The 142,555-nt window shown below is 36.5% G+C and overlaps 9 protein-coding genes across 22 annotated transcripts; 4 read left to right on the forward strand and 5 right to left on the reverse strand.

The window, feature by feature from the left end:
• The first annotated feature begins 2,382 nt into the window (after window positions 1-2,382).
• On the forward strand, window positions 2,383-12,079 carry LOC311071816 (synaptotagmin-like protein 2). Of its 9 annotated transcripts, none has more exons than XM_084096367.1 (18): window positions 2,383-2,522; window positions 2,829-2,856; window positions 3,051-3,258; window positions 5,451-5,596; window positions 5,863-5,944; window positions 6,119-6,164; window positions 6,286-6,325; window positions 6,845-7,191; window positions 7,795-8,401; window positions 8,629-8,675; window positions 8,831-8,941; window positions 9,455-9,627; window positions 10,042-10,144; window positions 10,237-10,398; window positions 10,518-10,596; window positions 10,719-10,818; window positions 11,396-11,601; window positions 11,699-12,079. In XM_084096367.1, exons 3-18 carry the CDS (start codon window positions 3,131-3,133, stop codon window positions 11,836-11,838), a joined length of 2,517 nt encoding a protein of 838 aa, XP_083952493.1. In that variant the 5' UTR covers window positions 2,383-2,522; window positions 2,829-2,856; window positions 3,051-3,130; the 3' UTR covers window positions 11,839-12,079. The 9 variants fall into 9 exon arrangements, with proteins under 9 accessions (XP_083952493.1, XP_083952495.1, XP_083952488.1 ...); XM_084096369.1 differs by having other exon boundaries at window positions 3,192-3,258; XM_084096362.1 differs by having other exon boundaries at window positions 6,845-8,401.
• A 708-nt stretch (window positions 12,080-12,787) lies between these two features.
• gja1a (gap junction protein alpha 1a) lies at window positions 12,788-14,980 on the forward strand. 2 transcript variants are annotated; one of them, XM_084096540.1, is made up of 3 exons: window positions 12,822-13,057; window positions 13,451-13,538; window positions 13,654-14,980. In XM_084096540.1, the coding sequence occupies exon 3, from the start codon at window positions 13,699-13,701 to the stop codon at window positions 14,761-14,763; it is 1,065 nt and encodes a 354-aa protein (XP_083952666.1). In that variant the 5' UTR covers window positions 12,822-13,057; window positions 13,451-13,538; window positions 13,654-13,698; the 3' UTR covers window positions 14,764-14,980. The 2 variants fall into 2 exon arrangements, with proteins under 2 accessions (XP_083952665.1, XP_083952666.1); XM_084096539.1 differs by lacking the exon at window positions 13,451-13,538 and having other exon boundaries at window positions 12,788-13,057.
• Window positions 14,981-22,753: 7,773 nt separating this feature from the next.
• fabp7a (fatty acid binding protein 7, brain, a) lies at window positions 22,754-23,891 on the forward strand. The gene is made up of 4 exons (XM_084097886.1): window positions 22,754-22,898; window positions 23,042-23,214; window positions 23,366-23,467; window positions 23,593-23,891. The coding sequence occupies exons 1-4, from the start codon at window positions 22,826-22,828 to the stop codon at window positions 23,641-23,643; spliced, it is 399 nt and encodes a 132-aa protein (XP_083954012.1). The 5' UTR covers window positions 22,754-22,825; the 3' UTR covers window positions 23,644-23,891.
• Window positions 23,892-29,116: 5,225 nt separating this feature from the next.
• LOC311072038 (uncharacterized protein) lies at window positions 29,117-75,409 on the reverse strand. Its single transcript, XM_084096741.1, has 120 exons — window positions 75,058-75,409; window positions 73,556-73,756; window positions 73,356-73,460; window positions 72,468-72,563; window positions 72,253-72,357; window positions 71,960-72,076; window positions 71,667-71,771; window positions 71,345-71,455; window positions 70,812-70,931; window positions 70,605-70,724; window positions 70,486-70,515; window positions 70,213-70,239; window positions 67,579-69,111; window positions 65,656-65,823; window positions 65,385-65,450; window positions 64,790-64,822; window positions 64,669-64,701; window positions 64,437-64,484; window positions 64,313-64,360; window positions 60,381-60,428; window positions 60,255-60,302; window positions 60,037-60,084; window positions 58,939-58,977; window positions 58,808-58,849; window positions 58,680-58,727; window positions 58,408-58,446; window positions 58,110-58,157; window positions 57,971-58,018; window positions 54,939-54,986; window positions 54,757-54,804; window positions 54,623-54,670; window positions 54,400-54,447; window positions 54,228-54,275; window positions 54,099-54,146; window positions 53,967-54,014; window positions 53,228-53,272; window positions 52,858-52,899; window positions 52,529-52,576; window positions 52,384-52,431; window positions 52,136-52,186; window positions 51,920-51,967; window positions 51,754-51,795; window positions 51,556-51,603; window positions 51,424-51,471; window positions 51,278-51,322; window positions 51,128-51,169; window positions 50,991-51,038; window positions 50,778-50,819; window positions 50,604-50,648; window positions 50,442-50,486; window positions 50,300-50,347; window positions 50,158-50,205; window positions 50,011-50,058; window positions 49,885-49,930; window positions 48,918-48,928; window positions 48,753-48,797; window positions 48,591-48,638; window positions 48,432-48,479; window positions 48,276-48,323; window positions 48,145-48,189; window positions 47,986-48,033; window positions 47,567-47,608; window positions 47,391-47,438; window positions 47,243-47,290; window positions 47,076-47,123; window positions 46,939-46,986; window positions 46,809-46,856; window positions 46,675-46,722; window positions 46,541-46,600; window positions 46,413-46,457; window positions 46,208-46,252; window positions 46,058-46,105; window positions 45,922-45,966; window positions 45,393-45,440; window positions 45,265-45,303; window positions 45,098-45,145; window positions 44,952-44,999; window positions 44,787-44,834; window positions 44,654-44,698; window positions 44,504-44,548; window positions 44,109-44,156; window positions 43,951-43,995; window positions 43,779-43,826; window positions 43,643-43,690; window positions 43,510-43,554; window positions 43,328-43,375; window positions 43,145-43,192; window positions 42,987-43,031; window positions 42,814-42,861; window positions 42,678-42,725; window positions 42,549-42,593; window positions 42,361-42,408; window positions 42,178-42,225; window positions 42,020-42,064; window positions 41,854-41,901; window positions 41,718-41,765; window positions 41,589-41,633; window positions 41,383-41,430; window positions 40,725-40,772; window positions 40,600-40,647; window positions 40,454-40,498; window positions 38,574-38,621; window positions 38,433-38,480; window positions 38,291-38,347; window positions 38,111-38,155; window positions 37,986-38,030; window positions 37,789-37,836; window positions 37,553-37,600; window positions 37,400-37,447; window positions 37,252-37,299; window positions 37,102-37,149; window positions 34,121-34,285; window positions 33,919-33,978; window positions 33,485-33,532; window positions 33,119-33,166; window positions 32,790-32,837; window positions 32,148-32,171; window positions 31,909-31,956; window positions 31,483-31,527; window positions 29,117-31,226 (listed from the first exon to the last, which is right to left on the reverse strand). Exons 1-120 carry the CDS (start codon window positions 75,074-75,076, stop codon window positions 31,141-31,143), a joined length of 7,935 nt encoding a protein of 2,644 aa, XP_083952867.1. The 5' UTR covers window positions 75,077-75,409; the 3' UTR covers window positions 29,117-31,140.
• Window positions 75,410-76,956: 1,547 nt separating this feature from the next.
• Window positions 76,957-89,376, reverse strand: fyna (FYN proto-oncogene, Src family tyrosine kinase a). 2 transcript variants are annotated; one of them, XM_084097354.1, is made up of 13 exons: window positions 89,189-89,376; window positions 87,571-87,658; window positions 86,812-87,068; window positions 85,554-85,650; window positions 84,446-84,544; window positions 84,160-84,263; window positions 83,552-83,701; window positions 83,293-83,457; window positions 82,906-83,085; window positions 81,026-81,102; window positions 80,760-80,913; window positions 79,815-79,946; window positions 76,957-78,554 (listed from the first exon to the last, which is right to left on the reverse strand). In XM_084097354.1, exons 3-13 carry the CDS (start codon window positions 87,056-87,058, stop codon window positions 78,346-78,348), a joined length of 1,614 nt encoding a protein of 537 aa, XP_083953480.1. In that variant the 5' UTR covers window positions 87,059-87,068; window positions 87,571-87,658; window positions 89,189-89,376; the 3' UTR covers window positions 76,957-78,345. The 2 variants fall into 2 exon arrangements, with proteins under 2 accessions (XP_083953480.1, XP_083953481.1); XM_084097355.1 differs by having other exon boundaries at window positions 87,556-87,658; window positions 89,189-89,359.
• Window positions 89,377-92,479: 3,103 nt separating this feature from the next.
• marcksb (myristoylated alanine-rich protein kinase C substrate b) lies at window positions 92,480-95,279 on the forward strand. Its single transcript, XM_084097816.1, has 2 exons — window positions 92,480-92,835; window positions 93,667-95,279. Exons 1-2 carry the CDS (start codon window positions 92,749-92,751, stop codon window positions 94,270-94,272), a joined length of 693 nt encoding a protein of 230 aa, XP_083953942.1. The 5' UTR covers window positions 92,480-92,748; the 3' UTR covers window positions 94,273-95,279.
• A 1,080-nt stretch (window positions 95,280-96,359) lies between these two features.
• col10a1a (collagen, type X, alpha 1a) lies at window positions 96,360-101,161 on the reverse strand. The gene is made up of 3 exons (XM_084097283.1): window positions 101,055-101,161; window positions 100,657-100,798; window positions 96,360-98,739 (listed from the first exon to the last, which is right to left on the reverse strand). Exons 2-3 carry the CDS (start codon window positions 100,781-100,783, stop codon window positions 96,899-96,901), a joined length of 1,968 nt encoding a protein of 655 aa, XP_083953409.1. The 5' UTR covers window positions 100,784-100,798; window positions 101,055-101,161; the 3' UTR covers window positions 96,360-96,898.
• A 20,415-nt stretch (window positions 101,162-121,576) lies between these two features.
• Window positions 121,577-130,425, reverse strand: LOC311071927 (transforming growth factor-beta receptor-associated protein 1). Of its 2 annotated transcripts, XM_084096542.1 has the most exons (12): window positions 130,317-130,347; window positions 129,424-130,148; window positions 128,806-129,000; window positions 127,817-127,971; window positions 126,660-126,742; window positions 126,023-126,367; window positions 125,875-125,932; window positions 125,647-125,790; window positions 125,167-125,307; window positions 123,257-123,416; window positions 122,605-123,026; window positions 121,577-122,500 (listed from the first exon to the last, which is right to left on the reverse strand). In XM_084096542.1, the coding sequence occupies exons 2-12, from the start codon at window positions 130,085-130,087 to the stop codon at window positions 122,354-122,356; spliced, it is 2,514 nt and encodes an 837-aa protein (XP_083952668.1). In that variant the 5' UTR covers window positions 130,088-130,148; window positions 130,317-130,347; the 3' UTR covers window positions 121,577-122,353. The 2 variants fall into 2 exon arrangements, with proteins under 2 accessions (XP_083952668.1, XP_083952667.1); XM_084096541.1 differs by having other exon boundaries at window positions 129,424-130,425.
• Window positions 130,426-131,413: 988 nt separating this feature from the next.
• Window positions 131,414-134,192, reverse strand: fhl5 (four and a half LIM domains 5). 3 transcript variants are annotated; one of them, XM_084097574.1, is made up of 6 exons: window positions 134,070-134,192; window positions 133,689-133,859; window positions 133,307-133,481; window positions 133,012-133,181; window positions 132,008-132,194; window positions 131,414-131,893 (listed from the first exon to the last, which is right to left on the reverse strand). In XM_084097574.1, exons 2-6 carry the CDS (start codon window positions 133,845-133,847, stop codon window positions 131,742-131,744), a joined length of 843 nt encoding a protein of 280 aa, XP_083953700.1. In that variant the 5' UTR covers window positions 133,848-133,859; window positions 134,070-134,192; the 3' UTR covers window positions 131,414-131,741. The 3 variants fall into 3 exon arrangements, with proteins under 3 accessions (XP_083953700.1, XP_083953702.1, XP_083953701.1); XM_084097576.1 differs by having other exon boundaries at window positions 133,689-133,837; window positions 134,070-134,123; XM_084097575.1 differs by lacking the exon at window positions 134,070-134,192 and having other exon boundaries at window positions 133,689-134,045.
• Window positions 134,193-142,555: the final 8,363 nt, after the last annotated feature.

The following is a 142,555-nucleotide window of genomic DNA, read 5'->3' on the forward strand; positions in this document are numbered from 1 at the left end:
GTGGTCCCTCTTTTCAAGAAGGGGGACCGGAGGGTGTGCTCCAACTATAGGGGGATCACACTTCTCAGCCTCCCTGGGAAAGTCTATGCCAGGGTACTGGAGAGGAGAATCCGGCCGATATAGAACCTCGGATTCAGGAGGAACAGTGTGGTTTTCGTCCCGGTCGTGGTACACTGGACCAGCTCTATACCCTCTACAGGGTGCTGGAGGGCTCATGGGAGTTTGCCCAACCAATCCACATGTGCTTTGTGGATTTGGAGAAGGCATTCGACTGTGTCCCTCGCGGCGGCCTGTGGAGGGTGCTCTGGGAGTATGGGGTTCGGGGCCCTTTGCTAAGGGCTATCCGGTCCCTGTACGACCGGAGCAGGAGCTTGGTTCGCATTGCCGGCAGTAAGTCAGACTTGTTCCCGGTGCATGTTGGACTCCGGCAGGGCTGCCCTTTGTCGCCGGTTCTGTTCATAATTTTTATGGACAGAATTTCTAGGCGCAGCCAGGGGCCGGAGGGGGTCAGGTTTGGGGACCACACGATTTCATCTCTGCTCTTTGCGGATGATGTTGTCGTGCTGGCCTCATCAAACCAGGACCTCCAGCATGCACTGGGACGGTTTGCAGCCGAGTGTGAAGCGGCTGGGATGAGAATCAGCACCTCCAAATCCGAGGCCATGGTTCTCAGTTGGAAAGGGTGGTTTGCCCGCTTCAGGTTGGTGGAGAGCTCCTGCCTCAAGTGGAGGAGTTCAAGTATCTTGGGGTCTTGTTCACGAGTGAGGGAAGGATGGAACGGGAGATTGACAGGCGGATCGGTGCAGCTTCTGCAGTAATGCGGTCCCTGTACCGGTCTGTCGTGGTGAAGAAGGTTTCGATTTACCGGTCAATCTACGTTCCTACTCTCACCTATGGTCATGAGCTGTGGGTCATGACCGAAAGGACAAGATCCCGGATACAAGCGGCCGAAATGAGCTTTCTCCGCAGGGTGGCTGGGCCATCCCTTAGAGATAGGGTGAGAAGCTCGGTCACTCGGGAGGAGCTCAGAGTAGAGGGAGCTCCTCCACATCGAGAGGGGCCAGTTGAGGTGGCTCGGGCATCTTTTCCGGATGCCTCCTGGACGCCTTCCCGGGAAGGTGTTCCGGGCATGTCCCACCGGGAGGAGACCCCGGGGAAGACCTAGGACACGCTGGAGAGACTATGTCTCCCGGCTGGCCTGGGAACGCCTCAGTGTCCCCCCGGAAGAGCTGGAGGAAGTGTCTAGGGAGAGGGAAGTCTGGGCATCCCTGCTTAGACTGCTGCCCCCGCGACCCGGTCCCGGATAAGCGGTAGAAGATGGATGGATGGATGGATGGATAATACTCTGGTATAGTGTATATTTTTTACATTTTTATAATTGAATTAAATAAATTTGTTCATATATTCTAAGTATATTAGAATATTAGAATATTATAGTATTATAGTAGTATAAGTATATTATATATAAGTAAGTATATTCTGTTTAGTTATGTGTGTACATAGGCAATACTATTATTTTATCCAGCATCTATTACATTGTATTCTAATGTATATTGAATATATTCTCTTTAATATAATTGATTTCATTTTATTTTATTAAAATAGTTTTTGTTATTTTATAATTATATTTTATGCATTTGATCTATAGCTGTACGCTCACACACGTTGGGTTTTCATGTTATATGGGGACTTTACATAGACATAATGATTTTTATACTATACAAATTGTATATTATAGCCTTTTACCTACCCATCACAGAAAACGTTCTGTATTTTTACATTTTCTAAAAACATCGCTTAGTATGATTTACAAGCTGCAAAAACTACACAAAAAAGTCCCCGTGGGCTCGTTCGTTAGTTATCTGCAGACAAAGCATTTGATTTATCAATGAAACCTCAAGAAACAGTCTTTACTGAGTCCGTAAGTGCTTTTGTTGAGTAATTACTGCCACCTACTGGAGTTTGACTGATATGTTTTTACTGATGATTACTACACCCAACCCATTTCAATAAGTAAAAAGTAGGCTAAGGGATTTTTTCGGGCTTCTGAGCTTTCATTAGCAGTGTAATGGCCAGGATAAGATTTATCTAAAAGGTGTGGTGTGGGTCAACATTGTGCTTTCAGCAACACACCAAAGTAAACTGCTAATGCACACCTATAAAAGATCCTAGATACATTTTGAGCTCTAAAACTCTTGGTTGACTTTTCAAAATACACTTCAAACTAGCAAAGCATTTATTAATTTGTCTATCATCTCCCCCATGCAAACTCACACAGTCTCCTGAACAAAACAGGAAACCAGAAACATTATCGTCAGAAGAAAAATGATATAATCTCACCATCTTACTTGATGTTGAAAGATTTCAACCCATCTACTTCCTCTTATTTGGCCTGTCATTTTAAACATAATTTTACTGCAGAAAAACACGTTGGAACTTGAATTAGGTGTGTCTTACAACTCAAAAATGACTTCATATTGCTTAATAACTGAAGGTCTGGATGAGAAAAAAGGAACAGAAAGGTAGGCTACTTTTATTTTGATTCATTATAATGGTTCATGCCAATTTGTTGTAGGCTATATATAGGCCTATATTTAGCCTATATTAGTGCCGTCAAATCGATTATCTGACATAAAAGTTGTGTGTATAAAGTGTGTGTGTGTGTATATCATATATTTTTTTAGTGGAGCTCATAATCATAAGATTAAAATAGGCCTATAATTACCTTATATGTGGATCGCATAACAATAACAAAACAATCAAGAGACTATTTGTATTTAATATAAAAATATAAATACATTTTCACGTCTGTATTTGTTCTGTTTCAGGGATCTAGGTTACTCCTGAAGGACATAGGTAGGGAAACATTAACTCTATTCTCAAACTAAATGTTGACATATGACGTCACGTCGTGCCTTAGCCTAGCTTTTTTTTTTTTCCACCGTGTGAATGTGAATGACTGTGACACGCGATAAAAGTGCAGTAACTCTCTTCCTCAAGCACGCGGAAGCTGCTTACCTGTGCAGGCACGATTTCATTTCTGATTTGAGGAAAACGCGGTGGTTTGCAACTAGCTTACCTTGGGGGAAAGTGCTCGATTGCTGGAAAGCGGTTGTTTTTATTGAACAGAATGAAACAGTCAAAAAGTGCATCGGAATTGATTGACTTGAGCTTTCTGTCTGCCGAGGAAGAGGCAGCCATCCGACAAGTGCTTCTGAGAGATGAAGATCTAAAGCGACTGGAGAGTGGACGAGTCAGGTAGGAAGTGGTTGTTTGATTGACCTACACTGCAAGACATTTAGTTGTCTTATTGTACACTGTAAAAAATGTTTTTGTTGTAAATAAAACAAAGGTCATTAGATGTTTAATGCAATGTGTTAATTGCCGTTTCTTTGTAATTATTTGTGAAATGTAATAGCGATCTCTGAGTGATCTTCTTCAGTGTACAACGGGGTGCTCAATCCTGCTCCTGCCGACCGACCGTCCTAGTTCATCTCCAACCCTAATCAAACACACCTGCCTTTAATTTTCAAGTGATCCATTCTTAAATACCTTAATTGGTTGCTTAATGTGTGTTTGATTTGGGTTGGAGATGAACTGTGCAGGACAGTCGATCGGCAGGAGTAGGACTGAGCACCCCTGGTGTACAAGTAGCATGCTTACTATTCTACAAGTAGCATGCTTACTATTCTACAAGTAGCATGCTTACTATTCTACAAGTAGCATGCTTACTATTCTTGAAGTTATCAAATAATTGATTCATTCAAAAATGAGTGAATCATTGAATCAGAACAAGTAATAACTGGCAATATTGTGTCTAAAACTTGTTACTCAGTATTAATGTATTGTTTATTGGGCTAAAACCCAGCTATTTATAAACCCAAACAATTATGATGTATTTTCCTATTATCCCTCATAAAAGTTTTTAGGGAGTTACTGGTTATTCTTTTTTCTAATTAAAATTGAATATATATATATATATATATATATATATATATATATATATAATTTAATTGTTAAATTTTAATGTTTTTTTTTTATTTAATAATTGTAAACAATTTATATGTGTATTCACTTATTTATTAATTTGAATGTTGGCATTTTTATATATCTAAAAATGTTGGTAATTAAGACAAAATTACAGTTCAAATACTTTCTTGAAAGATTGCTAAGTTTGATGTCATATAGGCCTTGGCATGGTGGGACATTGAAATTGTAAATATTTTGCTGCCATACTGCAACTTGTTGTTATGATAAACAAAGTGTGAGCACCGGTTGACCCATATTTAGTGAAAATAACATTGACAGTGTGTATCTGAAAAAAGTGTGCTTAAGTATAATAATAATAATAATAATAATACATTTCATTTGTAATGCTACTTTCTCATACTTAGTGTGTTACAACATGTTATAAAATGCAAAATAACGAATAATACATAGTATATTTTAACAATAATCACAATAATAATGACAGATTAAAAACTACTAAAAAGATGAAGAGAAGTTTTGAAAAGTTTCTTAAAACAATCAAAATAAGGAGAAATTCTTAATCAAGTTTCATAACTTTGGAGCAAAGAAACAACCAAAGAAACAGCCCTCCCTCCCATGGTTTTGAGTTTACAAAAATAAAGAGATATAGAGAACCCGGAGAGTGGAGATAACAAGGTATAGATGGTGTAACCAACTCACAAAATGTAAACTGTAGCCAACCCATGTACTGCTTTTTCAGTTAAAATCATTTATTTATTTAAAAAAAACGATGCATGATTTACCTGGGAGCCAGTGTAGTTGAAGAAGCAAGGGTAATGTGTCGGCGTTAAGATGTATAAGTCAAGGCGTGAATGACTGAAGGGGAGATTAGGCTATTGTCCATGGTAAGTTTAAAGTTAAAACATTTATTAACATTATTTGGAGTGCTGATTAACAACATTTTAGCTTTAGAACAATTTAATTTAAGAAAGTTATGTTTCATCCAGGCCTTTATTTTCAACATACAAGCAGAGAGAGTTGAAGAGGCAGAGGTGAAATCAGTCTGATTGCTAAAATAAATCTGGGTGTCATCATCAGCATAGAAATGATATAGATACTAAACCGAGTAGGACCCAACACTGACCCCTGAGGGACACCTGTTGTAATGGCACAGTCTCAGATCTATTAGTACCCAGGTGGACAAATTTGGAACATTCTGAGAGATAAGATTTAAACCTGTTCAATGCGGTGTCAGAAAGTCCAATCCACCTATGTAGTCTGTCCAGCAAATTAGTGTGACATATTGTATCGAATACAGCACTAAGTATGCTAGTGTGAACCCTAACTGAACCAAAGCTTATGCTAAATAACAAATCATTTTCTTTTATTTTGCAATATCGAAGTTATAATGATTTTTGCACACTTTTCACTGTTTGGCCAAAGTATACCAAATCCTGTCTGTGCTTTTTCTGTCATACCAGGACACTGAGACAGTCAGTTCCTGACCTTCAAAAGCTGAAGACATTAACAGGTGAGTGGTTTGAAGAGCTCCGGGTCAAGCGATATGGGCTCCAGACGGATGTCACAGCAGTGGTACGGACCTCCATGAGATGGAAGAAAATAGCAGGTATGTAGGAGTTCATGCCTTCCTTATTGAGCTGATGCTGTTAAGAATTGTGTCTTTGAGTACACACACCACACCTGTCTGGACATTTCAAACTTTCTGGACTCTGAGTCATTTGAGTCAACATACTGTGCCCTGAATATGCTCTGCATTGCTCTTCATTGCTGTAACCATAAAACTACATTTCACTGTTAAGTGAATATGAACAAGAAGTTTTGAGTATGTCAGAACTGATTACTGTATATGTTCTCTTTCTTTTTTTAACTTAGCCCATAAAACCAACCCTTTCCTGAATGACATAGTAGACGAGAGCAAAGAGCATGAAAAGGAGGAGCACAGCACACCTCCAAAGTAATGGCCTTTATTTTCACAGAAAATGCCATCAAAATGTATTTTGGGTGGATTTTCAATATATAGATTTTCAATACGTAGATTAAACCAGGACAGACAATGCCTTATATTATCGTTATGTCTGAATACGGCATATAAATTAATATTATGCTACATTTTTTCTTTCCACTGCAGTCCATTTGCTGACCCTAGATTAATTCATCCAGCCCTTAGTAAAGAGGTTTGTCACATACTGTATATTATATTTATTTTTTCTGTAAATATTCAGAAAATAAGTTAAATTAAATTAAATATTAAAAAATATATATTTTTTATGTTATTTTGTTTCTATTTATTCACAGACTTATCATCAATATACTGATGATGACTTTATGGATGATGGTGAGTTTGAATTACATGATAAAACATATATATGAATGATTAACTGGGTAAATTCAGAATTACACTACCGTTCAAAAATGTGGGGTTGTTAAGATTAAAATATTATAACAATTTAAAATAACTGTTTTCTATATTAATATATTTTGAAATGTATTCATTCCTCTTATGGCAAATATGAATTTTCAGCATTATTACTTCAGTGTCACATGATCCTTCAGAAATCTAATATGCTGATTTGTTGCTTTTCTTATTATTATCAATGTGGAAAACAGTTGTGCTACTTAATTTTCTTGGAAAAGGTTCAAAAGAACAGTGTTTACTATTTATTAGAAATATAAATATTTTATAACAACTTAAAGGTCTTTACTGTCACTTTTGATCAATTTAATGCATGTTAATTAGATTTAATCTTCAATTTAATGTTGAATAAATGTATTAATAAGAAAAAAACTAATAACGCTGGTTTACATTTGGAAAAAAACCCAGATTGATTTGATGTTTTGGTGTTTGTATTTGCAGAGGCTTCATCCACTCCAAGAGTGTCTGGTAGAAAAAAAGCAGAAACTGATGGCAATCATGTCCTCAATGGCAATGACCCAAAACGCAATTCAACAGAAGCACAACCCAAACAGCTCTCTGATGACCGAATAACGACCATTTTCCCCTTCTCAAGAGCAGTTCAAGACACTAAACCCGAAAGAGGCCCTCCAAAACCAAATCGAGAGCCAAGGCGAAAAGTTTCACTCCCTCCAGCACTTCAGAAAGATCAATCGTTTGAGGAGAACTGGGTGAAGATTTCCCTCGAACCGAACGCAGTGAAGCCTGTGCATGGTGAAAGCAATAGTGTTGGACCTGAACTAAAAGAGGTAAAATCACTTTCTGAGAACACAGAGACCCAAGAGAAGCAGGACACATCAAGTCCGTCTTTAAATTTCATGGATCAGACATCATTTCAAATTGAATCTCTAGACTTTAACCAAGATGTTTTCTTAGAAAGATGTTCATCGACCAAGTTTCAGAATCAACCACAGACTTCCTTAGTTTTAACAAGTGATGCACTAGAATTCACTAGACACTCAGATCATGAAGGTTCAGAGGAGGCTAATGAGTCTTCTAATGCTTTCCAAGATAACAAAGGCAGAGATCAGCAGTGTTCAGCTGAATTTATATTTAGAGAGTCTGAAACCGATAAACTGAGTCCCTCAGACTCGACTAATGAGCATGATAAGAGAAGGATGGTCTCTAGTGATCGTCTTAATGATGAAGCAAGTTCAGACAGGAAGGGAGGTGGAGGAAAAAATGTAAGCACTGGTTTACGTGCCGAGACAGATGCGGATCAAATAGTTGAGCGTGTAGCTGGTAAGGAACAAATCAATAAGCATTCCTCTGCTGAAGAAGCATCCCAAAGTCAGTCATTAAAATGGGAAATTGAAATGAATTCTCATGAATTTCCCTCTAACACTCTGCAGGGAAAAGATGCTTCCACTGATTCTGGCGACGACGGCCCAGTCGAGATGGGAAAGAAGAAAACGTCTAATAAAAAGGAGCCGTTGTTGCAGAATAAAACAGCTGATGTTAGTGTGAATAAAGATTTTGAAGCGAAACAAAGTGTCAGTGACAAAACTGTGCAAAGACTTCTTGATGCCCATGAAGATAAAGAAAAAATAAAGTTATCAAATGATCAGAACATAGCAAAAGACACCCACACAAGTCAGGCTTTAAGAAAATTAAGCCAAGAGTATCTTTCATTGACAGATGATGGGAAATTAGTGCACATTAAAGATGCTGGATTGCATGTTGACTCTGAACATATCGACAAATCATCCGTTGAACCAATTCAACCAGCTAAATCTATAAGTGAAGATGATGCTGGACTGGGTCAAGGTTCTTCAGAATTGAAAGATGAGGAGGACAGTGCCGATATTCTACTAAGCGTCCTCGCAAGAGCTCAAAGGGCAAGATCGCCTGTCCTGCAGAAGATCACCGCACAGGAGCCAAAGCAGGAGATTGGAGATGATATGGTTCCCACAATAGTCATTATACCATCTGAATCTCCACATCCAACAGAGTTGAAAGGTAAATGGTTATGATATCTAATACTAGAGGCTTAGTCACCATGTTAATACAGTGGCGTGTCTGATTTCTGAAGTGCCCTTAAGGGCTGATATTCGAGAAAGACACACCCAGTATTGTATATGTTCACCTAAGCTCAGGTTTAACCTGTTAGATTACTCCCAGTAGATTTTAATGGATTTATATCTGGTTTGAGCTTTGCTTAATTCTTTAATTCTTTGGGGTGTCAGTTCTAGATGGTTTACTTGAGGGTTCCACATGTAAAGATGCTTGGAAGGTGAGCTACTGTTCGTCCTACAAATATAATTCATACTGTTAAAGCACTTGAATTATCATTTCATCATCCTCTGCAGTGTGAAGTGTTGATCAGAGTAAGTTGCTTGACTATAAAAAGTAACCTTATGTTCTGCTTTGTTGTCTTCTATGTTGCAGGATGAAGGAGTCGATTCAGATGACGATGATGATGATACTTCACTGTCCAGCTATGGGTCAGATCTCTCTAGCAGAAAAGGCCATTCAGCTAGCGCATTGTCTCTTACTGATGTAAGCTGGACATTTTCATTTCTACTTTCTGTTTTTAACATTGTTCAAAGGCCAATTTACCATTGCTTGGCCAAGCTTGCCAATTACCCGATAAACAGTTTATTATGTTGAGCCAAAGTTGACTTGTTTGGAAAGCACCATAGAGCCACATTGTTGGAAATGAATAGATGTTTATGCATATTAAACATCTGAAAAACTTTTGAAACACATTTAAATAGCCCTTAAGTGGTATGAAATGACTACATTGCGTGTCATTGAATGGTGTTTTGCTGTTTGGCGCACATTGCTTATGATGATGATACAAGGGTCGTTGTGCTCCAGTGGGGTGCAGGTTCAAGTGTTCATTCAATTCATCTGCTTCATACATTTCCCAATCCCATGTTCCCGTCTCTCTCACACCCCTTCCTGGGGTCATCATTCACTTTCCTATCCAAGTAGAAGGCACTGAAAGTGCAAAAATAAAAAAACAGTCTTCCAGAGACTTATCCCTGCTATTTTTCCCCCTCATATAAGCGCACCGGTAGTTTGCTGAGCGTGTACAGCGATGCAGGGGATTTTGGGAATGTTGAGGTGCAGGGCTCTGTGGAGTTTGCAGTGATGTACAGCCCTGTTGGAGAGCTGATCATTATGATTGAACAGTGTCAGGATCTGGCTATTGCTAATCCTCGTAAACAACGCACGGACCCGTGAGTTATGAATCTAAAAGAAAACATATACTAATGAAATGCATTAAAGGGATAGTTCACCCAAAAATTTACTCTCCCTCAAGTTGTTCCAAACCTGTATGATTTCCTTTCTTCTGCTGAACACAAAAGAAGATATTTTAAAGAAGGTTGGTAATTAAACAGTTGCTGGTCCCCATTGACATCCATAGTATTTTTTTTTTTTTTTCTACTATAGAAGTCAATGGGGTCCATCAGTCGTTTGGTTACCGTCTTTCTTCAAAATATCTTATTTTGTGTTCAGCAGAAGAAAGAAAGTCATACAGGTTTGGAACAACCTGTGGGAGAGTAAATGATGACAGAATTTTCATTTTTGGGTGAACTATTCCTTTAAATCTATCTATCTGTCTGTCATGAATAACAAACTTTCCTTTACAGTTATGTGAAGACTTACCTCTATCCAGATAAGTCTCGCCGCAGCAAAAGGAAAACTTCTATTAAGAAACGGACCGTGAATCCAGTTTATGTGGAATCTCTGAGAGTATGTTTCTCTGTAACACTAAAATGATAGAAATATTATGTTTATATTTGATATAACGGTTAATCTTATCCGTACTGTAAATCTCTAATCAGTACAAAGTGAAGCGCGAAGAGCTTCCGGAAAAGACTCTGAATCTGTCCGTGTGGCACAATGACTCCAGGGGCCGAAATGTGTTCCTGGGGCAGGTTGAGATTAGTCTTAAGACCTGGGACTGGGGACATGAAGCCCTCACCTGGTACAACCTACAGTCAACGGTACACCTTCTAAAGATATTTGTGTTAAGCTAAACAACATTGAGAGTTTAGGAACAGAGCCTTCTTTCATAACCTAGTCCTCTTGTATAACAGAATATTACTTTTTTTTATTATTATAGACTGCAGAAAATCAAGAATCGCAAGAGTCTAATGGATTTTTGTCAGTTTCACTAAAATATGTTCCTCAGGAGTCCACCGGTACAGTTTCAAATATTGATGTTGCTTCTGTGTATTTCATTTCATTCTGTAAATCTAATTTGAGAAATATTGCTCATGACTAACGAACTGTATTTGCTCTAAAACACGTTTTTTGATTTCAGGTGGGTCGAAGAACAGCACTGGGGAGATTCATGTCTGGCTGCGGGAGGCAAAAGAATTACGTGGCCTTAAGCCTCAGGGAGTGGATTCTTTTGTTAAGTGGTGAGGGTGTGCCTGTCATCTGTTACGGACCTGACTTTCAAAGCGGCTAAAGCCATTGTTCCATCTCTAACTCTCCCCCTCCCTCTCACGCTTCCTCTTTGTCATGTTTGAAGTGTCGTGTTTTTGTTTTGTTTTCATCTATTAAAATGACATGAGAAGAAATGAAATAACACAGATAACACATTTCATTCATTTTGTTTGGTTTAGAGGACAAAAATAAAAAATTTCAACATTTTCACAACCTCATTTTACACATGGTCAAATCAAAAGTTGTAATACAGGTTTAAAACAACTGTTGTAGCACTTAAAAAAAAAAATATATATATTTCCATAAATCACTGAATCAGAGGAAAACATGTCCAGGTCATATTCGAGAGAAAAAAAAAATGTGTACAAGTAAATATTTTTATTACTGTAATGAGTTAGAGATTACAAAAAGTAATGTATTTTTTTATTTTTATTTTTCAAAAAAACATTTTGTAAAATAGAATTCATATTCTTAATATAATTTTTTTAGGCCTGGAAATATACTTTACCGGTGAGATTCACCTCTTATTTTTTATTTAATTTTTTTTAGCTACATTTTACCGGACACCAGAAAAAAAAGCCGCCAGAAGACTCGTGTTGTAAAAAAGAGCCAGGACCCTGTGTATAACCATGCCATGGTGTATGACGGGTTCAAAGCTGGGGAAGTCAGCGAGGCCTGCTGCGAATTGACCATTTGGGATCACAACAAACTCTCTAATCAGTTTCTCGGAGGTCTGCGCCTCAGTCTTGGAACAGGTACAGTAACAAAACCCTTTCCTTCACTGAACCTGCATTTTGCACTAGAATCCTTTAGAAAGCCATTTCATAAAACTGTCTATTTATTTATTTGCAGGGAAGAGCTATGGCAAGAAAGTTGATTGGATGGATTCACTGAATGAAGAAGTTCAAATATGGAAAAGAATGTTGGCCAATCCAAACTGCTGGGTTGAGGGAGAGCTTCCCCTGAGGTCCTCCATGACCCCGAGGAAATGAACCTCCGGATCCTGAATGTTTAGTTGCGAGAGAAAAACATTTCTTGGTTCCCAAAACAAACCAAGCATTTTCAATGACCAAATCAGTTTCTTCATTTAAGTCCTGCAAAATATAAAGAGTATGTGCTGGGAAATAGCATATAGTAGAATATGCTTAATCATATTAGATAATATATCTTTACATAAAATTGATATATGTAAGTATTGTAAGAGATGTGTTGTGAACTTGTGATTTGTTCCAGAATAAAAAAAGTAAAACAAATTTGTCTAGTTGTCTTTACATTAATCTCATTGAATAAAAAAAGATAGAATGCACTTTTTCTTTTTTAAATGGAAATATAATTAACATTTGATATAGGCTACAGTGAAATGTATTCTGTAATGTGTTCTAATCTACACAATCCCCTGTAGATTAAATATAGTTATTTGTTACATCAATTGAGCTTGTTAAATGGGATGCTTTCATTAATTTACCTAATTAACTTAATTTACAAAAAAATTAAAACAACAACAACTAAAATATGAAGAACTGACCTGACCAAAGCCGTTGCCTTATTCACAGCAGAGCCATCTTTGATTTTTAACGGGAATGAAAGCGAGGCTGTGACAGTGAGGGATGAACTAAACATACATCTCTTCAGTGGGTTGTACTGTTATTTAATGTGTTTTTGGATTGTTCTGCTTACGAAACACTGCAAAAAATATATTTCCAAGAAATTTCAGTCGGCAAAAAAACTAGACAAGACGAGCTGTGGAAACTAAAAGTGATCTAGGAGCTTTATATAGCTTTTACAGCGGATGCCAAGTCTATCCCTCACAGCCTCGCTTTCATTCCTGTCGTTGTCATGGTAACAACAGATGAACAGCGAACATAACATATTGAAGCCCGTTTACTTATGTGGTGTGTTACTTATTCTACACCAGATGGCGGTAATTCCCACCTTCACGGCACTCTTGTTCCAGGCCATTTTCTCCCAAAAATATAACGGAGATGGAGAAGTTCTGGAAGTTCAGAAGTTTGAGTCAGCTGACGTTTAACTTTTCTCCTTTCTGACTCAGTCCCTCCGACGGATGACATGAGGGAACATTCGCCGTAGGAGAACTTAATTTGATATCGAAACTAACGTTACTTATTAATAATTGGGAAATGTATAATTGAAATGTGTTACAGATAGTCATCGCAACTGTCTAGAAGTGTTGGGTTTTTAACGACTTTCCAGGTAAGAAATACGCTTCGGACAACATGGATTGGAGATTTGTTTACTTATAACTGCATGATACAACTCGGTATTTTTTGTATAGTATAGCATAACGGATTAGGTCTATACGTGTATGTTTTTGTTGTTGTTTTGATATTTTTTTTAATGGCGTCATTTAGTTCGTTTGGTTATAGCCTGGATCCTTGTTTTTAGAAATATATAGTTTTGTTATTAAGTAATTTAAATCTCTGCTGAAATGTGATAATCCTGAGTAGTTTGCATTCCAGAAAATACTATTTTTGTGATTATGTGATTATACTTTTTTTTTAAAAAAATATGTCCTTTAGTATGTGTTTTAGCCTATTTCCTTTGTTTTGATTTTTATATAGTTAAAAAAGCAACTTTTGTTTTTAGGTTAGCTGCTGAAAAGACAGAAAACCACAGAACATACATTCATTCAGAGTGGAGATTGACCCATGAACATTTCTGAAGATGAGCCAAGGTCTTGTGTTATTGTATTTGGCAGTGATATGGGGAGCGAGGAGACCACTCGGATGTGTATAACACCAGGGTTCATCTGTGTTTATAACACTCATTGAATTTACTCTCCTTTTCAGCTTGAAGGTTGGTCATCTGCTGCTCAATCCAGACCATCTTTCATCATGGGTGACTGGAGTGCACTGGGGAAACTTCTTGACAAGGTCCAGGCGTACTCCACGGCAGGAGGCAAAATCTGGCTCTCCGTCCTCTTCATTTTCCGGATCCTGGTGTTGGGGACGGCGGTGGAGTCCGCCTGGGGAGACGAGCAGTCGGCGTTCAAGTGCAACACGCTGCAGCCCGGCTGCGAGAACGTGTGCTACGACAAGTCGTTCCCCATTTCCCACGTGCGCTTCTGGGTGCTGCAGATCATATTTGTGTCCATGCCGACTCTCATGTACCTCAGCCACATCGTGTTCCTCATGCACAAGGAGGAGAAATTAAATAAAAAGGAGGAGAAACTAAGAGACATCCAGAGCAAAGGCGGAGATGTGGATGTGCTCCTGCGGAAAATCGAAACGAGGAAGTTCAAGTACGGCCTGGAAGATCACGGGAAGATCAAAATGAGAGGAGGGATATATTACACGTATATAATGAGCATCGTGTTAAAGTCTGTATTTGAAGTTGTTTTCCTGTTGATACAGTGGCACCTTTACGGATTCAAGCTGTCAGCCGTCTATACGTGTCAAAGGTTCCCTTGTCCGCATAAAGTGGACTGCTTTCTCTCTCGTCCCACTGAGAAGACGGTTTTTATTATCTTCATGCTGGTCGTTTCGCTGGTCTCTCTGGCCCTCAACGTCTTTGAGTTTTTTTACGTGATTCTCAAGAGGATGAAGGACCAAATCAGAGAGTCTGCGAAAAACTTTGAGAGCGCTTGTAACATCAAGCCCTGCCCAAGGAACCTGTCCAGTTATGGCTATTACAACGACTGCTCGGCCCCCGTCCCTAATCTGGGGTACAACCTAGATACGGGCGACAAGTCCAACTCCTCTGACAATTACGACAAGCAGGCTAATGAGCAGAACTGGACTAACTACAGTACAGAACAGAATCAGCTGGGTCACACTCAGCGCTTTCCATATCCTGAGAAAGTAACTCTGGGGAAGGATCTCCTGCTGCTCAAAGAGCTCGAACCTCGACCCAGTAGTCGAGCGAGCAGTCGGGCCAGGCCGGATGATCTTGACATCTAGAAGAAGCCTTAAACTGTGAAAAGGACACTGTAACTGACATCCAAAGAATGATGGTTCAGCCTATATATTTATTTTATTCGTTTTTTGCTATTGTAACTCATGCCAAACAGTTTTTTTTGTTTTTTTTTAGTGAACTGTATTTATGAGCCGTGATTGTGAAAATCAGATACAGTGATTTCACAGGTTTACTCTAAAATAAACATTAAATATATGGCTAGATGATGCATATGTGTCCATACACTCATTCAGCTTAAAATATGTAATGGAAATTGTAAGTTCTGTAACTGGTCAGCATTTCTTTTAAATTTTTCCCTCATTTTAAACACCATTTTGCCTTTACCTCAATAGACAAATGGATTATATATATATAATTAGAAATTATAAAATGGCTCTAGATGGGGTTTAGCATATCATATATCACCCAGGGTTATTCTTGACTACAACTAAAACCAAAAGTACTTATGTGCAATTTAGATACAGCAAACACTTTTATATTTATCAGAAAATAAGAGTGAAATAAAGTCTGTTTTGGAGCACAAGAAAATCTATCAAGTTTAACCCTACTGGAATAAATTAAGACCATTCATTCTACTCCAACAGGATCTTAACTTTTTTCCATTATTCTTTTTTCCGACAGCGTTTTTCCATTACAGGACGTTAGCCAGCGCATATAAATGGAGCACTGTTTTCTGGAATCTTTACAGTAACTACATAGTCTTCTGCTGTGGGCCAGTAAATATCAACAGCAAGCCACCTGACTGCTTATCAGTGTTTTCTGTAAAGTGTTGACATATATGTCGGTTAACATATTCACATAATTCCCCAGTGCAAACTGACTCCCTCTGATTGACAAATGAAAGCCTTAAAAGAGTCTGAAATTAAAACGAGTTAATTACATTCACTTTTTCTTCTGTTCTCAGAGTTTCCTTATTTATTTGAAGGGCTAAATGAAAACACATGCTTTCACTCAAGTCTGCCAACCACATGTGGCTGAAGAGAAAGGCAAAAAAAACCCTGTGAACTGTGTATTTGCACTTTACTCTAAAAAAGGTTTTGTGCATCAAGGACAAGGTGATGTAGCATAAAAGGAATTAGGAAATATTTACTATTGAATGTAAAAAATATTGCACATTTTCAAAGGCATTAAAAACACTTACAAGGTAAAATTGTTGGCATTTCTTACATTGCTTATTTGGATGATCAAATATGACCTTATGAAATCTGGCCCTTGTAAACATGAATGTTCTTCAGTCATGAAATGAGACTTTGAAGAAGGTTTAATAACTCAGTAAAACACCTAGTTTTCAACCGAAACTCTGCTTCTCAAGCTTTATAGCCTGGATGAACCACCAGCGACCAACATGATTACACTATAATGTCTCAAAAGTAAAGTGTTTGAAAAGTTTTAAACCTTACCGTAGTTGTTTTACATTGTTTATTTCCCAATATAAACTGAGAAATACATCACTGTTAGTCATCAGTAATTCTGTTTATGTTATGTCTGTCTGTCTCTGTCTAATTATCATCTCTTTACATTTTATCTCTCTCTCTCTCTCTTTCTTTCCTATCTATCTATCTATCTATCTATCTATCTATCTATCTATCTATCTATCTATCTATCATCTATCTATCTATCTATCTATCTGTCCGTCCGTCCGTCCGTCTGTCTGTCAACCATCCACCCTAGCAACTGCAAAGAGAACAGAAACACCCTAGTTACCAGCCAAAGCACCATAGCAAAAACTCCCTAGCAACAGTAATGCAACTACACAAGAATATACATTCAAACCAAAGCAATTCTCATGTTTTCAAACTTCATAAGGCCTAAATCTTCAAATTTTTCCACTGAGGTTGTGCTAACAAACTTTAAAACGTATTTTTGTTTTAAATTCCATTTTTAGGTTCAAAATAGAAACCTAGAAAGTACACATATAAAATGTAAGTGCAGCCAAGCTCATCTTTTACTCTTGCTTGGCCGACTGTAAGATCTGAGGCGGCCGGACATACCTTTCAGCCTGCCAGTTTAATTGAAAACAGCAGGGTCTATTTCTGTTAGTTCAGAACGCTCTGCCACACCGATTGCGTTATAACGTACCTTATATAAATTTGCGGTGTCTAATTGTGTGTGACTTTATGGAATAGCACATGTTTGATATCATACTTGCATAAATAACAGGACCACAAACTGTCTAAAAATAAACATTTTGTTCTCGGAGCGCTTTTGATGTAGTGCTTAAAGTCTTTGTAGAAACAGCTTGTCTTGGTCTATTAGGGTGAACTTTACATGCCATGAACATCAATCTTTTTTAATTACACTAAATATTCGCACTAAACCCATAAGCTCCATGGTTACAACCAGGCCTCTTCTTTGGCAATACATTTGGACAAACAAGGGAGTGGTTATAGGCCTTATGGTTTGTGGTGACACTGAGGTTTATTCAGCAGTACAGTCTAAAGTCAGCTCAACATTAAGTGTCATCATGTGATTTCCGCCAGGATTTCAAGCCGCTCCAAGATTTTTGAGATACTTTTGAGGGTGAATTTGTCTTCTGTACTGTGGAATGAACTGTGAAGAGACTTGGGATTATTGGGAAACAAAGGCAAAGGGCATGACTAGGAGAAAACACAATAAGCTTCACAGTTGGCATAGTTTTCTCACTTTTATGTAACAAAAACTCATGACACAAAATTGTTTTGGGCTCATGACATGACAAATAACTGACCTCGGTTTTAGTTTTTCTTCCTGTTGTCCAGAATTGAGAGAGTCCATGATGCAAATTCTGTAGATGACTCGAATGGAAGAAAACTGAAATATAGTTATTAAAAGTTTTATGAAGGAAGAAAATAACCAAAATTTAATTTAAGTTGGGATCAGAAGAGTTTCATTAGCCTATAGGTCACCTTTAACCTAGGAAACAGAAAACGTTCTGGCAAGGTTCTCTCAAAAACGTTCGTCCAGTAGCCTAACGTTAATAGAATGTTCGTTCAAAGTTCTCTGGTCTTTAATAATGTTCTTTAAATGTTACTTCTTGTTTCAGAACGTTTTCATAATGTTTGCAAAATGTAATGTTTCCTTAAATTTTCGTATAACCAAGAAAACGTTTTTAAAACTTTTTTTTTTTTTTTTTTAAAGGACGTTTTGAATCTTTAGAGAACATTCAGATATAATTGTTTTCTAACCTAATGGGAAGGTTAGCACGTTTTTAGAGCATTTGTTAGCTGGATGGTGCTTTCATGATATTTTGTCCTTTGCTAGCCTGATTTGTCATGCGATGGCACTATGTTGTCGTATGTCAAATGACGCGTGTGAAGATTCTTCAGAATATCTTTTGTTCCACTGGGGGGAAAAGACAAGATACGAGTTAGGAACGACATAAAGATGTTTTAATATTTGTGTGAACTAGTCCTTTAACCATGTTTTAATTCATACATCAGGAGCATTATAAAGTGTAGGTTAATGAAACTAGTGTGACTCACACCGTGAAAATGCAGAAAAAGTCTTGTTATGTCTGAATATCCCTAAATAAAGCATTTGTAACTAACTCTTCAAGTACAATATCGGCGGAAAATGTCCTAATTGACTTGCCTCACTGGAAGGACTGAGGTAAACTGCAATCGCATGTGCCCAATGTAACACGACTGCCATCTAGCGGCTGACTTTAAGAAGTGCAAATCATTCTGCACAAAGGACTGCAGAAATAGGCTGCTACACCATCATGGGTAGATCAGCGCTGTCACGTGATAGTCTCTGTTACTTTTCTCTACGCTGATCAGGATGATCCAATCACAGTAGAACGTTATCTATAGACTCATTTTATAGAGATTGCTGGGGAGCATTTTAAACACAAGAGGAAATAATAATAAATAAAATAAAAAAAACAATATTTTAATTGTACAAAGAGCAACACAATCACGCCCTGCTATTTTAAAGCTGCTGTCTGAGGCTTCATGCGACCCCTGGAGGGAGACATCTTTCCTCATGATGACTCGCCCAAAGCTGTACCAACATAGTGAGCGTGGTTACATAATATGTAATAAAAAAAATGTTCCATATAATTCATTTTTCATGCAGTTTACTACAGATTTACAGTGCTGTGCAATTTATTGTGTGAAGTGCATTCTTACGCGTCTAGGCTACTATGGCAAGCCGTTTTAGCATTAATGCCCTTGTTAGTCATAATTTATCTACAATATGATTATGACTAGTCATAATATGCAGTGAAGATATCTATAATGTTAGTCAGATTGACTAGTCATAATATACATTCTTGATTCTGAAGCATTATTCTTGTCCATCACATGTTTATTTGCTATATTTCAAATTTTTGGTGTATAATTCCATTGTTCTTCACTCTCGTCTTTTCAAAATGTATAATAAATAAAATCGGACAAGTAGTGTCGCAGCTTAACCTGTTGACTGTATAAACTTGGATTTACAAACATACACCCATATCACTTGTACTGTGCATTGCCGACAAATTAACATCTGTGAACACGCCAGGAAGGTGTTCATGTCATAATTCATGTGACAACTACGTTTATTTTTCACAAATGTCACACTTCCCGATTCACACCAACCAAACTCATAATCTCAAAGTGTTTTTGAAATCCCTTCCTGTGGAAGCTTCCATTTTTCAGCTTCCAAGCTTGTTCCTGTTGGTATAGACCTTATGCGCCAGAGAAACGAGGGCGCCGCCATCTTTAGAATATTGTCTTTGAACTTCCGTTTTTGCGGTCGCTCTGTATATTTCTATGGCATTGCTGTCCAGGAGTAATTAGCTTTTGAAGTGGATTTACTTTATGTAAAGTTAACGAAAGTTATCATGAGGATTGTAATGTTTAAAGCAGATGTCTTAACAAATGTCAGTCGACCGGGAAGATTTTAAAACGAGCCGTTCATTCATAAAAGACAACGAGCACTGTGCCGAAAAGGGGCGGGGCTACATAAGGTCTATACCCTATAGTGGCTTCAGCCTAAATAGGCTTGCTAGCTGAATGCATTCAGTTCTGATTGTGAATTGGGCAGTGTTGCAAACTTGGGCCATTTGGTTTAGCCACATTAGCTGTGTTGCTGTTTTGTTTTCTTTTTGTAGAATTTTTATTTCTTTTTGTTTTCTCCTGCACTGTAAATATGTTTGCATCTTCCAATAAAACACCATTTTCAGATTATGCATCAACTTTTTGTACAGGACGTCATTTCCTTTCTCCACTCCAACTGTTTGGCCTCCCTACAAGCATTTTGCTGTTCTCTGTCTTTATTGAACATTACACTACAGTTGGTCCGTTTTGCAACATGATTCAATTCAATTCACTGTGCTACATTGGGGCTGTTTACACCTGGCCACGTCATGCGTTTTCTGTGATCATATAGCTATCCGATCGTGAAAATACCAGGTGTAAATGCCCTCCGAAACGCATTCGAGACGGATTTAAATCCGATTGCTCAAACCACTTCAGGAGGAGGTCTGGGCCGCATTCCAGACAAAAATGGACAAGTGTAAATGCATCTGGTTGTTGAAACCACATATGCAAATTTTACTCCTCCCAACAATGCTAAAAAAATAAACGTATGAGAGCTTGTTATAGGCTATATGTCATGTTATAGCCAGATATGACGGCGCTACTGCAGCACGCATCACCGCAGATCTTACAAGTGTCGTTGCCGCTCTCTCCTATTTTAAATGAGCTGATGATCAATGAAATGCAGCTCATATAGGTTGCTTTCGGTGACGTGAACTCCATTAAATCTGCAAATAGAGTGGGAATTGAAGATCGGATTTATATCCGTTTTGCGAAAACACATTTATGTGACCAGGTGTAAATGGAATCATTTTGATAAATCAGATAGCTATCCGATCTGTAAAAACACATGAAGTGACAAGGTGTAAACAGGCCCATACATGCATTCTGCAGACATTTTACCATATGAATGCATCCAGATATTATTTAATAAGAATCCCTGAAGTAATTTATCCAGTAGTTTTTCTCTCTGTGACAACAAAAGCAGACGACTGGTGTTAGCAGTTAGCACTTAGCATTATCAACAAGATGCGCAGACTCTGGTGTGGGGGAGGAGCTGAGTAAATTCAGTCTCAAATCACAGAACGTGAACAGAGCAAGTACAGGGTGGGCCATTTATATGGATACACCATAATAACATGGGAATGGTTGGTGATATTAAAGTCCTGTTTGTGGCACATTAGTATATGTGAGGGGGCAAACTCCTCAAGATGGGTGGTGTGTACTAATATATACTAATGTGCCACAAACAGGACTTTAATATCACCAACCATTCCCATGTTATTACGGTGTATCCATATAAATGGCCCACCCTGTACAATTCAGATATCTTAAAATATAATTGTGATAGTTGAAACTGAATTAGAAATATCTATAATTATCTTTGTGTATATGTGACTTGTCAATTGAAGATAGACGATGTCATTACAGATATCTTTGACTTGTCAAAACCAGTGTTGTTTTCGTCAACGAAAACAAATGTAAAAATGACTACCTCCGAGCAGCCAGCGAAAAAGAAAAGAGCACAGAAATGTAAAATTGAATGGGAAAATGACTACCCGTGGCTGGAATGCATGAGGGACAATGAATACAAGGCCAATTGTACCATATGCCGTCGCGTTTTTTCTGTTTGTCACGGCGGAGTGTGTGATATTAAGCAGCATGCATCAGGAGATAATCTAATAATTCTATTGAATAAGTTCGCACACAAGGCTACAGAAAACTGTTGTGTTTATTTTTCTTCAAATGCAGTCTAAGCCGGTGAGTTTTGAATGTTATATGTTGTATTTGTTTAAGTTAAAAATAAAACATATTATAAACTAAACAAATCCATGGTTCATTGTTGGCAAAATGATCATGATAGCTTTTATATTTCACATCTATGTGGTTCAGTCTTGTATATTGATTAGGCCTACTTTGCTATTCTATAAATATATAAGTTGTATTATAATATGCTATAAGGTATGAAATATATTTATCTAAATGTATCAATTAGTTTCCACAATATTCACCAGAAGTCATCATTTCAGGGGTTATTTAAAAAAAAAAAAATGTTATGAATTGCAACACTTGCTACAACCTGTCAAACCTAAGCCCATTTCCAATACTTTTAAACCTAAATAAATTTGTTAAAGACTACTTTTTTTTTTTTTTTTTACTAAAATTGACTAAAACTTGACTAAAACCTTTTTGCGTTTTCGTCGACTAAAACTTGACTAAAACTATGAAGTTTATAAGTGACTAAAATGTGACTAAAACTAAAAAGCATTTTCGTCCAAAAGACTAAGACGCTGCCAAAAACAACACTGGTCAAAACCTATTTAGAGATATCTCGAATCAGATTTCTTACTATAATTGCAGATATCTCCTTCTGACTAGTTTAATTATAATTATGACTCGTCGAAATATAATTGTAACTATGTAAAAGATATTTATGGATAGTCAAACCATAGTTTTATATGTCAATTCAGCCTGCCATACTACAGATTATTGTGCACTGTGATGTGCTAAAAAATGCTTGAGAGTTACTATTTGATCAGTCATTTTCTGCATTGATGAAAGCCCCCGTAATGTATTTTTCTCACAAAAGTGCCTCAGAGATGCCCAGCTCTGAAATCATGTATAATTCAAACATAAAAGCATTAAGACCTGAAATTGCATTAAAATTATTTATCGTTATATTCTGTGCAATACATATTGTATGCATTTTTCTATTCCTTATCATTTCGGACACTATTAAGATGATAATCTAGATTAATTAGATAAAAAGTAACATTTTAATCTTTTCTCAAATGCAAAATCCCAGACCCATTATTGGATTAGTCTATTGAAAATACAGTGTCACTTCTCGCCATGTTTTTGAACAAATCACAGCTTGAGTAGATAAAAATCCATCCAATCAGCACAAACTTCCCCCAAAGCCCCACCTCCCTGACAGTATTAATTAGTTTGGGCTTTGCAGTCTGTAGACACTTAAGAGACTGTGAACTCAGTGACTGTACAAGGACCACTGTGTGTTTGATCACTGCTTTAAACTGTCATAATGGTTGATGCATTTTGTGCAACTTGGAAACTGGTTGACAGCCAGAACTTTGATGAATACATGAAATCACTGGGTAAGTAAAAATAAGATTTTATTTATTTATTTTCTCAGAAAGACATCTTAACATCATTAGTGCAGCCTGGTGTTTATGTGCAATGAATTATATTTTCTGTACAGTTTACATAATAAAAATAATTTTGTTCTTTTGTTCCACAGGTGTTGGTTTTGCCACTAGGCAAGTAGGCAATGTTACCAAACCCACTATTGTCATCAGTCACGAGGATGACAAAGTTGTGGTAAAGACGCTGAGCACCTTCAAAAACACTGAGATTTCTTTCAAACTGGGAGAGGAGTTTGACGAAACCACAGCAGATGACAGACATGTAAAGGTTTGTGTTCCACAGCATATCTAAAATCAGTTTTACAAAGCGATTTGACGTATTTTTAGCAGGTTGAGTCTCTTTTTCTTCTGGACGAATCTGATCATATATGATAAGCTATATTTTTTGTTTATATCATCCACAACTTTTCTCATTTCAGTCCACTGTAACCTTGGAAGGAGACAATCTTGTCCACGTTCAGAAGTGGGACAACAAGGAGACTAAGTTTGTCAGAGAAATCAAGGATGGCAAAATGATTATGGTAAGCAGCATTACTAATGTGTGTGTGTGTGTTTAGAATTGTAATTCCAAAGTTTTTTCTTCTTAATCAGTGTCATGGATATTAAATGTTCCTAAATATGCTCTCCTCGTCTTTGCTGTTTCCAGACCTTGACCTTTGAGGGCGTGCAGGCTGTCCGCACATATGAAAAGGCATAACGTCAAACTGATAGATGTTTCAGTGTTACCCTGGCAACTTGACAATATTACAAGGGAATTTTTACATTGTATTCTCCACTGAGAGTTTTCCCCTTTTTAAGACATTTGTTTTGTAAAACCTTTTATATAAAATGCACATTTTGAACTGTTTTTGAATGTTGCAGAATGTCATTAATGTTGTTGGACTGTATAACTGAGGCCTGCATTTGTGTCAAATTGAATGAAATACACACTTGATCAAAAACTGATTGTTTCTTTGTTTCTTACTGTCTAAATGCTTCATTCTTATTCACTGAAAAAAATTGTAAAAGAGAAATTTTAAACTTTTTTATAAGTTTTAACTCATTTAACTCATTTTTAAGTCAGTTTAATGCAATTTAAGTTGTAGTTACTTAAACATCCAAGTTGATTGTACTTACAAATTTAAGGCAGCAACTTTTTTTACAGTATTGGTTTGATCCTAAAGTTTCCATAGTCCTAATATTTGTCACTCAAACAAAACATTATATAGCAGTATGTACAGCGCACACACACACACACACACACACACAATACACAATTTCTTGAAACAAGATTTTCAGAAACATAATTTAAAACTATTAAGAACTATTTAAAAATTAAAACTAAACTAAACTAATTAAAAGTGCATATAAAATTAAAGAAGTGTATATTTAAATTATTTTCTCTAAAGTGAACAATCCCCAGTTTGCTTGCAATATTCATAATTGGAGATTTTATTGCTTGTTATTGCAAATGTTATCACTTCCATATAGTGCTAATGAATCTTAATGTAATTTGTGCATTGAAAGAATCAGTCTATGAGATGTTAAGGGTTTTTCTTTCTCTGATAATATTTCTACACAGTAGCTGCTCTTTCAAAGCATTATTGGTATCATGCATAATTGTCAGTTTAGTGTTCAAACAATTCAATTAATTATATTTTTGTTCTACAACCACATGGTACTGATTTGTTTACATGTAACTTAGTTTCATTACACATAATCCAGTCCAATTATGATGCTAATTAGATTATGACTTTAAGAGTCGACGCTGCGCCGCCTTAATCCACCGAGCGGATGGCCAACACTCGAGTCATATCTGAGAAGACTGAACTTAATCTGTTATCCAGGATTATTGAACTATTTCACTGTTCTAGCGTTTTCAAGCGGCCACTTCAGATGGAGAACTCATTGAATTTCAGAGTTGTGCATGAGAAAAAGGCTGTCTGAAGTCCTGAATGACTGTTTGTTTTACTTCTGGAGCAGTTTGAACACAGGCAAAAGTCTATTTAAAAGACCCTTCAGTGCAAGCCAGAGATATCTGCATCTGTATTGAAAATGTCTGGGAGAAGAACAACCCCGTGTCTGTTAGATATAATACTATGAATGATCGTGCAGCCCTCTGAAGATGACCGGTAGTAACCTCTCCACAACTTGAACCTGCCAGGAGGGGACACGTTGTCACTGGGTCAAAGTTAATCCTATAATCTGTGTTGTATTTACGTAGGAGCATCATTCGATCAATTTGACCAACCATGTTCAGATGCTTCATAGTCTATAGTGTGACGTCACTGGCCAAAATTTGTCACAACCTCTTGTATACACTCAAATATGATATAGGCTATAATTACAAAGTAAACAGCAGTTAATGTTTATTTCATTTCAAGCAACATTTTCTTTATGGTTTTAGTTAATAACCCTGTATGCAATAGTCCGGTCAAGACATGGCTGCTATAGCTCATAATGATTCAATCAGTGTGTTCCAGATTTGTACAGTGACGGTTTAGCATGACCCATGGCTGTCACGACAGCTTCAGTCTAACAGTGAAGCAGATTGTGAATGGACTGTTTCAGTCACAAAAGCGCCGTAATTGGAGTGGAAAGTAATGAGCCATTGTTCTCTGCACTCACGGCTGACCTAATAGCATGAGACTCACGAGAAACTTGCTCTGATTAATGAAACAAATGTTTAACCACACATCACAATGCAGTTTTGCCAGGACAAACACTGAGACAGGCAGCTTCACTTAAATATTGCTGTGATGAGAACCGGGTTTGGGTTTGCATTGGGAGCAATTGTAAAAAGTAATGACACAAATTAACCCTTATTGAATGCAGCTGGGTTGCATTTCCCTTTACCCTGTATACTTGGATCATAGTTTTTGAGGTTCATGTAACTTGTTCATGTTGGTGCAGTCTGGCTGCTACCATTTACAGATGAATTTGTGCCAAGATAGCAGTTTGATTGGACGTGTATTGAGGATTTTATGTCAATATCAAAAGATATAGGAAGCGATTTCTTCCTGCATTCAAAGTAGGCATGAAGTTTGATATTGTGGTCAGTATCACAGAAGTTGTGATAGTCTTTTCTTTCCTGTTGTGATGAATATCCGAGTAAAACGGCTTCTCAAACCAGAAATAATGTAGGGTAGGACTTGATTTTGTTGACTGGTTCCTTGTAGTTTGCTATTGCTGTGATGTCATGTGTGTGACAGGTATTTTGATTAAAGATTATAAGAGCACATGAATTTTATATATATATATATGTGTGTGTGTGTGTGTGTGTGTGTGTGTGTGTGTGTGTGTGCACGGAAAAATCATTCATAATAAATACTGCAGTATTCTATAAAAAATAAAAATTTTGATTTCATGTTGGCTTTAAAGGTTGATAAGTCTATTTTGCTATAGTAACTTAACATTAGTGATTAGTGATTTCAATTGCATTCCCCCCCCAAAAAACATTGCAGTTGCTTGCAAAACCATTGTGATGGAAATAAAATGAGTTGGGAGGAAAAACTATTTCTCGGTGCTTTTGTGAGCGAATGCAAATTATCTTAGGGCAATGCAACACTTCTGAATGGAGCACATGAAATGTGAAGAAAAATTATATTTCAATACATAATTAGCTCGCAATATCATGGCATTTTCTCACGAAAATAGTAACTTTTGCATTTTCTGTTATATAATAAAGAATTTGTAGTATTTAATGTTCATTTGTAATGTGTATTGAATGATTCCTCTGCATTTATATTGAGTAGCAGTGTAGATGAAAAGACATCAGTTGCTTGATTAATTTAGGAACTGAATTCTAAAACCTATAATAAAGTAAAGCTTTCATTTCTTTTAGATCACCACAGGTGTTTCCAAAATGCCAAGACTACCGTGTAGACTAATTTTGTCTACAAACTGACTGAGCGAGAGAGAAAAAAAGCGAGAGGATATGGGGGGTCTATTCAGCCCCTCACTCTATGTCAAGTCTCTGTGGTCATTTGTCAGGAAGCATGAATGCTTGCCTTCATCTTCTCCCTTTTTTTTCTTCTGCAGGCCAACCACGGTTCAGCTTTAAGCTGATTTTGCCTCTCTTCTTTGTGGGCCGAGAGTAGTCCGTTCTTCCGTAGCCAATAGCCTATAAGTTTGGGAGTGACATCACTGCCAGATTATGCTCTTGCCAAGCATCATGAAAGAAACTCTCCCCGTTGTTCCCCAATGAAAAGAAAAGAGGCAAAGAGGCTCTGGGAAACCCTGACACTCCTCCATGTCTGCCATGGGAACTGTTAACACAGAAGAGAAAATATTTCGGTCGACAATGCACAGATTGTAATCAGGCACCGTTCCAGGACTGGACCACGGTTCACTCTGGGACTCAGCTTTTAATTTTAGAGTAGTCTTGTTGCATAATGGATAGCAATGTTAAGTGTGAGAGAGTGATTCAAACGAATGTGTGTTCATTTGGTTTCAGTTTCAAATTTGTAATAATGGAGGGATGTCTATGTGCAAACTCTTCCATTGCTGAAAATCAACAGCCATCTGTTCTACATATGTTCCAATATTGATTTTCTTGTCATTGTCGAACCAGTGAGAACTATTTAAAATTCCATAGTAGTCGCAAATAAATAAATGTCAAATAAACTTGGAGAGGAAAAAGTATTCCTAAAAATAGTAATGATTAGCTGCAATCCATTGTGAAAAACACACACACACACACACCATCAACTGCTCTTTAACACAACTATCTAATCAGCCAATCACATGGCAGCAACTCAATGTAGACATGTACTGTAGACATGGTCAAGGGAATCTGAGCATCAGAATGGGGAAGAAAGGTGATTTAAGTGACTTTGAACATGGCATGATTGTTGGTGCCAGACGGGCTGGTCTGAGTATTTCAGAAACTGCTGATCTACTGGGATTTTCACGCACAATCATCTCTAGGGTTTACAGAGAATTGTCTGAAAAAGAGGAAATATCCAGCAGTTCTGTGGGTGAAAATGTCTTGTTGATGCCAGAGGTCAGAGGAGAATGGCCAGACTGGTTCAAGCTGATAGAAAAGCAACAGTTACTGAAATTACCACTAGTTACAACCGAGGTCTGCAGAAGAGCATCATAGCTTACCTGAGTATTCAAGACTCAGGTTCTCAATTCTCAATTCAATAGAGCAGCTTCGGGATGTGGTGGAACATGGAGATTCTCATCATGGATGTGCAGCCGATAAATCTGCAGCAACTGCGTGATGCTATCATGTCAATATGGACCGAAATCTCTGAGGAATGTTTCCAGAACCTTGTTGAATCTGTGCCACAAAGAACTAAGACAGTTCTTAAGGCAAAAGGGGGTCCAACCCAGTACTAGCAAAGTGTACCTAAAAATTGTTGCTTATATGTTGCTTATTTATTTTGGAATTATTTTTGTTAAATAAATATTAACACAGCATACTACTTTTATTTTGTTGTTCAAACCAGATTTTTTTTATTGTCTCGATATGTAAAACCATAGAATTCAAAAGGGTGTACTTTATTTTTAACATGACTGTGTGTATATAATAAAATATATAGCTTACCATGCAAAGGGAATTTGAGGATAGGCTCAGTTAGGAATGGCCTCTGTTGGCATGGGGATGTTTAAGTTTTTTTTTTTGGATGCTTGAATAGCAGTCTGGCAGGAACCTTGAATAGCACAAATCAGGGTGTGCATACCAATGCAGTTAACACACTGAACTTTTGGCAGCTTTTTGTAGGATAGATTACAAAAATGTGCATGTTTCTGAATCCTTAATCTTTTAGAATCATCTAAATTATTTTAAAAAGCTATTTAAATGTAGCTATTTCACTCTACATTACATTTCAGTTATTTAAATGCAGTTTGGATCACTTAATATTGTAAAAATAGTTTAATGTGAATACACTTATTCATATGTTATTAATTAGCAATTGATTTTAGGTTTACATTTTTACTTGCCTTTATAGGAAAATTACAAAAGGACCAGAAAGGAAACATGAGAGCCTATTGCAGTAACGCCACCTACTGGTGATGGTGGATGTTGCCATGATGGGTGATATTGAAATATTCAAAGAAAAGAAAAGACAGAAATGCTGTTAATAAAAAACAAATGTGAATAGCATAAAAAGTCTGTAAATAAGTAATTCTGTAAATAACAAATAATTCTATAGCTTTGTACAAAAAAATGTCAAACAATTGGTTTGATAATTGCAAACATTTATTTCTTCTAAGTCTTAAATCAGACCTTCAGCAGAATTTGAGTCTATTACAGTTAGAGTTGCATTGCAGTTCTATTGGCATTTACAGTTGCATACAGGGCTCTTTTTTGATCGGTGACCATATTGTTGATTCTCTTGAAAGATTTATAAATCTGATTTCAGTTTATGGCTATAACTTTTACAGAGAATGTACATATTAATACATTTCACAACTTTTGTCATTTTGAATATATGACCGCAAAACCATGCAAAAGACAACCCCCACCCCACAATATTACATGAGAAATTATATAATTCTAATTACAAAAACAAACTAAATATGGTCTGGATTAGATCAAATAAAATTCATGCAAACATCATGCAAAACTATTATCTTTGAGGAACATATATCAATTGTGAATTATATTTAAAAGCAACACTTATGCAAAGAACTAGTTTGAAAAAGTTATTCATTGCTGCACAGTTTGTATGAAAACACGCCAACAGGCCCAAAATCTTACTGGTTAAAGTAAGTCAAAAAACGACCTATTTCCGTAACAATCGAGTACTGTTATAGTATGCATATGCAGAGAAAAAAAATAATATCACATACTTTTGAAGATCTTTGTACAGAGACATGAGTTTATCCTCTATGGAGCCACATGCTGAACTCCTGCAGAAAAGACATTTGCAGTAAAAGAAACGGCTCCGGGGTGGCCCACTGGCGCAGCACATTTTAGGAGTCTCATTAGTACACACTATTAAACACTCACTAACATCATTAAATCAAGTAAAGGAGAGCTCTACTAATGAGCTGATGAGAATCAGGTGCAGTGCCAGGGATCCACCAAAGCCAGTGCTGAGAAACACTGTGCTTACATGCAATACATTTCATCTGGCACATCATTTTATCCCATACTGAAAAAAAATCTTCTGTACGAGTATAATGTGCAATGCAGACTATTTTTACAACACAATCAGAATTCCATTTAATTAGGTAGGTCTATCCATGTAATATCGCGAAACACCCACATTTTCACCTACATAAACTATTAATGTTCTGTGGAAAAATGCGGTAGTGTTTGCAATGTAAAAAGAAATACATTCGCTTGGATTAAAACAGTGCAGTTTCCTTGATGTTTAATGCGTTTTCCTGGATTTAGCACCACTGTTTAGTTTCATTTCTTTATGCAAAATCCAGTGTGTTCCTTCATACAGAGCACTGAGCAAAACATTTGTTTCATAGAGCCTGAAGTATAGATCTATAAACATGATTTATTGGCAAACTATATATGATTTATTGGCAAATTTTATTAAATAAAATGTATGGAAAACTAAAAAATAAATAAAAAAAATAAAAAAATAAAATTATCTATACATTCAGAGGAACTGAGCTTACTGTCCAAAGCCCTTATTTCTCAGTGCAGTTGTTACGTCTGTAAACGGTTTAGTAAACGTTGTTACTAAGAAAATATATATTTGTTTACATATTTCTTGATCTATTATATCTTGATCTATTCCTCCGTTCCTTCTGACAGAAAACAGTGGAATGCTTTGAATTAGCACCCCATCAAAATGAGGTAATGTACCTTATATATAAAAGATTGTATGATCTTAGTACCTGGACAAACTATACTCAAATCCATGGTATCAATTAAGAAATGCATATCCTTGAGATAATGCTTAATGCAATGTTTGCAACCTCTGTTCTTCTAGAAACAAACTTTGTTGCATTATTTTCCTGTTATCACTGTAAAGCTGCTTTGAAACAATCTGTATTGTAAAAAGCGCTATATAAATAAAGGTGACTTGACTTTAAACATTTGAGAAAGAAGTTTTCCTTCGAAATCCAGGAAGTAACTCATATCTCTTTCACATTTCTAGGTCGTTGTTGGTGTAATGCTGTGGGACCTACTGTGAACCTCTATGCTGCATCCCATCAGCAGGTTCCTCAGTCTTCAGAGGTCTGTCCTCCACTGGCCTTGACATGTTGTTTAACGTCAGACTCAGAGGTTCGGCTGGACTCACCACAGCGGCGGTGAAAAGGGGAAGAACGGATACTGAGTATCATCCTCATCCACAAAGAAACACTGGAAGTAGGGAATGTCCTCTGTAGAGGAAATCAAATTAGAGGCTGTTTTTAGGATTTTTTGGGGGGGAAGAGCGCATACAAAGAAGTACAGTGAACAGACTTTTGTCTCTGACTTTGAAATATTTCTTTTGTCAAGATGGTTTATAAATTAAAACGATATTGCTTTAAAAAAACAAGCACATACTGTATGTATGGTATATATGGTTTGATCATAATGCATATAAAGCTTCACCATGTTCTTGAGTGCAAACTTGATATAGTGACAAAAACGTACCCTCCTCTATCTCTGGAATATCTTTGGTGACATCAGGTTCTACTCCTACAGTAAAAAAACAAAAAACAAAAAAAACATTTTCTAAATTTGTAACTTATTTTACACCACACACACACACACACGTTGGGTTTTCATGTTTTATGGAGACCTTCCACAGACATCATTTTTATACTGTCCAAACTGTATATTCTATCCCCTAACCATAACCCCCAAACTTACCAATCACAGAAAACTTTCTGCATTTTTACATTTTCAAAAAACATAATTTAGTCTGATTTATAAGCTGTTTTCCTCATCGGGACCAATTTTTTATTATTTTTGTCCTCATAGTGTAGGGTTTACCTGGACTACACACACACACACACACACACACACACACGCACACACACGCACACACACGCACACACACACACACACAAATCTTACCTTTTACTTCCTTGTCTATGACAGCTTCCTTCTCCGTTGGCTGGACTACTGATTACAGAACATTCAAAATATCAGGTAAAATGTACATAGGAGGGGTTGTAAATAATCAATATGTTGCCCATAATCAGAATACGTGGACTTCACATTATACCCTAACTGCTTGACTATTAAATTGGGGGAAAAAAGCAATTAATTAAAAACAAACAAGCCTTTATTCACTCATGACTAAAAAAGCATACCTTTTTCTTTGACAGGCTCAGGTTCTAATAAAAAAAGAAAAAAAGAAAGGAAAATAGCTGTGTTAAAAGTATCCTATGTTGACATGTTCTAAAGCATATACTTCATGCATTCTTTTTTACTGGGAAGCGGATTCCTGTTCATTATGTGCTGGATTGCTCTGTGGGATTAATACTTTCAATATTTCTTCTCAAGCAATATATTCATGTCTACAAATATATTTTTAGCAAGTATGTAGATGTAAAGATTTCTATACTCCTGAATTAACTATTATATACTATTCAGATATCATATGATCAACCATTAATGTTAAGTCTGTTAATGAATATATGAAATTATTATTATTATTGGAGTGTAAAAATACAGAACTATTGCTGAAATGAAGAATAACATTGTTAAAAGTCTGTTAGTAAATAATATTTCTTTGCAATCAGCCATAGTACCATTCTGTAAAGGTTCCTTAACTTTGACTTTTTCACGGGTGATTTCTAGCGTCAGGAAAGATTTTTATTTAACAAACACTGATACAAAAACAACAATGTATCTTTTTACTTTATCCCTTACGAAACTAGGAGAAAGTCAATGTGTTAGATGAGTTTTTACAAAATACATACATTTTTAGGAGTAAAAAAAATACATTTTACCTTTCTTTTTGGGCTCTGGTCTGATCTTAGCTTTTGGAGCCTCTTTGTCTAGGATAAAAAAGTTACTCATTTTTAATGTGGATATAAATAATTAGTTTTGATAACCTTTCATCTAAATAACAATTCAAGTACTTTACAAAGAAATGAGAATAAAAGCATTAATATTAATATACTGTATATAAACTAAATTTTTTATAAAAATGCACTTCTGATTTGGGTTTGTATGGTCTTAATTGCCCACGAAATCAAAGCATTCATAAAATTGCGTACATTTTTTTATATATATTTATATATTATACCTAGTGATCTACTGAAGTTTTCTGACATACCTTTCTTTCCAAGTGCTGGTTTAGTGACGTTTTTCAATGCATCACGTTCTGTGTTGAGGAGAAGAAAAACTTTGCTAAAGCTGAATGAAAGCTTCCATTTCATAATTGAGCCGGATATAATTTACACTCATCTTGTACTGTATATATGCAAAATACAGAGCTGACGAAAAGACAATATGGATAAAAAGTACATAAAAGTCTGTACACAAAAAGTAGAAGTGCAAAATGTAGAATATTCAAATATTGCTCTTACGAAGCTTCGATTTCATTAACAAATTGTCTCTGTCAACTTCCAAAAGAAAAAAAATATTCCTGAGAATAAACAAGTAAAATAATAGGTTGGATTATAGAATGATTGCCCATTACCTTTTTTTAAATGTGCTGCCTTAGTAACGTTCATCAGAGCATCACGATCTATAAAAGAAAAAGTTTCACTCACTCGCAGCATGTGAACATTGCAGAGGGAATCACACTTTATATAAAAATTTGTAAACCTGGTTTCACAGAAAGAGCTTAGATTAAGCCAGGATTAGGCCTTTTCAGTTCAATTAGGACATTTAAGTAGCTTTTATAAACACGCCTTAGAAAAAAACATTACTGGTGTGCATCTTGAGACAAAACAATGGCACTGACATATTTGAAGAGATATCTGTGCAAGTTGCTTTCAGTTGAAACCGCTCAAATATGCACTTTAGTCTGGGACTAGGCTTAAGACTTGTATGTCCAGTCTGATTCCTGTTTAGTTGTAGTTTGATGACTATAATTCATGACTAGCTTGTGAAATTAAGAAATTTTGATACCTTTTTTTGCTTTTTCCTTGGAGACTGCTGGTTTTACTTTCACACTGACGTTGTCCAGCTCTGTAAAAGATACAAGCAGCACGTAAATCAAGAAATTATTTGTAATGTCAGCTTTACTTTGAATTATAATTGAGGGAAATACAAGTTTATTTGCAGCCTGATAATGTCAAAATTGTAAATATTTCTAGCATGGATGAAATACCTTTCATTGTTCTGTTGTCCATCCGTAAAAGTGTAATTTGATTTTGAGTGGACTCCAGATCACTTTTCATTTCACCAATGTCCTTCCTCATTAAATCCAGAAGAGACAGTTTTTGGTTGATGGAGTTCAGGAGCTCCACATTCAGACCGATAAGACCAACATCATCTGTGTGTTCACAAGTGTTTTGAAATCATTTGTGTAATGATCTGTGGCCATTCAGACAGGCTCTTATCAGTTACACTTTATTTCGATAGACCACTTTAGACATTTTTCTAACTATGCAACTAGTATAGTAGACTGTTAGGTTAGGGTTAGCAGAATACGTTGACGTGCAAAGTTACTTATCGTAAAAACTTTAGATATTCAAAGACGTTGCACTCATATTACTATGAAAAGGAGAAAGAGGAACGTGCAATATGGCTGGTCCAGCCATTTCGAAACAAAATTTATGAGACAGTTGTTGTCAGATTTTATTGCCGCATTCAAATATGAAATTTAATCGTAACGCTTGATGAACAGCTTTGGAGAATTTGATGTTTCCCCATTTAAAGTGATAGCAGCTGTACTTGCTTGACTGAAATAGCAGCCCGAGAGGTGTTTCAAAGATGGTCGCCGAGTGAAATGACTTGCCTTAAAGGAACTTTGCTTATAGTCAGTAGAATGTCTGTTGAGTGACCATCAAAATAAAGTGTTAGCAGATATTAAAGGATTAGTTCACTTTAAAATGAAAATTAGCCCATGATTTACTCACCCTCAAGCCATGATGAATACAATCGCAGTTATATTAAAAAATATCCTGGCTCTTCCAAGTTTTATAATGGCAGTGGATTGCAACCAACAGATTGAATATTCTATACAGTATTATAGAATAGTCGCATTACTCGCATAAGTTGCGCTTTACATTTAAGCGGAATCCGTATGTTCGTTTGGCAGGATGCTAGTTATTTTACTTACTTTATTAATACTTAAAGTTTTAAATATTCATAATTTTCTTACACAAACTCATCATTTTGCTTCAGAAGGCCTTTATTAACCATCTGGAACCATTTGGAGTTCATTTACGATGGATGGATGCACGTTTTTGAGCTTCAATCTGTTGTTTGCAATTCACTGCCATTATAAAACTTGGAAGAGCCAGGATATTTTTTAATATAACTCCGATTGTATTCGTCTGAAAGAAGAAAGTCATATACACCTAGGATGGCTTGAGGGTGAGTAAATCATGGGCTAATTTTCATTTGAAAGTGAACTACTCCTTTAAACACAAGGGGCCCTATCTTGCACCCAGCGCAATTGACTTTGTACACCGACGCATGTATCATTCCTATTTTGCACCCGCGCAAAGCGCGCTTTTCCCTCCACAAAAGCACGTCGCTAAACTAGGGAATGAACTTGCGCTCCCTGGGCGGTTCAGCGCAAAAAAGGAGGCGTGTTCCGGCGCAAACGTTCCTTCATGCTATTTTGCAGGTTTAGAAAACAATTGCGCCACTAACCAGGAAAAAATTGTTTAAAGTCAGTGGCGCGTTGCGCATGTTATTCATATGCTATTTTAAGGGCGCATGCTTGGCCATAATCAATGTAGCGTGTGCACAACGCGAATACACTTTGATTCTCTCATCTACACAGAAGCAGCAGTTTTCATTTTTGCAAATCATACATTATTACGATAGATAGATAGATAGATAGATAGATAGATAGATAGATAGATAGATAATTTATTATAAAAGCATACATCTAGCTTACACATTTACCCAAATTATCATACGCCTTTTTAACCGAAGTTAATTTGGGTGGGTTTCTCCATCCCCAACGTCCCTGACGAGAGCGTTGCTCTCCTCGGCTGTGAACTGCTCCTGGCGCGCGCCTGGCAAATCCGCCGTTACGCCGGTTTCACACTGCACGCGTTGGCAGAGCGTAAGCAGCGCAGGAGCAGTGCGTGTGGTGAGCAGGAGCAGGACACGCGCGTTTTGCTTTCACACTGGAACCGTTTGTCACGCGCGGCTGAACCGAGGCGTGTGTACAGACAGACGACTCTATAATGGATAAGTTGGCATTGCTTTATTTCGTTTTCAAATACATTTAAGAGAAAATACTTGTCAAGAAGCTTATTTCATTAATAATTTCATTTATATAACTTTTGGTTCATCTTTGTTTTTATTGTTCGGGCAACAAGTTTGTTTTTGGACATTTGTTTTCTTTTTAAATTGCTTTTGGTCATTTGATTGACTGTTTAAAACACAATAGATATCATCAATGCGCTTTTTGGGTAAAACTGCGGTGTATTTTGGCCATGATCAATGCATTGTCACTTTAATTCAGCGTAAGCGGCGCGTTAAAAATAGACTGGGCGCCGAAACTATCGCGGCACTGCTGTTCCTGCTCTGCTCCTGCTACGCGCTGCCGCGCCGCTTCTGCGTGCGGTGTGAATGCACTCATTGATTAACATGGACGCCGAAAAAAATACGCGCTGCTCACGCGCCGCTGACGCTTGCGGTGTGAAACCGGCGTTATGATAGGAATCTGCTTTAGAACAAGCGCGCCTGCTCTTAAAGGGAATGTGAGATGACGATCTGATTGGTTTATTTCACGTTACGCCCAAACCACACCTATGAATAATGAAGCTCTTCAGACCAACCCATTTTAGATTTGCGCCTGGCGCAAGAGTCATTTATCCCGCCGGGAAAATAGCAACAGCGCCAAGACCCGCCCACAAAGTTACTTGCGCTTTGCGCTTTGCCACTTGCGTTTCAGATCGTTAAAATAGGGCCCAAAGTCTACTAATACTCTAATGGCTAATAGTTGAAATGTAGTTGCAAAGTTATTTATAGTTAATAGAATGTCTAAAGTGGGCGATCAAAATGTAACTTTTGTGCAATTGATAAGAGGGTAACATGAGAATAAATTGTGAAAAAAGCTTTAATTATACTTGAACATATAATTACAAAAACAGTATAATTACAACATTTCCAAAAAAGACTTACCTTTTTTTGGTTCTGGTGCTGGTGCCTTTTCTTTAGCGACTGTAGGCTCTATACAAGAGTATCGTTTCATGTGATAATAATTTTATACAAAAATCATATTACAGAAAGCAACACTACGTATATGCAGGATTATTTCATTTGCATCCATACCTCTCTTTACAGGAGCTCGCTTAACTTTCTCCTTGATGACTTCAGCCTCTGAAAAGGAAATGATGCAAAAATATTTGGAGAATATAAATAAATTCATGTAAAATATACATTTTCTTTAAATTGGAAGTAAAATGTTGGTAACTCTTACCTTTCTTCTCAGGGGCTGGTTTAGCTTTCTCCTTGATGACTTCAGCCTCTACGATGTTGATCAAATAAAAACATACAGAATAAATAAAAAACTTAGTATAGCATAATATAAAATTCTGCTTGGTGTTAATTAGATTGTTACAGTAAATCAAACCTTTCTTCTCGGGGGCTGGTTTTACTTTCTCTTTGATGACTTCAGCCTCTAAAACAGCAATAATAATAATAATAATAAAAACAGAATAAAGGCAAAAAACCTCTTTGCCTTATGGCTTGGCAAAAAAATTGATGACTGAAATAACCTTATTTCAGGAGGCTAAAACCTGATTTGCTAGAATAATCACAATATACAGGAGGATATCACACAAAAAATAGAAGCACATAAACTCATACCTTCCTTCAGGAGGGCTGGTTTAGCTTTTTCTTTAATGACTACAGCTTCTGAATTAGTGATGATGAAAAACATATTTAGAAATGTAAAACACAGAACTAAGGAAAATTGTTATCGTTACAGCTTATTAAATAGCTGTAGTTTAATTTACCGTTCATTCTAACATTCAAATGGTGTTAATCTAGCACACAAAAAATACCTTTCTTTGGAGCTGGCTTTGGCTTTTCTTTGGTTATTTCGGGTTCTGTGAAACATGGCAGTAGAATTTTATGATAGCAAATTAAATAAATGGAAAAATTAAATTAAAACGTCAACTGTAGGTACCCTTTTCTTCAGGGACTGGCTTTGCCTCTTCCTTGGGAACCTTGACTGAAAACGAGATTTGAAATAAAGATTTGTTTCTGAGAAAACCTTGAAATATGAAAACATGCATATGGTGTTCAGTTATGTATTCAAATTTGCAAATGTTAAAAGATAAACATTGATTATACTATATTTTAATACCTTTCTTTGTAGGTTCTGGCACTGGTTCAGGTGCCTTTTCCTTACGAACTTCAGGCTCTGTAAAACAGCATTGATTCATGTGATGAATGATCGTACAGTGGGAAGCAACACCATTACAGGATGATTTCATTGACATCTATACCTTTCTTTACAGGAGCTGGTTTAACTTTCTCCTTGATGATTTCAGCCTCTACAGTGATGACAATATAAAAATATTTAGATGAAGAACACATTTTGGCTTAGGGATAATGTCAATTTAATAACATATAACAGTAACTCAAACCTTTCTTCTCAGGGGCTGGTTTAGCTTTATCTTTGACGACTTCAGCCTCTAAAATAATGATAATATAAAATATTTAAAATATTAGCATTATCTTAAAACTGGCCAAAATAGAAATATGTTTTAACATTGTTCCCTTTCAAAGAGGAACTTTGATGCCGTGTCTGATATTGATGCTATGGGGAACGCCATCAGCGTGACCGGTGTCTGAAGCATGTGTGAAAAAGACGTACATTTTTTGGCTGGCGAGAGTCCATGGCATCACAAACCGAGCGCCGTAAGTTTGTATGTGCGTGTAAAGGCCAATTCACACTGCACCGACAGTCGCAGACCAATGCCGTCAGTCCCCACATTACAGTGCGTAACTTATCAGACATTCTAATCCTGAGTTAGTATGTTCAATTGGCGAAAGCAAACTCCGACAGATGCCAACAATCTCCGATAAGGGTAAGACATTGATCTTACAAAACTCTATGAAGTGTCTGTTGCCGTCTTGTCGGTGTGGTGTGAATTGGCCTTTAGATAACACTCTTTTGGAGTGTGTTTGACTCCTGAGGGAACTGAATGCGCTCATTATGATGCATTCACGGTAAGAAGAGCGTATTTGGCTCTCAAAAATAGGGCTGGGCAAAAAAACTGATTTTTCGATTCAATTGTTTTTTACAAAATGTGGTCGATTCAATATCGATTCTCAAAAACCACGAATCGATCTTTTTTCCATATTCTTTTCTGTGAACAGTTAGATTCCCTCTACTTCGTTCATATTCCTCCCCAACTACTGTTGGGTCTTGAATTAGGATGTATGGTCCCCTATGAATGGGTGATTTATAGGCCTCTCTATTATGACCCAGGTTCAAGAACCTGACAAGTAGAGGTAGACTGCCTAAGGGGCATCCCTCCTGGTTATCTATTGCATGCTATAGTTTGCACTGGAGTAAAAAGCTAGCTATAGCATGTACTGGAGAAGTGCCTATATGTAAGTTAGGGTTGAGCTGCTCTCCTTCAGTGTACTTGGGGTTTTATATAAACTCCCCTGCGGCCTCCTTGGGGTTGGCGTATGCTGAATGAGAGTTATTGGCAAGATAAAGAAGCAGCAGACTGCCTTTCTCTTGTCTGGGACATATCTCCCCTATGGATGGCCCTAAGGGTTGATGCTACATTAATAGAGTTATGTAGGCAATGCTAACAAGCAGAGGAAGTTTGTCAACGGTGCTTCCCTCCTTGTTATCTGTCACATACTATGGTCTAGAGCTCAAAGAAAAAGACGACGCACTAGCTATAGCGGGTCTTAGGTAGTGTGCCTTTACTCTAGGCAGGGTATGAGCTGCTCTCCCCCAGTCTTCTGGGGTCTTTAATTAGGGCCTAAACTCCCCTGTGGCTCCCTTGGGGTTTAGAGTCGGAGTAATGAGAGTTACTGAGCACACTGCGTTATGCCCTGCTCTCATTTTCCTCCCTTTCCTGTGTATGAGAAGTAGAAGCATGGCGTGAGCACTCTCCCCTAATTGCTATAGGGTATTTAAGTAGACCTGGAGCTCCCTTGCAGTTTCCCTAGGGGTTGAGTTTTCATGGTGAGTGTCTTTGGCAATTATATTATGCCGCTCTCTTTAAGTAGTGGGAATATCGAAGGTCCTTTGGTCTCCCATTTGGTCGGCTACTCCCTAAGGGCTTTGTCAAAGTAAAAGAAGTTGACATAGCTGAGTCACTTTTTTATAGCATCTCGTTGCCATGTCTCCATCAGACAAAAGATTTGATGACGTGTATTACAGGTACCCTTTTATAATTATACCTTTTATAATTAGTGCCAATATCAGACGTGCAATCTCATTCCCCTTCTCAGGGAACCAGGGTTACATACGACATTTTTCAAATATAAACTGCTCTACCTTTCTTTGTTGCTGGCTTTGGCTTTTCTTTTGTTATCTCGGGTGCTGCAAAATATGGGGGTTTAACTGATATTTTTGAATATCAGGCAGATATTTCAGTTTCAAGCATGCACATTACCCTAATTTTTACCATGGGGAGATCTCACCTTTTTTTGGTGCCGGTTCAGGGGCCTTTTCTTTAGCAACTTCAGGCTCTATAAAACAGTATTAATTCATGTAATGAGTAATCATAAAAACAACAGCACATGCAGGATTTCATTGATATCCATACCTTTTTTTACAGGAGCTGGTTTAACTTCCTTTTTGATGACTTCAACTTCTAAAATATCAAAAATATTTAGAGAATGAGAAAAACTTGATTTGAGTAAATTTGAGCTTGGTCTTTAACTAGAAATCACACATCAAGCTATGTTAAAGGAGAACTCCGGTCAATTTTAACATTGAGCTAATTTTTTTGTAAATTTGGAGTGCTGTCAGTACAGAGAACAACGACAAAAATCGGTGTTGCCTACACCGTGTTATCCTCTTTTTAAAATTTGCACCCTGTTGACTTAAATGGGGCAAGTTTTAAACCTGCTTTTAGCCTCTTAACATCCTTGATGGACTTCGACCGAAAACAGGAAGTAAATACATGTATGTGCGCTCGCTGAATTAACATCAATTTTATTCATATCTTTCACATCTACTGCAGTCAGATTCACCCGTGTTCACTCTGAAGGAATCACTCCACATGGCTGTGCACTTGTAATGACACATCAAGGATGTTAAGAGGCTAAAAGCAGGTTTAAAACTTGCCCCATTTAAGTCAACAGGGTGCAAATTTTAAAAAGAGGATAACACGGTGTAGGCAACACCGATTTTTGTCGTTTTTACAAAAAAATGAGCTCAATGTTAAAATTGACCGGAGTTCTCCTTTAAGTAACCCTTACCTTTCTTCTCAAGAGCTGGCTTAGGTTTCTTCTTGATGATTTCGGCCTCTGAAGTGTTGATAATATTAAATAAAAAGATTATTAGCATGATCTTAAATTTTCTTTTTCAAAAATTCATGAGAATAGAACCTTAGATTTATCCTTAACACCGAATAAAAGCACACAATGTAAAAAAACCACAACAACATCAACAAATTTGTTTTTACCTTTCTTCTCAGGGGCTGGTTTAGCTTTCTCCTTGACTTCAGGCTCTGAAAAGATAATTTTGTTTACTGTGAATTTTTTTGTTTTCTTTAAAGTACATATTACATATTTTGGGATTAAAAAAAACTCACCTCTTTTTGGTTTTGGTTCAGGAGCCTTTCCTTTGGAAACTTCAGACTCTATAAAACAGTTTTATTCCATGTGATACTTGAATTACTATACAGTGGGAAAGCAACAGTACACACTGTGATTTCATCCATACGGTACCTTTCTTTACAGGAGCTGGTTTAACTTTCATCTTGATGACTTCAGCCTCTGAAATGGCAATGATAATATTAGAGACTGTAAAAATCTTACATTTATGAATCTTAACTCCATCTTTAACACGGGAAAAAAAAAAAAATCGCACATTGAAAAAAAAGGCAACTCTTACCTTTCTTCTCAGGGGCTGGTTTAACTTTCTCTGTAACTTCAGCCTCTGAAAAGAAAATAATGTAAAATTATTTTGTGAGGAAAAGAATTTCTTTAGCATAATTTTTGTCTTTTTCTTACAAATAAAGTAAAATGAACAGATAAAACAGTAAATCAAACCTTTTTTCACTGGGGCTGGTTTTACTTTTTCTTTGATGACTTCAGCTTCTGATATGGCAATGATATTATATAGAGATTGAAAAATATCTTCAATTCATAAGAATATAATCTTAGATTTATCCTTAACACCGAATAAAATCAAACAATGTAAAAAGAAAAAGAAACACAAATTTTATTTTTTACCTTTCTTCTCAGGGGCTGGTTTAGCTTTCTCCTTGATGACTTCAGCCTCTGATATGGCAATGATATTATATAGAGATTGTAAAATATCTTCAATTCATGAGAATAGAATCTTAGATTTATCCTTAACACCGAATAAAAGCACACAATGTAAAAAAAACAAAAAACAACATCAACAAATTTGTTTTTACCTTTCTTCTCAGGGGCTGGTTTAGCTTTCTCCTTGACTTCCGGCTCTGAAAAGATAATTTTGTTTACTGTGAAATTTTTTGTTTTCTTTAAAGTACATATTACATATTTTGGGATTAAAAAAAACTCACCTCTTTTTGGTTTTGGTTCAGGAGCCTTTCCTTTGGAAACTTCAGACTCTATAAAACAGTTTTATTCCATGTGATACTTGAATTACTATACAGTGGGAAAGCAACAGTACACACTGTGATTTCATCCATACGGTACCTTTCTTTACAGGAGCTGGTTTAACTTTCATCTTGATGACTTCAGCCTCTGAAATGGCAATGATAATATTAGAGACTGTAAAAATCTTACATTTATGAATCTTAACTTCATCTTTAACAGAAAAAAAATAAAAATAAATAAATCGCACATTGAAAAAAAAAGGCAACTCTTACCTTTCTTCTCAGGGGCTGGTTTAACTTTCTCTGTAACTTCAGCCTCTGAAAAGAAAATAATGTAAAATTATTTTGTGAGGAAAAGAATTTCTTTAGCATAATTTTTGTCTTTTTCTTACAAATACAGTAAAATGAACAGATAAAACAGTAAATCAAACCTTTTTTCACAGGGGCTGGTTTTACTTTTTCTTTGATGACTTCAGCTTCTGATATGGCAATGATATTATATAGAGATTGAAAAATATCTTCAATTCATAAGAATATAATCTTAGATTTATCCTTAACACTGAATAAAATCAAACAATGTAAAAAGAAAAAGAAACACAAATTTTATTTTTTACCTTTCTTCTCAGGGGCTGGTTTAGCTTTCTCCTTGATGACTTCAGCCTCTGATATGGCAATGATATTATATAGAGATTGGTCAATATTTTCAGTTCATAAGAATATAATCTTAGATTTATCCTTAACACCGAATAAAAGCACACAATGTAAAAAACAACAACAACAACAAATTTGTTTTTACCTTTCTTCTCAGGGGCTGGTTTAGCTTTCTCCTTGACTTCCGGCTCTGAAAAGATAATTTTGTTTACTGTGAAATTTTTTGTTTTCTTTAAAGCACATATTATCTGCTTGTGTTGGGATTAAAAAAAACTCACCTCTTTTTGGTTTTGGTTCAGGAGCCTTTCCTTTGGAAACTTCAGACTCTATAAAACAGTTTTATTCCATGTGATACTTGAATTACTATACAGTGGGAAAGCAACAGTACACATTGTGATTTCATCCATACGGTACCTTTCTTTACAGGAGCTGGTTTAACTTTCATCTTGATGACTTCAGCCTCTGAAATGGCAATGATAATATTAGAGACTGTAAAAATCTTACATTTATGAATCTTAACTTCATCTTTAACACGGGGGGGAAAAAAAGTCGCACATTAAAAAAAAAAGAAAGAAGCAACTCTTACCTTTCTTCTCAGGGGCTGGTTTAACTTTCTCTGTAACTTCAGCCTCTGAAAAGAAAATAATGTAAAATTATTTTGTGGGGAAAAGAATTTCTTTAGCAAAATGTTTGTATTTTTCTTACAAATAAAGTAAAATGAACAGATAAATCAGTAAATCAAACCTTTTTTCACAGGGGCTGGTTTTACTTTTTCTTTGATGACTTCAGCTTCTAAAATGAAATGATTATATAAAAGCATTAGCATGATCTTAAAACTGACCAGAGACTTTTTTGGCCTTATTCTTATTGATAAATTGGAGTATCTTTCTTTGGTGCTGGCTTTGGTTTGTCTTTAGTTTTATCAGGTACTGAAAAACATGAGAGTTTAACTTTAGAACTTTAACTTTAAATAGCAGATGTAATGTTGTGTAATGTAAGTTAACATGTAAGTTTTCAAATATCCTGTAATAAACATATTGGTAATTTTAGCAAAGCAAGCAAAGAAACAAGTCACAATTGTCAACATTTGCTACGCTGCTGATAAATCAGCAATATTAGGTCATATACTAGATGTGTACCTTTTTCTTTAGAGACTAGTTTTGTCTTTTCCTTTGGAACTTCAACTGAAAGGGAATAGAAGATAAATAAGGATGTTTCAGAGCAAAACTTACTAAATGAAAACATATATATGACATTCAAGTTTTCAAAATTGCACACACACATAATACCTCTCTTTGCAGGTTCAGGTGCCTTTTCTTTAGGAACCTTCGGCTCTATAAAATCGTACGGTTTGGTGTGATAAATGATTATCATACATTATTAAAACAACAATATAAGCAGATTATTTAATTCAATGTATACCTTTTTTTACAGGAGCTGGTTTAACTTTCTCCTCGATGACTTCAGCCTCTGAAAGGAAATTATGTGAGAATATTTAGAAAAATTATATCTTTTCTTTTTTGTGAGAAAACATGAATTTGATCTTTAACTTAGGGGTTTAAGCACACATGAAATTATAACATCTACCTTTTTTCTTAGGGGTTGGTTTGGCTTTTTCCTTGATGACTTCAACCTCTAAAATGTTGATAAAATAAAAACATTTAAACATTATAGTAGTGTAATATAACATTTATGCATATTGTTATCTTGATTGTTAGCACAGTAAACCAAACCTTTCAACTTAGGGGCTGGTTTAGCTTTTTCTTTGACAGCTTCAGGCTCTACAAAACATAAAAAATAAGAATATTTCAGTTTCATAGTGTCAAACAATTAAGCTTTTCTGCATAAAATGTTTTGTTGTTGCTATGATTAGATTTACAATGTTCTAGAAGAAACTAACCTCTTTTGGGTTTCGGTTCAGGAGCTTTTTCTTTAGAAACTTCAGAGTATATAAAACATTATTATTTTATTTTTTTTGCATGTGATAAATGATCATAATAATGTCATAATCAGTAATTCCATCCATACCTTTCTTTATAGGAGCTGGTTTAACTTTCTCCTTGATGACTGCAGCCTCTGAAAAAGGTAATCGTAAAAATATTTAGATATATATATATATCGTTTAAAAGTTTTAAATCCTAAAAAAAGTTTAAAGTGTACACACCTGTTTTCAACATTGATCATAATAATAAATGTTTCTTAAGCACTAAATCAGCAAATCAGAATGATTTCTGACGGATCATGTGACACTGAAGACTGGAGTAATGATGCAAAAAATTCAGCTTTGATATCACAGGAATAAATTGCATTTTAAAATATATTCAAATAAAAAAAAGTTATTTTAAATTGTACAAATATTTGACACTATTACTGTTTTTGCTGTAATTTAGGTCAAATAAATGCAGCTTTAGTAAGCAGAAAAGACTTCTTTTAAAAATCTTACTGATCTAACTAAACATTTGAATGGTAGTGTATACTGTATATATCATTTTTTTGGCAAAATATCAACTGGATTGTTTAGTTTAGGTGAAAGGACACATGAAATTATAACTTTTACCTTTCTTCTCAGTGGCTGGTTTAGCTTTTTCCTTGACTTCAGCCTCTAAAATGTTGATAATATAAAATATTTTAACATCACATTTTATTTTGCTTAGGAACTGTATTAATTTCATAGGTAACACAGTAAATCAAACCTTTCTTCTCAGGGGCTGGTTTAGCTTTCTCCTTGATGACTTCAGCCTCTACATTTTTATGGCATAACATATGAAGTGAAAGCAAAAGGTTAACATTATCTCACAACAGAAATTGTCAATATTTTCACAAATTAATGCAAGTAAGCATACCTTTCTTTGGTGTTGGCTTGGGTTTTTCTTTAATTATCTCCGGTTCTGCAAAGAAAAGAAGAGTTTAATGTAAAAAATTTAAAAAATAATAATAAAAAAAGCAGACATTTGTTGCATCTTCTCTCAACTTGCGATATGCATCAAGTCAAATCAAATCAAGAGGTCATATAAGATACAAACGTGAATTTTGAACTAGATGCTTAACCTTTTATTTCAAGGACTGGTTTCACCTTTTCTTTTGCAACCTCGACTAAAAGGGATGACAACAAAAAATGATGATTTGTTTCTATCATATGGAATATACAGACAAAAAACTGTACAGTATTTGAATACCTTTCTTTGTTGTTTCAGGTGCCTTTTCTTCAGAAATGTCAGGCTCTATAAAACAGTATTCTGTTGTGTTATGAATAAACATCATACAGTGGAAAACAACAGTATACGCAAGATGTTTTGTTTGACATCCATACCTCTCTTTACAGGAGCTGGTTTAACTTTCTCCTTGATGACTTCAGCCTCTGAAATGATAACATTACAAATATGTTTAGAGAAAGAATAGCATTTTGATAATGACAAAACATCAATCAACACAAGTAAGTCAAACCTTTCTTCTCAGGGACTGGTTTAGCTTTCTCTTTAGTAACTTCAGGCTCTACAAAACAAAACAAAAAGTAAGGAATTTCAATCATGTCAAATAATGCAGTTAAATGCACATCTGTGGGAAGACATCTCACCTTTTTTGGGTTTTGGTTCAGGAGCCTTTTCTTTTGCAACTTCAGGCTCTATAAAAACAGTTTAAAATTGATCTGATGTGATTGATCATACAGCGGAAAGCGACAGCATATGCAGGATATGATTTCATTTCATTCACCTTTCTTCACAGGAGCTGCTTTAACTTTCTCCTTGATGACTTCTGCCTCTGAAATGAGAATGGTTTAAAATCTTTAGAGATTGTAAATGTCTTCTTTGCATTATCTTAACATTTATGATACCAAAAAGTGAAATCACTCATGATGCTAAGTTAATGGTAACTCTTACCTTTCTTCTCAGGGGCTGGTTTAGCTTTCTCTTTGATGACTTCAGCCTCTGAAATGATGACCATTATATGAAAATACTTTTTGCATAATGCATAATATTACATTTTGCTTGGAGGAAACATTTTAAATATTATTATAGTAAGTCAAACCTTTCTTCTCAGGGGCTGGTTTAGCTTTCTCTTTGACGACTTCAGCCTCTGCAATGATGATAATATAAAATATGAAGACAAACCAGTTCTATTCTATTTTGCATTAAAAAACAAAAGATCAGTGTTCTCTTAAAAACTAGTTAAAAGAAAACATTAACCTTCATTGATATCTATACCTTTCTTTACAGGAGCTGTTTTCTCCTTGATGGCTTCAGCCTCTGAAATGGCAATGATGTAAAACATATTTAGAGGTTTTAAAAGATGTATAATCTTCTTGTGGAAAGGTTAATTTAATTCTCAGCCATTTTTCTCATGGGCTGATTTAGCTGTTATAATATAAAAACATTTAGGGGAAAAAAGGAACATTATTCTAAACTAGCTTGGTGAAAATCTGGGTACTTTCAATACATTAAAACACAAAATAAAGTATAAAAAAATGATAGGATAGATGACAGTCATAAAAATGAATTTTTAGTTTTAATTTGTTATATGAATACACTAGCTGGCTGGTAAAAGATATAAATATACTAAAGTACTACTACTATTTTAGGATACATTATTGTTTCATGTGATGAATAATAATTCATATCCAAACCTTTCTTCTCAGGGGCTGGTTTGTATTTTTCTTTAATGACTTCAGCTTCTGAAATATGTGAAAATATACAATATTTATAGAAACAAAAGTCATGAAACATAAGTTCCAGAAGAAAGTATTTTTATAATAATAGACAAAAGCATTTATTGACATCCATACCTTTCTTTGCAGGAGCTGGTTTTGCTTTCTCCTTGACTTCAACCTCTGGAATGGCAATGTGGGGATTGTAAAAGATAACTGAAATATTATCTTTCGAATTTGTCTAGATAAAAATATTAACATGAACTCACCTTTTTTCTCAGGGGTTGGTTTAACTTTTTCCTTAATGACTTCAGCCTCTAAGATCATGATAATGCAAAACATATTTTGATTTTTTTTTTTGTTGTTTAGTTGTATCATGTTGTTAAAGAAAATAGTAATTTAATTCTTAATACAGTGAGTCAAACCTTTCTTCACAGGGGCTGGTTTAGCTTTCTCTTTAATGACTTCATCCTCTAAAATGTAAAAAATAATCAAATAAAATGCAAACAATTAGCATTACCTTATAAAAGGCCAGTGGTAAAGCCGTTTTAAGCATTATTCACACTAATATTGAAATAGGTTACCCTTCTTTGGTACAGGCTTGAGTTTTTCTTTAGTTATTTCCGGTGCTGCTGCAAAACACAAAGGTTTAACTTTACAATTTGCAGATGTACAGATAAAAATCAAGGCACTGCATTACATAATTAGTAAAAGTGATTTTGAATTAACATAAACTCGATATGTACCTTTCTTTTCAGGGACTGTTTTTTCCTTTTCCTTTAGAACCTCAACTGGAAAGATATCACAAGTTAGATTGATATTTGTTTCTAAAAGCTTATATGAAAATATTTGTAAGGCAAGCATTCAAAATGGCTGATTTTAAAAGATACAAAACTTTAGCATATAAACACCTTTTTTAATGGGTTCTCAGGGCTGCCAACTTTTGAGTTTAGCTTGGAGTGAGATTTTTTTTTTTTTGGCGAGGGGGGGGGGGGGGGGGGGGTATGTAAAAACAAATATTGCATCACAATAAGTGTAATTGTGATTGTCAAAACATTTGGTAACTAAATAGAATTTTATGAAGTTTAGTGACAACATGTTACAATGTTTACATTGTACAATGACTGGTATAGGATACAGTTTTTATTATTGCTTGACAAATTTCAAGATTTCAATTCCATTCTTGTGATTTGATTCCGATTTTGATTCAATATTGACTAATTTGGATACATGTTTATTTTAAATTTTATTTAAAAATATAATCTCACCTAATGCTGTAAACATAGAGGGCCCAGTCTGCTGGTATTATTAAAGGTTAAAAATAACATTAAATTAAATATAATGCAGTTTTTGTTATAATAACAATTATTTAATGACATAAGTAAAAATATAATAAATATGTAATATAGTGCTCAGCAAAATCTCCTCTCTAGCTATTTTTTCTATTCAATTAACATGCTATAGTCGTTAAATGGCTTTCCTGAGGTAAATGTAACGTTATGTGACATAATTGTTCTCCTGCCGTTATATTGACCTCTTTCCGTGGTTGAAAAACACTAATTGGTCGATATTATGTATACTTTCGGTAAGTTGTACTGCATCTTTAAATAAAAAAGTAACAGGTGATCGGTTCACGTGCACTTGAACTGAGGCGCTCAGCGATCTGTCACGTCACATTTACAAGCGCCAAACGTATTTTTGTCTGAATTTCGTAATAAAATTGACGGAATCTAAGAGCTGAGAATTAGTTTAATATTAAAAGTACCTCTTTGCTCCGCAATTTTTCTGTGCGTGAGAAAATGGATGTGTGGCGTGAGAGCGTGTGAAAAGTGTCAATTGCGTGAGTCTCACGCTCAATGCGTGAGAGTTGGCAGCCCTGGTTCTGGTTTTGGTTCAGGTGCCTTTTCTTTAGCAGCTTCAGGCTCTATGAGACAGTATCACGTGATGAATGATCATCATGCAGTATAAATCAAAAATATATGATCATCTCATTCACATCTATACCTTTCTTTACAGGAGCTGCTTTAACCTTCTCCTTGATGACTTCAGCCTCTGAAAATAATAACATTTAGAGATTGTAAATAAGTAAATGGGATTAGCGGAAACTGAAAGAAGCATGAAAGAAACGTTAATAAAAATAGTAACTCTTACCTTTCTTCTCAGGGGCAAGTTTAGTTTTCTTCTTAATGACTTCAGCCTCTAAAATGATCAAAATATATAGAAAAAGTCAATTTGGCATTATCATTTTTGCACAGGATAATAATAATATTTTAATTGTTAAAGTAAACCGAACCTTTCTTCTCAGGGGCTGGTTTAGCTTTCTCCTTGATGGCTTCAGCCTCTACAATTATTATAACAAAATAATTTAAGCATTAGCTTTTGTCTTAAAGCTGGCTGGGGAAAATGTTTCGCATTAACATTACAAATGAACAAACCTTTCTTTGGTGTTGGCTTTGGTTTTTCTTTAGTTATTTCAGGTGCTGGAAAACAGAGCAGTAATTGAAAGGTCAGTCATAACAGCCTTTGCAGATATGTTATTTTATAATTGATACAGTGTCTCATAGTAAATAAAAGTGCTTTTCTATTTAAAGCTATACCTTCCTTCTCAGGAACTGGTTTTGCCTTTTCCTTCAGAACCTCGACTGTAAGGGTTACAAGGTAAATAATGTTTTTTAAGAAAAACTTGTAATGTAAAATATCTGTATGAGATTCGGTCTAATCTAGTATTCACTGTTGCAAATGTTGATAAAGAAAATACTGTATCTCACTACCTTTCTTTGGAGGTGCTGGTTTCTCTTTGAAAACATCAGGCTCTACAAAACAGACAGATATTTCACTTTCAATAATGTCAAGCAATTCAACTTCAATACAGCTTCAACTTCTGAAATAGAAGGATAAAGTCTCTCTCTATGGAAAAATTAAACAAACTGCTGATAAAATATGTAAAGTGTTTGGTAAATGATTTGAAACATTTAAGAAGTCACCTCTTTTGGGTTTTGTTTCAGGTGCCTTTTCTTTAGTAACTTCAGTCTCTATAAAATAGTTTTAATTTATGTCATGAAGGATTATTATACAGCGGAAAGCGACAGCATTTGCAGGATGATTTCATTGTCATCCATACCTTTCTTTACAGGAGTTGTTTTCTCCTTGATGACTTCAGCCTCTGAAATGGCAATGATACTTTAGCATTGTGTTTCAATGTCCTTGGCTAATTTTTATAAAAGCATAAAAGCACACATCAAGCTAAAATAATGATAAAAATAATAATAACCTTTCTTCTCAGGGGCTGGTTTAACCTCTTTGATGACTTCAGCCTCTGCAATGATGATAATATAAAAGTGAAGGGGATATATTTTCTTCTTTTAGTATTAATTTTCTTATATTTTGCATGGGGAAAATGTTGATTAATATACATACCTTTCTTTACAGGAACTGGTTTAGCTTTCTCCTTGATGACTTTAGTCTCTGAAATGGCAATGATGAGAAATATTTTTAATACAGTTAATGGTTTACAGTAGCATTATTGATTGCTAATGCTGTAAATCAAACCTTTTTTCTCAGGGGCTGGTTTAGCTTTCTCCTTGGTGACTTTATCCACTACATTGTGATGATGAAAACATCAAGAAAGCACAATATATTAGCATTATCTTAAAACTGGGTAGAAGACATTTGCTTGCCTTGAACAGCACCTAAAATTGTAATAGTTTACTGTAATACGTTATTATTCTCACAAATAAATGTGTGTACCTTTCTTTGTTGGCTTGGGTTTTTCTTTTGTTATCTTAAGTTCTGGTAAATATGGGATTTATTAAACATAAAAAATCTTGGAATATGACATGCATGAGTGTTGTCTAGTATTTATTTTTAAATGTTTGCAAAATGTAACAGCATATACTGCATACTAATGTAATACCTTTCTTTGGAGGTTCTGGTTTAGCTTTCTTTTTGGTAATTTCAGTCTCTAAAAAACAGAATTATATTTCAGTTTTAATCTTGTCAAACAGTTGAGCAAATACATAAATGTCTTTATAGCAGCTTCAGGCTCGGAAACTGTGATTAGAAATAAATTGTTACAACTTTGCAGTTGCCTTAAAATGTGTCATAAGACCCTTACAGAGAATATGTCTACCTTTCTTTGGTGCAGGTTTTGCTTTTGCCTTTTCAACTGCAACAGCAGGTTCTGCAAAACGTCAAGATATAATATCATAAGATTATATTTGCTTGAATATCTAATGGTTACTGTTATTTTACATTGTAAAAATTATTATTTCAATTATTTTTCAAAAAAAATCCCAGATTGCCAGGTTCGGATTAACATTTCCTGTTGTCTTTTAATCTTGTATAGCAATTATAATGTAATGAAAGACTCATTCATACCTTTCTTCACAGTGACAGGTTTACGTTTGTCCTTGGCAACTTCTGCCTCTGAAATATATATTATATGGAATATATTATTTAGAATATTAAAAAAACATTACACTTAAAACAAAACACTTTAAAAAAAACTATGCAGACAATTAACCTTTTTTGGAAGGTTCAGGTTTTGCTTTCTCTTTTGGAATTTTAGATTCTGTGAATGTATGGAAAAAACAACAGCATATTCAGTGTGGTGTTTCATGTACAATAAGTGTTCATATTCAGATAAAACTAATAATTAAAGACTTTCTCCTGATATCAACAGATGAAGTTTTAACTTGTGACTAGCAAGAAACAAACATTTGTTATCTAGTATAAACACCTTTCTTTACAGAAGCAGGTTTGGCTTGTCAAAAAAATGTCAAATCAATGTAGCAAAAAAAAAAAAAAAAAACATGAACACAAGAGTTGTTTTTCACATTTGCATTTAATTACCTTTCTTTGGAGGTTTCTTCTTCTCTTTAATAATTTCAGGCTCTGAAAATCAAGTCAAATCGCATGGTAAAATATTTATGTAGAGCTAATGTACATGCTTAAGTAATATAAAATATTCAGAAAGAACCTTCATCTTAATGGATTAGGATTTACAGTATAATATTTCAGAAAATCAGTGTTATGAAATTGATTACACTATCAGGATGTCTTACTATTACCCTCCATATAATTTGCCAAAATTTTACATTTAAACATATTATTATTATTATTATTATTATATTACATTATTATTATTACATAATTATAACTTATAGTATATATATATTTTAAATTATACTTTTAAGGAATATCAAATACTTAAGGAATGTACCTTTCTTTGGAGGAGCTGGTTTTGCCTTTTTAATTTCTTCAGCCGCTAAACATATCATGGAGAGAATTTATTTCTATATAGTAAAACGCAGTATGATATGTGAAAAACATATAGTAAGGGCCATGTTTAAACTGGCCACAGTGTGGTACCTTTCTTTACAGGAACTTCACCGAATATTATATGTAAACTAAATCTGGCTGTTGCATCTTTCTAATTAACTTATTAAAGAAATCTGAAAATAATATCTTGTTGAACGACAAGCCTATATTTCTCAACAGTCACAAGTTTAGCTGGCTCCTTGGTAACTTCATCCTCTATAAGTGTATCAGTTGAGACTGTACATCCAAATCTTATCTCTTACATTTTAGGAAGGAAAAAATGTAAAACTTTACTTAACGCCTTTATGTATAATTCATTATAAAGGTATTCATAATGTACGTTATAATGCATTATACCTTTTCATAATTAAACCAAAGTTAAAATGCATTATAATATTTGCAGATTCCTTGTTAAATCTGAAATTGTTTGTTTGCCATGTGTGAATGTATTATACTTTCTAAAGGCGTAACATAAGTATTATAATGTATTATAACTGTGGTTACAATTATTCATCATCATCATCATCATCATTCAATGCATTACAAGGAATAATTAATGCATTAAAATACTTTTATAATGCATTATAATATATTTTATAATGTTTTTAAATTTTTAGGTTTTTAAATACAGAGTACTGTACCTTTTTTAGCAGGTGTTGGTTTTACCTTCTCTTCAACAGCTTCAACCTCTGCAAGATTCAATCATTTTTCTGATGTGACAACCATTTTATAATATGCATGTTTAACGATAAAACCTATTGTATTCATTTTACCTTTCTTTGAAGGCTCTGGCATAGATTTTTCTTTGGAAACCTCAGGCTCTGTATATCAGTGGATGTTAGCAGTTAGCATCATATAAACATTGGGGGAAAAAGTACAATTTCAACAAAATCAAACTGCACCTTTCTTAACTGGGGCTGGTTTCGTTTTCTCCTTAGTAGCTTCAGTATCTGAAATTATCATAATTGCATGCCTTAGAAAGTAAAGTAACATTAAAAAACCTAACTGTTTGATAGGTATTGATGTCCTATCTTCAGGATATTTTGCCTCTGAGCAATATTTAAGTGTTTTTACCTTTCTTTGAAGGTACCGGTTTGACTTTCTCATCTACAACTGCAGGCTCTACAATTCAATGAAAACTAAGGGTTAAGCATCCTTAAATTTAAGAAAGGAAAATTACAAAAGTTCTTTTTTCACAGGAATGGTTGTTGGCTTCTCCTTGAACAAGATGCAGGTGTATATTTAATAAATATAAATTTTATATACAATATATGAGATTAAATCTTTCCATCTTTACCTTTCTTGGCAGTTGGTGGTTTTTCTTTCTCCTTAGAAACAACAGGCTCTGAAAATGAGTCCGCAGGCTCAGTCACACACACACAAAAAAAAGACTTTTAAATGAAATGCTGTGTTACTGTAAGTGCATCATACCTTTCTTCAAAAGGGCCGGTTTAGTTTTGTCCTTGGGAGCTTTTGCCTCTAAATTATTCAAATAACGAAAGAGAAAAGCATTTAAACTTGCTGATGTGTACTGTTCCTCTGAAACTAAAGTTTTGTTAAGATTTGAATTCAGTAGACCCACAGCTTTAATTCAGTTATCTAAAATCAAGCACCTTTCTTTTCTGGTGCTGGTTTTGCTTTGTCTTCCATTTTTTCAGCACCTGCAAGAAACAACAGAAAATATTTAAAAAAAAAAAAAAATCATAAAAATAAAAAGAACACTTTTCTGTAAAGCAAGGAAAGACTGAACAAAGTAACTGTAAACCAGTTGTCTCTGGTATAATGCCCTTTTCACAAGATGTAAAATAAGTCTCTGATGTCCCCAGAGTGTGTGTGTGAAGTTTTAGCTCAAAATACCCCACAGATATTTTTATATAACATGTTCAAATTGTCACTTTTTGAGGGTGAGCAAAAACGCACCGTTTTTGTGTCTGTTCCTTTAAATGCAAATGAGCTGCTGCTCCCGGCACAGGGGGAGGAGCTTCAACAGCTTGCACTCAGACTCACACACACATGCACTGAACATTTTAAAAACTTTTAGCCTTTTATGTTCAAACTAGAGTCAGACAATGATGGAGAGACTCAAGAAGAAGTGACAACATGTAGAATGCAACAGGACATTTCTGAATGGTTAGTTGGTGAATTTATGTAGCTGATGTGGAGTTATCTTCTATTCACTGATTAGCATATTCTGTCTTGATAATCTATAAATCATGTTCCAGGGGGCGGGGTTTATGTAAATTATAGGGTTGGTGATGTCACTAACCCGGGAGGAATACATACAACCGGCGTAGCGTCATAGAACGTCTCTGAAAAGGTTCACGCCCACTTTTAGGGGAAAACAAACCGGCGAGCGCCATACACAGTATCGGATTGAGGACGTGGCTCAGTAGCTACTCTAAATATAAAGACATAATATTATACATTTAAAGATGTTTACTTCTTAAAACCGAAGTAAAATCATTCACTGGCTACCTGGTGACTCGATGAGGTACGAGTAAATGTCTGGGTAAGACACTTCTGGCCACTGGGTGGGGTTGTTAGACCAATTTGACGCTGGTAGGGTCATGCCCAAATTAAGTTTATAAATGTATCGTTCACGCTCTATGGAAGGCAGGGTGGACATATAATTACTCGACATATTTCATCTAAGTGATTTCTGAAGTTATACACGTCTGCCGGCTATGTACGGACGTTGTTTTGTGCCGCTATTTTGTATTGAAGTCTATGGGAAGTCTGGTTTGTTTTCCCCTAAAAAGGGGCGGTTACGAAATTTACAGTTAAGTTCCCGGATGTGCCGGTGTGATGAAGTATCCGGTAACTCTATAGTGATGGGTCCGGGCTGAGGACCCAAGCAATCCGATTGGTTCAAAGCACGTTTTATGGGTAATCGCTTTAGTGCCTGGTTACAAATCATACAAAATCACTTTATTATAGAAGACGTTTGTACTACGTTATAACGAGTCATTAATGTATTTAATGTATTTTAAATTATACGTTTCATATACTAGTATTTAACCGAAGCTATAGATTGTGAATTTCTCTTTGTTAGTGTGATTTTTAGTTAGCTTAGATAGTAGCATAGCATACAGCTAACGTTATCCGAAGATCGTGCTATGAGCTTTACCTGATATTACTGCACTGATACTGCCTTAACGTATCACGAGAACAGATTTAGATCAGGCATACTACTGGCATACTAATTGGGTCCTCAGCCCGGACCCATCACTATAGACCAATTTCGAGCCTACGTCACAGTTACGTCACGGCGCTAGCTGGTGGCAAAACGAACGGAAAACTGGAGGCGGCCAATACAAACCAGCGCAGATTCGGCTACATAATAAGGAGCTTAAATTATTATTATTGTTATTAAATGTCATCTTGTTGTGTTATTGGGTGCAAGAATCGACTGAGTACAGGCTCCAATTTGAAATTTTATCGCATAATGTTTTCTAAATGATTGTGATTATTTGTGAATCATCTATGATTTTATACATTGTTTTGATTGATTGTGACTAACGTATAACAGTTACTTTTTGAAGAACCTGGTAATAAAGGGTAATCAAATACATAGTTAAAAAATGAATATGCTGTATCTGGAATTTTTATTTCTAGAAAATATTCACATCGTTAAAATTTCACCGTAATGTTATGTCACTCTTTACATTGTCGTCTTTGTGTCGGCGCTGGCTCGGCAGAACTGCGGATCGTAGGCTACCACACAAGTCTTGTACGTAACGTGACCAGCATTTAGTACAGTTATAGGCATCTAAAGATGTATATGCCCTCAGTTTCTCTTTACGCTCAGTTTCTCTATCAGGTAGGTGTACAAGTCAGGCCACTCAACCGGCGTTAGCGTTAATCCTCATCGTCCATCCATTGACTGAGCGTGTTCGTTAAAATTAACTTTTGCAAATAACAATCGCAGTCCTGGACAGTGAGTGACCTTGCACATTAAGATAAAATCGGATTTTCTCCAGTCATTATTAAAAAACAAGCTAACAAAACTTGCAAACTAACGTTAGTAAAGCGGCCAAAATGATCGTTCTGCCACCACCTAAGCTCCGCCCACACAAAAACGTCACCATGTTTACCAACTGAAAATTGGTCTATAGAGTTACCGGATACTTCACCACACCGGTTGTATGTATGTTGTGTAGTCTCTACCAGCCGTTTGTTGTAGTCCTTAAAAAACTATTTATTTAAAAGCAAATATCTCCCTTTGCTTTGAACTTATGCAGCCTGGTCTCATTGTTAATACGTAGGTATTAATACGTAATTTTCAAAAATTGAAAACGTACTTTTTTGTACGTTTGGATGTATGCTGAAACGTATAATATGGACGTATCTGCAACGTTTAAACGTAACATTATTACGTTTTTACAGCTAAAAAACGTAAACTATTTACAAATATTTCATATCATAAAGATCTGTATAATTTCCTTTTTACCATTTTATAGATTATAAAGATCTCTTAACCCTACTCCCACACCTAAACATACCCATTTTATTGACAATGTTAAAAGGATAAAACATAATGGACAGATATGTGTAGAGAAATGGCAGTTTTATTAACAATATAGGATTCAAAAATAGTTTAGAAAAACACTTCTCAAAAGAATTGGCCTTGCTTTAGTCTTGTTACCTTTCTTCGAGGGCTCTGGTTTGGCCTTCTCTTTGGAAAACTCTAGCTCTGTAAGTTCATCAACAACAGCAGTTTATGCCACATTAAAAAACACTGCATTTAGTTTTGAATGCCATCTATTGTTTGTGCAATGTCATACCTTTCTTTTTGGGAGCTGGTTTTACTTTTTCTACAGCAACGTCAGCTTCTAGAAGTGAATAAAAACAATTTTCTTTGAGTTCAGCTTATGAAAGAAGTGAAAAATGTACTTGCTCAATGCATATTTTTCAAACATTTTTCAAAGCTTAATAAAAATAACCACACTTTTTGCTTTAACAGTTTTGTTTTTGTGAATTCAGGTTGCAGTACTGCATGACATATGTTATATCATACAATAAAACTGATCTCAAGAAAATACTCAATGAGAAACAGAAAAAAATGTTGAATTAGATACAGACCTTTCTTCACAGGTTTAGCTTTTTCCTTAGAAACTTTAGCTGTAATATGAAATAAGACAATATGTCTCAATTAATCTTCAATTGTATTACCAGAGAAATTTACTTTTTTTTTGGCTTGTATCATCAATGTAGCCCGTATGGATTTTAAAATTGAATAAGGAAAGTTACAGCGTGCTTAACAACCCCAAAGTTATACAGAAAAGGATCTCTGACCCTTAAAGGACACGTTTCAGCCAAAAATATGTTTACAAAAGAATGTGCAAGCCTGGTACCTTTCTTTGAAGGTGCAGGCTTGACCTTTTCTTTAGTAACCTTAGGTTCTGGGAAGCATTTGAAACAAACTGTTCATTTAAGCAAAACATTATATATGGTAAAATACATATGCATACAAAAAAACTACCTTTCTTTACTGGCTTAGCTTTTTCCTTGACAGCATCAGCAACTAAACAGACAAAATATGTTATCTCTAATTCAAAAAAATATTTTTAACTATAAATGATAAACTGTTTGATTTTTACAAGGCAAGCATACCTTTTTCTTTAGGAGCTGCTTTTGCCTTTTCCTTGATATCTTTAGTTTTTTGAAAGAAAAAGTGAAATTTTATACTGATGTCTGAGCAAACAATCACCAACATGCACACCATCAATAACAGTGATTGCTAAGCAATAGTTCCCTTAAAGGAACACTATGTATCTTTTCAACCTTCATAATATATTTCCAAGACCCTTGTGATGTTACATCGACTTACAATAGGTTGAATGACGCGTCTGCCATAGCCTGACGGGGTCTGTATCGCTTTTACTGGCACTGCGTAACTTCGGGGTTCGGGTAGTAACCCAAGCACAAAAAGAACTACAAAATTCGACTGCAAATCCGTTTCGCAAAAACACATTTATGTGACCAGGTGTAAATGGAATCGTTTTGATAAATCAGAAATCCGATCTGAGAAAACGCATGAAGTGGCCAGTAAATAAATCTCTTATTTGCAAACTTGTTTGCATTCTATGTTGTATGTTGTTGCGCTTGCTTGTAGTATGTCATTTTTTTACATGCTGTTCATTCATCCATTGCTGATAATTAGACCAGTCCAATAATTTCCACATATGTCTAGCTAGCTTTCGATTATCAGAGCTGTTAACAGACTTGCTAACAAACACTCGTTTCTCTTACGTGTTTTTTGCGTTATGTTTTATTGCCTAGCTTGCCAGCTGAACTCAGGTGTTGTGAGGTGTATTTATCACGTAGTCCTGAGGGATATCAGACGACGCTGTTGGGGGGTGGGGGGGTGGAGGGGTATTTACGACGGTGCAAGTATTCCAAAGCGACTCTAGGGGTCGCTGTTTGACAAAAACACAATTTCTTTTAACAACATTTAATCATCATTCAGACCTATATTATTTACTTTATTCATTGAAACACAAAATTATGTTATGCAGAATGCCAAAGCTAATCTTTCTGACAATTGAAAAAAAAAAAATACCATAAAAGAGCATACCAGTATAAATGTATACCAGACAACTCATTCTGGGTTAATGATTCCATGAAGTCCATTTGTCAATTTATAGTTTATCACTAATAGAGTTTATCACTATAATCTAAAATACGTGAATACTTCAGACTGGAAAATACCTTTCTTTCCAGGATGTGGTTTAGGTTTCTCCTTCACAACTTCAGCCTCTTCAAAAGACAAAAACAAGAGTGGCAAATAATTACATCATTAAGCTTACAGCAAAAAAAACCAGTCAGTTTTCTAAAAACTGCATCATCGTTATTTCTGGACAAAAGAAAGTATACAAAATTGTAATAGCTGTTTTCATACGAGAGACCTTAGATATGCATTGTGATACCTTTCTTTGAAGGAGCTGTTTTGGCCTTTTCTTTTGTGACTTTAGTCTCTGCAAATGAGTGAAGAACAATTAAGAGAACTTAAATTATAGCAAATATGAAAAATAGAATATGGATGTGAATCATACCTTTCTTTACAGGGGCTGCTTCATCCTTTTCTTTAGAAACAACAACCTCTGAAATGGAGACAAAAGATTTTTAAAAAATGCAATCACAGTCATGTGAAAAAGAAAGTATACCCTTTTAAATTCTATGGTTTTATGTATCATGCAGGACATAATAAAATAATCATCTGGTCTTTAGCAGGTCTTAAAATTAGGTAAATAAAACCTCAAATGAACAACAACACATGACTTATTACACCGTGTCATGGTTTATTTAACAAAAATAAAGCCAAAATGGAGAAGCCATGTGTGACAAACTTAGTACACCCTATGAATTAATTGCTTTTAGAACCACCTTTAGCATCGATCACTTGAAGTAATAATTTTCTATGTGACAGAATCAGTCTCTCACATCGTTGTGGAGGAATTTTGGCCCACTCTTCTTTACAACGTTGCTTCAGTTCAATGAGGTTTGCGGGCATTTGTTTATGCACAGCTCCCGCCAAAGGTCCCGCCACAACATTTCAGTAGGGTTGAGGTCTGGACTTTGAACGGGCCAGTGCAACACCTTGATTCTTTTCTTTTTCAGTTTCATTCTGTTGTAGATTTGCTGGTGTTCTTGGGATCGTTGTCCTGTTGCATGACCCAAGCTGTAGCTCTAGGACAGATGGCCTCACATTTGACTTCAGAATACTTTGGTATACAGAGAAGTTTATGGTCGACCCAATGACTGTAAGGTAACCAGGTCCTTTGGCTGCAAAATAAACCCAAAATCATCACCCCTCCATCAGCGTGATGGACAGTTGGTATGAGGTGCTTGTGCTGATATACTGTGTTTAGTTTTCGCCTAACTTGGCGCTGTTCATTATGCCCAAACATCTCCACTTTGGTCTCATCTGTCCAAAGGACATTGTTCCAGAAGTCTTGAGGTTTTTTTTTTGTTTTTTTTTGTTTTTTAAACCTTTATTTTTACAGGCAAGTCATTAAGAACAAGTTCTTATTTACAATGGCGGCCTGACAAGTGGAATAACCACTTAGGGAAAGGGAAAAAGGGCTAAAATAAATACATTAAATACATACAAGATACAGTTTAAAACACAACACAGTAGACAACAGACACTTATAACCAGCTAAGTGTACAGGTACATAGAAGTGATAATGGATGATAAAAAATAATAACTATGTAGAGAAGCAACTGCATATATCCGTGAACAAGGATGATATAATAGTTTTGAAGGATGCAATTGAAATGAATGTCTCCAGTTTGAGAATATTTTGCAGAGTGTTCCAATCGCGAGCGGCAGCAGATTGAAAAGATGCAAGACCAAAGGCAGAGTTGGTTTTGGGAACGCTTAATTGAAGATGAATTGAGGATCGAGTATTATATGTGACAGGCTTTTGCTGCAGCAGGTGACCTAAGTAAGGAGGTGAACGGCCGAGAAGGGTCTTGTAAATGAAGGTGAACCAATGAATTTTTCAGCGATTGTGAAGGGAGGGCCAGTTAACAGAAGAATATAGTGCGCAGTGGTGTGTATTGAAAGGAGCATTTGTAGCAAACCTGATAGCGGAATGGTAAAGAGTGTCAAGTTTTGATAGAGTGGACTTGCAAGCAACCCTATATATAGTGTCTCCATAGTCTATGGGTAGAATGGTCATTTGAATAAGAGTAAGTTTGGCCGATTTAGTGAAAGAAGAGTGGAAACCAAGCTTGGCCTTGACCTTAGATTGCAGCTTTGATATGTGGATGGAGAAAGAAAGTGAAGTTTCCAACCAGATGCCCAAGTACTTATATGCAGTGACTTGTTCTAAAATAGTCCCATTGCAGGTGGTGATGTTAAGGGCAGGAGGTGGCGTAGTACCCTTACGGTAAAACCACATGATTTTTGTTTTGGAGGTATTGAGAGTGAGTTTGAGTTGTGTAAAGGACTGCTGTAGTTGGAAAAAGCTATCTTGCAGGATAGCCTGAACAGCATCTGGGGAGGAACCTGTGGCATAAAGGATTGTATCATCCGCATATAAGTGAATGAGGGAATTACCAACTGCCTGGGGAATGTTATTAATGTAAATTGAGAAAAGTGTAGGGCCAAGAATGGAGCCTTGGGGGACACCCCTGGTGACCGGGAGGGAGTGGGAGAAAAGGTTTTCAAATTTGACACGTTGAACCCGGTGAGAGAGATAATTTGAAAACCAAACCAATGAGTGATCAGTGACACCAATGCTGCTAAGTCTGTGGATGAGTGTGTTGTGGTCCACGGAGTCAAAAGCCTTTGCAAGGTCAATGAATATAGCAGCGCAGTGTTGTTTGGTATCTAACGCGGATGTAATGTCATTAAGTACTTTAGTGGTAGCTGTAACACAACCATACCCTGATCGGAAGCCAGACTGTGCCCCAGAGATGATACCGTTCACATTGAGATGACTGATTAGTTGTTTATTGACAAGTTTTTCCAGAATTTTAGACACACACGGCAAGATGAAGATTGGCCTGTAATTGTTTAGGTCAGCCTGATCACCGCCCTTATACAGAGGAAGCACAACAGCTTCTTTCCAAGCAGGTGGAATCTCGGCTGTATGAAGGGAGAGATTAATGAGGGCTGTTAGAGGAGCCGCAATGACAGGGGCAGCAATTTTAATGAAAAAAGCGGCAAGATCATCTGACCCAGCTGCTTTATTGGTGTCCAGAGCAGTCAATTCCTTCAGGACTTCCCCCACTAAAACAGGCCGGATGGAAAAACTGTGAAGAGGTGCTGCAAGGCTGCAGGTATTAGAGGCTGCAGGGGTTAGCAATAAGGTTTAACGCCTTGGAAACAAAGCCAGAATTTATGAAGTGGTGTAACTTGTGGTGTAACTAAGTGGTGGTCTGTTTGTTCAGGTGTAACTTTGCAAACCTAAGCCGTGCTGCCATGTTCTTTTTAGAGAGGAGCAGCGTTCTCCTGGCAACCCTTGCAAACATGCAATACCCATCTTTTGTAATTGTACTGCCATGAACTTTAACATTTAACATGTTAACTGAGATCTGTAGAGTCTGAGATGTAGCTCTTGGGTTTTTTGCAGTTTCTCTGAGCATTGCACGGTCTGACCTTGGGGTGAATTTGCTGGGACATCCACTCCTGGGAAGACTGGCAACTGTCTTCAATGTGTTCCACTTGTGAATAATCTTCCTTACTGTAGAATGATGGACTTCAAATTGTTTGGAAACGGCCGTATAACCCTTCTCAGATTGATGGCACCAACAATTGCTTCTCTAAGATCATTGCTGATGTCTTTCCTCCTTGGCATTGTGTTAACACACACCTGAATGCTCCAGACCAGCAAACTGCCAAAACGTCTGCTTTTATAGAGTTGGTCACGCTTGCTGATGATCAATTAATCAAAGACATTTGATTAGCAGCGCCTGACTGCTACTTACCCTCTTCATTCCTATGGAAGCCGTAAGGGTGTACTTAGTTTGTCACCCATGGCTTCTCCATTTTGGCCAAGTTTTTGTTAAATAAACCATGACACAGTGTAACATGTCATGTGCTGTTGTTCATCTGAGGTTGTATTCCTAATTTTAAGACCTGCTAAAGACCAGATGATTTTTTATTATGTCCTGATACATAAAACCATAGAATTCAAAAGGGTGTCCTTTCTTTTACACATGACTGTATATGGTGTTGTGTTAGACAGTATTATATATATATAGATATATATAGACAGGAACTGAGATACATTTGATCAGGATTCTCTGATGAATAGAAAGTTCAAAAGAACAGAATTAATTTGAAATAGAATTTTGGGTAAAATTCTTTAGTTTCTTTTGATCAATTTAATGCGTCCTTGCTGAATAAAAGTATAAATTTCTTTTTTTAAAAACTTACTGAACCCAAACTGTACAATGGTAGTGTGCTGTGCATAATGTACTTCAATTATGAATTTGCTTTATGTGTGTTTAGCAAGAACACACAACACAATACCTTTCTTAGATGGTGCTGGTTTGGTCTCTTTTTTGGCCACTTCAGCTTCTGTAAATAAACATTTACATTGATTTCCTGTTAATTTAAATTTAACCGAAAATCACTTTCCCCAAAAGTCACATACCTTTCTTTACAGTGACTGCTTTGGTTTTGTCCTTGGCAATCTCAACATCTGATACAACAGATATTAATGCAGTTGTGGATGAACTGGCAGTTATAGACATACACATAAAACACATCCCAGATCTGCAAAGATTTCTCAACCACTAGAACTGAGCTTTCAGGTCACCCCCTGATTACTGTCTGTTAGTAGCTGGTATGCAAACACTATAACTGATGCTTTGAATCTTTTTTACCTTTGGTTTTGGCCATCTTCTTAGTAACATCATCTGAAAGACAACATAGGGAATGAGGGTATGAGAGAAACAGCGGATTGATTGTGTTGTGTTGAAAATAATCACAGAATGCGTTGAATACCTTTCTTAGCTGGTTTAACCTTTTTCTCAGGTCCTGTGCAGATGAAATTGTACACATTATATCGAATTTTGTAATATTACATTTTGTAAACATTTTTGGTGTTTTCTCTTTAGAATCAGGCGGCTTTGTAAAGGGCAATTCACACTAAACCAACAGATGCTAACCAACGGCAACAGACACTTCGTTGGTTTTTTTTCAGACCAGTGTGTTTACCCCTATCGCCATCTGTTGCCAATGGTCGGTCGATTGCCGATTTAACTTGTTGAATAAGAGTTTGTTGGGTCTTGGAACTTCTGAGAAGTGACAAACTGTAATTTGCTGATTGTCCGTGTTAGCCAGCATTTGTCTGTGCAGTGTGAATTGGCCTTAAATGTGACATTAAATGATCATGACACTCCATATAAAAACTACTGCAGCAGTACATCCTATAATTATTAAAAAAGGTCAAATATTGAAAATATCCCAATGGGCTATAGCTGCAATATGTAGTTTTTTTTGTTTTTGTTTTTTACGTTTCATTAACCCTCAGACAGTGTAATGAAGAAAGAGAGCTTTATTTATCTATTCTACTGGTGTTAGTACATCATTTATGTACCCGATTCTTTCTTTTTTAGAGGGGGTTCCTCATCCACTTTAGTCACCTTGACCTTTTTGTCCTTTTCTAGAACACATAATATACATAGTACAAGTACATCATCTTTTGAACAGGTGCAGGGTTTTACATCTAATCTATAAAAAGCAACTCTATTGGAGTACATCTTGATCGTAGCAGAATATAGACTTTGAGTACAATCTAGATGTGGATGTTGAGCTTTTTACATATGAGAAGTGAAATAAATAAGTTAAATATGTTTTATCAGTCTTACCTGTTGGTTCTTGAGCCTTCTCCACTTTGGATTTTTGTTTTCTTTTAACTTTTTCTATCTCCTTTTTGTCATGTTCTTTTTCTTTTTGCCTGACTTTTTCTACTGTTATATTTATTTGTCGTAGTGTTATCTCTTCCTCTTCATCTTCACCCTTCTTTTCCCTCAAATCTGGAATAAAAGAGAAAAGATCATGCATCACATTTTTTTCTCATAAATTGCCGTTTTCATTCTGCACAAGCACTATATTTTACGGTGTGCAAGCACTGAAGAAAACAACAAACCATTCACCTTGAATGATTTTGTATATCTCCTCTCTAGCTTTTTTCTCTTTGGCTTCTTTCACTTGTTCAAGAACTGAAATCACGAGTAAATGTTAAATGAGAGTTACATGTTTTTAACATCCATATGATTAATGAACAATGAGAATTAGTGCATGAATTAGTGCACTGTAAGTGTGTCAACATTAATAGTACTTGTAAGCAGCAAAGTGGTTGTCAGCCATGTTATTGCGTTAGATGACTAAATGAAATGAATAATGTATAATGTGTGAGTTAAATAATTAATTCTCTTAATGGAACCATTTAGGTAAGCAAAATAAAAGGCTTTGTAATAATTATATGCAGCTTTTTTTAGTTATAGTTGCATTTGTGTGCTTTAATCAACTTTAGTACAAAATTATATTCTACACAATACTTAATAAACAAGACTATTTTTCCTAATGATTTGATCTATCTATCTATCTATCTATCTATCTATCTATCTATCTATCTACAATGTCTATCTATCTATCAACCATGTACAACAACGGAGCCTGTTAGTGAATCCTCCAGCAGCTTTGCTCCTCTTTTAAGTATCTTTCCAGAAACAGAGGTGAACTAAAAGCAACAGTGAATGCAACTTCATCTTCATCCACCAATTTGTTGTTCTTCTCAGTCAAAATTGTAAGATACTAGAGATAACACACTGTTTTTCAGAATATATGCAATATCAAACAGTCAAGAGAGCGCTATTGCACTGAATATCACTGCAAAATACAGACATATAGCTTGCAACTGTTGTGTTAAAAAAAAAAAGTTAATATAGAGTACAGTAACTGATATTTTTAGATGCATTATGGAAACCTATGTAATTTGTATGGTCAACAATGAGTATTGTTATTATAATGATGAACTGGCCCAATGATAATTTGTATTAGTTACAATGATGTGAACCATAGAATTCAAACATTACTTTAAACACTGCTTGGCCAGTCAAATTATTGGACCAGAACTATTGTAAATTTGGTGCTTTTGATGACTTTTCAATTAACTTAAAAGGATATTCACACAAAACTGAAAATTCTGTCATCATTTACTCATCATCAATTTGTTCCAAACCTGTATGAGTTTCTTTCTTCTGTTGAACACAAAGGAATTTTGAAGAATATGGGTAACCAAACAGTACATGGGCCCCACTGACTTTATGAGGAATAAATACTGTGTAAGTCAAATACCGCCAACTGTTTGGTTACCGACATTCTTCAAAATATATTCCTTTGTGTTCAGCAGAATAAATAAATTCATACAGGTTTGGAAAAACGTGAGGGTCAGTATATGATGACAAAATTTTAATTTCTAGGTGACCTAGCCTTTCCCTTTAAATATCACGTTATTTATACAACTGCAGTTAATACATTATCATTATTTTAGGGTGCAGTTATAAGAGGAATAGGAAAGCATATTTATAAATAAGTTAGGATATCAGCTAACAGTGATTTTTAAACAAACAAAATAATAATAATGAACATCCTGTTTATTTTAGTGATTAATTTTCCATTGGTAAGTGATTTAAAATTAGTTTTTAAGGTCATCTATTGAGATATTGGTTGCCACCTATCAACTATCACTTTTTCCTATTTGTTAATTATGCAAAATTGTTCGATACCTTTGTCAGACTCTTCATGAAGATCCTTGTGTGCTTCTTGGTCGTCTGATGCAATGGAATGACTTTCAGATGTTTTTCTCCTGCTCAGGCCTCTTTTTGTGTCATCTCTCTTCCTGTCGTTGTTATTGTTATTTTCATCATCTCTGTCAGTGACATCGTGTTGGACAGTAAGAAGGACAAGCTCCTCTTCGTCATCATGGTCATCTTCACCAGCAGTGATAGTTTGATCAGACTCTTCAATCTCCTCCTTTAAAACCTCAACCTCATCTTCATCTACCTCATTCTCCAGGTCCTTTGTACTCTTTTCAGCATCATCCTCCTTGGCTTCCACTTCTAAACCAACCTTACCGTTGACTTTGTCATGATCATCAAGCTCTGACATTTCCTCCTTTTCCTTCAAACTTATGGTATCTGGAGTAGCTTCAGCCAATTCAGGTGGCTGATCTTCTTGTGCCTCTTTTTCATCTGTTTCAGGTTCTTCTTCCTCATCTATGACATCAGAAGTGTCTTTAACCATTTCAGATTCTTCATCCTCCTGGGGATGAACACTGGGGACATCATAAACTTCCTTTACATCTGTATTATCTGATTCAATTTTGTTTGTAACATCAGAACGATCTTCTGCTGTTTTGATTGCTGGTTCTTTAGTTGTTTCTTTCTCCTCTGTAACTGCATTATCTGAGGAATCATCAATGTCTTCTGTCACATTTGTAGCATCAGAGGATATTTCAGTTGATTCATCCTCTGCAAAATCAGATATATCTTCAATCTTTTCAGTTGATGTTTCCTCATCTATGACATCTGGCATATCACGAGGTTCCACCACTGTAACATCTCCAATATCTTCAACCGTTTCAGTAACTTCTTTCTCCTCTGTAACAACATCTGAAATATCGTCACTGTCCTTCACATCTAAAGCATCAGAGGTAATTTTGGTTGATTCATCCGCTGCAAAATCAGAGATATCTTCAATCTTTTCAGTTGCTGTTTCCTCATCTATGACATCTGGCATATCAGAAGGTTCCACCTCTGTAATATCTCCAATATCTTCAACCGTTTCAGTAAATTCTTCCTCCACTGTAACAACATCTGAGGTATCGTCAAGGTCTTTCACATCTGTAACATCTGAGGTAATTTCAGTTGATTCATCCTCTGCAAAATCAGAGATATCTTCAATCTTTTCAGTTGATGTTTCCTCATCTATGACATCTGGCATATCAGAAGGTTTCTCGTCTGTAACATCTGCAATATCTTCAACTGTTCCAGTAGTTTTTCCCTCCTCCGTGACATCGGAGGACATTTCAACATCTTCAACTGTGACATCAGTGTGGTCCTCAGCCGTTTCTTCCTCCTCGCTAACGTCCAAGATAGCTTGAGCTTTTTCAGTTTTATCTTCAGCAGCTTCCACCTCACCATGTTCCTCCTCAACCTCTTTAATTTCCTGTTTAGTGCTGTCTGTCTCCTTCCCTGTGGATCTCATGGCAATGTAGGAAGCATAGGTAGGGTCCTGTTTTTTGCCTAGTATTTCTGCAACTGTTTCATGAAGTCATTTTTCAATTCAGGTTTATGACAGAATTGAGCTCAATTTGCAGATAAAAACACATTTAGCAATTTACGTACGAGACATTACAGGTTGTTCTGATTGGAAATTTGGTTACACTCATTACATCACATTGATGACTGTGACAGTATGCACATGTTGCACCCTGACAAAAAACTTCAGTTGAACCATTTATAGCCCTTTCTTCAAAACTCAATACTTATATTTTGTGACTCTTTTTAACATTTAGATTTATGCATTTTTTAGAGGCTTTTATCGAACGTGACTTGCATTGCATTTAAGGTATACATTCTTTTCAGCGCAGCGACTCCAAATGAAAATTCTTTCTTTCCACAACCTCAGCTTAAAGTCTCAGGGCATTAATATTGTGAGTGTCACAATATTCTTTCAACATGTGCCATACCAGTGGTGGTAAGAACTCCTACATGCTTTATGTTTGTGAATATCAACTGACGAATGTATCACAGAAGGTTAGACGTCGCACTACACCGCAAGAAGGGGGCAGGAAATCAAACAGCAAGAAATGCATTTGACATAAAACTTTTTATTTTTGTATTTGGTAAATATGTCATGCACCTCCTTTTAAAACATTCTCGAGAAAGTAAATGCAAGCACTTTTACATAATATAAAGTACATAATATGAAGTACTGTGTGAGAGAGAGTGCATAACATTCACACAATAGTACAGACAGAAAATATAAATGACAATCATCCCTGTATGCAGTCATGCAGGACCTTTTCATGCGCCATATTACATAACCTATAACACTGTTTTCTAAAACGCTCCAATTAATGGACGGAAACATGGTAAGACACAACAAAACTCTGCATAAAGATGAATGTATATGGGATGACGACGAGTCAGGAAACTATATCATTTTAGTCAATTCAAGATCTTGCATATGTTACATAAAAAACACCTTTTCACATGCTCTCGTTCCTTTCCAAATTAAAAGTCCTGTTTATTAAGTTTTTCAATGCTGTTTTAGTATTGATCAGGTTTGAGTACTAAAGTTAGTTTTGATGTTAATCTATAGCTTTTATGTAAATTAAATAATGTGCAGTTACTAACCTTTTTCCATAGGTGGCAGAAATTCTCCTGGAGAAGATTTAGGAATATTGTTTGTTAAAAAAAAAAAAAAAATATATATATATATATATTTTTTTTTTTTTTTTTTTTTTTTTTTTAAACAGTGAGTATTGTTGACATCTGGGAACTCACCCATTGTCAAAGCAAAGAAACCTTGTAATGCAACATGCAACTTTATGTTTCAACAGAACAGATGGCAATAGAGAGGCCGAAGTTTCATAGTGCAGCAACAAGTAAATAAATACTGACACAAACCTTTTCGTCTTATTACTTGTGGCGTTTCATCTGAAACAGAGAACAATAGGGATATTTAAAGAGAAATGTATTTTTTAGATACAAGCATATAATTGTGATGTACTTAATAATATGGATACCTTTGTCTTCCATGAGCATGTTTGAGAGGTAGGCCAGCAACATATCCCTCCTGTCAGTAAACTCCTCAACAGTGTCTGTGACAACTTTCATGGGATCAAAGCTAATGTCAGAAATACCAGCTGGGGAAAAGACATAATATAACACAAATTAAAATTGTGTTGGCAAAAAACACAATCAAATTTTTTGAGCTGATAAATGAACAATACCTTCGTCCCCTGCAAAGAGACTGGAGAGGTAATTAGAGACAGTGTTCTTTATGTCTGTGGCCTCCTCGACAACAATTTCAGCCAGTTCCGTGGGATCGGTGCTCATTTTGGGAAACCACGCTGAAATATTGAAAAGGTGCATTTATTTGATCTTTATACATTTTTATATATATATATATATATACACATACACTACCATTCAAAAGTTTGAGGTCAGAAAGAGCTTTTAAAGAAGTCTCTTATGCTCACCAAGACTGCATTTATTTAAATAAAATACAGTAAAAACTTTTTTTGTATATTTTAAAAATGTAATTTATTTCTGTGAATTTTCAGCATCATTACTCCAGTCTTCAGTGTCACACGATCCTTCAGAAATCATTCTAATATGCTGATTTGGTGCTCAAGAAACATTTTTTATCACAGTTGAAAACATTTGTGCAGCTTATGCAAATAAAAAAATATCTTACTGACCCCAAATTTTCAAACAGTAGAGAAGATTATATCACTAAATGTCTAAAATAATGTGAAAATACCTTCAAGGTTTCCGAATATGGTTGAAAAAATGGTCCTGATCCAACTTAAAACTTGCAGAACTGCTTCACTCGCCAAGTCTGTTGGATAAATGATCACTATATCCAGGACGTCTATAAAGCGTGGAAAGCATTAAACAGAAATCAGTGACTGGCATGAGCAGCTGAAATCATGGTTCATTGAAACGCTCCAATATGACTAATTATTTCTTTATGAATGGAATCAGTGGCAATTTCAAATGTTGATTGAAACATGTACTGAGTTAGAGCACATCATGAGGTTTTGATTGCATGTCAGCCCTCAGAACAACAACAATGTAGGTACCTTCAAAAAAGTGGAATATGTAGCCCACTGGGGATCTGATCCATTCTGTAACCTCATCCAATACAGTGCCACCAAGTTTCACTGTTTCAGTGATGCCTGTATCCCCTGATTTAAAAAATTAATTGTTTTATTGAACAATCCGACCAATTGCTGAGGATCAGTGCTTATTTTGGGAATTCACACTGGAATATTGACAAGATGCACCTTAGCCTATAGATGATTTAGATATCATGATGAGTGTATAGGCTATATATAGAATAATGAGAAGAATCAATGTTGGTGCTTTGCGGTACCTTCAGTGCCCCCGAACATGGTTGAAAGATACTGTGTAATGGTCTTGATCCCACTTAAAATTTGCACAACAGCTCGACTGACCATATCCACTGGAGCAAGCAATATATTCAGGATGTCTATGCAGCATGGAAAGCATTAAACAGACAATTAATGGTGCATCTGCCATGCTTAAATATAACTAATAATTTATTTTTACCATGTTCTTGAGTTATTGTACACAAGTCTCTGATTGCATGTCAGCTTCAAAAACAACAACGGCCACATATTTCAGCATGATCAGTAATGCAAGTACCTTCAAATAAGTGGAATAAGTAGCCCACTGGTGATCTGATCCATTCTGTTACCTCATCCAATACAGTGCCACTATATTTCACTGTTTCAGTGATTACTGTATCTCCTGTAAGGAAAACAACATATTAAATATAACATAAGCCTATGCTAAATAAATATTGTTTTAAACTGCTTATGAATAATTTTTAAAGGCCATAAATGAATATATTTACATACCATCGGCACTAAATATTCCTGTCAGATAAGAAACAGATGAATCAGCAGCTAAACTAATAGCTTTCTTCGGATTGAATATTATTTCTGTGATGGACTCTGTATTCCAAATAAAAGAGGAGATAATGGCATAAAAAAATACATTTTTAAAAACATCAACAACTATATATATATATATATATATATATATATATATATATAATATTTATCAAAGGATTGGCTTAGTCGAAATTAAATTCTGTCATTATTTACTCACCTCATGTCTTCAAAACCAGATTTTATTCTTCCACAAAACAAGTTTACTCGTTTGCATGCAATTACAATGAAATTGGCTTTCAAACAAGCATCATAAAAGTATCAAAAAAGTAGTGAATATGACTCCCGCGCTATATTTCAAGCCAAATTAAATGTTTGTGTGAGGAAGAGATCAAAATCAAAGTCATTATTCTCTGGCTTCCGCCTCATTTCGCTCTCATTCATTGGCGCGTTCACGTGACAAGACCCAAGGCCGCTTCATGAATGAATCATTCTTTTGAGTTGAATATTTTTTAGCGAATCGGTTGAAACGGTCTGAATCGTTCGCGAATCAGATTGATCTGATGCTCGTGTTTAAGATTCAACTATGTGTGAATAATGACCGTCTGTTTTCCACACAAAGCAACTGTATACCTTTAGAAGACTTTAAATATAGCACGCTAGTCATTTAGACTACTTGTATGATGAGCTTTAATTGTTTTGCACCCTTTTTTTGAGGACTGAAAGCTTTAGCCATTGTAATTGCACTGAAAGGAATAGGCTAAACTATTCCATCAGTAACAAATTACCGAATTTAAAAATCAGAAAATAATTATAGCTACTAAAATAAACTAGTTGTGCACTATGAAATCATACCATGAGCATCATTAAACACATCATTCATGTGGTTTATCTTGTTTTCAATGCCTTCAATGGCCTTGTTCACTGCTAACACTGGGTCAGAACCAAAATCCTGGATGCCTAGAGGAAAACAGTTTAGAGTGAAGCCAACAAATCAAATACCAGCACAAGTAGGCTAAATAAAATAGGAACTGTGAAAATTATTTAAAACTCACTTGCAATCTGATCGTCACTGACAAAGTCGAACATGACAACACCTGCTATTGACCAAGAGATCAGAAGTGTGAGGATGACAACCCATTGTGCCGGGCGATTCATGATTCGTAAAACTCCATGGCTCCGGGCCGTAAGAGAGGCTGGATGCACTGCCCTAGCCGGAGCATCTACAGCAGTGGGAGGGATGGACTTCACTGGACCTGGAGTCACATGCATGAATTTTACACATATACCATGGTCTATAGCAAACGTTGGAAATAGGCCTACTTGCTCCTGAATGTCACACAGGAGAAAATGTTAGGCTACCCATTGGTTGCTTGCTAAATGCCTATGGTATTAATCTATTCTATTGACTATGTCTACATATTTTTTCATTTCTATATAAATACAGAACCATAATGTCGAACTGATATTTGTTGCAGCTGTTCTCTTACGTTAAGTGCAGTCTAGACACTTCTCCATCTTGTGTTATTTTCTCCCTGCTGCTTGAGTTTGATGACATCATGAACTAAACAAAGAAACTATCTAACCAAAAGTCTTAATATTGTAATTGTCATTGCAAATATCAACCATGTTTGCTAGATTCACCAAAATATGACACACTAAGTTCAAAAGTTTGGGGTCAGTAATGATTTTTGAAAGAAGTCTTTACGCTCACCAAGGCTGTATTAAATTGATCAAAAATACAATAAAATCAGTAATATTGTGAAATATTACTTTTCAGCATCATGATCCAGACCTCAGTGTCACATGATCCTTCAGAAATCATACTAATATGCTGATTTTCTACTCAAGAAACATTTTTTATTATTATCAATGTTGCATACAGTTGTGTTGCTTAATATTTTTGAGGAATCATGTTTTGAATGTTTTTTTTTTTTTTTAGGATTTCTTTGATAAATAGAAAGTTTGAAAGAACAGCATTTATCTGAAATATATATATATATATATATATATATATATATATATTATGGTATTAAATATGTCCTTACTGTCACTTTTGATCAATTTAAAGCATCCTTGTTGAATAAATTGTATTATTTTCTTTAAAAAAAAATATATATATAAATATAAAACCTTTGAACGTTGGTGAATGTGTGTTCGTTTAAGCATTGCCCTGAACGAAACCTATTTTTAAAATCACCAATAAAGTTCATAAATCTAACTAAATCTACACACTTCAAAGGATATGAATAAATCTGAGTTATAGACTTCTCTGTATTAGTCTTGAAAATGTTCTGAGCTACATAAATGCCATGAGTACAGCATATGCCTATTTATTTCAACAGATTAAAATCAAAACATTAAGATCACAACTGAGCTGTTAGTTCAGTTTTATATAGCATCACAACAGCATTTATTGTGGTTCAGTGTTTTATTATTCCATGTTTTATTATTCTGATTTCTGAAATATTATAATATGTATTTTTGTGTATTTTTATTTGTTAAACTCTGTCTGTCATTCTAATGCAAGAGATCATGAGTACAAAACCTGCAGTACCTTTAGTTGCCTGAGCCATGGTGTAATTCTGGTGGTTCTTCGGCTGAATGTCCTTTGATTTTGCTTGTGTAATCTTATTTTGCGGGTTTCACCCAGTTGATGTTAAATCCAACTCATTAAATGATGTTCCTCTTTGTTGTCCCATCCAATCCAGGGGTGAAACCTCACAATCTTGTGAGAAAAGTGGGATGAGGGTTTTCAAAGTGCCGGAATTGGGATCATGGCTGTGGGAGAATGGGATGTTAGGTCAGGGACGTAAACAGGGGAGTTCAGGCTCAGGCAGGGGGCGCAGCAAATAGGTGCTGGTAATTTAGCCCATGTTATTGGTGCCTCACATGGGTGTGGGACGGGAAAAGTGCTGGGGTGCTTCAGGGTAACCATATCCATTGCAAGCCTGGTTTATTCTTAGACAGTGTAGGGTTTACCAGCTGCACTCTCTCTGGCCTTTTTAGGTGGTAGGGGGTGTGAACTGCTGGGAGCAAAAGAAAAGTTGACAGTTGCATGTTCACAGACTGTAAAGTCATTGCTTTTTGGTATTTCACATCATGTAATTCATTTAATACATGTCATTGCTGCATAGTATGTAATATTGCATCTCTACAGTAATTTACCCAATAATTTGTTTCCAAACTGAAGTGTTTATTTAATTTAGACTAAATGGTATTGGGATCTATTACATTTTATTTAAAATTATTCATGCTTCCAATTAGCACTCTTTATTTAAATCTCACTGCATACGGTTTCATTGGTGATTTCGTAGAACAGATCTGAAATATAGAGGCATTACTCCTATTTTTAACTAGGGAACAACAAACTAGCTGAGATGTGGATCTGTGGCACGGATCGACATGTTTTGGCTGGAATGCAGTGGCCCTCCGCTGGACATGAAGGGAATTACAGAATTGCAATTGCTGAAGGTGGCAGCAATATAGAGATGAGCACGGACATGTTGCTGCCTGCTTGCAAACATACAATTGTTTTAATTGATTAAAATGATACACGCATTTTAAAATGTACTTTACTGTTTGAGAGTTTGGGGTAAGTTTTATTTAAAAAAAATGAAAAATAAAAATATTTTCTATTCAGTAAGGATGCATTTAGGCCTAATTGATCAAAAGTGACTTTTTCAAAAAAAAAAAAAAAAAAAAAAGTCACATTAAAGTAAATGTTGTTCTTTTGAGCTTAATAACAGTTTCCACAAAAATATTAAGCAGCACAACTGTTTTCAACACTTATAATAATAAATGTTTCTTGAGGACATCAGCTAAATGATTTCTGAAGGATCATGTGACACTAAAGAGTAACGCTGCCTTCACGTGTCGGAAATTATTGGAAATTTCCTACTTCCCACTTCTGATGTCGTGATTATGAGAGGGTTTTCATGTCCAAATTTGTAACTAGGAAACTAGTATTTACGATTATCCGATAATATTTACGATACAGCACGTGTAAAGGCATCATAATATTTCACAGTATTACTGTTTTTACTGCATTTTTGATCAAGCGTTGTTGAGCATAAGATACTTCTTTCAAAAACAATAAAATCTTACCAACCCGCAACTTTTGAATGACAAGAGTTTATGTAATTAACACAAACTTATAGGCTAATAATAAAATGTCAAGCAAAGTGGCCACTAACGTTTGACAGCCAGAAAGTGTCCATATACGTTAACATTATATTTACTGTTTTATCATCTAAAATGTGTTAACGCATCAATATGAATTAAGAATATCAATATGACCACTTTTTCGCATAAATGTTAAATCTAAAAATGTAAAATTGTGATAAAATGTTTTAAATCTACAGAATCTTGGAGTACCTCCCAATCTTAACAAAAAAGATATTCAATTAAAATTGGATGTCAGGTGAAAAAAAAAAAAAAAAAAGGAAAGGAGAAATGAATTTGAATGACACTTTATTCTAAAAATGTTTGTGCATAAATGAAACAAAGAAATTAAATAAACACAATATTTATGAATTAATCCAAATATAGATGGTACAAAAATAAATGTGAAAATTATAAGGTTGGATTTTAACACAAATGCAGTACATAATTTAAATCATAGGCCCAGATAAAAGCAGCCCTCATTTGAACACATTATTCTTTCCAAAATATTGTCTGAAATCAACACTGAGTAGTTTTTGAACAGTAGGTGAATAACTGCCCTTGGAAAATGGCTCATGCCGATATTGCCGCAATGAGAATATGTGAAAGTATCGTCGACTTACTGAGAGGTCTGTCCCTTCTTAAATGTGACAAAAAATGAAAGAATGACCCAATAATGAATATTCAGACACACGTATCATTTTATCATGAAGGACAAAATGAGGGGCAAAAACAAGGCAGACCAGCAATGAGTTATCTCGAGTGGAATTCTACCATTTTATAATATTTCTCTACGTATTTAGTCGTGTTATTTTATAATGCATGATATTGTGAGATACATTTAATGGACTCCTTTTATTTTCTCTCACAACAGTAAGGATGTTAGCAGTCATTTTATCTTATTTGCAGGAAAGATGCCAGTATGGTCAAGCATAATGCCCACTTGGTCTCATACTATTCTGATACATACATTGCTCTATTGTTAATCCAAAGTGACTAAATAGAAAATGCACTCATTCTAAGAAGCAGAAAACAAAAGAGAGACACTGAGCGCTTGCTAAAAGCAGGTGCAAAATAATTAGGCCCAGCAAACTCACTAAAACCAGTGCGGACATCATTACCCTCTGTGAAAGTCGCTATGTGTCAGAAATGCTACCTATGCAAAACGGGAGTGTTTTGACACGTACAGTTAATTTAATATACAATTGACAGATTTCCTTTAATATTTAAAAGAGGCTGTTCAACATCCCACTGGAAGTGTCTAAGAATGATTTCCAGAATCATTGTAAATTTGAAAATGTTTGATGCCGCCTCTGTTGTTCATGCTTTCCTCACAGCGTCGATTCTTTCTCGGCCTGGATAAGAACGCAAAACAGCATTATAAAAAGTAATAAAACAAGCCAAATACAAGGGAAAACTAAACACACTATTTACACTACATACAAACAAGCCATTCTTATCATTATTCATGACTGATGTCTCTCCACAGAACACTATTTTTGGCTTTACTGACAGATATAATGCGATTGCATGTCCTTTGTTCGATGGAAGATGGATTGTGTCAGACATTGGGTCATTGAGATGGCACAAAACCTGGAAGCTTTTCTTTTCAAACGCTCTTTTGATCAGTCTTTTGAAGGGCAGTCTTTTGTGGCACTCTCTGTACTCTGGAGCAATGCGTTTAGAGGTTGTCCCCGGGTTGGTACTGTGGTTCAGTGGCAGTGAAGTAATCCTCCAGGAAGGCTTGCAGATACTCAAAGGTGGGCCGCTCCTCGGGGTCCCTCTTCCAGCATTGGAGCATGAGCTCATGCAGGGAGCTGGGACAGTCCTGGGGGCAGGGCATCCTGTAACCACGCTCTACTTGCTCCAAGACTTCCCGGTTGTTCATGCCTGAGGGACAAATGCAAAGCATGTGCTCTTTAACTGGAAAAAAAAGTTGCGGGGCCCGCAAATTCCTGTATGATGCTGTGTTGTACTTCATTCATTTATTCATTCTTTTAAAGATAGGTAGTTCACCCAAAAACCTTCCAACCTTTCTAACTTATGTGGAACACAAAAGAAGATATTTAACTGTTTTTGTCCATACAATGCAAGCCAATGGGGTCCAAGCTTTGCATGCACCCAAATTATCCTTTAGTAATCAGAATGATGGCTCAATCAGATTAAAAAGGCTTCATGTAAACTGTGTAAGTGTGCCGCACACGTCCTGAAAAGTGAAGTCAAAGCATTTCAATCGCCCCCTGGTGGCTGGCTCCAGTATAGGTCATAAACCCGCCCTCTCCATGTAATTGAATGGGATGCGGAAAAAAACTCAATTACACTTCAAATAATTTTGTTTCCAAAGTTGGTTTCTGTCATTTTAGGTAGTTCTTATCACGCAGACTTTAACTGGCCTTTAAAAATAAAAATCTGCCTGCCTCTATTGGGAATTTAACATAGGGGTGTCCAAACTTATGCACCCTGTATTTTAAGGAAGAACATTTATTTATTTACGATACATTATTCATTCACAAAGAAAATTGGTGTCCTTAAAGGTTGGATTTTTCCTAATTTTTTTAATTAAGGCATTAAGTTCAATTTCCAAAAGATGATTTTTTATTCCTCTTTTTAGTCAACTTTAGCATGGGTGTGTATTATAAACTTAGCATGGGTGTGTATTATAAACTAAACTTATGCATAGCACTGTATATGTCAGCATTCTGTCATTGTCAAAAATGACAAAAAAAATACATACTCATTATCGCGGTGGGTTTATCGTTCTGAACGCAGCGATGGGCAGCGTGCATGCGCTGAAGTTTTATTCAGAATACATGCAAACGAATATATGAATACGATTGAAGAATTTAGGGTTCATATAAACAGAACTTTCAGAATCAGATTGGATTAATTTGGATTGAGAAAAGTTAGGTAATAACTAAGGAGACATTGAGACATTTTTAAAAATATCATCTTTTGTGTTCATACAGGTTTGGAATGACATGTGTGAGTAAATGATGACAGAATTCTAATTTTTGAGTAAATTATCCCTTTAAAAATTGGTCTTGCATCAAATGGCAAACTTTCAATGAAAATGAATGATTTCCGGTCATTTTTGTCAGTTGCTGTCAGTGTTAATGATTTAAGAATGTTCCTTCCACCATCAGATCTCACCTGGATAGGGTACACGTCCTTTGGTGACCAGCTCTGTGAGGAGTATTCCAAACGACCACACATCTGACTTGATAGTAAACCTTCCATAGAGCGCTGCCTCCGGAGCCGTCCACTTGATTGGGAACTTGGCACCTAAAACGGAACACTGGATTTACGGATCTGATCTCGAAATGTGGCCTACTTGTGAACTGGGCAATGTTCCCAGGGAAATTGCAGATTTAACTCTGTTGAATATGTGCATAAGGAAACAAACATTAGTAGATAAAACACTGCTAAGTCATTTATTATATGACCTAAATGGCCACGTCATCTCAATTACTTTTGAGATGTTGCCATGCTGAAAATGTTCCCACATGGGAACAAACCATGGTAAAAAAAATAAAACTCTTATGAATTAATTTGGAACTGCCTACAAGTGCTACAAGTTATATATATATTAATTGTATTTTTTAATGAACACATGAAACAAAAATACTTGTGTTTCTATGCATAAAAACTATTGTATTGCTAAACACTTTCAATGAATAAATAAATAACCAAAGTAATACAAGTGACACCAATATTTATAAAAAAAAAAAAAAAAAAAAAAACAACCAGTGAGTAATTGGATTATTTAAACATTTGCCATATGGTAACATTAATATTTTTTCAGTTTACTGTAAAACTATGTTGTAAAACTATGTTAGACTGTGATCTGTGAACAAAAAAATCCAGGTGAACACTTTCGCATCTTGCAGAGAAAACCGAGTACCGTATGACAGCATATTAAAAACAGCATATTAATGGTTTTTATAAACTCTGATCTTTTAAGTCCAATAATGCAGTTTGTTGGGGGTTTTTTTTCTGAATGGTCAGTGTGAAGTGTAAAGTGAAGGAAACCATAGAGGGTTAACTAAGTCTATAAAGACAGACTAGCTAAGCCTGATTTGGAATCGTATACCTCACCTTGTCGTGCTGTGTATTCATTGTCCTCTATTAGTCTGGCCAGTCCAAAATCTGCAATCTTGCACACTAAGCTATCACCAACAAGTATATTGGCAGACCGCAGATCTCTGTGGATGTAGTTCATCCTTTCAATGTAAGCCATGCCTGCAGCAACCTAAAAGAGGAGTGTGCAAAGCAATGGAATATTGAAATGTCCTGGGGTTAGGTAAGTGCTTACTGATACCAGATACCTTTAATGATTATGGGTATCAAAACATTTTACAAACCTGAGCAGCCATGTCAACTAAATTTGGCAATTTAAGCCCACGTCCTTCACCATCCTTCAAGAAATCCAGCAGGCTTCCTGAAAAGTCCATCAAAATATGTGTGAACAAACCTTCAAACAAAACCAAACTTGCACTTCTTAATGCAAAAATGCATAAATATATATATGAAGACTTCAGATGCAAAAACCTCTAAGTCCATCTGACATTTTTCTTTTAAATGAGCATTTTTATCAGGCTTTTTATTCAGTAATTTCACTTTAATGGCAATGAAAGTTTATTAGTCCGCTACTAAAATGCCTTATTTAAAAAATAAAAAATCACTTATTCATTGATATTTAACAAATTTGATTGTCTTTTGCTGCAAACCAGCAAGTCCATGTGTGCTTTTGTTGCAAAAACCTCTAAGTCCACCTCTTTGGACAAGAGTTAGTAAAGAGTTGCAAAATCGCTACTGCCACGTCCGTATCCTATTCAGGTCCAAGTGCTCACAGGGGACCCAGGTTCGAATGTGACCCGCGGTCCTTTCCTGATCCCACCCTATCTCTCTCCAGTCCCTCTTCACTGTCCTTTCTGAATAAAGGTAAAAGGCTCAAAAATGGTCAAAAAAATAATAATTCACACAGTATAACCATAATGACAAAAAAAAAAAACAACAAACAGAAGACAAATAGAAGACTTTATACAATAACTACACCATATACACTGTGCTAAAAATAAAAAATATCTAATATTATATTTAAAATATAATAATCTATATGAAAAAATAAATATAAAATGATGATGCATTAAAATAAATCAAAAAGAATAAATTAATAACTAAAAAATTATACTGTAAATATATATATTCCTAAAGTTTTTACAGAGGGGTTTGTTCATATATCATTCAGATTCTGATTTATACAACATTTTATACTTAAAAACGGGGCGAAATTAGATTTTTCATGGCTGTTGACAGTTTTTTCTGATTAATGGAGTGGTAAAAAGAGATATCCAAAAGGTATTTAAAAACCTTTGACTCTAATATGTCAACAAAATGAAACAACATTTTTTAATCTGGCTTTATCCAATGTTCAGATTTCTCTTCTAGAAAAATATGCAAATTAGCGCATATTTAATGAGATAATACCTAATTTGCATATTTAAACATAAATATTCTAAAAACTTGTAATACAAAAGATATTTGTCTTAATGTTAGTAATCAACTGGGGAAGTTTCATGCTGATATCTATTAGTTAAAAAAATTTCCCTATTCACCTGGGGTGTCTCCCCTTAAGTAGTTTATGCATTAAGAAGTGCATTAAATCAGTAAACATTAAACTGATATTAGTCAAATGTAAACAATCCATTATCATAAAATGTACATTTCTAGTATAAACTTCTACTAAACTTCTAAACATATTGTTTAGTTAAAAATCTCTTGAAACAGAATAAAAACTTGCAGCTACATAATTGAAAGCTGGCTCATATGCACGCCGTCCTCATTCATTTTGAAATTATATGATTCGATCCGCGTCTTCTGATTGGTTCTGAAAACTTAGATGATTTTGCTGGCAAAGGGAAGTGGCGTTTAGAGGTTTTTGCTAATGAACCGGAATTTCTAATTGGGCTGAGGCAGGGATTTAGCGGGTTTGGAGTGAAAGTATTTAATGAATGTATACTATGTGTGGAGAGCATTCGCTTAATATCGGCTTTTGCACCTAAAGTCTTCATATATAATATATATAAACATATCAAAAAAACATATCTCACTATGGTCAATGTTTAAAACAGTTGCCGCTTAATATATTTGTGGAAACTGTGATGATTTTTAAGGATTCTTTGAAGAATAGAAAGTTCAAAAGAACTTCCTTTATTTGGCACTTCTGTTTGCAAAATCCTACCTTTGCTCATATATTCTGTCACAATGTAGATGGGTTCTTCAGAGACGACCGCATACAGCTGCACTAGCTTGTCATGCCTCAGTTTCTTCATTATCTGAGCCTCCTCCAGGAACGATTCTGGGGACATTGTGCCTGGTTTCAAGGTCTTCACTGCCACTTTAGTATTGCCATTCCAAGTGCCTGCCATTCAGAGACGAGATTTCATAGTGAGTCACACAGCCCTTGAAAGGAACCACACATAAATCCTTCCAAGACAGCTGGCTTTCTTTTGACAAGATGAAATGTTCTCTGCCTCCCTGACAGGCCTAGATTTATACCCCTGGAATTATAAGTAATGCATGAATATCAAACTCTTTTATTGGGCATGAGGTTAAGCTAATCTCTTACCCATCCAGACCTCTCCGAACTGTCCATTCCCCAATCGTTTGATGAGCTGAAGTGATTCCCGAGGGATCTCCCATACATCTTTGGTTTTGACGGACAGGTCGGCGAGGCGGGGCATGCCTTTATGGCACGGGACTATTAAACGGCAACAGAGTCCTGCAGCCCGGGCTGAATGCAGAGATATTAATAGCATGTATTTGTACTGTCTTGTTATCATTTATGATCAACTCATTTTCAGATTCAGAATTGAATACAGACTTACCAGAATAATGATGCACAAGCTGCTGCAGAGTTTCAAATTGAGCTCTAGTGGTGATGTAATATCCTCCATTGTCTAACTTGCGTATCTTGTAATGCTTCACGTGATCGCCCTTAGTTTCATCCCAATCCTGTATGGACAAGGAATACGCTCCTGGAATAAACATGAGTGAACAGGAAATTAGGATAGTACAGGAGTCTCAAATATCAGTTAATAATTCAGAGAAGAACATGTAAAGTTTGCAAAACTAAAGTACACTACTGTTCAAATATTTGGAGTCAGAAAGTTTTTTTCTGAAAGAAATGAATGCTTTTTGTTCAGCAAGGATGCATTAAATTGATCAAAAGTGTCACTGCAAAGACATTTATGAAGTTATAAAAGATCTGATCTTTTGAATTTGTTATTCTTCAAAGAATTAAGTAGCACAACTGTTTTCAACATTTTAAAATATAACTGTTATTTGAAATTGTAACAATATTTTACAATATTACTGTTTTTACTGTGTTTTTTAATTAAATAAATGCAGCCTTGGTGAACATAAGAGACTTCTTTTCACATAAACTTTGTAATGGTAGTGTATCTGTGAATGGGTTTGGGCAAAGGCAAATTACCTTTCGTGGTCTCACTCTCCCTTATAAGGAATGTGCCTCTGGGATTTCCATTCGACAACAGTTGCCTTTCTGCATCTTTACGGCCTAGTTTTCCAAAATACCAACTACAAAGGGATACATAGTGTTTAGTTTAGTTAACAGTATGACCACATGACAAAGTTATGTTATTGTGCTTGCCCCAATGAAAATACTTCTTAGAGTAATGCAAAAAACAGACTTTGTTCTTCTAGACAGTCCTCCTATTTATATTTCATTTTGCCTATTTTGGTACTAAAATGGAACTTACTCTTCTGCCTGTATGGAGTCCACTGGAGCCACATAATTACTGGGTATGTATCCTGTTCCACCTGTAGTGAGAGAGCGGGCCTCCCACCAGTCTCCTTCCCTGATATATGGCAACAGGTGCAAGAGAACAAATAAACAATGAATACATTTCCACTGGGTAAAGTTTCAATTATTTAGAAGGAAACTGGCTGTTCTATAATGCACATATAAAATCCCATTTTTGTGTTCCCAAGAGGTAATGTGCAGAAACACTACTGTCTGGGGTAAGATTTTGTGACAGACATTTATAATGTAACAAAATATTTATATTTCACACAAATGCTGTTCTTTTTAACTTTCTATTGACCAAAGAATCCATCACGGTTTCAACAAAAATATTAAGCAGCAAAAAACTGTTTTCAACATTGATGCTAATATTTCTTGAGCATCAAATTAGCATATTAGAATGATTTCTGAAGGATTATGTGACACCGAAGACTGGAGTAATGATGCTGAAAGGATCCTTCGCATCAAAGGAATAAATTACATTTTTAGAATAAATTAAAGTAGAAAACAGTTGTACTGCTTTTAATGATTTCAAAATTGTACAGTTTTACTGCTTTTTTGTCAAATAAATGCAGTCTTGCAGAGCACAAGACTAAAAAATTACTGGGGAAAAAATCTTGCCAACCCCAAACTTTTAAACAGCAGTTTACATGAAAAACATTTTAAGTTAATATTTCAAACAGTATCCAACGGAGCCCTGCACATATATATATATATATCATGACCACAAATTAAGATTTTTTTTTTCTCGTTTTAGTAAATCGCGGCCACGTTGTACTTCTTCGTTCCCTCGTTTTGATTTAAATAAAACAAATTAACAAATCATTATATTTTGCGCACGATTTAGTAAAACAAGGTAACAAATTATTATATTGTGCACGATTTACTTAAAACGAGGGAATTAATTAGTAAAACGTCCTGACGTTATCAGTAAGTCATGGGAATGAATTGTTCATTCGTGGCCACGATACATTTTTGTTTTCACCGCTTGTCATCTGCGGGGTTCCGTAGTATCCTAATGAAAAGTCTTTATTTTTTATAAAAAAAATGTTCTATAAACTCACGTGCTATTTAGAATCTGGAACTTTTCCCCTTTCCTGAAGCTGAGGTCATCCTCTGACCTTGCCTCATAATCATAAAGTGCTACAAAGAGTGTTACTCCTGCAAAGTAAGTGACAAATAACATCAGCATACTGACAAAGACAAAAACAATACATAGTTTTATAGATATATTACAATGTCTCAACAATGTGCTCCAAAGTAGAAATAGTTGGGATATTTTTAAAAAGATTGAGGAAAAAAATCAAACAGTCAACATTATGCGGTATTCACAACCCATTTTACTTCTGTTAGATATTTCCAAATAAAACAGTGGGTAAGGACTTGATGGACTTTAATCCATCAAATTTGATTGGATCACAAAAAATGTGCATGCTTGATACCAGAATGTTTTATTAAGAGGCCTTGGTGATGTCAGCCAAAAAGAAAAGTTTCAGAAACTTAAAGGACAAATCCAGTGAAAAATGAACCTGGGGTTAATTAACACATGGTTACCGAGTCGATCGTTCCCTGCGATGCGTTTTCATGAAAATCGAATGTATAGAGTTTTATCTTTAAAAACAGATTAGCTCATAACACTAGTATATGGGGCACAGAGTAAGTAAAAATAAATCGCTAGTTAATACCACTAACAAGGCTCAAAATAGCCTCACACTAACACGGTAGCATAATGAGGGTCCCTACATGCAAACCGAAGCATTGAGAACTTTGTAAGTGTACAGACAGTTTAATAAGAAGATACTTTATAAAGACAGAACATTACGCGTTTACAGACAGGCGTCATCTTGGAAAACAGTCTCGACTAATCGAGTCACGAACGCCGTGCTAAGTGAGCTGGTCGATAGGAATTACGCATAGTGAAATCTAACGTAGCACGGCGTTCGTGACTCGACTAGTCGAGACTGTTTTCCAAGATGACGCCTGTCTGTAAACGAGGCTTTTTTTTTTAAAGTGTGAGGCTTCACCATATACTAGTGTTATGAGCTAATCTGTTTTTAAAGATAAAACTCTTTACATTCGATTTTCATGAAAACGCATCGCAGGGAACGATCGACTCGGTAACCATGTGTTAATTACCCCTAGGTTCATTTTTCACTGGATTTGTCCTTTAACTTTTTTGAACTTTTTTTTTGAATGATATGGACCAATCTAACGGGTACAACAAAACTAAGAATGAGTAATAAATAAGATGATTTTTATGTCATGCTGAAGATATTTCACTTTCTGTTCCGAGTGCCAGAACAGTAAAGTGCCTCATTTTACCTGTTCCACCCCGGGATCGCAACGTTCCTGAGTGTGAGGAAGAGTTCACTCCACCAAACACAGTCACTCCTTGACTGACAGGCGCATGGAAGTTGTTGTAGTTGGGTATTGTGGTGACTCCAAAGCTAGGGTAATGCTGAGGTGTCGGATCAGCCCCATATCGATATCCTGCATGCTGCGAGACACTAGTTTCTCTGTCGTCCGTGAGTTTGGTTGCCTCTTTGTCCTTACATTGCACACAGCCCATTATCTATATTCTTTGTGGTGAAGAAAGAGCATTCATTAACAGACACAATGACATATTCACCTCTGTTTGACATTTTATTGGTTTGAATCTAATCAAGTGAGCCATATTAAAGACGAGGTTCAGGTTCATATTCAGAACAACTGACTGGAAGTAAACAAATACTCCTAAGTAATTACTTGAAAGGTATATATAAAAAAAATGTATTCAACCAGTGATTCAGCAAGACATCTTGGGTTTTAGCAACAACAAAAAAATCTGTATAATTACAGTGAAAACAAATAAATGAGCCATTCACTGAATTTGTGATTCATTTCATCTTATTTGCATCAAATAGCATAATAATTTGTCACATTCACATTTACTATTAACTACTAGTATGCTACCAAAGCTATTTTTCTAGTCTGTGGAACATCATGATTAACAAATGTTAATATGAGTAGCTTATTTTGACCGAAGATTTGAAATGTAACACATGCAGAAAGTAAATGAAAACATACATTCAATAAACATACCAAGGCTAGCACTGGGCTACCACAGTGGAGTATTCGCATTCCATTCAATTAAAGATGGGGTGAAAACATCTACGATTTGCTCCTGAGCCTGAGTGGGCAAAACAAAAGCCAGAGACATCGGTTTATTTGCAAACAACTTCTGAGGAACTAAATGGAATACTTAAAGGGGTAGTTCACCCAAAGATGAAAAGTTTGCCATCATTTACTTACCCTTATGTTGTTCCAAACCTGTATGAGTTTCTTTCTTCTGTTGAACTAAAAATAGATATATTTTGAAGAATGTTGGTTTTGGTAACCAGTCAGTTTATGGTAGCCATTGATTTCCATAGTATGGAAATAAAATACTATAAAAAAGTCAATGGGTGCCGTCAACTTTCTGGTTGCCAAAACCAACATTCTTCAAAATATATATATATTTTTAGGTCAACAGAAGAAAGAAACTCATACAGGTTTGGAATAATCTGAGGGTGAGTAAATTATGATTTTTGGGTGAACTATCCCTTTAAGGACTTATTTTTGTATAAATTGCACATTTTATCCTTTAACACCCTTTAATCTCGAGAAAACAGAAATCGGGAGTAAGAGCCATTCATGCTTTTGTTGAACAAGGAAGTTTCTCAAGTCTCAACCACAGACCTTACAGCAAATATATTCAAAGAACTAGGCTATTGTTTTATCTACATCCCTTAAAAAACATAAAGTTACATACTAAGAACATATCTTAAAGGGATAGTTCACCCAAAAATAAAAATTCTATCATCATTTACTCACCCTCAAGTTGTTCCAAACCTGTGTGAATTTCTCTCTTCTCTGTTCATGATTACTGTGCAAATATTTTTTTACAGAGGTTGCTGTGAGGATTTCAGGTACCAATCCTTTAAATTAAGAAATTTAAACTATAGTTGTATAAGTCTCAAAAATATTTGAATGCGGCTAAATGAAGGTTTTGGCTTTCTGGCACTCAAAGCAAAAGAGAAACAAATGTACACTAGAAACAATTCCATGACTTTTGACTGTTTATTACTTTTCCAGACTATTTTAAAATACCCAGATTTTTCCAGGTTTTCCATGACCATGATAACCCTGTATTTATAATTCTGGATGCATAAACCATGCAATAAGAGGGGAAAATGGCTTTTTGTGCCTGGGATCCACTGCATATACATTCAAATAGACATAAAACCATCAAAACATCAATAGACAGATTGTACTAAAAAATAAAATCCGTTAAGTCACACAAACATGTGTGTGTGGAGATTGTAAACCCTGAAAAGGGCTACTGTATGATTTCATTCTAACATAAGATGACTACTGTCTAGTGACAGAGGCCTTATTCTTCCATTCAATTGTGCACGTAAGGCTTTTTCTGCTGCGCATCAATCCCACTGCTAGACACGAGCGCTTCGGAGCAAAAGCATCACACCATCCCTACACAAAACACATTCATGCTCGATCTTAAACATCCCTAAACACCACGCGGCCGATAAAGCGAACGCATTATGGTTAGTCCGCTCGCACTGGCGTTATAATGCCTCCATCTCCCATCATTTCCATTAACCACAACATCCATTGGATACAAATCGTGTATCAAAAACGCAAGACCATCAAAAATGCTTACCAAGAGAGGGGTCGCCTGAAGTGTTTTGTATTTCACCGCAAAGAGAGAATCGGAAATAGGTCATTTGCAGACAGCTTTTTCTATTAATTAAATCTCGGTGAATTATGAAAATAACAACATTGGCCCTGACGGCTCAGGCTGCTCCTGTCGCCGAGTGTAACAGATGATGGCGTTGCTGAGGCGGATTCTCTGGGGAACCGAGGGTGTGATTGACAGGACCTTCAGCCAATCCGTTGGCGCAGAAGACGCCTGCGTGCGTGCGCGCGCATATTTTGCCTCCTCGATGGTCCTTTCTTGCTCCTACTATGCAGCGTGGGCACAGCTGTGGTAACTATAGGAAAACAAGAGCTGTCTGGTCATGCTCCACAAATCTCTCTGTAATCGTCGACAACCTGTGAGACACCAATAATTTAATTCAAAAAAACTTTTTTTTCTAATCCATGCATGTTGTGAGCTACACCTGCTTTTCTAGACACTCTTCGTTACAGGGTTAGTTCACCCAAAAAAAAAAAAAAAAATGTTGTCATCATTTACTCACCCTTACGATGTTCCAAACCTGTATTTTTAAGAAAGAAAAGTAAGAAAAAGTAAGAAAAAAAATACCATGGAAGTCAGTGGGTGCCGTCAACTTTCTGGTTAGCTACCAACATTCTTCAAAATATCTTCTTTTGTGTTCAGCAGAAGAAAGAAACTCAAAGGCTACAGGTTTGGAACAAGTTGAGGGTGAGATATATAGTAATGACAAAATTTTCATCTTTAAACTAGAAATGGTATGGGTGTGAAACTTTTAAGTTTATCGCCTGCCAAAAGTGATTATCCTAGTAGCCTAAATGCATGCTTATGCAAATCATTTAACTAAAAGGTTGCAAATTAATGTGTTCTTAGGACAAGGGAATTTTTTCATAAATGTCAGGTTGGGGCAAGTCATCACGCTTTATGAATTATAATTCTCTGGGTTGGTTTGACTTTTTACCTTTTTGCTGTTTCATGAATTGTTTAACTGAAAAGCCCAAAATTGGCATATTAAAAATTAACTGTAAAACAATTTGTGTAATTTTAACCGTAAAATATTGTAAAACCGCTATGGAAAAAAATTGTTAATGGGTTAACAGTAGGCTATGTTCCCGTAATAAAACTGTAAAAGATCTATCCAGTCGTTTAAACAGTAAAATGCTTTTAAGTGTACAGTTTTTAGAAGTAAAAAAGAAATTAAATTATTATTTACAGTGAAAACTGTAAACTGACATTCAATTCACTGTGTGATGAATTTTTATTGCATTATTTTAGTGTCACGTGTGTTGCTATGAGTGTTTTACGTTTGCATGAATGACTCTGTGCACATTCTGTATACTATATATAATTCAGCTTGTGGAAAGGCACTTTTATGGTGGTTGTCAGTATATGTTAAAGGTACAAAACAGATTTAGTAGCAGTTTTGCAAAAATATATAATAATATATATAATATATAATTGCAAAATTACTGTATTTTTTACAGAATTATTCAGGCAACCACAGGATGTTTTTTATAAAAACAACAGGATTTTTTTTTTTACAGATCACATTCCATTATGTTTACACACCATCATAAATGTGTGTTCTTTCAGCGCTATCTTTTTTTTTTTTTCTTGGGCAATAATGTTGGAAATATTCAAATCACTTAAAAAGGATTGTTTATCTGTAAATTTACATTTTGTGAACATTTACTTATGTTGTTTGAAACCTGTATGGCGTTCTTTCTTCCGTGGAAAACAAAAGGAGATGTTTGACAGAATGACAGCCTCTGTCGTTCTAAATTCTCCTAGAATTCTCCCCAACATCATCTTTTGTGTTTCACAGAACAAAGAAAGTCATACAGGTTTAGAAGAACATGGGAGTGACTAAATTATTATTTTATGGGTATGTGATTGTTCTAAAATGGACTTATAACTGACTTGACTTCTAGCCCCGGTCTCTATAAACCATCATACTGAATGATCATATATTTGGTACATGTAAAAAAACAATGGCAGGCCTATACTGCCATGCCTCAAAAAAGCTCTATACCATGTCCCAAAAAATGGCAATGTGTGCATATGACTTGCAGTGTTACAGAGGTATTCAATATCAGTAATCAGCAAAAACAGATCAAGGTTTGGGCTGATTTTCAATATTATTAGTTTTAATCTTAGAAAATGAAACTCTGCCAGAGGACTCTCGCCCTAAATCAACATCTGTTGCTACAGCGTCGGCCAGCCGTAGTGAGATTTTGAAATATTTGAATAGCCTACATTTTATAATCATCAAGATTTTGTTGAGTCACTTCATGCAGAGAGCTGACTTTTCAAAATGTTTTCGTGATGCTTCACTGGTTAAATTATAAATGATTATAAATATGGTCATGTTTTTTACATCTGAAAGATTGTTGTTGATCAAATTCCATAATTAGCATTATAGGGCCCTAAAGTACATCATTTGTTTTATAGCCTAGGCTACTGTTCATTATGTCTTGTTACATTAATTGTATTATACATTATAGTTTTTTTAAAGATAAATGTCGAGTTTGCACAAACCAGTTTGGTGTAGTTAATAGATTTGAATGTCTAGGGCTTGGATCTTAATCTCTCTTTACTCTTTCCTGGATTGCTCAGACATATCATTCACTCGTTCAGACGTAAACAAATATATCAACATTGCACAGTGACAATATTATTATTGTTTATGAGCAATCTGCTGTGATGTCGAGCAGTTGCCATGGTGACGTGAGTTAGTATGGTGATGTGAAAGTGCGCTTTAGACTATTTCAGTGCATTCAAAACAGCTCCGTCTGGGCTGACAATAAACTGTGACTGAATCTAGGTCACCAGGATTCCTCAGAATGAATTCATCATGCATGCAATGTGTGACTGGATGTTTATATTGGAAAACTGGAATCCATGGTTGGAGCGTTGGGAATGATCACAAATCTATGTGTTGGCCAAGTGTCTATTTAGATAAAGCGAATACCAAATGAATAGCCTACTCAGCCATTTAAATCTATGATGTTTGCTATCTCCCTTCAGTTTTGAGAAACCAAAATAAAGATTTTTTTAAAGACAGGTTTATGGGGGGAAAAAATAAAAGGAATGCCCAAAAAAAGAAATAAAAATAGCAAGAAAAAAACCCCTTTGTGACTGGATTCGCTTGTACCGAATCACCAGTTGCTGGTTGCGCGCGCTTCCTCCCCCTCCAGTGTGTGAGTGTAACCCCTCCCCCCGGCCTGACGGAGGCGCCTGATTGGCTCACAAAGCTCTTCTGTGACGTCAGGGGTATTTGGGCGTTGTATCTCGCATCTCATTATCAAAAGAGAACAATTTCATTATCCCCACCTCGTATCCCAAAATAATATATTTTATTTGAGAGGGTGCTATATTTATTATTTTTCTCTGATCAGTTGATCACAGCTTTACCTCTCGTTATCTCTTTTCCGCGGTTTTATTTGAAAACAGACGCTCTTGAGAGCGAGCACGCGACGCGTCTGAGGGAGAAGCTCGCGCTCTTTGTTCATTCATTTGATCTGCGATTCTTTGTTGCGTCTGAAAGCATGGGAGCGCAAATCTCCAAAAACGGAGCAAAAGAGGAGACTGCTGCCGAAAAACCAGTCGAGACTGCGAATAAAACAAATGGACAGGTAATAACTTTAATTATTCTCTTTGTACTGGCGTGTGGTGTTTTGAGGGGGTGTGCAGTACCAAAAATCAAGTCGGTTCAAATGAACAATGAGCCGATCAACAAAGGGACTCTCCACTTTTCACTGAAAATCAACACTTTGTATTAAATATCGATGATTTTATTGTTTAAATGTTGAAAAGATCAGCACAAATGGATTATATTTGGTGTACATTTTTCTCATTTGCACGTTGATTCTAATAGACCCCCAATGTAATAAGTGCGTTTAAACAGCGAGTTATTTTTTCTTTTTAAATCATAAAATTACGATTACGTTGAAATTCGGTGATTCCATTTCGATTTTTTTTTTTTTGTGTGTGTGTGTGTATTATTTAAATGGGATTATCTTCGTATCTTTATCAAGCTTTTCCGTCGTGCAAAGCCATTTCGGTAAAATCACCACGCCTTTATTGCATCTTGTTGATAAAATGGATGTACAAATAAGCCACGAGACAAAACCCATAGATTTAATATGAGAAATGGTTTTAATATTAGAAGTAGCCTTGCAAGGCTGCTTATGTACTCAACACGATGATCTCCTCGGTTTGATCAGCGCTGGTGGATCTACTCGTCCATCTTGCAACGCTTTCACTTAGATGGCAACAGCATCTGCCAGACAAAGTGCATGAGACTTCACCCACGTGGCGAACCTATAGACTCCAAACAGTGTTTTCATATAGCCTTTGCTTTTTTATAGATTGCAAATTTGCGAGATAAATGCAAACAGTTGTATTTAAAAAAAATGTACGCAGTGCAAAAACAGCTAATATGAAGCATTTTCTTATTCCCTCAGGAGAATGGACATGCCAAAACCAATGGGAATGCCTCTCCAACTGCAGAAGCAGCCACGGAGGACGTGCAGGCCAATGGAAAGCACTCTGCTGATGGAGAGGTAAAAGCAGAGGAAGGAAAGGCAGAGGAAGGAGGCGCAGAGAAGGCCGCTCCAGAGGGGGATGCGGAAAGTTCCGCCGTTGCGAATGGTGAAGACTCGGCCAAGACAGAAGAAAACGGTTCTGCCCCTGCGAGCGCTGAGCCTGCCAAAACCAAAAAGCGCTTCTCCTTTAAGAAACCATTCAAACTCAGCGGCTTCTCCTTTAAGAAGAGCGCCAAAAAAGATGCTGAAGGTGGAGAGGCGGCGGCAGCTGTGGAGAATGGAGAGCAGAAGAAGGATGCTGAACCTGAGTCTGAGGAGGCCAAGCCTGAAGCCTCCAGCGAAGAGGCCAAGACGGAGGCTCTGACTGAGGAACCCAAAGCTGACGAACCAGCCGAAAGCAATGAGGAAAAACCATCCAATGAGGTAGCCGAAGAAAAGCCCGCTGAGGAGAAGCCAGCAGAAGCTGCTCCTCAGGAACCGGCAGCCGCAGAGAGCTCAGATGCCCCAGCCGCTGCCACAGAGTAAGATGGAGGTGAAAAGCCCATTTTAGATGAAGTCCGAGGAGCACAAACATGGAAAATTTGTACAAAACCAATGACATTTCAAACCTTCTGTTTTCTCCCATACTTTCATCCATTCCTGTTCCATCCACTACATTGTATATGGCATTTTGAAGGAAGGAAGTTGGATGGAATGATTGGAAGTGAAAGGCACATTTTTCCCATGTTTTTCATAATTTTTTGTAGCAGTTGTGTAAGTTGTGTGTGTGTGTGTGTGTGCGCGTGCATGAGTGAGATTAATAGAGCATTGCTTGTTTCAATTGTTTTGTTTTTTTTTCTTCATTTTTTTTTTTCTTTTGTAGATGAACTTACATTAGTTGTTGTAAGGACATTGAGTTGAAATGTTAGTTGAAGGTACTGGTGCCATTCTATTTGGGTAAATCAAGCGTGTGGAAAAAGGAGCTATTAGAAACAACATCATTGAACAATTTACAGATGTTATTGGTCACTTTTTTTTTTTTTTTTTTTTTTTCTTATTTTACTGCCGTTACATCAATCATCAAAACAGGTGCTTAAAACCTCAGCAGCTGCATTGTGCAAAACTGCAGCATTATGTATTGGTATTGGCTTTTGTCATTGCTGGATTTTATGATGTTGAAATGGCTTTATCTTGTTTGTTTTTTTCTTTATATCAGTGGTATCAATTGAAGTTTTTTTTTTTTTTTTTCTCTTTCTGGAAAAAAACGTTTCATGGAGAATAATGTTCTGAAATGTTTAAGATCAAAACATTTGGCCTGTCATGTGTAATGCAGTCAAAGTGTTTTTTTTTATTCCAGCAGAGTTCCACAAATGTTTGAAAAATTGCCGGTGCAATCGTCAAGTAGATATTTTTTTCTTTCCTGTAAATACTTCAACACCATCTCTACTTGATTTTTAAATGGAATGTAACTGCGTGCAAATCGTTCACAATGCTTCTTTTACCCCTTCATTTTAGGGGCACTCAAAACAAAAATAAAGGATTTAGACAGACAATATATGAGTGGTTTTGTTTGAGTATTGATTGTGCAACATTCTTTATAATATGAATGTCTTTGCCTTGAATAATTTGTGATACAGCAATTTTGCATATTTTTACAAGAGAAGACATTTTTAGAAAAGATTTCTAACTTTATTTTCATGTTATTTTGGTGGAGTATCTCTACCCTCAAATCCATTTGCCAGCTCATACTGAACAGTACCATGGTAAAACACCTAATTAAGTAATTATATAAGGGTTTGTAGGTTTTACACCACCGCTTTCTCATATCACATAGACCTTGAGGTATGAGGAACTTTTCATTATGTTTTTTGTATTTACCCTCAGCACTTGTAAATGCCGTTCTTCTAAATCTAAAGAAAAGCCAAATACTTTCCAAGTATAAAATAAATGTTAACAGACACTACTCAGATGTATTTAGCCTACCACAGAAGCTAAATATAATTTAGAACCATGCATTTTCTGCACTCCAAGATGAACCCCACCACTAATCTAGCAACCACAAGATGGGTGTGTTTTCACCCAATATTCCTGTTCCTAGTTTAGATGCTGGATATGCATCTTATACGCCAATGTTAAACTTGTGGCTCCTACCTCTGCACTCACAGATGGTAACGACTTTACCCTCCAGGTGCTCTTGTCTTCTTTTTTTTTTTATTCAACCACATCCCTCAACTCCTCCAAATGCAGTGCCTGCCTGTGGCTTGTGGTCCCTAGCTTCTGATTGCCTCCGCCCGGCGGCTTCTGTTTGACTTGTCTCTCCACCTAACCCACATCTATTTGGTTGACTGGTAACTTAACACAGTTATCAAAGCATACTCTACTTCCCAATCCTGTTTTTAAACACACTACTCTTGGCAAGTACGGGTTTTTGATTTATTTTATTTTTTTCAACCACCAAAACAAAATAGAAATATAGCATTTTAAATATGAGTACTGTTGTAATTCTGTTTGTCTCCAATTCTGTAATTCTGTAAGTCTCCACTTTGTAGCTGCCCTTATTTGAAAGAAAAAAAGTGACTCATGACTCAAACTGACTTATTCAGCACACTAAAACACAAACACAGACAAAAAACTCTTTAGGAAATATTTTATTTCAGCTATTATGGTTTACAGACAAAAATTTATAATTTGGGATAACATTTGTAGATGTTTTTCAAAATGTTTTTCATCATTTCCACCATCTTACAATATTCAAGTCAGAAATAAGGATGTCAGGAAGAGCATTCTCTCGGTTTAATCAGTAAGGGTATAAGAACAACAATAACAATAAAAATAAGACACACAGATTGAACTAGCCACTGTGATCAGTGACAAAAAAGACAAAAAAAAAAAAAAATGAGGAAAAGGCGAGAAATGATCAGAACACTTCTTCACGTGCTCTCTCCACACACATAAAATGAAATTGTTAAGGTTTTAACCATCTTGCTATCCCTGATAACATATTACATAAATTACTTCCTTCTTATTGGCACCACTGCTTGGAATTTTCAAGTTGAGATGCTTGTATTTCTCAGAACAATTGCACAGTCTGTTGTGCATTGAGGTTTGCAGAACAGGATATTATGTTTGAGAAATAGTGATGTTTTAGAAATGATGTGGTTTGATCACCTTATCACGTGGAGGCAATCAGGAACCCAGAGAAAGAGCAATGGACATTATCGGCAGCAAAAACACCATTGGCCTCATCATCAGGGATCTGAATATAAACAGTGTCCTGCTCATTGAGCTGAAGGACAGAACTACCAGACATCTGGTCCACAAATCCCTTGTTGTACTCATCATAGGTAAACATGACTGGATCACTATTTTTATAAAGTGCCACTAAAGCATTAGCTCCGTTCACATGCACGCTATAGGAGAAGTAATAAATTCCTGGAATCTGGCAGGTGAACAGACCTGTCTCGGGATCATAATGCTGCTCTGCATTATACACAATCTGATCAAACTTAATTGGGGTACCAGATGGGGGATAAGGTGTCACAGTTGCAACAGTGAATGCAGACACAGGACTTTTGACAAGAACTGGGTATGTTGTCTCACCTTGGGCCTTCTCAAACATGACCTCTCCAGGAGGTCCAGGAGGGCCGGGAGGTCCAGCAGGACCTGGAAGTCCAGGAGACCCATCAGATCCAGGAAGTCCAGGTGGACCCTGAGGTCCAGGAATTCCCTTGGCAGCCAAACCGGCTGGGCCAGGTGATCCAGGAAGACCCGGGTGGCCTTTAAGCCCAGGTAGGCCTGCAGGACCTGCTGGGCCAACAGGGCCTCTTGCTCCAGGGGCTCCTTCCTCTCCTTTTTCACCTGCTGCTCCAGGATATCCTGGAAGACCCTTTGGTCCAACAGGTCCTGGTGTTCCTGGGGTACCAGGAGCACCTGTGTGACCAGTATCTCCTTTGTTACCAGGAGCACCTGTAGCTCCTCTTGGACCAGGTTGTCCTGTTGCCCCTGTATATCCCTGCTTGCCTTCAACTCCTTGGGCTCCCTGTTCTCCCTTGTGCCCCTTCAACCCTGGAGGTCCCATTGGACCTTGATCACCCTTATCACCTGTTGCCCCCCTCTCACCCGGGAAACCTCTTGAACCTTGAGCACCAGCTGGACCCACAGGACCAGTAGCACCTGGATATCCAGTGTGCCCTTTAGCACCTGGCTCACCTTTCTGACCTGTTGTACCTGGGCTACCAGCTACTCCTCTCTCTCCTTTTACACCAGGTTCACCTGGTTTACCATAACCTGGAACACCAGGAGCACCAGGAGCACCAGCTGCGCCTTGTGAACCTTTGGGGCCAGTAGATCCAGGAATACCTGGAGCACCATTTTCACCTGGCTTGCCAGGCATTCCAATTCCAGGAGCACCCGTTTGACCTTTTGGACCTGTTGCACCCATTGGTCCAGATTCTCCATCACGGCCAGGTGAGCCTGGTTTACCAGGTTCACCAGGATGTCCAGCTTTGCCAGGTCTTCCAACACCAGGCTCACCAGACTTTCCTGAAGGACCCACTGCTCCTGCTGGACCTCTCTCACCTGGTGGCCCCTGAACCCCATAGCCTCTTTCTCCTTTTTGTCCTGGCAGACCAGGAATACCTGGATGTCCTTTAAGACCCGACTCTCCACGTGGTCCCATTGCTCCTGGAAGACCTGCTTGTCCAGGTTTGCCTGTTGCAGAAATGCCTGCAGGTCCAGGGCTACCAGCAGGACCAGGCATGCCTCTGGGGCCTTGAGGACCAGTTGCACCAGTGTCTCCTTTAAGTCCAGGTGCACCTGTGGCTCCGGGTTTGCCGGGTCCACCTGGAGAACCAGGTTTTCCAGGTGCTGAGTAACCAGCAGGACCAGGTGGTCCAGGAGGTCCCTGTGGCCCTGGCAGTCCTTCACCATCTTCTCCTGCGGGTCCAGGGGGGCCAGGAGGTCCAGGTTGGCCGGGCTCACCGGGGATACCTGGTTCTCCTGCTACTGATACCACTGGAATAAAACAAGAAGTTTATCAGTTTATCAGCAATACTCATAATCAGTTTGTATGGCAGTGGCAATAACTGTATTCATTCAATAATCAGTCATAGGTGGAATTGTCATTTTGGAACTGACTATGATATTGAATGTTTCTCATGCAATTCTATAGTGTATGTAAATTATATTGACTGTTTATATAAATTATTTAAAAAGTATAATATACTACAAAATATAATATTAGTACAATATACCAGTATAAACAAAAAAATGAGAAAAGGACCTAGAGGACCATATCAGATACAAATTAGACAGACTACAAAAATGTAGTGTGACTAAAATGTGTTCCAATGAACAAATGGTGACTTTTTACCCATTTCTACATTGTTAAAAATTGTATTATTGAACAACAGGTCATATATTCCAATAGAATTTTTTCCAATAGAGCTGCCTTCTAAAACAGCAGGAAGTCAGTATCTTCGAGAATGTTGATATGTATTAAGTCTTTTTTTAAATTCAAGTCCCTTTTTATCAAAACACAGTGTTCAGACATCAGAAATAATACATTTTGTAATAATACAAAATGCTTTTTCTTATCTTTTTGTAATTTTTGTGAAAAAGTGCTTGCCTCACATGTTTTGGTTTTAACTTAAATTTTTATATCTTTTATTATGCTATTTTATTCTTTTCTCTGAAGCCTTCAGAAACTTTCATTCCTGTAATTACAGTTTTTGCTGTATTGTTCCTAAATAAACTTGACTTGACAAAGGCCTCCAAGAATATATTATATTTTTTAGGATTGAATTACAATACATATTCTTTTTGTGCATTTTATAATTCCACAAGAGAATCTAATCTCTAGTGGAGTATATATGTATATACTAATCTAGTGTATATATATATATATATATATATATATATATATATATATATATATATATATATATATATATATATATATATATATATAGTGAGTATAGATACTCAGTGATGGAAGACCTCAACCAAAATAAAATGAAAATATCTCCAGTGAAATTATAAAATGCACAAAAATAATGTATATGTAATATATATGCAGCTAGGACTCCAGTTTTATAATTGCCTTCATGTGGTCAAATCTATTGGTTTGTAAACTACATTATACCAAAGGTCATTCTTGGAGGCACAGCTTTAATGAAACAGATGTGTCTAGATTTTGCCGTGACACACCCAGACAAATCACTTTTCAACATGTCTCTAGAGACTAATTCTAAAAAGCTGTTCATAACCTTCAAAGGTTTGTTGATTTTAACATGCATATCCTTTGAAATCTAAAACAACACTGAATCACTTCTGCTCAAACAAATTGTATAAATCTGTGCAGTATTTTGTTGTACAATATCACCAATTAAATGATTATATTTGAACTTTGAATATTTTATCAAACAATGCAGTTAAGCATTATATAAAAAAATGTTACAAGATTTAACATTTTGAATATTTCGTACATCCTTTTATTGTGCAATACTCCAAACTGGAATTTGTTGAAGGATATGTGGTATATAAAGATGCACTAAAGGATCCGTTGGATGTAAAATGCATTTTTACTACCTAAACTAAAAGAAACGACTTCCGGTATGTAATCAGAGACAGTAGAACAGACTTTATAGCATGATGCATCTGTAGGGGCATGACATGAATCTGCAATTTGAATATTCAAAAGCTTAGACAGGTTGCATTATACTATTGGAGGAAGCACTGTGTATCAGTACCCAATCAGTGTGCCGAACTACCCATGGAGTTTTTTATGCACATACCTAATTGTTTTGTATTGCCTACACTTAAACTGAATGTATTATATACGTCTTTAGATCAAACATCTTATTTGGAAACATATATCTTCAGTACAAAGGAGAAAGCAAAGAAAGGCATTTTTCAATTTTAAACACATACCTTGGCTTTTCACTGAGTAAGGCTGGTACTGGGGGGCCTTCATCACCTTCTTGACAACATATCTCTCACCATGGGCAGCCGTCAAGGCCACCAGGAGAAGAAGAATGCTTGCTACTCGTAGTTCCATTCTCTGAGGTCAAATCTGCAACGGAATTGAAAGAGTTAGATGTGATGATGCAAAGAACACTGAAACATTCAAATGGAACAAGTAGTTCATTAGTAAGTAAGCAACAGCTGACAATTGTAAACTATGATTTCAACTTCCATTCCATTATTAATAACTTTGTTTAACCCATAACTCAAAGTAGTATAAGAACACCCTCCCATTTGCACCTGCTGATAGATGTCTCTATCAAGGCCTAAAAAAACAAAGGAGAAGAAATAAAATGGACACCTACCGGCATACTTGGGTTCCAAATAAATAAAAAGTTGAACACAGCCACGGCTCTCACTTCTGAATATCCTTGTGGTAAGAGCCAGACAGGATCTGCTGCTGCCTAGCACAATGATGAGGGTTTTTATACCATATCTGGCCTTTGCATCATTAAAAAAGCACCTACCACACTAGTACCTCCCCTCTCATCGCAAGGCTGTAATTACCAAGCAGATTTGCCCACTGTTGGCATGTCACTTCAGGATGGCTTTTGCTTTGAGTGTTTAGACCCATGATTAGATCTTGTTAAGCTCCCCTCAAAGCTGCAAAAGATGCATTTTAGTCCTAAATTTGGGTTGAAAATGTCAAATTTAGGGTATGGATGGTCTGTATGATGTGTACTTCCCTATATGTAATGCTGTTATCTTTAGAAACATGATGTAAACAATAATTGACATTGAAATGAGTGACTTTCTAACAGTGTGGAGTTTTTTTTTTTTTTTTTTTTTGCTTTTAGCATTGCAATTGTGTTTTGTGTAATTTATTGGAAATATACACACATATATTATATTATATAATATTGTAATATATTATACACAAATATACATTTGTAAATCTATCTATCTATCTATCTATCTATCTATCTATCTATGCATTTAGAAATTTCAAATTATAGACACTTGCAATTTTTAAACAGATAAAAAGTGTCTGTAATAATTAAATAAATATAAATGCTATTGAAAATTGCTTTGTCTGAAAAGTTTAGCCTTGTCTGGCTGTTTGTTTTTACAAATTCCTCACTTTTTTTGGGACTGTCTGGTGCATTTGAATTTCTCCCAGAAAAACATATACAAAAACATAAGGGGGAAGAGAGATTCAGCAGGTCGGTGTGGGAACTGAAAACCTCCCGCTGTCCATAACAACAAACACGAAGGATCCAAATGTGTCTGAACACATTTAACTCTTTTCCTTGAGAAATGCTCATACAGGAGCCACTTTGACTCTTGTTTGTTCAGCGAGTCTGTTCGGAGAGTGTGTGAGGCTTTCATAAAATTTACTATTTCAGGCCAAACAAGTTTATGGTTCTTTACGTGTGTATTTTTGTAAGTGCTTCACCCAGAAACAGCTAATAAAGAATATATAAAAAGACGTTCTGGAAAATACATCTGACTTTGACTTTTTTACCCTCTTGTGAGGGGGGCGACGATGAGAATTCAACAAAGCGTCCAGCAGGGGGCGCACATTTTGTACAGTACTCTTTAACTGCATGTCTTTTTGAATGTTTTTGGATTTGTCAGCATCTTCATCACTAGGCATTTCTTGCCATTATGCTCCTTTCATCATGTTTTATTTCCTTAAATTAGGTTTTCTCACACAGCTCTCCCTCACGTTCTGAGGCTGCTGCTGGATTTTATTTTTGGGCGCATGGGAAACGTGCACACCCAATTAATCATACCCTCTACAACACAAGAGTGGTCTCGAGGTATGATCATGATCAGCTATGTGCGGCAGGCAACAGCTCCTAAATCTTTACATAATAACATATACTGCATGGTTCTGCCCATACGATTCCATATGATGTAGGCCTGAATGGAAGATCCCTTTTGCACACATGATGGAAGATTTATGCCACATACAGTAGTGTATCATTAAGTGTTCCCTGAACATGAAGTTTGTTTCAACATCTCCAATTTTCTGAATTAGTCTCAATCAAGTATAATTTTCCAAAGTGGTGCCTTAAAATAGCTTACTAAATAGTTTTGAACAATAATTGCAGTTGACAAGCATTGTTTTAACATGTTCTGCTCATGAAAAACCAACTTCTTAGACTTGGTAAAATACTGCACTGCTGAGAATATGAAGACATGCTGTTTTATAGACATGGCATGACATCTAAAAGAAAGATCACATTATCAGCTGTCTGCAGCACGTGTTTGATTACAACCTACACTCAGACACTTAATTTTTTCCAAAGACAGGATTTTTCCTCTTCCTTTAATTCTGATGCGATCAACAGTGTTGTATTTAAAGGGATAGTTCACCTAAAATGAAGATTGTGTGATCATTTAGACGTCACTTTAAACCTGTATGTTATTTTTATGTATAACACAAAAGGTGAACGTTTTTTTACAAGGGCATTTGTGACCATGTACACTACCATTCAAAGTTTAGGGTCGGAAAGATTTTTTAAAAATCTGAGGTTTTTGAAAGAAGTGTCTTCTCACTAAGGCTGCATTTATTCTATCAAAAATACAATAAAACAGTAAAATATTGTTATATGGCCTATTATTACAGTTTAAAATAACTGTTTTAATATATTTTGAAATATAATTTATTCCTGTGATGGCAAAGCTGAATTTTCAGCATCATTACTCCAGTCTTCAGTGTCACATGATCCTTCAGAAATCATTCTAGATTTGTGGCTCAAGAAACATGTATTGACATTACCAATGTTGAAAACAGTTTGTGGATTCTTTGATGATTATAAAGTTAAAAAGCAACACCATTTATTTGAACATTTTATTGACATTATTTTTGTAACAATTACTTTCACCTTTGATCAATTTAATGCCTTTTGAACAGCAGTATGTCACGCTAAATAGCTTGATAGCTTTGTGTTTTGAACAAACTAAAATGTAATTAAAGGTGCTCTAAGTAACTTTTTACCTTAACTGAACAGCTTCGGAGTCATTGGAATGGTTATATTACTTATTTCGGGTTGAATGGTGGTCGTTTCGCACCCCCCTGGTGCCCGTGAGCGGAAAATACGCACTTGCAACTTTGAGCCGGTGTGGTGAAGTATCCGGTAACTCTATAGTGATGGGTCCGGGCTGAGGACCCAAGCAATCCGATTGGTTCAAAGCACGTTTTATGGGTAATCGCTTTAGTGCCTGGTTAAAAATCATACAAAATCACTATATTATAAAGACGTTTGTTCTACGTTATAACGAGTCATTAATGTATTTAATGTATTTTAAATTATACGTTTCATATACTAGTATTTAACCGAAGCTATAGATTGTGAATTTAAACATTTCTTGTTGTTAGTGTGTTTTTTAGTTAGCTTAGATAGTAGCATAGCATACAGCTAACGTTATCCGAAGATCGTGCTATGAGCTTTACCTGATATTACTGCACTGATACTGCCTTAACGTATCACGAGAACAGATTTAGATCAGGCATACTACTGGCATACTAATTGGGTCCTCAGCCCGGACCCATCACTTCAGAGTTACCGGATACTTCACCACACCGGCGGGCCGCCGGCCGCCGCGTCAGGAAGTCTCGCGTGATATCAGGTCTCGCGATGTAAACAATTGCTTTACGGCCAGAAGAAATCTGCTAAAATGCTGTCATTATTGCGCTCCCTCACGCTGTTTGAACCCGAATGAAGAAGACGTTTTAAAGAATGTCCCATCTGCTTTGATGTTGTTAATCTACTAGCCTCTGGTGTCTGAGAATCGCCAACGAGTTTTTACAACAGTGTTGTCAAATATCTATTCCGAAGCTGTGGGGGGAGCTCTAGAGAGAAACCTGCGAACAAAAAGCGAGAATACAGCGAAGAAATCCCGAAACTACTGAGCCCTGCTTTAACTAACTGAATTGAATTAGTTTAACTGAATTTAATTGAGTCATTGAGTTGAACTGAAGATCCAGATCTTAAGATCATAAGTGGATGAACTGGTTCACTGAAAAGAATCATTCCAAAAACACATTGTAAACTTGGCATTCTATATGAATATTTTTGGCTCTATGAGATTTGTAAGTCACGGATAAAAGCATCAGTTGCTAAATGAACAAATGCAAATGTAAAAGAATTCGTCATTATTGAACTGATCTGGTTCTTGAGTTCAGATTCTCTCTGGAAGACAAGATTATTAGTGAAGAATGTCTGGAATTTTTCAAGGAATGGCATGAGGATGAGTAAATAGTGACAAACTTTACATTTTTGGGTGAGCTATCCCTTTAAGCGTGTGCTAACTCCATGAACACTTTCCTCTGCTGACAACGGTTCTTTCTAAATGTGTCATTGCACCTCCTGCACTGAAGTCTCAAGCAAACATTCATTTTTGCAAACTATGTTTGTGTTTACAACCCACTAAGGAGGCGAGTGACTCAAAATGCTACTGACATTTAGTTTAATGACAGAGCAAGTATGGGTGGAGTCTGTCTTTTTGTAACATTTTCAGGTTCTGTTAATTTAAAAGTTCTTTTGAAAACTGTCAAAACGAGCAGCATAGAGGATTTTTCATCACTCAACTCACAACCTGAGATCACAAGATGTGTCCATCTGATGAAAACGTGCTTCTGTTTGCTAGGTCATTAAAAGGCTATACTGTCATGTAAGTGATTTAGTTTTCTTTTTATGAGCTGTGTCATAGGACCATAAAATGACACAGCACTTAGGTTACGGTGACTTCACTTTGCAGTAACAGAGGAAAAAATAGCAAATGAAAAATACATTGTCTTTCAGCCATGTAGACCTCTGTTAAACTCATTACCCTCTCTGACACTTGTTGTGGTTACCATCTTACTTTAATAATAACCATTATGGCCTGTATTAGGCATTTATAAAATTAACAAGATACTATACATCTGAATTAAGTGTTTACCTACAGAACTATTGTTAAAAAAAGTGAATTAATTGTCATTGCAGACACTAACATTCTACAACAATGCTCTTAAAGGGGCAGTTCGCCTAAATTTTTTAATTCTGTCACAATTTTATCACCCTCATGTTGTTCCAAACCAGTATGGGTTTCTTTCTCTTGTGGAATGTAAGAAACATTGGACGCCATCAACTTTCATTATGGAGAAAAAAAAAATGCAATTATTTTGTGTTCCAAAGAAGACTTTTTAATTTTATTTTTGGGTGAAGTATGAAAAAATCTCTGCTTAAATCCATGCTGGTGGATACTATAAAGAAAAAAGCATTTTTCTGTATTAATGACCATTCAAAAGTAAAAGAAAAATACAGAGAGGAAAAAAAAAAGGCAGCAACTGTTTTAGATGAGACATTCAGGTGGGCAAAGGAGGAGGCTGGAATGCGGATCCACATGCAGGTTTAAGTTTATTAAAATAATCCACAAGGTCAAGATAACTGGCATAAACAATGAAAACGCGTAACGGGAGGACAAACGATAAACCAGAGAACATGCATTCAATGACTGAAAGGGAACAAGTGAAACACAAGGGCTATATATTTACACATGGGGCAGACAAGCTAAAGGTGACTGACTAGGGACAGGTGTTGGTGATAAGATGTCATGGAAATTAACGATGGTGGCTATGGTAACAAACAAGGAAGGCAAAACAAGGGAAACAGTAACTGAATACAGGAAGTGAACATAGAAACAATGGTAAAGGACATTTCAACTTAAAACACTTTCAACACCGGGATCATGACAGCAGCATAGAAATTGCAATATTTCATTGCATTGCAGATGTTTTGTCATTCAAAAATATTTGTGCATTTTGATTAAAAAATAATTTTAATCAAAATGCTGATACCAATACATAAATCACAAATATTTAAATTAAAGGGATAGTTCACCTAAAGAATTTAAATTCTGTCATTAATTACTCACCCTCATGACCCTCATCCCATTCCCAAAGACTTTCGTTCATCTTCAGAACACAAATGAAAATCTTTTTTTATGTAACCCAAGAGATTTCTGTCCCTCCTTTGACAGCTATGCAACTACCACTTTGACGCTTCAAAAAGTTTATAAAGAGATCGTAAAACTAATCCATATGAATTGAGCCATTTTCGGAAGAGACTCGTTCGCTTTATATGATGAACAGATTTAATTTAGGCTTTTATTCACATACATTGATCAGCGAACATAAACAGAAGCTCAACCGAACCTGCTAGACGCGCAAGAAAAAAACTCTTGAGGAAGCTCAAACGTGCTGTATAACACGGGAATGAGCCTCATTGGTTCTTGCTGAAGCTCAAACGTGCTGCGTAACACGAAAATTAACCTCATTGGTTCTCACACGCAGGCCCGGGGTGGGTAATCAGGAGAATCGGGAGAATTCCCGGTGGGCCGCTTCACTTTTGGGCCGGTCGAGGATTTTTTTTTCTTTTTCACATTTGTCACGTTAGTTACATTAGGCTACACACGTTCCGCATTCTGACACCGCAGCGCGCAGCCTCTGCATGGGTTGTACCATGTGAGGGAGTTCTCCCCTCCCCTCCTATATAGTTGGTTGGGTCCATATAGCCTGGTAATACCAAACTCTGCTACTTCGCTTTGCTTCGTAGACAGAGTCTGGCATGGCATAATTGAAAAGCGTTTTCTTTCTCGCGGGGGGGCGCTTGTCTGAAGTTTAAAATCATTGGTTACCCGTAAGCCAATCACATAACGTTTGGTTATGGCGTGTGTTATGCGCATGCTCAGCCGCATGTAACTTCCACTGTAAACACATGTATGATGCGAAAACAAAACCATCGAGCGGAATACCGGAGTGAACATGGCTGTGAACGACTTTTGCAGATTATGTGAAGTAAATCTACGCATCCACGGTACAATCAGTGTCTACGTCACGGCTCTCAGCCCGCCCTCTGTTCGTTGATTGGCCGGCTGTTTTGAGACCGGAGGAAAACGGAAAGCTCTGACGCTGTCTCAGACTGAGTACAGAAGCGAAATGAAATTGAGCGGAAGTACGAAGTCTGACGTAGTCAGGCTAGGGTCCCAAGGGTCCCAAAACGTTTTCTCAGGCAGGCTACCGGCACCGCCTACTGATAACGGTACGCGTCAGGGAGGATGGATGGGAGGAAGAGGCCAGGAGGTATGGAAGCTTGTTTCCGCCACAGAATAAAACATTTTAAAGGATAATTGCGACTTTTTATCTCACAATTGCGAGTTTACATCTCGCAATTCTGACTTTATTTCTCAGAATTGCGAGATATAAAGTCAGAATTGCGTGAAATAAAGTCGCAATTGCGTGAAATAAAGTCGCAATTGCTTCTTATAAAGTCTAAGTGAATTATTATTTAACCTTTACATTATTTGTTGAACCATGGTATTAATACAAACTACACAATAGTAAGAGCTGAACTGTTGCTTCATTTATCCAATTTGGAAAAAGTGCTAATTTGGAATTCCACCATGGAAAAAGTGGGCCGGTTTTGGGCCTGAAACTCCCGGGCTGAAAAGTGGCCCCACTCCGGCCCTGCTCACAAGCTTGAGCTTCCGTTTACCACAACTGATGTGTGAGTTGATGAATGTTTAAATGTGAATAAAAGCCTAAATTCAATCTGTTCATCATATAAAATGATCGTGTCTCTTCAGAAAATTTTGGACAAAACCGCTCAATTCATATGGATTAGTTTTATGATCTCTTTATGAACTTTTTGAAGCGTCAAAGTGTCAGTTGCGTAGCTGTCAACAGAGATCTTCATTAATGTTACGAAGATGAACAAAAGTCTGACAGGTTTGGATCGACATGAGGGCGAGTAAATAATGACAGAATTTTAATTTGTGGGTGAACTATCCATTTAATGATTCCACCAAAATACACAGCTACTTTTGAATGGCAAAATATCTATGGTGTAATTAATTTCATAACAGCTATTTTTAAATGGCAAAACATCTATGATGTTATGAAAAAATATTAAAAGTAGATGTGTAATGAAATTCATCGAATGCACTTCTGAATAGCAAATCATCTATAATGTGATGAAATTCATTATACTATAGATGTTTTGCCATTCAAATGTAGCTGTCTATTCTGATGGAAATCAAATAGCCAGCAACAAAGAAATTGCAAATATTTTGTTAAATTACAGTACATTTTGTCATTTAAAAGACAAATACACTGCCTGGACCATAAACATCACAACCTACGCTTTGGAAAATTGCCTCGGAGCAACCTGGGGTCACGTGTTTTACTGAGGGCCACAATGGTGGGAGTACAGGTTTGAACCTCCAACCTTCATTAGCTTTACTGATCTGTTATTTGAAGATACTCCCAGTGACCAGAGCACTTCCTCACCCAGAAGGAAAACATGCTATATAATAATTATTGGTTCATGCAACAGGGATCTGCCTTTGAGTGAGAGCTAAAGATACCCCATCTAGACTGGGACACAAATTTAAGATTTCAATAAACTAACTGTACCACTAAAAGCTACTTTGAGTTTTATGAATGGAAGGGTGGATGGGAACTAGTAGATTGTCGGTGAAATTATAGGGTCTCGGAAATAGACACTCTGAAACTGGTCTCTGGGTCGTTCTTCATCAAGCATGAAACGTCAAACGAATTGTTTTTTGTCCCAAGTGGCAGAATAAAGATCACAGGTACAAAAATGTGAAAGAGAAAGGTGTGTTGTCGGTGTCAAGTGCTCAGCTCTGAGTTAAACGCATTATTGGCTTCACTTGCTTTTCATCTCCACCTATAGGTGGGTCTTCTAAAAGCATCAGCAACAAAGAGACTCTTTCTTTGGAGTTGGTATGTCTGATCCTCTACCTTTCAGACATGTCTCGCCTTTCACTCTTTTATGAAAGAATGGGAGGAAAAATATATCCCTCGCTTCAGGGAATCAGAATCCATTAAAGGAATTGGTTAAATAAAGCTACCCAATGGGTTTTTCAGAACATCAATTTTGGTGGTTAAGTCCTGTATTTAAAGATAATAACTGATCCAAGAGTGTCTTCCAAAGATAATTGAAGGTTTTCTGTCTGCAAGAAACAATTTAAGAGGTTTTAGAATAAAACACGACAAACATCTAAAAGACCTAAAGAACACTTTGGAGTTTAGGGAAGTGTTCTGCAATGCAATAGTGAAAGCAAAAAAAAAAAAAAAAAAGTACAGAGGCTGTGCTATACTGTACAGTTATAATCAGATGTAATCTTAGGCTATGTTTACACGGAAACGATCTGAAGAGAAAACGCAAAAGTGGTGTTGCATTATCACTTTTTATTCAGCGTTTAGACGAGCGTTATGGGGGGGAAATCTGCGTGCATATGGTGAGGCAAAAGTGTGTGAAATTCGATGTAGTATGCACTCCAGGCGGCTAGGTGGCAATGTGAAGGAGATCGTGAGCAGATCGGTGCTCCACTGTCTGGCAGACTTTTGCGTTTTTATCCTTAGACGGGAACGTGACGGTGGAGCGTTTTTAAGATTTCCACTCTGGGTGGTTTCACTTTTTCGCGTTTTTAAGCCCCAAAAACGCCGTCAGCGTCTAAACGAAAGGCACATCTGATAAAATATTTTTACGTTTTCACCCGCGAGCGTTCTCGTGTAAACAGGGCCTTAATTATTAATGTGAATGAATACAATCTACATTAAAGTTGCAACAGATCTTTTCTTCTATATTGTGACGAACAGTGTACAGTGTAGGTCTAACGGACTAATAAAAAATAAAAATAAATGTAGGATGGGCGATGGGGCCTTGGTTTTATTCATACATTGGTTCCTGATTGGATTTTGAGATGTGGGTGTTGCTCTCAAAAATATATGCCAGTTTGCAGTCAAGGTGAAGGGATGGGGTTTAAGCCGAATAAATGATTGCAGAAGTCCGACATACGTGACCAGAGAGATTTCACCAGAAGATGGAGTTTGAATAAACATTACTATTGGTGTGTCTCAATCAGCTCCAAGTTCAGTAGTCAGGGCACTGATCAGGGTGTTAGCCATTTTAAGGGCTGTCTCAATCGCAAAATTCTTCCAGTGCACTGAAACGTTCGCTCTCTAAGGCTACGTCTACATTAATCCGGATACATTTGAAAATGGCCTTTTCGATTAAAAACGCTCTCCGTTTACACTAGCGTTTTCCGACGTTTCAGTGCGGATTAGAAACTTTTGTAAAATGCACGAAGAGGTGTTTTCAAACGAAAACGTGCGTGGACAAGGCCTAAAAAGCACAATGCATAGTGTAAACCAGGGAGAATGTTGAAGTTCAAATTCTGAAGCGTGAAACATCGTGCAAGCCAACATAATGCACATCATGGCATGTGATAGATGTTTTAAAAAACAAACCGCTATTTAATTATATTTCAGCATAAACATAGGCTACATTGATAGACAGGTGGTGAATACCATTTGTAATTAATTTACAGCTGAAATTTTTAAGGGATATGTAACAATTAAGGAAACTTGCAATCTTGGCCACTTGAGAGCGTGTGCACGGCTACAAGCGACAGGAAGTGCGCAAGACTGAAGGTCTGAAAAATGCTGAAGCGCAGTACGCTTAACACACACTAAATCCACACTATCTAATAACGCTTCAGAGTGTTATTTGAGGCTAAGCGTATCCCATCATTCCTCACAAACTTATGTGCCCCTCCCCCGAATTTCATGACATGAAAACTTTCCAGTGTAAGTTAAATGAATTAGATGTTACATATAATTTGGTAGTAAAACATAAAGTGTTGCACATTTTATTGGTGCAGTGACTGCAGACATTTATATGTATTTTGGAAAATGTTAGAAGCACCACAAGTCACGCAATCACGCAAGTGTGTCCCATTGAGTTAAAACACTTGCTGTACTCACGCCCACTTGAACATTTTGGCCAAACTCCATAAATACGTCGCGTAAGTAGACAAGTGGTCAAGTGCAGAGATGCAAGTGTATTGGGACAGGCCCATCGTGTAGTGGGCCAGTGCCCAAATTTGTGTAGGTGATAAATATATATAGTATGTGGCAAGTATGTCCGAATTCACTGTACTCATAAAAGAGTAGACAAAGTACCCAAATGATCTACTACTTCTGGCAAGATTCTGAAGTGTGCATGTACGATGGACACTTTGGGTGCTTCTCATTTTTTATTTGTGCATCCTCATTTCATTTCCTTGTGTCTCAGCTCCACCCCTCTTGGAATGCAAGGGAAAAAATGAGGATGGAGGAATCAAATGTAATCTTATTTGTATAATGTAATATTCTTGACCACTCGAGTATCACTTCAAATCGTCATCTGTACTCAAGGGATTTGCCCTTATGTTGTTAAATTTTGGTTATTTAAGAAATCCATAATAAATAATTATAAAGCAAGATGCCCTGTTGAAATATGTGAGATGTAGCTTATATGGTTTATTTAAACTGCAAAAGTAAAACCTAAATTAAAAGTATTGTGATAGATATGTAAGGGGAGGAGAATTTATGTGTCTCAGTTTTTTTGGCAAGAAAGACACACATTCATACTATAGCCTATCAAACATACTTTTCAGTGTTAGCATAGTAAGCCTACTTACTCAAAATAATAACTAGAGAGTATGCGATTTCGGAGGCAGCCACTGATTCACAACACACACCTGTAGATCAGCGTCGACTTCATTATACCACTCATAGGCCCCAATGCAGAACAATTATGGCAAGCCGTTTTAACATTTAATCTTTAAAACCTACTAGTCTCTATTTTCATGCTACTAGTACTTATTTTTTAGACACTAGTATCTATTCCACTAAGTACTAGTGCTTATTCATTAGCTACTAGTGCTTATTCTTTAGATACTAGTACTTATTCATTGGATACTAGTACTTATTCATTAGATACTAGTACCTATTAAATAGATACTAGTACTTATTCATTAGATACTTGTACTTATTTCAATAGTGACTAGTAACTATTATTTTGTTACTAGTAACAAATATTTTTTTTTGCCATTGACTTCTATGGGGATCTGTCATTCAGATATCAACTATTCAGTTCTGACTAGTGTCTATTCCAATTGTGACTAGTACGTATTTATTAGATACTAGTAGTTATTCATTAGGTACTAGTACTTATTTTTTAGATACTAGTACATATTACTAGATACTAGTATTTATTCAATAAATACTAGTACTAAGTCATTAGATACTAGTACCTATTAAATATATACTAGTACTTATTCATTAGCTACTAGTACTTATTCAATAGATACTAGTACTTATTCATTAGATACTAGTACCTATTAATACTAGTACTTATTCATTAGATACTAGTACCTATTAATTAGATACTAGTACTTATTAATTAGCTACTACTTATTCAATAGATACTAGTACCTATTTATTAGATACTAGTATTTATTCAAAATGATTTTTTATTTTACTAGTAAGATTTTTAATTGAACTCTACAGTGGCCGTTCTGACTAGTCATAACATAAGATGAGTAAAAAAACAGCTGTGACTAGTAAAATAAGAATAGTTACTAGTAACAATTACAAAAGATACTAGTGTCTAATAAATAAGTACTAGTATATATTGAATAAGTACTAGTAGCTAATGAATAAGTACTAGTATCTAATTAATAGGTACTAGTATCTAATAAGTACTAGTATCTATTGAATAAGTACTAGTAGCTAATGAATAAGTACTAGTAGCTAATGAATAAGTACTAGTATCTAATTAATAGGTACTAGTATCTATGAATAAGTGCTAGTATCTATTGAATAAGTACTAGTAGCTAATGAATAAGTATAGTATCTATTTAATAGGTACTAATATCTATTTAATATACTAGTATATAATGACTTAGTACTAGTATTTATTGAATAAATACTAGTATCTAGTAATAGGTACTAGTATCTAAAAAATAAGTACTAGTACCTAATAAATAACTTATAGTATCTAATAAATACGTACTAGTCACAGTTGGAATACATACTAGTCAGAACTGAGTAGTTGATATCTGAATGACAGATCCCCATAGAAGTCAATGGCAAAAAAAAAAATTTGTTACTAGTAACAAAATAATAGTTACTAGTCACTACTGAAATAAGCACTAGTATCTAATGAATAAGTACTAGTATCTATTTAATAGGTACTAGTATCTAATTAATAAGTACTAGTATCTAATAATAAATACTAGTATTGAATAATAAATACTAGTAACTAATGAATAAGTACTAGTATCTAATGAATAAGTAGTGTATTTTCAATAGGTACTAGTATCTAATGAATAAGTACTAGTATCTTTAAAAAGGTACTAGTACCAAAAGAATAAGCACTAGTGTCTAACAAATAGGCACTAGTACCAAAAGATTAAGCACTAGTGTCTAACAAATAGGCACTAGTACCTAAAGAATAAGCACTAGCTAATGAATAAGTACTAGTACTTAATGGAAAAGATACTAGTATCTAAAAAATAAGTAGCCTACTAGTAGCATGAAAATAGATACTAGTAGGTTTTAAGGATTAAATGTTAAAACGGCTTGCCATATATATAATTTCAGAATTTTGTGACACTTTAAGCCCCTTTTCACAAGATGTAATATAAATCTATGCCGTCCCCAGAATGTGTCAGTAAAATTATTCATTGATCATTGATGTAGCTGTGGCTTCTACATCTACCGTCATGATTGTCAGTCAAAAGTAGTCGATCTCCGAATGCAACGTAATGAACTGACTCCATATGAGGAAATGTCATGAACTTATAATTTCAATGAAAAGCATGTTAACTTAGATAAAAAAATTATGCGTGAATTTATATGGAAACAAGCTTTAGGAGCTTTCCATTTTTACTCTCCTCATGTTAGGCTAAGTTGCATTCGGAGATCGACTACTTTTGACTGACATAATTCCAGCCACCGGAAACACTAACTGATAAAGTGAGTCATACAAAACCTTTCTTTTTAGTAAACTTTGTGTACACAAACAATGTAGTCAATGCTCAAGTTCATGTGTAGAGCCCCTGGGGATACTACGAGCACAGTTTTATGTTGTGTCGAGCCTTCTTTGTGTTTTAAAAATAGCGTTTTAAAAATATATATTTTTTGATGCTATCATAGAAGTGCCTCAAGCACTCACATTCAAAAGGCATTTTGACCTGAAACGAAAATACGGTCAATCTTAAAAGTGGCGTTTCCATTCTAATTATGCTTTTACACAATGGTTTGACTCGGGTAGATTAACAAAAAGAGCCTATAGGTCCAATTTTGGCGAGAGTTACCCTTTAAGTGAACCTCAAGGAACATTAAAATAAATAAAAATATCATGACCCCTTTAAATGGTTAAATGTTCATAGTTGTGCTTTGCATTGGAAATTAATAGGATGTAATACAGACTAAACTAATGCTTGCATTTGTCTGGCTAGATAAATTGAAGTGGGAGAGATGCAGGTATTTGGTGCTGATTTTACATTTCCTCTGCAGACCTTAAAGATATAGGCAAACATACACACTTTAAAAAGATTATGAGATATGAAAATATCAATAATTATTATTCACTGTTTAATGGAGGCTGTAGTTATTCCAACGTTTGATATGGTGCATTATTCTTTTTGAAATGGTCCATTTAATGCTTTAATAATGTGTAAGTGTTACAATTTGCATTTCCTCTTTTAATAAACAGTTAGATGACATTATAACCATACTGAAGCAAGCAAAAACAACATTTATTTGTGGGCTAATGCATTTATAAATGATGCCAGTCATAAACAGTTGGAGTTCGGATGAGTAGACAGGTCCTCAGCGGAAAGTCTGGGCTAATATAGGAGCTTGGCACAAAACTATAAGACAACCTCAAGAGTATTTGACTGTGAGAGCTGTAGTGATCTCTGTAATTTCAGCATGTGCCAAAGTTGCTCTTTAGGAACCACGACTGATGACCTGTTGACTTTTAAGAACCACATTAAGATGGTCTCCTCTGCCCCACACACTGATCTTCCCTGAGGTTTTTCCTCAATAGCAACATTCTGGCCTCAAAACAGAAGTGAACAACACTATGAAGTGTTCCAGAACGAGCTAAATTCCTTTTTGTTAAATTTTTCCCGTATGCTGTAGCCCTGTGTTGTGTGATAAGACATTCTTGAGAATTAAATACATTTAAGGTAGTTTGTTTTTGGTAGCTTTAAAATATAAGGAGTGATGCATTTTTAAAAGAGTCACTTTTAAGGTGTTTATGTTGATTTAAGGGGACACCTAAGCTATTTGTAGTGATATATGAATAAATTCAGAGAGGGCAGTTTGTGGTTTTATGGTGTACAAATAGAACAGCTGAAACCACAGGGCTAAACTTGCCAGTAACGTGGGTTAAGAGCCTTTGGTAAGTTGTGTTTGGTCGAAATTCAGCTATTAGTGGTAGAAATAAAACTTCAAATTTCCTCTTCTACAGATGTTCCAACTTAGAGCTGACAACTGCAGACAAATTACCTTCAGAAGATTTTCTTACTCGGTTTGATTCGCTTTTCCTTAAAGATATGTTACTCCATTAAAATATCCGCTCATTCATCCATAAACCAGAGCAGGTGGCCAAGATCCAAACATTTACAGGTTTTCTTTATCCTTCATCACCACTTAAAATGCAATTTTGCTGAAATAAACTCCTTTGCTTGGTTTCTAAACATGGCAGTATTGCATAAACTACCTATGAATAATGTATAATATGATGCTTTTGGTGGAATTCAGAAATTATCTTCTTTTTTGGCAGAAAGTAAATGCACTTTGTTAAGTGCCTTTTGTTTTTTTCAGTCAATTGAAGATTTTTATCAGTGTTAAACTACATTTACAGGCTTCCGGCTGTGGGTTTGTTCCATTGAAATTAGCCAAATTATATCGTTGGACCTTGGAAATCCACTGTAATCTATACATTTACCCTCCATTATCTTTTCTAAGTTCCGTGACATTTCTGAAACGCCCTTTCTAAATTAAAGGACAGAAATGCGCCAGAGCCTGACATTATGAGCCGTGTGCTTTTTAAAGCAGCGCCTACTCAATCTCCATCTATCTTAATGTGAGATAAGCGTCTGACAGTCAACTTCACGCCAAGTGCTCGTTATTGTGAATATACACAATATTTCTGAAATTTCTAAACTGTGACAGGTTACTTAGGTTGAAACCTTTGCATACTTACAAATAAAAAGACATAATCCAACAATCATAGACTTGGATAAAGAGGAGCACAGTTTTTATGCTACTAAACAATGATTGTGTCTCTGACATTTATATAGAAGTATTTCTTGCTTTTTATAAGGTCGCATCTTTTCTTAGCCAACAAACTCTCCAGTAGAGCAGTTCAATTAAAACACACTCGCCCACTGTGCATTATTAATATTAGCTTAATGTATAGGAGATAATACTGAAAATTATTATTATGAAAGATTCACCTTAATATGAATAGTTAAACAGCTGTGCTGATACTGATACAACTGCTTCAGCATAAACACACACACACACAAACACACACACACACACACAGGATTTCCACAAATCTTAGGTAAAACAGAGATATTCACTCGTATTCATAATCACAAAATAAATGCACATTTTTAAAATTTCGATTAAAAGCTAGGGTGTTGCAAACTTTTCATTGTGCCTGGGTTCAACAGATGCGTGTTCATGGGAACTTTATGAAAATTGATGACATGTGTGAACATCACTGTGTGGTACTGTGTTTGGGGCCTCATAATATCTCTGCATGTGCCACTGGGAATTGCTTGTGCGTAGTTCCTATCCCACCCTGCTGTGTTTTGTTTGGGTGTGTTCATTTGTGGAAGCTGATGTTTCTGAATTTCTAATTACTGCATGGCTGATGCTGTTTGTAGGTTCTAAAGTGTATGTCAAGGAATGTTCAGCCTTTAATCAACAGCAATATATTTCGGATGAATCCGCAGAGTTGCTGTAAAAGTGTTTTAGAGTAAATTAGGTCAGAACATGTTAAACGATTGATTCTCTTCATTGTTTATCTCTTTTTTGCTCACGAAGAGTACTTTATTTTTAAAAAAAGTCGTATTGATTATCATAATCATAATAGTAATTTATAGTCTGAACTATCATAAATTTGTTTTGCACCAGATTTTGCTAGAATAAGCACTTGTTTGGTGGTACGGATCTTAATTGCGAAAGCATAGGCTATATGCTGTCCCACTTTTTCGTATTTACAGACAAAATGATCATTCCAAATTAGACATTAGACACCCAAATACTGACTAGACATTTACTTGTGGCAACTTTTGCGACAATGACATATAAAGTGGAGAATCGCATGGAATTATATGTATGGGTAAATGAAGGTGGTTTTAACCACCCTGAATGGTTAAAAATTAAACCTTTAACTGTAGTGGAGAATCATAACACACCAACTATAACCAAGGATAACAATGCCACAATGTGGACTTTCATCATGAGTCAGCAAAAGCAATTGCTTTCCTTCCCAGAAGCTGGGATGCAGTAGGGTTAGGAAAACTACTTTAAATGTATATTACACTCGGGTCCTCAAGTTCAAACGCCAGCCAAGGGAACCACCCTTGAGCATACACTCGGTTTAGTGCCAGCATGGCAATATTGTTTTACGATTCCAAGATCTGTAAATTTCCTGACCTATTATATAATATTTAAACTCAATATCTTAATTTTCCCTTAATTAATACACTTGAGCTAAGAGTTTTCTATGGACAGCGACCAATCTCATGGAGTCATTAGTCCTTATAGTCCCACTCATTATGTTAATAACCCGTAAGTAGAAGATAAACAGGTTTCTATTTGAGTACAGGAGTATGGCGTGTTCATGAATCTATATTTACTTCTCAAAAACATCTTGCAAAAGGCCCCATTTACTGCGAGATTAAAGCCAGTTCGCCTTGCCAGCTTGGATAGCTCTTCTGCATACTAAACACATTTTGTTTTAGCCTTTAAATAGCACTCTGATGACAAATTGGGAGGCAGCTAAAGTTTGACATCCATTGTTACATGTTAATTAGACTAATTGCATGGCCGTCAAACATGCTAACAATGAGCGTTCAGTCGATTGTGTGAGGGCACGACGGCTAGACAAAGCAGAGTGTGCTGGGAATGAACAAATCCCATATGCCCTGCTGTGGGATTAATCTACACGCCACACTACAGGCCATGTCTGGGAGCCAGGATGCATGGTAGGAGCCTGTGGTCTTCGCCTCTCCGCCGGTGTCTCCAGTGGTCTATGCTGTGACTATCCCCTGGTGGCCTGGCTCCAAAACCAAAGGTAAAGAAAGCTATGGAAATGACAGCGTTGCTTATGGAGGTTGAAAAATAGATATGTTTTGATCATCCTTTGAGCTATTTATTCTCGGATTTACTCCCTTTAGCGTTAGTTTCTTCATGGAAACTGCAAATTAGAGATGGTTCTATCTTTATGCTTTTTTTGGTACCTCACCATTATTGCTATCCAAAGGTTGCAAATTAAGATTCCCCTTGTGTCTCAGCAACCACCGAGGCCATAAAAATGTGTCATAAAGAATATGTTGCAATCATTTGTGGCGTATTTGCTAAAAGTGTCCGAGATGCACTTCCTTCCTATATACAGTACCGCTTCCCATGGTTGTTTTTAAGCAGCTACCTGATGCTACCAGTATGCGCTCACAGTGTGATGCGTTTTTGTTCAGATGCCCAACAGATGTCTCAGGATTATTGCATGTTGGCATCGCTGGCACCAACAGCTGACTGAGCATTTCTGTGTTTGTCTTAAAGAGGTAGTTCACCCAAAATAAAAATTCTGTCATTATTAACTCACACTCATGCATATCAAAACCTATATGTTGGTATTTTTCCAGAGGAACGCAAGCGCAAGAGTTCATGGTGTTGAAGAGCTGTCAAGCTCCAAAAAGGAAAGAAAAACAAGTAGCTGACTTGTCTTCTGAAGCCAAGTACTGAAATTTAGAAATTCAAAATTGATTATTTTTACCTTTCCAAAACTTGGATCTAGCTTGTGTCCATGTCTAGAATAAATAAAAAAAATAGCATTTTATTAATGTCATTGACAATAAACATACATTCTTTTGGAATGACATTCTATAATTAACATATATTATTATATAATTTTGTATTTTTTATTGTGCAGGTTAATGACACAAGTTTTACTATATATACACACATAATGTATACTTAGCACATAATATAATTTAACCAACGTGTTTTCTTTTCTGTCTTGACACACTTGGTCATAAATCATAAAATGCCACCACTTAATTTATATTCCCATTAAATTCAGCCACGAATAAACACAAAGTATAAAACTGTTTTGAAATGCAGGGAATGTTTCCAATGCATTTCGAAATATCTACTGAATGTTTTGAAGTAAACACCAGCATTTTAGATGTCCGCTTTTATATTTAGAAGCATGAAAGGAACATGTCTTTGTTTTTTCCTCCTTTCCTCTGTCTGTGGTGAAGATATTTATAAAGAGGGACCAATGCCTGGTTCTCTACCACAATTTGTTCTGTAACTGTTGATTTTTGCATCCATCCTGTTTCCTCAAGTGTAAAATGGCCATCTGTGCAGAAGCCTTTAAAGATCCCGGGCTCCTCTCCAGGGGACGTGCTGACCGGCCATATAAGCAAGTATCTGCACCAGATTGCTTTATTATTTGAGTATTGGTGAGCATAAATAACATCTGAAAGGTCAAATGAAGCTAGTTTAAATCAAACCTAAAACCTGCAAAACTGCAAGCTTGTGGGTTTGTAGTCTGCTTAGCCATGAAATGTCAAAACATTGAATTCCCCAAGAGGCAGCTATCAAAGTAGGGAGGGATCCTAAAGTAAACCCAGAGTCCACCCAAATGACCATCGGCCCGGCCCTGTACACAAATGGACAGCTTTAACCGGGGGCAGAATGAGTCACAGTCAGTGTGGTCAACACATAAATGCAGTGCATATTGAATATTATACACTCTTTGTTGCACACATATGCATACTTTATGCATAATCACTTTGTTTGCCCTAATGCACAATTGCACACTAAAGCATGTGCGCACACACTCATAGCAAATGAATAACATCCTCTCTGGGTTAGTTTTTACCTCATTTTGTTACATTGTTATATATTTTACTTAATGAAACTGATGTCTATTAGGGACCATTAAGAATTTTTTGGTTTCATTGTTTCATTCAATCACTATTTATATCTCAAAACAAGGCAAATGTGAAATGTGCGAATGCATAAAGGTCATGTCAATTTGAGAAATAATTTTATACACAGTATATATATATATATATATATATATGTGTGTGTGTGTGTGTGTGTGTGTGTGTGTGTGTGTGTGTATACAGTATGTATATCCCTTTGGCTAATTTGGCCTATGAATAATGCTTATGAACACTCTCTATATAGACACTAGATATATATTTAGATACAAATAGATAGTTTGTCACATTAATCTATATTAAATCTTTGTTTAAACTCCACTTAAAGCCAGCTAGGAAGAGAGTAGCAAGAAATTTATTCAAAACAGGAATGGAAGCAGAAAACTTCATGTAACAGTGATTCACTTTGACACATTGCAGTCTGTTCCGTATATGATTAACGTGTATAATATTTGAGGTGTTTTTCTCATTTATTTTTTCATGTCCACAAACTAAACAGTCTGGTCTAAGAATTTGTCCACATAAGGTGGCTTGTCTGGAGAGCACCATCATGTCCTGAAGTGGTGTGTAGCCTGGGTTTGTCAGGCTGCCAGTTCCACACCATGCTTGGGCTAGAAGCAGACAGAGCTGAGCCAACCCAGTCCAGTGGGTGTAAAAGACATGTCGACTTGTTTATTATATAAATTGTTCTCTGGCATTGTCGAGGACTATAGTATGCAAAGCTCATTTCAGCCGGGTCATAAGACATACAGCCTCAATGAATCCATATGAAGCATGAATGAACATGGTTGAAAAGAATAGTTTATTTTTATTTAAACTGACATGCCTAGGCTTTGGCTTGTACTTTTATGTGTGTTATTTGCAGAAAAAGTACAACATATTTCAAAAACCAAACAAAAAACATTAATGCCAAAATTTAAAATTTGATATTAAGACTTTGATTCAGCAATAATGCATTAAAATTATCAAAAGTGAGAGTAAAGCCATTTATAATGTTACAAAAGATATTTTTTTTTTACTTCATGTTCATCAAATTACCATGGTTTCCTAAAAAATGTTAAGCAGCACAACTGTTTTTATCATTGAGGATAATAAGAAATGTTTCTTGAGCAGCAAATCATCATATTAGAATGATTTCTGAAGGATCATGTGACACTGAAGACTGGAGTAATGATGCTGAAAATTCAGCTTTGCCATCACAGGAATAAATTACATTATAAAATATATTGAAATAGAAAACTTTAAAATTTAAAAGAGCTATTTGAAATTGTAATATTATATATTGAGTCCTACAGGTATATTTTCAATTTTACAGTATCATCCCAGCAACTGTATATTGTGGTGTAGTAGAAGTGCATTGTAGGCCTATGCGCAGTTGTTGTGGTTTCCTGTTGGTGTTTGTGGCTAGCTTAGCTTGCGCTATATATTCTCAGCAATTTGTCCTAGTAATTGCCTTGCTGTCCAGTAATTACAGTCTTTATTGTAAGCAACCTAGTAAGGCAGCATCTGCTGGGAGAATAAATGCAGTGCAAATGGGAATAGGTGTGAATACTGTTGTTCAGTGACCGCTTCCACCACCATGACAGGAAATGTGTGTCAGCTCTCCTGTCGGCCTGCGCAGAAACTCGGGCCCCGTTAGACGTTTCTGGCATGAATGGCAAACGCATCCTTTGTCAACTCTGATTTTTTCATGCGTTGCTTCCATCTGGGAGCATAAAGAATAACATTAGCTTTGCTGTTTGGGTTAATACTGAATATTCGAGATGCTCTTTTTACATGTTAAATGGCTTCATTTAGAGTGCGTCTCACCAAGGCATGCTTGTGTCTTAGAGTTTCCACCTTGGCTAGGCTCATCTCCAGACCTCTCATTCTTTTGTCATGCACCGTTCCTCTCATTGATTCACACAGGAACCGCAGGACCAGTTTGAGAGACCAGGAGCCCGGCAGCACCCTCAACACACTGGCTAAATCAAATGACGCTGCATTTTGGTTCAGCAGGTCCACGGCTGCGATCACATGATGAGTGGACTCGAGGTAGATCTGAAGCAGGGTGAGGAACATTCCCTGTGTGAACTTCCCATCTCGTCCAGCAGAGGTCCTCCAACAGTAGCTTACGGCAGCCTGCTGGTCTTTTTCTTCATAGACCAAAACCTGCAGGGCCTTTTTGTGTTTACCAGATTTCCCAAGCAAAATTGCTTTCTCCACATGAAGAGACGAGGATGTTATTTGCTCTGTGACAATAAAGGTATAGCAGTTTATTTCATCCATGGACTCTCTGCATAACTGAACTGAAAACATAATTTGAAGTACACTCTCAGAAAAAAAGTTACAAAAGCTGTCACTTACAAAAATTACAACTTTTTACCTTATTTACTCCCAAAGGGTACTGCCCCAGTGACCGCTTTTCTACATTTTTCCTGACAGTGTATCAAAGGTCTTAATCCGCATGTTTTGTGCTCACCATATATAGTATCAGCATTATATAAAGAAGATTGCCAGAGTAACATCTGTAGTTTATGTCTCATCTCTTCCCTGCCGGTTTCATTACTGTAGTCAACCTCGGTTGACTGCAGTATCCATTTGATGTATGATGAGATGAGCATGGCATGATGCTTTTCCTCCTGCGGATTGAAAATGTGCTTCTTAAATGGAATTTAAACTGATATTAAAGGAGTCATGTCATTCATTGTTACATACATTTTGTCACTGAGGTCCACTTATAATGTCTTTTGAATGCTTTTCGAGGGAAAAGCTGCCCATAACTGCTGGTCTACGATCAGTTTTCTTCATAATAATAGCAAATTGGCTAAACATATTTGGCAAACAATCCAGTGCGTATCTGTGTTTGCGCTCTGGAGAACGTCAAAGGTTTCTATTTACACCGTGATTTTGCAGCGTTTTACACTTTTTCAGACATTTAACTCTTAAATCACACCAAGAACAATAACTATAAAGACAGCTATAACGATAACTATATTAGCATCCACATCAACGCACGACAGCACTCTGTTTATTATAAGCACACTCTTTGGTTCTGTCGTCTGCTGCTTTAAATGCTCAAGCTCTCTAAAGTAGGATAAATTCTGATTGGCTGTCAATGTTTTTTATTCATCAGCTTGAAAAAAGTTGTGAAAGTGATTCCAGCAATGTTGTTTCTCTATGCCGGTTTTGTTCGTTGTGATGTGGACTTTTAAAACTATATTTTTATTGTTGTAGTTATGGTCCCTGGTGTGAATGGGCCTTTATCGTTGGCTCATCCAAATTCTAGAGTTCTATCTGTTTAGTAACCATGGTGATTTCTGTTTGAAACTTGTTAGTCTTTAATTTAAGACTTAACTTTCTGTAATACGTTCCTGAGACTTAGAAATAATAGCATTTATCCTGCTTTCTCCTTATTACGTCACTGTGAACGACCGGGTGAAGTGTCTGATCGCCCAGTGCTGATGTGTAAAACGTGGACGGTCATGTGTTTATGCGATGCCACAGAATTGCAGAAGTTCAGAATAAGTTTTTTTGCAACTTAATTTCAATAAATCTCTTTTTGGACTGAGGAGGAAGCGTTTTGTTATGAATGTTACAATTTTTTTATACCAGTGTTGTTTTCATTAACTAAACCTAAAACTATTATATACATTTCTGTTAAGTGAAATAAAGCTTAAATAAAATATTATATGAAAAACTTATTTTAGTAAGTAGCCATTGCAACATTTCTAAGTTAAAGTACTAAAATTACAAACTGAAATAAAAGCAAAGCGAAATATATATATATATATATATATATATATATATATATATATATATATATATATATATATATATATATATATATATATATATATATATATATATTAAAACTATTAAAAATGACAAAAGCACATAACACAATTACTAAAAATGTAACTAAAATTAAAACGAAAACTGAAAAAATAATTAAGTAATAAAATCTAATTTTAGATATTAATAGATATAATAACACTATGTAGAAACACTGTTTCATATATATATATATATATATATGAAGAGTTCAGATGCAAAAGCCTCTAAGTGCCATCTGAAATTTTCTTCTAGAATGATCATTTTTATCAAGCTCATATATTTAAGTTCAGTAATTTCACTTAAATGACAATTAATAGGTAATTTCCATTGCCAATTAAGTGAAATTACTGAACTTAAATATACGAGCTTGATAACAATGATCATTCTAGAAGAAAATTTCAGATGGCACTTAGAGGCTTTTGCATCTGAACTCTTCATATATATATATATATATATATATATATATATATATATATATAAGCTTTTTGTAATTCAATGTAAATCTGATTCCTCATGATCCTACAAATCCTCATCAGGCTGCAGGCAGAATAGTACCTTGCTGTGTAATTCATTGACTAAAAATTCCAAGTAAAGAATCATGGCAGCTGCGTAGTTGTTGAGAATGGTAAGGACTTCCTCCGGTGCAAACATAATGTGGCTGCTTGCATGCATCTTTGTAAAGATCCGTATTCCAGCCTATATTAAAATAAAGCATGATTTAGAAGCATTTCAAACACATTGCTGGCAGTGCAATTAAATCAAATACTGTTCAAAATGGTCAGGAAGAAAAATGGTCAATACCTTCATTAAGCAAGGACACACTCAATTGATCAAAAGTGATAGTAAAGACTTTTACATTGTTACAAAAAAAAAATCTAGTTTAGATAAATTGCTGTTCTACAGCTTGTTTGTTCAAATTCTAGGAACATAATGTTGTTTCTTTTATATTGCCATGCCAGGGGCCAAAGAGTAAACTAAACTAAATGAAATCTGTATTACTCTGCCCTCTGCTGTTGATAAACAGTATATACTTGCCTCTTGGTCTCTCTGAAGAACCCAATCTACAAACTTCCAGATGATGGGTTTATGTTTCAGATTTGAGAGAGTATTAACTATATGCTGGAAGACACTGATGTGTAAGGGGTCTTCGCTCTGGTCCTCCACAATTTTAACCCAGGTCTGAAAAAAAAAGAACTAGCTTACTTTCCTTCCTGATTCATCTATACTCATCGCTCTTGATCTTTCAGTATGATTCAAAGATACCTGAATTGCATTGAAGTGCTGGCCTTGGCTTTGATAGAGCAATCCAAGTGTGAAAAACCTGAAATGGCAGGAAATTAGTTTGGCTCTTAAGTGCACTAGAAAATAACCTGTAAACGCTGAAGTATAGCCTCAAATGATGAGCGCAAACCTTTTGTGTTGTTCCAAGTCAGGCACACACATTTGGAGGTTGCAGTCATTCTGCGACGACACGAGCTGGTCCAGTTTTTCATATTCTGCTTGTTCCAAATACAGCTTAAAGAGCGCAGAGTCAATGTCCTGAGGACATATTTGGCCCTGTCCTGTTGGCCTGACTTCTCTCAAGAAGTCATCCAAAAAGCTTAGGTATTGCTGAAATGTCGGCCGGTCGTCTCGACTTAACGTCCACAGGTCCTTGGCATTGCTGACTGCTGTTGTCTGAGGTGTAAAGTCTTCACTCACAACAGGCATAGCTGGATAAAGGCTAATGATTTCCCTTGGGTCTAGTTCACCTTTACTGGAAAATAAAAGATTACACAGGGAACAAAAATTGGTTTCGGATTTACAGTACTTACAGTTTTCACTTAGAAATTGCTAGTAAATTTCACAAATAATGAAAAAGAAACAGCAACACATTGATTTATTTGTGAAATGTGAATGACTGAAATAGTATTTTCTTGTGAATGTACTCCAATAATCTGTCACAATTTACTACAGCTGTGTGGTCATTTGCAGTATTCATTTATTTTTAAGGCAAAAGCTGTCAAATTGGTTTCCCAAATACAATTAAATGTTAAAGCATTACTTACATAAATAGCTCCTTTGCCTCCACAAAAGCCTCTCTGTAGAACTTTATCATTCCAGATGTACAGATGACATTTTTATGTAGATCCTAAAAGTAAAGTGATGAATGACATGAAGGATTGAGATGAGAGAGATAGTACTAGTAAGATAGATCTTAGCTGAGCTGTTGTTTTGTCATAACCATGTATCAGCTTCCTCTCCCATATATATGTGTGTGTGTGTGTGTGTGTAAAATAATGTTAAAATAATATTAAAATAAATATGTATATTATATATAAAATATTAAACTTAGAGCACATTTAATTCTAAAATATTGAAGTACATTTGATGTGAGCTCATACATTCAGTCTGTGAACTAATGCATCTTTGACCTTTGCTTAATACCGTTGTAAGATGATTTTCAATCCTAATGGAATGACATCTGTGCATCTAGTTCAAGTGCTCATATGAATTACCTTTGCTCAGTGTGTCTAAGAAGCTCAGTCACAGACCTACTTATTTTCACTGACCCCCTGGCACCATTAAAGGTATTATGTGTGGTTTCTATGCTTTAAGCCAGGGATGGGCAACTTCGGTCCTGGAGGGCCACTGTCCTACAGAGTTTAGCTCCAACCCTGAAAAAATCACCTGCCTGTAATTTTCTAGTAATCCTGAGGACCTTGATTAGCTTGTTCAGGTGTGTTTGATTAGGGTTGAAGCTACACTCTGTAGGACAGTGGCCCTCCAGGACCGAAGTTGCCCATCCCTGCTTTAAGCATTTATTCTCATATGATTTTTTTTTTTTTTTTGCAAAATGTACCTACTCATTAAACATAATCCATGAGTTAGCATATGATGAATTAATGAGGTATTATTGACACCAATGGGTCAAAGAGCATGGTCCATTACCCCCTGCTGGTAGATGCTGTAACTACAGCATTAATCTGTGTTGTTTCTTTATTGATGACCATTCAAAAGTAGCAGTGTATGCTGACAGTATGTATGTCTATCTATCTATCTGTCCATCTGTCTATGTGTCTGTCTCTCATTATTTAGTGCCATTGAATGGGGGGTATTGTAGACTTCCTTGATTTACACTGGTTTATGGATTGCATCTGTCTAGTGTATTAAAGGAAGATAAGACATAAATCCACTCTGTTTAGTTCTTTATCATCAGTCTTACCTTATACGAATCCTTTGGCAAGAGATCTTGAACCCTGTCCAGCAGTGTCAGGGCTTCATCAACTCTCTGTCTCTTAACCAGCTCTTGAATCTGATCCTCCAGCGGAACTGGTGACAGCCGGTGAATCTCTTTGTCAGCAACAACGAAAACACTTTCTTATAAAGTGAAAGAGAAGTAAAGAAGAAAGAGTTAGGAAATGATTAAAAGTGTCCAATTAAATGACTGTATAATCAAAAGTATGACAAGATAAATTATTATTAGGGGCCGCTGACACCGTTTTCAACTAAAAACTGAAAACTTTTTATGTGTTTTGGTCGTTCATTTACACGACAACGGTGTTTTGGGGTCCTGAAAACCCAACCTTTTGAAAACAGGTTTCAGTGCAAGTGTTTGAATACGATGCTTTTATCGTCTCAGTGTAAACGACAAAAACGCAAATGTGTGAAAACGGTGACATCATGCACATGCATATTACGCGTTCATTCTATAAGCGCGTAGTTTCTTTACTAAGTGACATTGCCAACTACTGGCCTGACAGAATAATACAGCGTATTTAGTCGTTTTCACGGATCTGTGTGAATGGGGGTCGTTTTGACAACGTTGCCCTCTGTACCCGAAAAACGGGTTTTAGTACTTTTTAGTAGTTTACACAATACCGTTATCAACTAAAGACTTTTTATGCGTTTTGGCCGTTCATTTACACGACAACAGAGTTTTGGGGGCCTGAAAACTTTTGAAAACAGTGTGCAAGTTTTTTTAAACGAAATTGTAATCGCGTAAACTACAAAAATGCGAATTTGTGAAAACAGTGAGGTAATGTGCATGTGACATCGCCAACTACTGGCCTGGCATGATTAATATAGCATTTTTAGTCGTTTTCCCAGATCCAAGCAGAACTTAAATATACGAGCAATGAAGAACAATTATGGCGCCTCTGAACTGACTGATGAATGATTTTTGAAAGATTAATGTTGGATTGTAAAACGAACCTTCTGTTGAGACAAGAGATTTGGCACTTTGTAAAAGGACAGTTTGCTTCAGCTGTTGGTCCAGAATGCTGTAAATATGAACTGTCTGATTTTGTAGAGCCAGCACATATGGGAAATGCACTGCAGCGTCCACCACTCCATCAGGCCACTGTACAGGAGGATGCTGGGAAGTACCATTCTTCATCACAAACATGCCTGCATAACATATAGGCCGCTTTTACTTTGTTACTTTTAAAAGCAAATAATTAATTTGCACAATAATTAGCTCTCAATGTGTCAAGTGTTTCAGTTGAATATTTTTAATTTATTAAATTATATATATATATATATATCAGGAGTTGCTCTTTTATAGTTCAAGTGAGTTAATGGAGTTCTCACTTAAGTATGATTTATTTATTCTACAATTCCTTTGAATTAAATCATTGAAAATAAAAGAGAATTAAAAAAGTAATAAATTAGGCAATAATTTAAATACAGCTATAATTGCTAAGGTACATAACAGTCAGGTAAGATGTAATGTAATGTAATGATAAATGCTTGAGTTCATATTTTCATATAATTCTTTTAACTCATTTGACTCGTTTGACTCATATGAGATAAGGGTATAAAAAATCTTACCCAAACTTCCAGGGCCATTTAAAATGAATTCTCCTTTTCCACATTTGTTGGCAATGATATTTTGTTTTCCCAGGTTATGTTGGAAAAGATCTAAGGTGGTTTGGCTCTGATAATCATGGAGCAAATATCTGTCACAAGTGGCCACACACAGACACGTCCCATGCGCAGCCAGAGCCACAGGCTCCTGCGGCAGAGCCACCTGTCTCACACACTCCCATCTGTCCACACACACATTATAAATGCTCACTATTTTCCTCTTGGCCGAAGCTGCAATGAGCTCCACTGAATCAGTCTGAACCACTGACTCAGTGACATAGAAGAGTGACACGTTCTGGATTTTCTTCAGGGCAGGAATGGGTTCCAGGGAGAACATGTTAAGCGCCGTGACTGAACCATCCCAGAGAACTAAGAGATGGTTCAGAAAAGGGACCGCCGTCAGCTGGCCGATTGCTCCGCTCCGGCCCATCTGTCTCTTCCCCACCTCCCGCACTGAAAGGCTTTCTTCACCGCTCACGCTATTTAGAGTGATGTACTCGATGAGTCCCTCTTTGGACCCAATATAGAGGTTTTTACCAAAACACTCCAAACATTGAATGCTGGATTTGTCTCTGCCTCTCCCTGAGGGTATTTTTTGGAAGACTAGCACAGGAGTAAAGACTTTCATGGTTATTTACTCTTAATTTAGCTCTCAGTGGCACTTAAAAATAAATGAGAAACCTAGTAAACTGGGTAGAGAAAGAAAACAGCCTTCATTAGCTCAGAAATCTATGCTGCAAACAAAGCAAACACATTACATTACATAAGTAAAATACAACCAATTCAAATAATATGTCCCATGTATACAGTGTTTGTTAGCCACAATGCTAAATGAAACGAGTTAAGAACGGTCTCACCTCATTAGCGTAGAAGCTGTCAGTGTTAGGGACGTTTCTTTTTTGCTCAAGTGTATTTTGACCTTACCATGTGACTCTCATCCTGGAAGGAAGTTGGTGTCAGCAGTTTCACTGCTTTTACTCTGATGGCTCTGAATAGGCTGGTTGCACAATGCCAAATATCCAAGAAAGAGACACAAAGATATAAAATTCCTTGTATAGAAACAAGTTTTCCTAGAGTGAATAGTCTAAAAGTGGATTATAGTTAAAGGTGTACTCAGTAATTATTAATAAATAAATCATAAATTTTTGACAAATATGTTTAAATACACTTACATGAGATTAGAGGTGTGTTCACACCATGTCATGATTACCATATTTACGACTTAGAGCTGTTGTAATCCACAATATTAGTCAATGTGCAAATGCCTTTTAAGTTGACTTATCTTAACAGGGCAGACATTGTCCAGCTCTTTGCTGCTTGCTACATTAAACTGTATTTTATGTCTGGCTATTTTCAGACATATTTTGCATTACCAATAGTCAATTATAGGAACTGCAGCAAAATATGAAATAACAAGCTACGTCACTACTATATTTGAAGCCGCAGCCATGACGCTGCAGCGGTGAGGTACAAGTTAGAGCTCTCAAAAAATCCGGAGTTTACAAGTTGTAATTACAAGTTCTACGAGGATGTGAATTCTTTTTACAAGTCCGAATCTTAAAAATTACAGTAATTCTGACATGGCGTGAACGCACCTCTACTCATTTTAGTTTGCTAGTGAAACTTAAACAGAAAAGTCTCCCTGTAAAAACCACATGAAATCAAAATGGGTATTTTGTGCGTTTTTGCTAGTATGCCACAACAAAATAGCCGTTTTATGCATGTAAAATGTACAGTCTTTCTATCCAAGGAAAATAAACCAAAAATAACAATGGCTGATATTGTTCCCAGAGATGTATGAGTTTAGCTTAGATGCCCACTATATAGATAAGCGGATGCTGAGAATCATTCCCACCTTTCATCTGATTCATAGTGGCCATTAATGAATGCATTGTAGTTGTAGTATGGGGAAGTGTGTTTATGTGTCTTTTGACTTTAAAAAACAGGCAGTAGACAAGAGGAAAACATAAGTTTATTGACTAAAAGCGCACTTTGTGTGTGCTTGAACTTTTGAACTTTGCAAACATTTTCAATATTATCCCATGCTTTATGAGGACAATTGTTTCCAAATTTTCATTATTGTAAACTTATTAAACAAAACATTAAGCATCCTAATCAGCAGGCGACACAGATAATTAATCTATTCATTGTTCATGTTTATTCATCATTCCATTTATGTGAGCAGAAATCCAAATCTAAATCTATTTTGCCCTCAATAGCTTTCCTGCAACAGTTGGACGACTGTGCTGCTGTTGTGGTTGTCTGACCCTGGAGCTCACAGCTCACTTCTCCCTTCCACAGTCGGTGCACAGGATGTCATCCCGCTGGGTGAGGAATCCACGGCCCACCAGAGACACAGAGCACTGCATACACGTGAAACACTCACTGTGCCACTGCCGCTCTTCGAACGAGATGTACTTAGCACCTGCCAAGCCTGGACACACACACACACAGTTGTTTTACAGTCAAGTACGATGCTGATGAAATTTAGAATTTTATTTTAGAGGCGTATAAAAATAGCCACCAGATGTAAAGAATGAAAACATACTAGTAATTGGCTTAGTGCAGCCCACACACTTCTTGGCATACAGATTACTGAAGCAATCCAGGCAGTATGGGTAGTTTTCTCTCGAGGTAAAGCGCTGGCCTGCCAGTTGTCTCTTGCATCCAATGCAAGTGAAACACTCGCGGTGCCAGGGCTTATCGAGATACGTGACACCGCCAGTTGTAATGGACTACAGAATTGAAAGTGTGGATTTCAGTATAGCACAGTAAGTGTTGGACAATATTGCACATTTAAAGGAATAGTTCACTCAAAAATGAAAATTCTAACCCGATCTCATGAGAAAACACTTTAACCACCAATTTGTTAAAATGTAAAATAGAGTAAAATGGGATGATGCGTCACGTTTGCAGGTAGCACTCACGAAGACGATTAAAAAAACAGGCTTTATTAACCTCCAAAAACTCAGGAGATCACAGGAACAAACCCCTTTCTACAATTCAATTGAGTGTATACGTTTTTATGCACATTTTTTGAATTTATGCACATTTTAGCATTTCCATCCAGCCTTTTTTGTAAATGCGATATCCCAAAATTTGCATAAAAATAGGTGGATGGAAACATAGCAATTCATGTTGAACCTTGCACTGCTTGCTCATTTCAATGCAACTGCAATAAATGGGGACAAAGCTTTCATGGTTGAAGAAAAATGCAAAAGCACTATATAAAGTATTATGGAAGAACATTCCATACAATTCATGCACTGTATGTCACTTCTTTTGGTGTGGAATGACAGCTTTGTGTGAGAATTTGGCTATGTTTGTGGTGCTTTTGCATGCTTTTTGAATCTCAAAAGCCCCAGCTGCATGAACAAATTACCAGTGCATTTTTCTTTTCCCAAAACATTTTTCTTTTCTTTTTGTATTCCACATTAGAAATACAGCTATACTGGTTTGGAACAACATGATGGTAAGTGTGTCATTTTTGGCTAAACTATAACTTTAAAGAACTGTAATATTGTTGATTCCTTGCAAGCATGTGTGACTTACTTTCTTACAAGCACAGCATTGGTAGGCAAATTGCTTCTCAAAACAAGGGACACAGAAGTAATTGTTATCTTTAGGGATGAAAGACTTGGTTCCTATTGGCTGCTGACAGCGTTGACACAGAAAGCATGTCTCATGCCAGCTGTTCCCTTTGTACTCCATTTTTCGTGATCCTAACACATGAGCAGAAGGCCACCTTTTTACACTGAGATCCTTAACATTTTATGAGATATTTTTATAAAACAAATATAGTTACAATTCTATTTTTCAAAACAGATAAAGATACAAAGCGTTTTACCTGGCATGATAGTCTTCTTGCAGGTGCTGCACTTGGAAGAATACTCATGAGAATAGCACTCGGTGCAAAGCATAAGGTCATCTTTAGCAGAAAATGGTTTTTCCACCAATGATCGACTGCATTTGGCGCACTTGAAGCAGTTTTCATGCCAGTGCCGGTCCTTGTAGGAAAGGTCCTTCATTATGCATGCAGAGAAAGTCTGGTTAGAAGCTTGCAAATCTGTTCTGACTTTCTGTCACTCTTTTTAAGTCTTTATTAATTGCTCTCACAAACTTTTGGTTCAGTTGCATTCAAAAGAATTTGTTTAATGTAATTAATGTAATTTTCAGATGTACTGTAAATGTGTGAATCGTGATGGCGGCAATTGTTTTCTAATGCTTACCTTACAGTTGCACCCAATCGGCAAAGAACACACCTCACAGCAGTTCGCAAACAGATTCTCATAGCATTTTGTGCAATACTGTGTGTCCTCCTTAAGGATGTATTTCTTTCCCAGCAAAGTGTCCTTGCAGTAATGGCAGTCAAATCGTTCTGTAGACATCGTTGTTTATGTCTTAAAAGCAGTAAACAGAACCATGCATTTTTTACAACATACCAGGCTAAAGCAATCAGAGAGGTGTCATCCACAAAATACGAACGGAACTTAAAATAGATGCAACACGCTAAAATGATGGCCTCTGCAAACTAGGTTCCTTCTGTAGCATCTTAAACCACCTTGAAGATATCAGAAGAGCAGACTGCTATTTGTAATAGTAAAACTCACCTTCAGTTACTCAATGAGCTTCTGAGGGGCTGCAGGGAGAGACGGCCAGTGATTGAGTGGATGCATTAAAATGACCCTCTATAAATACGATTGCTCTTATTAGCTGAAATCCCTGGGGAGATTGGTCCAGTTGCTTATCTCTGCACCTTTTATGGGAGTCCAATCACAACACATGCCTTATGGTCAAGATGATAAGTGAATGGTGCCAGTGAAATGTTATTCCCTTGTGTACTCTTAAATCAGTGATTGGACTCTGAGACCTTTGGACAAGTACTTTTCTTTACATATCCTGTAAGACCTACAGGAATCATAATTTTAGCCAAATGAATTTGTGTCAAATGAATCTTTAACACAGTTACAATACTTTGTGTCTCACATATCAGTGAAATTAGCGATTGCTCTGACCTCAGATACCTGATATCTTACTATATCCACATCTGAGCCCTCAAGCAACTGCTGAAGGCTTAAAGAGAGTTGAAAGTAAATGTTGCAGTGGTTGCCAAGCTTCTCTGTGACCACTAAAATTGCTTTGGGTTGATTGGGCCTCTGTTTACAAGAAATATGAAGCAATTTCCACAACTTAACAGGTTTCACACAGGGGGTTTCTGTTTCTGTTAAATGCCTTACAATTTCATCTAGAGTTGGTTCTTGAGTTGGGGTATACATGGATATGTTCCATCATTCTAAACTCAGTGTGTTTTTTAAATAGGTTTTTGGTTAAATGGTCTGTGGTTAACACAAGCACACGATATGTGCACATTTTATTCTACATAAAATACATGCCCTCTAGTAATTTTTTTTTAAGCTTTTACAAAAGTGGTTGCTAACAAGTGGCTAAATGGGACTACAGAGGTAATCTGGGACATTAAAGGGATACTTCACTTTATACTTGTGAAATTATTTTTGAATTTGGAGCTTTCTAGACTGAGAAAAGCCAGAAAATGTATTTTTGGCTTATGTGGATGAAAGACAACAACTCCCAGAATGCACTTGCTTCGCTGCCCTAGGAGGCCACTCCCAAGCCACGCCTACCGGTAAGAGAGCACAGTTTAAAACAAGAAGGCTAGGCTAGTGAGTCTCCGTGACGACTGACGAGTCTGCCCGGGATTTCGAGATCGCCCAAAATGTCCGGGATTCGGCTTTTGCGTTCTCGCCATTCATTATGTTTACTGTGGCGAGCAGGACGAGACTGAGGGCCGTGGGAGAACGATGAGAGGCCGGTGGTGTGATTACTGAGACGCACCGGTCTCATATCTCTCACGGAGGAGCGGGAATTTTCTTAGCAATGTTAAAACGCACATCAACCGATGTTTAGCGTTCATGTAAACACTACATTCAGATTCACCAGTCGGAATGAATTCAGTTAGATTAAAACAAAAGGTGTGCATGTAAACAATGAATGGCGACTGCAGAAAGCAAAAGCCGAATCCCGGACATTTTGGACGATCTCGACGGCCGGACATGTCCGGGAAAAAGAGGATGGTAACCCCTACTACTCAGCTTTCTCCTACTACTCAGCTTTCTCCACAGAACAAGAGCCTGCTAGCTTAGCTTCCAAAAAAAGATGGCTGACACTATGTGTACATTCTGTGACTGAGATCCCACCCTCTGTGGGCGGGTTGAAAACATGCGGAACAGCCCCTACTACTGGCTGTAGTCTTTAGCCTCTGGCCAAAAAAATCCTCTGATGACGCAAAATGACGATTTTTGCGTCATCAGAGGATTTTTTCCAGACAAAAAATACATAAATATCTCGTCTCAGGGGGATATGAGGGTGGAAAGCACGGTAATTCGAAAATACTACAGGTTTTCTACTAATACAAAGCTTAATGCTAAATCCTGAAGTATCCCTTTAAACATCATTATAGTGTTTACAAAAACGCTCTCTTGCCAACTATCCTAACTCTTAAGTATTCAAATTCTTAGGGAATTTTTTTCATTTTTTCAAGTCATGCAACTATGGTGTAGTTTGTTTGTAGTTTTAAGGTTAATTGCCTAAGCGATTGTAATTAAGTTTCAAAATTCATAAAAGTTGCAGTTATTTGTGAAAATTATTGTGATGAACAAAGTATGTAAGAATCATAAATGAGGTGTCACAATATATCATGTCGCAATTTATCGCAAAAATGCAACAATATGTGTCGTGCATAGTGACAATCTGTACTGTGTATAGTTCACCCAAAATAAAAAAATTACTGTGCGAGAAAAAATTCAAGTTTACAGAGTTTTAGTGTCAGTGACATATCTAGTCAGTGACAGAGTACAAGCATATTCGTCTAAAATAATTCTGTATTTTCAGCTTCAGAATGAATATTTTTATTCTGGTGTCACCATTGTGCAGTGCATTGGGTTACCAGCATAATAATAATAATGTAATACCAAATGTAGCATTTTAAAAACAGTGCATTTTTTGTTAACCTTTTATGTCTTGGAGTATCGCAATAATATCGTATTGTAACTTCGTGATATGTATCAAATCGGGACATGAGGGTATCATTGCACCCATAATCAAACTTTTGTTCGTCAGATTATTTTCTGCAATATTCTTTGTTCTTTGTAGGTTCTCAGATGGCATCAGGCTGTTTAAGGCTTATATAACTTTATTAAGCTTATATATAACTAATTTTATACTCTGATTTATAATCTGATATATACATTACATGTAAAGAATCATAATGAACAGATCCATTTTGTTTGCAGTATTTTGCACTTGACACTTGAGCTGCATCCAGCTAATTAGCTGAGTTTGTAGTCATATCATTTATCAAGAGAGTGAGAGAAATGATCTCGGTGCAAAAATAGCTCAGAAGATCACCGGTTAAAGAACTTAATCCATCATGCATGCAAATTGGGAGGTTAGTGTATTAGAGAAAGCAGTGATCAATGCTACCTTAGTTTTTCTGCAGTTTCTGGCTCACATCATTCGTTTCAAATCCTGGTGAATGAACAGAAACACTGCATTCATTTCTTGGTGATTTATTCAGTGTGACATTCAGTTCATAGGATTCTTCTTTGCAAAAGTGTATTTTAAAATAAAGTGTCCTGGATGCCAAAAACGACAGTTTGAAGAACTGCATGCCACAATTACGTAACTCTTGACAGCAGTATTTTGGGTCTCATTATCTTTCCCAAGCGTTTATGTCTGTCTTTTCGTTCTCTGTACCAGGTGTCAACATGACCTGCTAGATGTTTGAATTGATGAACATCCGTCACCAGGGGTTTGGCTGTTGCGACCACTGGATTAACCTCCAACTGGGCAGTTAGCAGCTCATCTCAGAATAAACAAACATGCACAGACTTTTGGTTGCTAGGCATCCCAGAGCATGCAGCATGTTTGTCTGAAACTAGACAAACAAGTCCAGATTAAAATGTGTGTATGTTTATACGTAATTGTGTGATTTCAAAGATTAAAAGTAGGAAATCTTGGCAAGGAAAAAATCTCTTTAAACTTTGATATGAATATCTGGAATCTTTTAAAGGAAGTAATTGAAATTTCAACAACGTAACATTTTGCTAGTGTTTGTAATGTGACAATTCACTTATATTTTTTAGCAAATGATTAGCTGCAGCCAGAAAAATATTCAAGTACCTGAAAGCAAGCATTTTTAGTTTTTAATGCATCAGTGCTTTCTATTATTTTATTTTATTATTTTATTTAGCATTTAAAACCAGAGGTCTCACACTTGTGAACCCCATTGTATGTACAACAGAACAATGCATTTGCAATGTGTTGGACTAATATTCATTCTCTGGCCTTAGTGCATCTAGAGAACATGTGATAAATTTAACAAAGTTTTTTTTCCCTGTTGCTGAATTGATAAGCCCATTTTACAATTGTATACTTACCAACAGTCTATTTAATCTGTTGTGACACATCTGCTGTAAAATCTGCTGATCTGACACTGATTATAAGAAGGCATCTCTTCAGCTACTTCATTCTCACACATTTTACTCAGGACTAAGATGCTTAACAAAGTGTTGACAGCATAAGTGGAGTCATTGGGTTGAGATCAGGTGGCCTTTACAGCAATAAGTGGTCTCACACCATTCAGTTTCTCTGAGTTGACGATTGCCTTTCCCAGCTGCTCCAAACAGGCAAGCCTCGGCAGAGCTCTCAGTTGGAAATAGGATAGGCTTGGTGGACAAAGAGGCAAAATCGCAAACCCTATGATCTTGCAGAACTGTAAACCCCTTCAGGGATTTTGAGACGCTCTCTCAGCGATGCCCAGGCAGGATGGGTGGGACAAGGTGACAGGATTTGCCATAAAAGCTGATTTAACTTGTGTTACTGTAGGACACTGTAGAGTTCACTAATGCTTACTGCAAAATTTGCAGTTATAAACTAGATTTTCACATTTTCTTTGTGCTACCATTGTGCTACCATTGTACCTCAAGTCTCTGATATAACAACATGTCAATCTCATTTCGTAACTATTTTACGTTTTGCTGAATTGGTGGCTAATTTTATTAATTCGTACAATATCATATGTACATTTTCATACAATCTACTTACGCCCCAATGATTGTTTTGTTTTGAGATGTACTTCATACTGCACTTGATACTTTTTTCTAAAAATCGTGGAGGCCAAGGCGGAGCCGCAGTGAAGCCAGAATTCCAGAGTACTAAGGCATAGCCGGTGGGACTGAGGACCAAGGCAGAGCCCGACGGAGCCGAAGGGGTGGAGGGACGAAGCGCAGCTGAAGGCCCTGAAGTCTGTGGCACAGGCAGAGCGTCAACTGTCTAAGGCAGTGGTCTCAAACTCAATTCCTGGAGGGCCACAGCTCTGCACAGTTTAGCTCCAACCAGCTCCAACTCACACCTGCAAGGAAGTTTCTAGTAATCCTGAAGACTTGATTAGCTGGATCAGGTGTGTTTGATTAGGGTTGGAGCAAAACTGTGCAGAGCTGTGGCCCTCCAGGAATTGAGTTTGAGATCACTGGTCTAAGGCGTAGGCCAAGGGACGAGGGATCCCCGGTGGAGCCGTAAGGACGACGGCCCCATGTGGAGCTGAGGGAGCGAGGAGCCAAGGTGTAGCCGACTGGTCGACCGGGCCGACGTGGAGTGAGGGGCTTGGCAGCCCAACTTACCAAGGCAGAGCTGGAGATCGGAAGACCCGAGGTGGATCCGCACAGCAGAGTGAAGTAGACAGAGGAAGAACTGAATGGGATCCAGCGGAGGCAGGACCAGCAGTGATTCAGGAGACTTGGAGCTGGGCAGGACCAGCGGACATGGGAGACTACGGGGATAATCCTCGAATCCAAATCCTCATCATATATTACAGAGGCCAGCTGCAGCGGTGGGAGTGTGGGCGGAGCTCCATTTCATTACCTCGAACTCCATGAGCACGCCCACTGGGACGAAGGTGTTGTCGGCTCACATACCTGGTCAGACTTTTCATCTGGCTTGGTCCCCAGGCTGATGATCGGTTCAGCTGTTGTCTATGGCTCTGGCAATTGGCTCTCTGCAGGGTGTGGGAGGCGGCTGGCTGGGCTCTGGATCCAGAGTGGGGCTGGTGATGTACTTCTCAGTGGGGTAGATGGTGAACTGTGATGCGTTGTTCACCAGCACCCACTTCACAAAAGCAGCGAAATTCCCAGCCCGTTCTCATCCCAAGGCGTCATATACTGACGCTTTTAACATTTCGTCTACATCCAACGCACATGGCACCCTTTAGCGTCAATATGAGACACAGATAGATTATGGGCCAGAAGGCGCCTCCTAGCGGTCTAACCCTAATCCTACCCCAGACCTAAACCTACCCATAACCAAACAAAGCTCTGTGCGTCTCATATTGACGCTAAAAGGTGCCATGTGCGTTGAGTGTAGACGAAATGTCAAAAGCGTCAGTATAATGATGCCCTTGGATGAGAATGCGTTGAAATTCCCCTGAGGACCAGCAGACATGCCTTGGATCTGGGTAGTGGGTGAATCACGGTATGTCTAAAAATGTCCTTGTGTAGCCATCAAGGGTTTGCTCTTCCTGCTCTAAGCAGAGCAGAATGACTGCTGATAAGTCCATTATTATAAACACAGCGAAAAAAATATTATCTTGTGGTTCAGTCAGATGCAGGAGATTCAGAGAAATAAACAATCTTTGATAATAAATCCAAGGAGAAACTTCTTTCACTGGAACGGACTCGGGAACATTACTCACTGGAGCGGACTCAGGAAGATCACTAACTGGAAGCATTGTGACTATTGGAATTGGCAATGCTGTAATCCTTGGAGCAGGAATTTCTCTCACTGGTACGGACTCAGAAACATCACTCACTGGAATGCACTCAGGAACATTACTCACCGGAACGGACTCAGGAAGAATACTCACTGGAGCGGATTCTGGGATTTCACTCGCTGGAGCGGATTCGAGGTTTGCTGGAGTGCCCAGACGTATTCAGGATGGTACTGGATTATCCTGGGAGAAATCCTCATTCACTTCAACAATGAAGTCAGAGCCAGCCAGAGGTCAGTTGATATAAAAACCAATGATACACTGCATTTACCTGGAGACAGGAATCTATATAATTCATCATCCAGTCCCATCTGAAAACAGGCCTTGAGGGTATGTGTGCTTCAGCTCACCAGCTGGTAACATTGTAAAATTCTTCTACATACTGCTCGAGTGGCCAACCGTCTTGGCAGAGTGTGAGTAGGGGATGATTTTCTGCCCGTTTTCTTGCCCCAGCCAGATACATCTCTCTCCTTCTTTTTTTGGTCTTGTATTCTGTCACAGTAGGTAAACAGGCAAACAAAGGAGCAAACAAGATAATTAATGAGGTGATTAACAGGGCACAGGTGAAAGGGATGAATGAATAAAACTCATGGGGAAAACTGGGTCAAAGGAAAACTAATGCTGGGGCCACACCTAAAGATATTTAAAATCTTAAAAGATTTTCAAAATGTGGGAGAACACAAACATAAGGACAAAAAATCCTAGATTTAACAGTTTTGCTACATATAGTGTGTGGTGTGCCGCGATGTGAAGAAGACAGATTTTCAACCAGATTGAAACAGATTTTCAACCAGAGTCCCCACTGTGAACATGGAAAACCTTGCAAAATCTCTCGAGACTTCAAAATAAACATGGCGGACGATAGGCAGGAAGAAATTGCTATGAAATTGTCAACTCTCTTGTGGTATGTTTTACAGGACATGTAGTATAAACACTTGTGCTGTTGCCAAAAATGGACATGATCCTCCATCTTTGATGTCCATATCCATTTCATTCTGTGCTGCCCCATGACTGCAGTTGTTATGCTTCCATCATGTGTCAGCTCGCTTTCTGATTGGGTATCGTTTCGTTCCACCTGACAATCAACAGAGTATCTGCATGTTTGTCCTCGGGGTTCCCCCCACACATCAGGATTTCTGATCGAATATTTACAATTCACGACCGGAGCGGCTCCAACTTTCTGCAGGTTCAGTCACTCTTAACTGAAAATCTGATCAAATAATCTGTAGAGCCATCAAGATAACCGGGACTTCACTTAGGATTGTCGGAAGGGGAGAAATCAGCTTGAATATCTTGTGGTGTGGCCCCAGCATAACACAGAAGACAAAAATCCAAAAACACAAAGGCAAAACAAAACAGAACCCTGACAGTTGTTGTTTAGTTTACACCGATGTTTTGTGTTATTTAATCATGTAACTGACCAAATACTGTAGTGTACTTTCGGAGAAGCCTGAAGCAATCATCTAGCTAAAGCAAACATAAAAACATTTTATGAATTCAAAATAGAAAAATCTGCTTGGTGATCTACATTATTTATCTGTTTGTGGATTTTGTTGATCAGATCTTTAAATATCCCAGAGCAGAATAGAATTTAATGCCTAAGCTCAGTCCTATATGGATTTACACTCTGATTATATTCTTGTCCTCTGCATGCGCGCGCACACACACACACACACACACACACACACACACACACACACACACAACATGCAAAGAAACATACACATTCCTTCTTCAAAGTAATACAGAAATATGTAGTAACTGGATTAACTTTACCACTTCTTCTGGCATATAGCCTGAACAACTGTGTGACCTATTGTTTTGAATGCCAGAGTATCAACACAGAGAGGGATTTGATGGCCAGCACACCAAACTGCCCCTGTGGTGTCATCATTCAGTGTAAAGTGGATTTGGTGGGCTATTTTTACCAGTCTGAGATATGTTTCTGAAAAAGCATGTTGCTGTTTGACTAATGCGGGTGGTGAAATTCTGTTGGCTTGCAGTTGTTTTTTCAATGCAGTCGCTTAAAGAAACAGTTCACAATTTTTTTTACTCATCCTCATATCATTTTAAGTCAGTTTGCTATAATTTTATTTCAGTGGAATTCAGTGGAGTATTTTTGTAGAATCTTTTTGTAGAATGACTGTTTATAGTGAAAATGTCAGTCAATGGTCTAAAGGGGTGGAGACTCACCAAATCTTAATATTTAATAACAAATATAGTTTTAAAGGCTTGTTCACACCAAAAACAAAAAGA

The sequence above is a fragment of the Abramis brama genome (assembly GCF_963993115.1).
Source record: "Abramis brama genome assembly, chromosome: 21".
Lineage (NCBI taxonomy): Eukaryota > Metazoa > Chordata > Actinopteri > Cypriniformes > Leuciscidae > Abramis > Abramis brama.

What these genes read in the sequence shown, in the direction of transcription:
- fhl5 (XM_084097574.1), bottom strand. Translation starts at nt 133,847, where the DNA reads ATGTCTACAGAACGATTTGACTGCCATTACTGCAAGGACACTTTGCTG. An exon ending in CAAGAAGACTATCATGCCAG is followed by an intron (nt 133,182 to 133,306) that starts GTAAAACGCTTT and finishes CTCATGTGTTAG; the next exon opens with GATCACGAAAAATGGAGTAC. An exon ending in AATGCTGTGCTTGTAAGAAA is followed by an intron (nt 132,195 to 133,011) that starts GTAAGTCACACA and finishes TCAATTCTGTAG; the next exon opens with TCCATTACAACTGGCGGTGT.
- LOC311071816 (XM_084096362.1), top strand. Translation starts at nt 3,131, where the DNA reads ATGAAACAGTCAAAAAGTGCATCGGAATTGATTGACTTGAGCTTTCTG. An exon ending in CTGGAGAGTGGACGAGTCAG is followed by an intron (nt 3,259 to 5,450) that starts GTAGGAAGTGGT and finishes CTGTCATACCAG; the next exon opens with GACACTGAGACAGTCAGTTC. An exon ending in TGTTCCTCAGGAGTCCACCG is followed by an intron (nt 10,597 to 10,718) that starts GTACAGTTTCAA and finishes TTTTGATTTCAG; the next exon opens with GTGGGTCGAAGAACAGCACT.
- fyna (XM_084097354.1), bottom strand. Translation starts at nt 87,058, where the DNA reads ATGGGCTGTGTGCAATGTAAGGACAAAGAGGCAACCAAACTCACGGAC. An exon ending in GACTCCATACAGGCAGAAGA is followed by an intron (nt 84,264 to 84,445) that starts GTAAGTTCCATT and finishes ATCCCTTTGTAG; the next exon opens with TTGGTATTTTGGAAAACTAG. An exon ending in TAGTTGACATGGCTGCTCAG is followed by an intron (nt 80,914 to 81,025) that starts GTTTGTAAAATG and finishes CTCCTCTTTTAG; the next exon opens with GTTGCTGCAGGCATGGCTTA.
- LOC311072038 (XM_084096741.1), bottom strand. An exon ending in ACAAGTAATAAGACGAAAAG is followed by an intron (nt 70,240 to 70,485) that starts GTTTGTGTCAGT and finishes AATCTTCTCCAG; the next exon opens with GAGAATTTCTGCCACCTATG. An exon ending in ACCCAAGCCAACAAAGAAAG is followed by an intron (nt 51,604 to 51,753) that starts GTACACACATTT and finishes ATCACAATGTAG; the next exon opens with TGGATAAAGTCACCAAGGAG.
- fabp7a (XM_084097886.1), top strand. Translation starts at nt 22,826, where the DNA reads ATGGTTGATGCATTTTGTGCAACTTGGAAACTGGTTGACAGCCAGAAC. An exon ending in CAGATGACAGACATGTAAAG is followed by an intron (nt 23,215 to 23,365) that starts GTTTGTGTTCCA and finishes TTCTCATTTCAG; the next exon opens with TCCACTGTAACCTTGGAAGG. An exon ending in AGGATGGCAAAATGATTATG is followed by an intron (nt 23,468 to 23,592) that starts GTAAGCAGCATT and finishes TGCTGTTTCCAG; the next exon opens with ACCTTGACCTTTGAGGGCGT.
- gja1a (XM_084096539.1), top strand. Translation starts at nt 13,699, where the DNA reads ATGGGTGACTGGAGTGCACTGGGGAAACTTCTTGACAAGGTCCAGGCG.
- col10a1a (XM_084097283.1), bottom strand. Translation starts at nt 100,783, where the DNA reads ATGGAACTACGAGTAGCAAGCATTCTTCTTCTCCTGGTGGCCTTGACG. An exon ending in TTACTCAGTGAAAAGCCAAG is followed by an intron (nt 98,740 to 100,656) that starts GTATGTGTTTAA and finishes GTTTTATTCCAG; the next exon opens with TGGTATCAGTAGCAGGAGAA.
- LOC311071927 (XM_084096541.1), bottom strand. Translation starts at nt 130,087, where the DNA reads ATGAAAGTCTTTACTCCTGTGCTAGTCTTCCAAAAAATACCCTCAGGG. An exon ending in AAATGGCCCTGGAAGTTTGG is followed by an intron (nt 129,001 to 129,423) that starts GTAAGATTTTTT and finishes TATGTTATGCAG; the next exon opens with GCATGTTTGTGATGAAGAAT. An exon ending in GACTTGGAACAACACAAAAG is followed by an intron (nt 125,933 to 126,022) that starts GTTTGCGCTCAT and finishes CTGCCATTTCAG; the next exon opens with GTTTTTCACACTTGGATTGC.
- marcksb (XM_084097816.1), top strand. Translation starts at nt 92,749, where the DNA reads ATGGGAGCGCAAATCTCCAAAAACGGAGCAAAAGAGGAGACTGCTGCC. An exon ending in CGAATAAAACAAATGGACAG is followed by an intron (nt 92,836 to 93,666) that starts GTAATAACTTTA and finishes TTATTCCCTCAG; the next exon opens with GAGAATGGACATGCCAAAAC.